Here is a 144,179-nt window from a genome sequence, read left to right on the forward strand (position 1 = left end):
ATATAAGAAGCTGTCCATAGACGATATGCTTATTAACAACACATATATGTTCATGTATAAGGTGGAGACTATGACATCTCTGCAGGTCTAGATATTACATCTAGCCTGATTGTTATCAGTAATTAATATAAATATTAATTACCTGTCCTGTGGTTCCTTTCTTGCAGTTGACGGGGGTATAGGTCACTTTCACCTTCTCACCGAACATCAGTCACCTGTAAAAAGACACAGGTATGATAACATGTTCCTGATACATGCTACAGACGCTAATATATATAACACTCTAGGGCCAGAACTACTTATCTCAGGGATTATGAAACCGCATAAGAAAAAGGAACAAAAAAAAATGGAACACATTGGGATTTAGATGATAGGGATTTTTATTTCTATAGTAGTGCAGTGTACTACTCCTCCCATCATCCCAGGATGATGTTGACCCAGACTATTGACAGGTTTTTGGAGGGTTTGTTTTTGTAATGTTTGGGTTATGTCTTAATTTTCATTTATTTATTCATACATTTTAAGGGTAATATATGTTTTCTTTAGGGAAGGGGGCAGAACATTTTATAAATTATTATTGTGTATTTCTTTTTTCAAAAGCATTTCTGCCTTTCTACTGTTTTCTTTTTCTTTTTTGTTGGTGGGGGAGGGGGGGGGTTAATAAATCATGTTATTACACTTTTATTTTATGGGTTGTTTTTTTCACCCACATTCCCATTAGAGGGCAACCTTTCACCAAAGATCTGATTATTTCTATAAAACACTGCACTACTATTGTGGTGCAGTGTATTATTCCTCTTAGCATTACTCTGACAGGCAGTGCATGGTTATGGCATTGTGAGGGATTTGTATGGGGTTATATAGTTTTTGGGGGAATTTTTATATATTTTTTCTACTTTCTTAATTTTATATTTCATACCAAATATGTTTTTTTAGGGATATTTTTGTAGAAGTTTTTTTTCTTTTTTAATTATTTTATTAACCTTCTTTTCCTTTTATTGTTTTTAATGGAAATATGTCACCAGTGTCACCTACACAAAAGTGGCGGTACTGACAGATAGTGCAGGTGACACTGGTGACAACGGTACTTACCTTTTCCCGTTCAGTGGCGGGAATCTCCGGTGATCTTCTCTGTTAAGCATCAGCTCTGGCCAGCTTGGTGCATGGGCGGAGCATAGGGACATCACCACTGCTGTTCTTTAGCAGCGGGACCAAGCAGGGAGCAGCAGCGGTGATGTCACTAAGCTCTGCCAATGCCCCTAGCCGCTGCTGCTCTCTGCTGGACTCGTAGCAGCAGTGACATTCCTAAGCTCCACTCGTGCCCCAAGCCGGGCCTAGAGCTGAAGCTTAACAGAGAAGATTACCGGAGATCCCCTCCACGGAACGGGACAAGGCAAGGACCTTTGTCATTAGTGTCACCTGCACTATCTGTTGGTACCGACAGGTTAGTGCAGGTGAAACTGGTGACAAATTTCCTTTAACAATTCCCATCAAGGGACTTTGAGCAGCAATCTTTCGATAGCTATGTAATAATACACTGCACTAGTGTCTTACGCCTCTTGTCATTATTCTAAAAGACAATGTATGGTTACAGTATTGTCAGGGGTTTTATTTCGGGTTTTTGGTTTTACATTTTTTTTCTTTTTTTAATATGGTTTTTTTTAGGGTGTTCTGTTTGAATATTTTTTTTAACTTTTTTTTCTTTATTTTTTATTTTTTGGTCTTTTTTTTAACAAATTCGATGAGAGGCCTTTACCCAGTGATCTTGTGATCACCCATATAATACATTGCAATAGTGTTATAGTGCAGTGTATTATCGCTGTCAGCATTATGTTGACAGCCGATTTTTAATTATAGCTTATGTGAGGGGAGAAATGGGTTATTTTTTTTTAATTCTTTTTTATATAAACATTTATTTTTTTGTAGGGGTTTGGGTGGGGTGAATTATTTTATAAATTGTTTATTTTTAACTTCATTTACATAGGATCCGGGCAGAATACATTGCCATCTATGATGACGGTAATGTACGCTTGGAACCTCCGGCAATAGTTATTCCGGATGAAAATTCCTAGCTAGCCTTTACGTTTTTTTTACAAAGGGGACTTTTAACAGCGATCTTAAGATCGCTCATATAATACACTGCACTAGTATTAAAGTGCAGTGTATTATGCGCTTCATGATTATTTCAACAGGCTATGTATTATTATGGCTCTAGTCTTTTAATATATAGTTTTTTAATTCTCATTATTTTTATAATTATATATTTGTAGCAAAAACAAATTATAGATTTTTCTTTACATTACAGTTATGTTCTAAATCTGCAGTCAGTTTGTCTAAAGGAAACTTGTAAACCTTGGGGTAAGTTGGGTCTATTCTATTAAATATTGATAAAGGAATTCCTACAAATAAAAAACAGATATTAAGGAACATAAATGTTCCTATTCTCTGTACCTGAGACATGGTTGTGTTATATAAGAAGCTGTCCATAGACGATATGCTTATTAACAACACATATATGTTCATGTATAAGGTGGAGACTATGACATCTCTGCAGGTCTAGATAATACATCTAGCCTGATTGTTATCAGTAATTAATATAAATATTAATTACCTGTCCTGTGGTTCCTTTCTTGCAGTTGACGGGGGTATAGGTCACTTTCACCTTCTCACCGAACATCAGTCACCTGTAAAAAGACACAGGTATGATAACATGTTCCTGATACATGCTACAGACGCTAAAATATATAACACTCTAGGGCCAGAACTACTTATCTCAGGGATTATGAAACCGCATAAGAAAAAGGAACAAAAAAAAATGGAACACATTGGGATTTAGATGATAGGGATTTTTATTTCTATAGTAGTGCAGTGTACTACTCCTCCCATCATCCCAGGATGATGTTGACGCAGACTATTGACAGGTTTTTGGAGGGTTTGTTTTTGTAATGTTTGGGTTTGTCTTAATTTTCATTTATTTATTCATACATTTTAAGGGTAATATATGTTTTCTTTGGGGGAGGGGGCAGAAAATTTTATAAATTATTATTGTGTATTTCTTTTTTCATAAGCATTTCTGCCTTTCTACTGTTTTATTTTTCTTTTTTTGTTGCTGGGGGAGGGGGAGGGGTCAATAAATCATGTTATTACACTTTTATTTTATGGGTTGTTTTTTTCACCCATATTCCCATTAGAGGGCAACCTTTCACCAAAGATCTGATTATTTCTATAAAACACTGCACTACTATTGTGGTGCAGTGTATTATTCCTCTCAGCATTATTCTGACAGGCAGTGCATGGTTATGGCATTGTGAGGGATTTGTATGGGGTTATATAGTTTTTGGGTGAATTTTTATATATTTTTTCTATTTTCTTAATTTTATATTTCATACCAAATATGATTTTTTAGGGATATTTTTGTAGAAGTTTTTTTTCTTTTTTAATTATTTCATTAACCTTCTTTTTCTTTTATTGTTTTTAATGGAAATATGTCACCAGTGTCACCTACACAAAAGTGGCGGTACTGACAGATAGTGCAGGTGACACTGGTGACAACGGTACTTACCTTTTCCCGTTCAGTGGCGTTAATCTCCGGTGATCTTCTCTGTTAAGCTTCAGCTCTGGCCAGCTTGGTGCATGGGCGGAGCATAGGGACATCACCACTGCTGTTCTTTAGCAGCGGGACCAAGCAGGGAGTAGCAGCGGTGATGTCACCAAGCTCTGCCAATGCCCCTAGCCGCTGCTGCTCTCTGCTGGACTCGTAGCAGCAGTGACATTCCTAAGCTCCACTCGTGCCCCAAGCCGGGCCTAGAGCTGAAGCTTAACAGAGAAGATTACCGGAGATCCCCTCCACGGAACGGGACAAGGCAAGGACTGTTGTCATTAGTGTCACCTGCACTATCTGTTGGTACCGACAGGTTAGCGCAGGTGACACTGGTGACAAATTTCCTTTAACTATTCCCATCAAGGGACTTTGAGCAGCAATCTTTCGATAGCTATGTAATAATACACTGCACTAGTGTCTTAGGCCTCTTGTCATTATTCTAAAAGACAATGTATGGTTACAGTATTGTCAGGGGTTTTATTTCGGGTTTTTGGTTTTAAATTTTTTTTTCTTTTTTTAATATGTTTTTTTTTAGGGTGTTCTGTTTAAATATTTTTTTTAACTTTTTTTTCTTTATTTTTTATTTTTTGGTCTTTTTTAACAAATACGAAGAGAGGCCTTCCCCCAGTGATCTTTTGATCACCCATGTAATACATTGCAATAGTGTTATAGTGCAGTGTATAATCGCTGTCAGCATTATGTTGACAGCCGATTTTTAATTATAGCTTATGTGAGGGGAGAAATGGGTTATTTTTTTTAAATTCTTTTTTATATAAACATTTATTTTTTTGTAGGGGTTGGGGTGGGGTGAATTATTTTATAAATTGTTTATTTTTAACTTCATTTACATAGGATCCGGGCAGAATACATTGCCATCTATGATGACGGTAATGTACGCTTGGAACCTCCGGCAATAGTTATTCCGGCTGAAAATTCCTAGCTAGCCTTTAAGTTTTTTTTTTACAAAGGGGACTTTTAACAGCGATCTTAAGATCGCTCATATAATACACTGCACTAGTATTAAAGTGCAGTGTATTATGCGCTTCATGATTATTTCAACAGGCTATGTATTATTATGGCTCTAGTCTTTTAATATATAGTTTTTTAATTCTCATTATTTTTATAATTATATATTTGTAGCAAAAACAAATTATAGATTTTTCTTTACATTACAGTTATGTTCTAAATCTGCAGTCAGTTTGTCTAAAGGAAACTTGTAAACCTTGGGGTAAGTTGGGTCTATTCTATTAAATATTGATAAAGGAATTCCTACAAATAAAAAACAGATATTAAGGATTATAAATGTTCCTATTCTCTGTACCTGAGACATGGTTGTGTTATATAAGAAGCTGTCCATAGACGATATGCTTATTAACAACACATATATGTTCATGTATAAGGTGGAGACTATGACATCTCTGCAGGTCTAGATAATACATCTAGCCTGATTGTTATCAGTAATTAATATAAATATTAATTACCTGTCCTGTGGTTCCTTTCTTGCAGTTGACGGGGGTATAGGTCACTTTCACCTTCTCACCGAACATCAGTCACCTGTAAAAAGACACAGGTATGATAACATGTTCCTGATACATGCTACAGACGCTAAAATATATAACACTCTAGGGCCAGAACTACTTATCTCAGGGATTATGAAACCGCATAAGAAAAAGGAACAAAAAAAAAATGGAACACATTGGGATTTAGATGATAGGGATTTTTATTTCTATAGTAGTGCAGTGTACTACTCCTCCCATCATCCCAGGATGATGTTGACGCAGACTATTGACAGGTTTTTGGAGGGTTTGTTTTTGTAATGTTTGGGTTTGTCTTAATTTTCATTTATTTATTCATACATTTTAAGGGTAATATATGTTTTCTTTGGGGGAGGGGGCAGAAAATTTTATAAATTATTATTGTGTATTTCTTTTTTCAAAAGCATTTCTGCCTTTCTACTGTTTTCTTTTTCTTTTTTTGTTGGTGGGGGAGGGGGTGGGGTTAATAAATCATGTTATTACACTTTTATTTTATGGGTTGTTTTTTTCACCCATATTCCCATTAGAGGGCAACCTTTCACCAAAGATCTGATTATTTCTATAAAACACTGCACTACTATTGTGGTGCAGTGTAATATTCCTCTTAGCATTATTCTGACAGGCAGTGCATGGTTATGGCATTGTGAGGGATTTGTATGGGGTTACATAGTTTTTGGGGGAATTTTTATATATTTTTTCTATTTTCTTAATTTTATATTTCATATCAAATATGTTTTTTTAGGGATATTTTTGTAGATGTTTTTTTTCTTTTTTAATTATTTTATTAACCTTCTTTTTCTTTTATTGTTTTTAATGGAAATATGTCACCAGTGTCACCTACACAAAAGTGGCGGTACTGACAGATAGTGCAGGTGACACTGGTGACAACGGTACTTACCTTTTCCCGTTCAGTGGCGGGAATCTCCGGTGATCTTCTCTGTTAAGCTTCAGCTCTGGCCAGCTTGGTGCATGGGCGGAGCATAGGGACATCACCACTGCTGTTCTTTAGCAGCGGGACCAAGCAGGGAGCAGCAGCGGTGATGTCACTAAGCTCTGCCAATGCCCCTAGCCGCTTCTGCTCTCTGCTGGACTCGTAGCAGCAGTGACATTCCTAAGCTCCACTCGTGCCCCAAGCCGGGCCTAGAGCTGAAGCTTAACAGAGAAGATTACCGGAGATCCCCTCCACGGAACGAGACAAGGCAAGGACATTTGTCATTAGTGTCACCTGCACTATCTGTTGGTACCGACAGGTTAGTGCAGGTGAAACTGGTGACAAATTTCCTTTAACTATTCCCATCAAGGGACTTTGAGCAGCAATCTTTCGATAGCTATGTAATAATACACTGCACTAGTGTCTTACGCCTCTTGTCATTATTCTAAAAGACAATGTATGGTTACAGTATTGTCAGGGGTTTTATTTTGGGTTTTTGGTTTTAATTTTTTTTTTCTTTTTTTAATATTTTTTTTAGGGTGTTCTGTTTGAATATTTTTTTTACCTTTTTTTTCTTAATTTTTTTTTTTTTGGTCTTTTTTTTAACAAATTCGATGAGAGGCCTTTCCCCAGTGATCTTGTGATCACCCATATAATACATTGCAATAGTGTTATAGTGCAGTGTATTATCGCTGTCAGCATTATGTTGACAGCCGATTTTTAATTATAGCTTATGTGAGGGGAGAAATGGGTTATTTTTTTTTTTATTCTTTTTTATATAAACATTTATTTTTTTGTAGGGGTTTGGGTGGGGTGTATTATTTTATAAATTGTTTATTTTTAACTTTATTTACATAGGATCCGGGCAGAATACATTGCCATCTATGATGACGGTAATGTACGCTTGGAACCTCCGGCAATAGTTATTCCGGATGAAAATTCCTAGCTAGCCTTTACGTTTTTTTTACAAAGGGGACTTTTAACAGCGATCTTAAGATCGCTCATATAATACACTGCACTAGTATTAAAGTGCAGTGTATTATGCGCTTCATGATTATTTCAACAGGCTATGTATTATTATGGCTCTAGTCTTTTAATATATAGTTTTTTAATTCTCATTATTTTTATAATTATATATTTGTAGCAAAAACAAATTATAGATTTTTCTTTACATTACAGTTATGTTCTAAATCTGCAGTCAGTTTGTCTAAAGGAAACTTGTAAACCTTGGGGTAAGTTGGGTCTATTCTATTAAATATTGATAAAGGAATTCCTACAAATAAAAAACAGATATTAAGGATCATAAATGTTCCTATTCTCTGTACCTGAGACATGGTTGTGTTATATAAGAAGCTGTCCATAGACGATATGCTTATTAACAACACATATATGTTCATGTATAAGGTGGAGACTATGACATCTCTGCAGGTCTAGATAATACATCTAGCCTGATTGTTATCAGTAATTAATATAAATATTAATTACCTGTCCTGTGGTTCCTTTCTTGCAGTTGACGGGGGTATAGGTCACTTTCACCTTCTCACCGAACATCAGTCACCTGTAAAAAGACACAGGTATGATAACATGTTCCTGATACATGCTACAGACGCTAAAATATATAACACTCTAGGGCCAGAACTACTTATCTCAGGGATTATGAAACCGCATAAGAAAAAGGAACAAAAAAAAAATGGAACACATTGGGATTTAGATGATAGGGATTTTTATTTCTATAGTAGTGCAGTGTACTACTCCTCCCATCATCCCAGGATGATGTTGACGCAGACTATTGACAGGTTTTTGGAGGGTTTGTTTTTGTAATGTTTGGGTTTGTCTTAATTTTCATTTATTTATTCATACATTTTAAGGGTAATATATGTTTTCTTTGGGGGAGGGGGCAGAAAATTTTATAAATTATTATTGTGTATTTCTTTTTTCAAAAGCATTTCTGCCTTTCTACTGTTTTCTTTTTCTTTTTTTGTTGGTGGGGGAGGGGGTGGGGTTAATAAATCATGTTATTACACTTTTATTTTATGGGTTGTTTTTTTCACCCATATTCCCATTAGAGGGCAACCTTTCACCAAAGATCTGATTATTTCTATAAAACACTGCACTACTATTGTGGTGCAGTGTAATATTCCTCTTAGCATTATTCTGACAGGCAGTGCATGGTTATGGCATTGTGAGGGATTTGTATGGGGTTACATAGTTTTTGGGGGAATTTTTATATATTTTTTCTATTTTCTTAATTTTATATTTCATATCAAATATGTTTTTTTAGGGATATTTTTGTAGATGTTTTTTTTCTTTTTTAATTATTTTATTAACCTTCTTTTTCTTTTATTGTTTTTAATGGAAATATGTCACCAGTGTCACCTACACAAAAGTGGCGGTACTGACAGATAGTGCAGGTGACACTGGTGACAACGGTACTTACCTTTTCCCGTTCAGTGGCGGGAATCTCCGGTGATCTTCTCTGTTAAGCTTCAGCTCTGGCCAGCTTGGTGCATGGGCGGAGCATAGGGACATCACCACTGCTGTTCTTTAGCAGCGGGACCAAGCAGGGAGCAGCAGCGGTGATGTCACTAAGCTCTGCCAATGCCCCTAGCCGCTTCTGCTCTCTGCTGGACTCGTAGCAGCAGTGACATTCCTAAGCTCCACTCGTGCCCCAAGCCGGGCCTAGAGCTGAAGCTTAACAGAGAAGATTACCGGAGATCCCCTCCACGGAACGAGACAAGGCAAGGACATTTGTCATTAGTGTCACCTGCACTATCTGTTGGTACCGACAGGTTAGTGCAGGTGAAACTGGTGACAAATTTCCTTTAACTATTCCCATCAAGGGACTTTGAGCAGCAATCTTTCGATAGCTATGTAATAATACACTGCACTAGTGTCTTACGCCTCTTGTCATTATTCTAAAAGACAATGTATGGTTACAGTATTGTCAGGGGTTTTATTTTGGGTTTTTGGTTTTAATTTTTTTTTTCTTTTTTTAATATTTTTTTTAGGGTGTTCTGTTTGAATATTTTTTTTACCTTTTTTTTCTTAATTTTTTTTTTTTTGGTCTTTTTTTTAACAAATTCGATGAGAGGCCTTTCCCCAGTGATCTTGTGATCACCCATATAATACATTGCAATAGTGTTATAGTGCAGTGTATTATCGCTGTCAGCATTATGTTGACAGCCGATTTTTAATTATAGCTTATGTGAGGGGAGAAATGGGTTATTTTTTTTTTTATTCTTTTTTATATAAACATTTATTTTTTTGTAGGGGTTTGGGTGGGGTGTATTATTTTATAAATTGTTTATTTTTAACTTTATTTACATAGGATCCGGGCAGAATACATTGCCATCTATGATGACGGTAATGTACGCTTGGAACCTCCGGCAATAGTTATTCCGGATGAAAATTCCTAGCTAGCCTTTACGTTTTTTTTACAAAGGGGACTTTTAACAGCGATCTTAAGATCGCTCATATAATACACTGCACTAGTATTAAAGTGCAGTGTATTATGCGCTTCATGATTATTTCAACAGGCTATGTATTATTATGGCTCTAGTCTTTTAATATATAGTTTTTTAATTCTCATTATTTTTATAATTATATATTTGTAGCAAAAACAAATTATAGATTTTTCTTTACATTACAGTTATGTTCTAAATCTGCAGTCAGTTTGTCTAAAGGAAACTTGTAAACCTTGGGGTAAGTTGGGTCTATTCTATTAAATATTGATAAAGGAATTCCTACAAATAAAAAACAGATATTAAGGATCATAAATGTTCCTATTCTCTGTACCTGAGACATGGTTGTGTTATATAAGAAGCTGTCCATAGACGATATGCTTATTAACAACACATATATGTTCATGTATAAGGTGGAGACTATGACATCTCTGCAGGTCTAGATATTACATCTAGCCTGATTGTTATCAGTAATTAAAATAAATATTAATTACCTGTCCTGTGGTTCCTTTCTTGCAGTTGACGGGGGTATAGGTCACTTTCACCTTCTCACCGAACATCAGTCACCTGTAAAAAGACACAGGTATGATAACATGTTCCTGATACATGCTACAGACGCTAATATATATAACACTCTAGGGCCAGAACTACTTATCTCAGGGATTATGAAACTGCATAAGAAAAAGGAACAAAAAAAAATGGAACACATTGGGATTTAGATGATAGGGATTTTTATTTCTATAGTAGTGCAGTGTACTACTCCTCCCATCATCCCAGGATGATGTTGACGCAGACTATTGACAGGTTTTTGGAGGGTTTGTTTTTGTAATGTTTGGGTTATGTCTTAATTTTCATTTATTTATTCATACATTTTAAGGGTAATATATGTTTTCTTTGGGGGAGGGGGCAGAACATTTTATAAATTATTATTGTGTATTTCTTTTTTCAAAAGCATTTCTGCCTTTCTACTGTTTTCTTTTTCTTTTTTTGTTGGTGGGGGAGGGGGGGGGTTAATAAATCATGTTATTACACTTTTATTTTATGGGTTGTTTTTTTCACCCATATTCCCATTAGAGGGCAACCTTTCACCAAAGATCTGATTATTTCTATAAAACACTGCACTACTATTGTGGTGCAGTGTATTATTCCTCTTAGCATTATTCTGACAGGCAGTGCATGGTTATGGCATTGTGAGGGATTTGTATGGGGTTATATAGTTTTTGGGGGAATTTTTATATATTTTTTCTACTTTCTTAATTTTATATTTCATACCAAATATGTTTTTTTAGGGATATTTTTGTAGAAGTTTTTTTTTCTTTTTTAATTATTTTATTAACCTTCTTTTTCTTTTATTGTTTTTAATGGAAATATGTCACCAGTGTCACCTACACAAAAGTGGCGGTACTGACAGATAGTGCAGGTGACACTGGTGACAACGGTACTTACCTTTTCCCGTTCAGTGGCGGGAATCTCTGGTGATCTTCTCTGTTAAGCTTCAGCTCTGGCCAGCTTGGTGCATGGGCGGAGCATAGGGACATCACCACTGCTGTTCTTTAGCAGCGGGACCAAGCAGGGAGCAGCAGCGGTGATGTCACTAAGCTCTGCCAATGCCCCTAGCCGCTGCTGCTCTCTGCTGGACTCGTAGCAGCAGTGACATTCCTAAGCTCCACTCGTGCCCCAAGCCGGGCCTAGAGCTGAAGCTTAACAGAGAAGATTACCGGAGATCCCCTCCACGGAACGGGACAAGGCAAGGACCTTTGTCATTAGTGTCACCTGCACTATCTGTTGGTACCGACAGTTTAGTGCAGGTGAAACTGGTGACAAATTTCCTTTAACTATTCCCATCAAGGGACTTTGAGCAGCAATCTTTCGATAGCTATGTAATAATACACTGCACTAGTGTCTTACGCCTCTTGTCATTATTCTAAAAGACAATGTATGGTTACAGTATTGTCAGGGGTTTTATTTCGGGTTTTTGGTTTTAAATTTTTTTTTCTTTTTTTAATATGTTTTTTTTTAGGGTGTTCTGTTTGAATATTTTTTTTAACTTTTTTTTCTTTATTTTTTATTTTTTGGTCTTTTTTTAACAAATTCGATGAGAGGCCTTTCCCCAGTGATCTTGTGATCAACCATATAATACATTGCAATAGTGTTATAGTGCAGTGTATTATCGCTGTCAGCATTATGTTGACAGCCGATTTTTAATTATAGCTTATGTGAGGGGAGAAATGGGTTATTTTTTTTTTATTCTTTTTTATATAAACATTTATTTTTTTGTAGGGGTTTGGGTGGGGTGAATTATTTTATAAATTGTTTATTTTTAACTTCATTTACATAGGATCCGAGCAGAATACATTGCCATCTATGATGACGGTAATGTACGCTTGGAACCTCCGGCAATAGTTATTCCGGATGAAAATTCCTAGCTAGCCTTTACGTTTTTTTTACAAAGGGGACTTTTAACAGCGATCTTAAGATCGCTCATATAATACACTGCACTAGTATTAAAGTGCAGTGTATTATGCGCTTCATGGTTATTTCAACAGGCTATGTATTATTATGGCTCTAGTCTTTTAATATATAGTTTTTTAATTCTCATTATTTTTATAATTATATATTTGTAGCAAAAACAAATTATAGATTTTTCTTTACATTACAGTTATGTTCTAAATCTGCAGTCAGTTTGTCTAAAGGAAACTTGTAAACCTTGGGGTAAGTTGGGTCTATTCTATTAAATATTGATAAAGGAATTCCTACAAATAAAAAACAGATATTAAGGATCATAAATGTTCCTATTCTCTGTACCTGAGACATGGTTGTGTTATATAAGAAGCTGTCCATAGACGATATGCTTATTAACAACACATATATGTTCATGTATAAGGTGGAGACTATGACATCTCTGCAGGTCTAGATATTACATCTAGCCTGATTGTTATCAGTAATTAATATAAATATGAATTACCTGTCCTGTGGTTCCTTTCTTGCAGTTGACGGGGGTATAGGTCACTTTCACCTTCTCACCGAACATCAGTCACCTGTAAAAAGACACAGGTATGATAACATGTTCCTGATACATGCTACAGACGCTAATATATATAACACTCTAGAGCCAGAACTACTTATCTCAGGGATTATGAAACCGCATAAGAAAAAGGAACAAAAAAAAAAATGGAACACATTGGGATTTAGATGATAGGGATTTTTATTTCTATAGTAGTGCAGTGTACTACTCCTCCCATCATCCCAGGATGATGTTGACGCAGACTATTGACAGGTTTTTGGAGGGTTTGTTTTTGTAATGTTTGGGTTATGTCTTAATTTTCATTTATTTATTCATACATTTTAAGGGTAATATATGTTTTCTTTGGGGGAGGGGGCAGAAAATTTTATAAATTATTATTGTGTATTTCTTTTTTCAAAAGCATTTCTGCCTTTCTACTGTTTTCTTTATCTTTTTTTGTTGGTGGGGGAGGGGGGGGGGTTAATAAATCATGTTATTACACTTTTATTTTATGGGTTGTTTTTTTCACCCATATTCCCATTAGAGGGCAACCTTTCACCAAAGATCTGATTATTTCTATAAAACACTGCACTACTATTGTGGTGCAGTGTATTATTCCTCTTAGCATTATTCTGACAGGCAGTGCATGGTTATGGCATTGTGAGGGATTTGTATGGGGTTATATAGTTTTTGGGGGAATTTTTATATATTTTTTCTACTTTCTTAATTTTATATTTCATACCAAATATGTTTTTTTAGGGATATTTTTGTAGAAGTTTTTTTTTCTTTTTTAATTATTTTATTAACCTTCTTTTTCTTTTATTGTTTTTAATGGAAATATGTCACCAGTGTCACCTACACAAAAGTGGCGGTACTGACAGATAGTGCAGGTGACACTGGTGACAACGGTACTTACCTTTTCCCGTTCAGTGGCGGGAATCTCTGGTGATCTTCTCTGTTAAGCTTCAGCTCTGGCCAGCTTGGTGCATGGGCGGAGCATAGGGACATCACCACTGCTGTTCTTTAGCAGCGGGACCAAGCAGGGAGCAGCAGCGGTGATGTCACTAAGCTCTGCCAATGCCCCTAGCCGCTGCTGCTCTCTGCTGGACTCGTAGCAGCAGTGACATTCCTAAGCTCCACTCGTGCCCCAAGCCGGGCCTAGAGCTGAAGCTTAACAGAGAAGATTACCGGAGATCCCCTCCACGGAACGGGACAAGGCAAGGACCTTTGTCATTAGTGTCACCTGCACTATCTGTTGGTACCGACAGGTTAGTGCAGGTGAAACTGGTGACAAATTTCCTTTAACAATTCCCATCAAGGGACTTTGAGCAGCAATCTTTCGATAGCTATGTAATAATACACTGCACTAGTGTCTTACGCCTCTTGTCATTATTCTAAAAGACAATGTATGGTTACAGTATTGTCAGGGGTTTTATTTCGGGTTTTTGGTTTTAAATTTTTTTTTCTCTTTTTAATATGTTTTTTTTTAGGGTGTTCTGTTTGAATATTTTTTTTAACTTTTTTTTCTTTATTTTTTATTTTTTGGTCTTTTTTTAACAAATTCGATGAGAGGCCTTTCCCCAGTGATCTTGTGATCACCCATATAATACATTGCAATAGTGTTATAGTGCAGTGTATTATCGCTGTCAGCATTATGTTGACAGCCGATTTTTAATTATAGCTTATGTGAGGGGAGAAATGGGTTATTTTTTTTTTTATTCTTTTTTATATAAACATTTATTTTTTTGTAGGGGTTTGGGTGGGGTGAATTATTTTATAAATTGTTTATTTTTAACTTCATTTACATAGGATCCGAGCAGAATACATTGCCATCTATGATGACGGTAATGTACGCTTGGAACCTCCGACAATAGTTATTCCGGATGAAAATTCCTAGCTAGCCTTTACGTTTTTTTTACAAAGGGGACTTTTAACAGCGATCTTAAGATCGCTCATATAATACACTGCACTAGTATTAAAGTGCAGTGTATTATGCGCTTCATGGTTATTTCAACAGGCTATGTATTATTATGGCTCTAGTCTTTTAATACATAGTTTTTTAATTCTCATTATTTTTATAATTATATATTTGTAGCAAAAACAAATTATAGATTTTTCTTTACATTACAGTTATGTTCTAAATCTGCAGTCAGTTTGTCTAAAGGAAACTTGTAAACCTTGGGGTAAGTTGGGTCTATTCTATTAAATATTGATAAAGGAATTCCTACAAATAAAAAACAGATATTAAGGATCATAAATGTTCCTATTCTCTGTACCTGAGACATGGTTGTGTTATATAAGAAGCTGTCCATAGACGATATGCTTATTAACAACACATATATGTTCATGTATAAGGTGGAGACTATGACATCTCTGCAGGTCTAGATATTACATCTAGCCTGATTGTTATCAGTAATTAATATAAATATTAATTACCTGTCCTGTGGTTCCTTTCTTGCAGTTGACGGGGGTATAGGTCACTTTCACCTTCTCACCGAACATCAGTCACCTGTAAAAAGACACAGGTATGATAACATGTTCCTGATACATGCTACAGACGCTAATATATATAACACTCTAGGGCCAGAACTACTTATCTCAGGGATTATGAAACCGCATAAGAAAAAGGAACAAAAAAAAAAATGGAACACATTGGGATTTAGATGATAGGGATTTTTATTTCTATAGTAGTGCAGTGTACTACTCCTCCCATCATCCCAGGATGATGTTGACGCAGACTATTGACAGGTTTTTGGAGGGTTTGTTTTTGTAATGTTTGGGTTATGTCTTAATTTTCATTTATTTATTCATACATTTTAAGGGTAATATATGTTTTCTTTGGGGGAGGGGGCAGAAAATTTTATAAATTATTATTGTGTAGTTCTTTTTTCAAAAGCATTTCTGCCTTTCTACTGTTTTCTTTATCTTTTTTGTTGGTGGGGGAGGGGGGGGGTTAATAAATCATGTTATTACACTTTTATTTTATGGGTTGTTTTTTTCACCCATATTCCCATTAGAGGGCAACCTTTCACCAAAGATCTGATTATTTCTATAAAACACTGCACTACTATTGTGGTGCAGTGTATTATTCCTCTTAGCATTATTCTGACAGGCAGTGCATGGTTATGGCATTGTGAGGGATTTGTATGGGGTTATATAGTTTTTGGGGGAATTTTTATATATTTTTTCTACTTTCTTAATTTTATATTTCATACCAAATATGTTTTTTTAGGGATATTTTTGTAGAAGTTTTTTTTCTTTTTTAATTATTTTATTAACCTTCTTTTTCTTTTATTGTTTTTAATGGAAATATGTCACCAGTGTCACCTACACAAAAGTGGCGGTACTGACAGATAGTGCAGGTGACACTGGTGACAACGGTACTTACCTTTTCCCGTTCAGTGGCGGGAATCTCCGGTGATCTTCTCTGTTAAGCTTCAGCTCTGGCCAGCTTGGTGCATGGGCGGAGCATAGGGACATCACCACTGCTGTTCTTTAGCAGCGGGACCAAGCAGGGAGCAGCAGCGGTGATGTCACTAAGCTCTGCCAATGCCCCTAGCCGCTGATGCTCTCTGCTGGACTCGTAGCAGCAGTGACATTCCTAAGCTCCACTCGTGCCCCAAGCCGGGCCTAGAGCTGAAGCTTAACAGAGAAGATTACCGGAGATCCCCTCCACGGAACGGGACAAGGCAAGGACCTTTGTCATTAGTGTCACCTGCACTATCTGTTGGTACCGACAGGTTAGTGCAGGTGAAACTGGTGACAAATTTCCTTTAACAATTCCCATCAAGGGACTTTGAGCAGCAATCTTTCGATAGCTATGTAATAATACACTGCACTAGTGTCTTACGCCTCTTGTCATTATTCTAAAAGACAATGTATGGTTACAGTATTGTCAGGGGTTTTATTTCGGGTTTTTGGTTTTAAATTTTTTTTTCTCTTTTTAATATGTTTTTTTTTAGGGTGTTCTGTTTGAATATTTTTTTTAACTTTTTTTTCTTTATTTTTTATTTTTTGGTCTTTTTTTAACAAATTCGATGAGAGGCCTTTCCCCAGTGATCTTGTGATCACCCATATAATACATTGCAATAGTGTTATAGTGCAGTGTATTATCGCTGTCAGCATTATGTTGACAGCCGATTTTTAATTATAGCTTATGTGAGGGGAGAAATGGGTTATTTTTTTTTTATTCTTTTTTATATAAACATTTATTTTTTTGTAGGGGTTTGGGTGGGGTGAATTATTTTATAAATTGTTTATTTTTAACTTCATTTACATAGGATCCGAGCAGAATACATTGCCATCTATGATGACGGTAATGTACGCTTGGAACCTCCGGCAATAGTTATTCCGGATGAAAATTCCTAGCTAGCCTTTACGTTTTTTTTACAAAGGGGACTTTTAACAGCGATCTTAAGATCGCTCATATAATACACTGCACTAGTATTAAAGTGCAGTGTATTATGCGCTTCATGGTTATTTCAACAGGCTATGTATTATTATGGCTCTAGTCTTTTAATATATAGTTTTTTAATTCTCATTATTTTTATAATTATATATTTGTAGCAAAAACAAATTATAGATTTTTCTTTACATTACAGTTATGTTCTAAATCTGCAGTCAGTTTGTCTAAAGGAAACTTGTAAACCTTGGGGTAAGTTGGGTCTATTCTATTAAATATTGATAAAGGAATTCCTACAAATAAAAAACAGATATTAAGGATCATAAATGTTCCTATTCTCTGTACCTGAGACATGGTTGTGTTATATAAGAAGCTGTCCATAGACGATATGCTTATTAACAACACATATATGTTCATGTATAAGGTGGAGACTATGACATCTCTGCAGGTCTAGATATTACATCTAGCCTGATTGTTATCAGTAATTATTATAAATATTAATTACCTGTCCTGTGGTTCCTTTCTTGCAGTTGACGGGGGTATAGGTCACTTTCACCTTCTCACCGAACATCAGTCACCTGTAAAAAGACACAGGTATGATAACATGTTCCTGATACATGCTACAGACGCTAATATATATAACACTCTAGGGCCAGAACTACTTATCTCAGGGATTATGAAACCGCATAAGAAAAAGGAACAAAAAAAAAATGGAACACATTGGGATTTAGATGATAGGGATTTTTATTTCTATAGTAGTGCAGTGTACTACTCCTCCCATCATCCCAGGATGATGTTGACGCAGACTATTGACAGGTTTTTGGAGGGTTTGTTTTTGTAATGTTTGGGTTATGTCTTAATTTTCATTTATTTATTCATACATTTTAAGGGTAATATATGTTTTCTTTGGGGGAGGGGGCAGAAAATTTTATAAATTATTATTGTGTATTTCTTTTTTCAAAAGCATTTCTGCCTTTCTACTGTTTTCTTTATCTTTTTTTGTTGGTGGGGGAGGGGGGGGGGTTAATAAATCATGTTATTACACTTTTATTTTATGGGTTGTTTTTTTCACCCATATTCCCATTAGAGGGCAACCTTTCACCAAAGATCTGATTATTTCTATAAAACACTGCACTACTATTGTGGTGCAGTGTATTATTCCTCTTAGCATTATTCTGACAGGCAGTGCATGGTTATGGCATTGTGAGGGATTTGTATGGGGTTATATAGTTTTTGGGGGAATTTTTATATATTTTTTCTACTTTCTTAATTTTATATTTCATACCAAATATGTTTTTTTAGGGATATTTTTGTAGAAGTTTTTTTTTCTTTTTTAATTATTTTATTAACCTTCTTTTTCTTTTATTGTTTTTAATGGAAATATGTCACCAGTGTCACCTACACAAAAGTGGCGGTACTGACAGATAGTGCAGGTGACACTGGTGACAACGGTACTTACCTTTTCCCGTTCAGTGGCGGGAATCTCCGGTGATCTTCTCTGTTAAGCTTCAGCTCTGGCCAGCTTGGTGCATGGGCGGAGCATAGGGACATCACCACTGCTGTTCTTTAGCAGCGGGACCAAGCAGGGAGCAGCAGCGGTGATGTCACTAAGCTCTGCCAATGCCCCTAGCCGCTGCTGCTCTCTGCTGGACTCGTAGCAGCAGTGACATTCCTAAGCTCCACTCGTGCCCCAAGCCGGGCCTAGAGCTGAAGCTTAACAGAGAAGATTACCGGAGATCCCCTCCACGGAACGGGACAAGGCAAGGACCTTTGTCATTAGTGTCACCTGCACTATCTGTTGGTACCGACAGGTTAGTGCAGGTGAAACTGGTGACAAATTTCCTTTAACAATTCCCATCAAGGGACTTTGAGCAGCAATCTTTCGATAGCTATGTAATAATACACTGCACTAGTGTCTTACGCCTCTTGTCATTATTCTAAAAGACAATGTATGGTTACAGTATTGTCAGGGGTTTTATTTCGGGTTTTTGGTTTTAAATTTTTTTTTCTTTTTTTAATATGTTTTTTTTTAGGGTGTTCTGTTTGAATATTTTTTTTAACTTTTTTTTCTTTATTTTTTATTTTTTGGTCTTTTTTTAACAAATTCGATGAGAGGCCTTTCCCCAGTGATCTTGTGATCACCCATATAATACATTGCAATAGTGTTATAGTGCAGTGTATTATCGCTGTCAGCATTATGTTGACAGCCGATTTTTAATTATAGCTTATGTGAGGGGAGAAATGGGTTATTTTTTTTTTATTCTTTTTTATATAAACATTTATTTTTTTGTAGGGGTTTGGGTGGGGTGAATTATTTTATAAATTGTTTATTTTTAACTTCATTTACATAGGATCCGAGCAGAATACATTGCCATCTATGATGACGGTAATGTACGCTTGGAACCTCCGGCAATAGTTATTCCGGATGAAAATTCCTAGCTAGCCTTTACGTTTTTTTTACAAAGGGGACTTTTAACAGCGATCTTAAGATCGCTCATATAATACACTGCACTAGTATTAAAGTGCAGTGTATTATGCGCTTCATGGTTATTTCAACAGGCTATGTATTATTATGGCTCTAGTCTTTTAATATATAGTTTTTTAATTCTCATTATTTTTATAATTATATATTTGTAGCAAAAACAAATTATAGATTTTTCTTTACATTACAGTTATGTTCTAAATCTGCAGTCAGTTTGTCTAAAGGAAACTTGTAAACCTTGGGGTAAGTTGGGTCTATTCTATTAAATATTGATAAAGGAATTCCTACAAATAAAAAACAGATATTAAGGATCATAAATGTTCCTATTCTCTGTACCTGAGACATGGTTGTGTTATATAAGAAGCTGTCCATAGACGATATGCTTATTAACAACACATATATGTTCATGTATAAGGTGGAGACTATGACATCTCTGCAGGTCTAGATATTACATCTAGCCTGATTGTTATCAGTAATTAATATAAATATTAATTACCTGTCCTGTGGTTCCTTTCTTGCAGTTGACGGGGGTATAGGTCACTTTCACCTTCTCACCGAACATCAGTCACCTGTAAAAAGACACAGGTATGATAACATGTTCCTGATACATGCTACAGACGCTAATATATATAACACTCTAGGGCCAGAACTACTTATCTCAGGGATTATGAAACCGCATAAGAAAAAGGAACAAAAAAAAAAATGGAACACATTGGGATTTAGATGGTAGGGATTTTTATTTCTATAGTAGTGCAGTGTACTACTCCTCCCATCATCCCAGGATGATGTTGACGCAGACTATTGACAGGTTTTTGGAGGGTTTGTTTTTGTAATGTTTGGGTTATGTCTTAATTTTCATTTATTTATTCATACATTTTAAGGGTAATATATGTTTTCTTTGGGGGAGGGGGCAGAAAATTTTATAAATTATTATTGTGTATTTCTTTTTTCAAAAGCATTTCTGCCTTTCTACTGTTTTCTTTATCTTTTTTTGTTGGTGGGGGAGGGGGGGGTTAATAAATCATGTTATTACACTTTTATTTTATGGGTTGTTTTTTTCACCCATATTCCCATTAGAGGGCAACCTTTCACCAAAGATCTGATTATTTCTATAAAACACTGCACTACTATTGTGGTGCAGTGTATTATTCCTCTTAGCATTATTCTGACAGGCAGTGCATGGTTATGACATTGTGAGGGATTTGTATGGGGTTATATATGTTTTGGGGGAATTTTTATATATTTTTTCTACTTTCTTAATTTTATATTTCATACCAAATATGTTTTTTTAGGGATATTTTTGTAGAAATTTTTTTTTCTTTTTTAATTATTTTATTAACCTTCTTTTTCTTTTATTGTTTTTAATGGAAATATGTCACCAGTGTCACCTACACAAAAGTGGCGGTACTGACAGATAGTGCAGGTGACACTGGTGACAACGGTACTTACCTTTTCCCGTTCAGTGGCGGGAATCTCCGGTGATCTTCTCTGTTAAGCTTCAGCTCTGGCCAGCTTGGTGCATGGGCGGAGCATAGGGACATCACCACTGCTGTTCTTTAGCAGCGGGACCAAGCAGGGAGCAGCAGCGGTGATGTCACTAAGCTCTGCCAATGCCCCTAGCCGCTGCTGCTCTCTGCTGGACTCGTAGCAGCAGTGACATTCCTAAACTCCACTCGTGCCCCAAGCCGGGCCTAGAGCTGAAGCTTAACAGAGAAGATTACCGGAGATCCCCTCCACGGAACGGGACAAGGCAAGGACCTTTGTCATTAGTTTCACCTGCACTATCTGTTGGTACCGACAGGTTAGTGCAGGTGAAACTGGTGACAAATTTCCTTTAACTATTCCCATCAAGGGACTTTGAGCAGCAATCTTTCGATAGCTATGTAATAATACACTGCACTAGTGTCTTACGCCTCTTGTCATTATTCTAAAAGACAATGTATGGTTACAGTATTGTCAGGGGTTTTATTTCGGGTTTTTGGTTTAAAATTTTTTTTTCTTTTTTTAATATGTTTTTTTTTTAGGGTGTTCTGTTTGAATATTTTTTTTTACTTTTTTTTCTTAATTTTTTATTTTTTGGTCTTTTTTTTAACAAATTCGATGAGAGGCCTTTCCCCAGTCATCTTGTGATCACCCATATAATACATTGCAATAGTGTTATAGTGCAGTGTATTATCGCTGTCAGCATTATGTTGACAGACGATTTTTAATTATAGCTTATGTGAGGGGAGAAATGGGTTATTTTTTTTTTATTCTTTTTTATATAAACATTTATTTTTTTGTAGGGGTTTGGGTGGGGTGAATTATTTTATAAATTGTTTATTTTTAACTTCATTTACATAGGATCCGGGCAGAATACATTGCCATCTATGATGACGGTAATGTACGCTTGGAACCTCCGGCAATAGTTATTCCGGATGAAAATTCCTAGCTAGCCTTAACGTTTTTTTTTACAAAGGGGACTTTTAACAGCGATCTTAAGATCGCTCATATAATACACTGCACTAGTATAATTATAGATTTTTCTTTACATTACAGTTATGTTCTAAATCTGCAGTCAGTTTGTCCAAAGAAACTTGTAAACCTTGGGGTAAGTTGGGTCTATTCTATTAAATATTGATAAAGGAATTCCTACAAATAAAAAACAGATATTAAGGATCATAAATGTTCCTATTCTCTGTACCTGAGACATGGTTGTGTTATATAAGAAGCTGTCCATAGACGATATGCTTATTAACAACACATATATGTTCATGTATAAGGTGGAGACTATGACATCTCTGCAGGTCTAGATATTACATCTAGCCTGATTGTTATCAGTAATTAATATAAATATTAATTACCTGTCCTGTGGTTCCTTTCTTGCAGTTGACGGGGGTATAGGTCACTTTCACCTTCTCACCAAACATCAGTCACCTGTAAAAAGACACAGGTATCATAACATGTTTCTGATACATGCTACAGACGCTAATATATATAACACTCTAGGGCCAGAACTACTTATCTCAGGGATTATGAAACCGCATAAGAAAAAGGAACAAAAAAAAATGGAACACATTGGGATTTAGATGATAGGGATTTTTATTTCTATAGTAGTGCAGTGTACTACTCCTCCCATCATCCCAGGATGATGTTGACGCAGACTATTGACAGGTTTTTGGAGGGTTTGTTTTTGTAATGTTTGGGTTATGTCTTAATTTTCATTTATTTATTCATACATTTTAAGGGTAATATATGTTTTCTTTGGGGGAGGGGGCATAAAATTTTATAAATTATTATTGTGTATTTCTTTTTTCAAAAGCATTTCTGCCTTTCTACTGTTTTCTTTATCTTTTTTTGTTGGTGGGGGAGGGGGGGGGTTAATAAATCATGTTATTATACTTTTATTTTATGGGTTGTTTTTTTCACCCATATTCCCATTAGAGAGCAACCTTTCACCAAAGATCTGATTATTTCTATAAAACACTGCACTACTATTGTGGTGCAGTGTATTATTCCTCTTAGCATTATTCTGACAGGCAGTGCATGGTTATGGCATTGTGAGGGATTTGTATGGGGTTATATAGTTTTTGGGGGAATTTTTATATATTTTTTCTACTTTCTTAATTTTATATTTCATACCAAATATGTTTTTTTAGGGATATTTTTGTAGAAGTTTTTTTTTCTTTTTTAATTATTTTATTAACCTTCTTTTTCTTTTATTGTTTTTAATGGAAATATGTCACCAGTGTCACCTACACAAAAGTGGCGGTACTGACAGATAGTGCAGGTGACACTGGTGACAACGGTACTTACCTTTTCCCGTTCAGTGGCGGGAATCTCCGGTGATCTTCTCTGTTAAGCTTCAGCTCTGGCCAGCTTGGTGCATGGGCGGAGCATAGGGACATCACCACTGCTGTTCTTTAGCAGCGGGACCAAGCAGGGAGCAGCAGCGGTGATGTCACTAAGCTCTGCCAATGCCCCTAGCCGCTGCTGCTCTCTGCTGGACTCGTAGCAGCAGTGACATTCCTAAGCTCCACTCGTGCCCCAAGCCGGGCCTAGAGCTGAAGCTTAACAGAGAAGATTACCGGAGATCCCCTCCACGGAACGGGACAAGGCAAGGACCTTTGTCATTAGTGTCACCTGCACTATCTGTTGGTACCGACAGGTTAGTGCAGGAGAAACTGGTGACAAATTTCCTTTAACAATTCCCATCAAGGGACTTTGAGCAGCAATCTTTCGATAGCTATGTAATAATACACTGCACTAGTGTCTTACGCCTCTTGTCATTATTCTAAAAGACAATGTATGGTTACAGTATTGTCAGGGGTTTTATTTCGGGTTTTTGGTTTTAAATTTTTTTTTCTTTTTTTAATATGTTTTTTTTTAGGGTGTTATGTTTGAATATTTTTTTTAACTTTTTTTTCTTTATTTTTTATTTTTTGGTCTTTTTTTAACAAATTCGATGAGAGGCCTTTCCCCAGTGATCTTGTGATCACCCATATAATACATTGCAATAGTGTTATAGTGCAGTGTATTATCGCTGTCAGCATTATGTTGACAGCCGATTTTTAATTATAGCTTATGTGAGGGGAGAAATGGGTTATTTTTTTTTTATTCTTTTTTATATAAACATTTATTTTTTTGTAGGGGTTTGGGTGGGGTGAATTATTTTATAAATTGTTTATTTTTAACTTCATTTACATAGGATCCGAGCAGAATACATTGCCATCTATGATGACGGTAATGTACGCTTGGAACCTCCGGCAATAGTTATTCCGGATGAAAATTCCTAGCTAGCCTTTACGTTTTTTTTACAAAGGGGACTTTTAACAGCGATCTTAAGATCGCTCATATAATACACTGCACTAGTATTAAAGTGCAGTGTATTATGCGCTTCATGGTTATTTCAACAGGCTATGTATTATTATGGCTCTAGTCTTTTAATATATAGTTTTTTAATTCTCATTATTTTTATAATTATATATTTGTAGCAAAAACAAATTATAGATTTTTCTTTACATTACAGTTATGTTCTAAATCTGCAGTCAGTTTGTCTAAAGGAAACTTGTAAACCTTGGGGTAAGTTGGGTCTATTCTATTAAATATTGATAAAGGAATTCCTACAAATAAAAAACAGATATTAAGGATCATAAATGTTCCTATTCTCTGTACCTGAGACATGGTTGTGTTATATAAGAAGCTGTCCATAGACGATATGCTTATTAACAACACATATATGTTCATGTATAAGGTGGAGACTATGACATCTCTGCAGGTCTAGATATTACATCTAGCCTGATTGTTATCAGTAATTAATATAAATATTAATTACCTGTCCTGTGGTTCCTTTCTTGCAGTTGACGGGGGTATAGGTCACTTTCACCTTCTCACCGAACATCAGTCACCTGTAAAAAGACACAGGTATGATAACATGTTCCTGATACATGCTACAGACGCTAATATATATAACACTCTAGGGCCAGAACTACTTATCTCAGGGATTATGAAACCGCATAAGAAAAAGGAACAAAAAAAAAATGGAACACATTGGGATTTAGATGATAGGGATTTTTATTTCTATAGTAGTGCAGTGTACTACTCCTCCCATCATCCCAGGATGATGTTGACGCAGACTATTGACAGGTTTTTGGAGGGTTTGTTTTTGTAATGTTTGGGTTATGTCTTAATTTTCATTTATTTATTCATACATTTTAAGGGTAATATATGTTTTCTTTGGGGGAGGGGGCAGAAAATTTTATAAATTATTATTGTGTATTTCTTTTTTCAAAAGCATTTCTGCCTTTCTACTGTTTTCTTTTTCTTTTTTTGTTGGTGGGAGAGGGGGGGGTTAATAAATCATGTTATTACACTTTTATTTTATGGGTTGTTTTTTTCACCCATATTCCCATTAGAGGGCAACCTTTCACCAAAGATCTGATTATTTCTATAAAACACTGCACTACTATTGTGGTGCAGTGTATTATTCCTCTTAGCATTATTCTGACAGGCAGTGCATGGTTATGGCATTGTGAGGGATTTGTATGGGGTTACATAGTTTTTGGGGGAATTTTTATATTTTTTCTATTTTCTTAATTTTATATTTCATATCAAATATGTTTTTTTAGGGATATTTTTGTAGACGTTTTTTTTCTTTTTTAATTATTTTATTAACCTTCTTTTTCTTTTATTGTTTTTAATGGAAATATGTCACCAGTGTCACCTACACAAAAGTGGCGGTACTGACAGATAGTGCAGGTGACACTGGTGACAACGGTACTTACCTTTTCCCGTTCAGTGGCGGGAATCTCCGGTGATCTTCTCTGTTAAGCTTCAGCTCTGGCCAGCTTGGTGCATGGGCGGAGCATAGGGACATCACCACTGCTGTTCTTTAGCAGCGGGACCAAGCAGGGAGCAGCAGCGGTGATGTCACTAAGCTCTGCCAATGCCCTTAGCCGCTTCTGCTCTCTGCTGGACTCGTAGCAGCAGTAACATTCCTAAGCTCCACTCGTGCCCCAAGCCGGGCCTAGAGCTGAAGCTTAACAGAGAAAATTACCGGAGATCCCCTCCACGGAACGGGACAAGGCAAGGACATTTGTCATTAGTGTCACCTGCACTATCTGTTGGTACCGACAGGTTAGTGCAGGTGAAACTGGTGACAAATTTCCTTTAACTATTCCCATCAAGGGACTTTGAGCAGCAATCTTTCGATAGCTATGTAATAATACACTGCACTAGTGTCTTACGCCTCTTGTCATTATTCTAAAAGACAATGTATGGTTACAGTATTGTCAGGGGTTTTATTTTGGGTTTTTGGTTTTACATTTTTTTTTCTTTTTTTAATATTTTTTTTAGGGTGTTCTGTTTGAATATTTTTTTTAACTTTTTTTTCTTTATTTATTTATTTTTGGTCTTTTTTTTAACAAATTCAATGAGAGGCCTTTCCCCAGTGATCTTGTGATCACCCATATAATACATTGCAATAGTGTTATAGTGCAGTGTATTATCGCTGTCAGCATTATGTTGACAGCCGATTTTTAATTATAGCTTATGTGAGGGGAGAAATGGGTTATTTTTTTTTTATTCTTTTTTATATAAACATTTATTTTTTTGTAGGGGTTTGGGTGGGGTGTATTATTTTATAAATTGTTTATTTTTAACTTCATTTACATAGGATCCGGGCAGAATACATTGCCATCTATGATGACGGTAATGTACGCTTGGAACCTCCGGCAATAGTTATTCCGGATGAAAATTCCTAGCTAGCCTTTACGTTTTTTTTACAAAGGGGACTTTTAACAGCGATCTTAAGATCGCTCATATAATACACTGCACTAGTATTAAAGTGCAGTGTATTATGCGCTTCATGATTATTTCAACAGGCTATGTATTATTATGGCTCTAGTCTTTTAATATATAGTTTTTTAATTCTCATTATTTTTATAATTATATATTTGTAGCAAAAACAAATTATAGATTTTTCTTTACATTACAGTTATGTTCTAAATCTGCAGTCAGTTTGTCTAAAGGAAACTTGTAAACCTTGGGGTAAGTTGGGTCTATTCTATTAAATATTGATAAAGGAATTCCTACAAATAAAAAACAGATATTAAGGATCATAAATGTTCCTATTCTCTGTACCTGAGACATGGTTGTGTTATATAAGAAGCTGTCCATAGACGATATGCTTATTAACAACACATATATGTTCATGTATAAGGTGGAGACTATGACATCTCTGCAGGTCTAGATATTACATCTAGCCTGATTGTTATCAGTAATTAATATAAATATTAATTACCTGTCCTGTGGTTCCTTTCTTGCAGTTGACGGGGGTATAGGTCACTTTCACCTTCTCACCGAACATCAGTCACCTGTAAAAAGACACAGTTATGATAACATGTTCCTGATACATGCTACAGACGCTAATATATATAACACTCTAGGGCCAGAACTACTTATCTCAGGGATTATGAAACCGCATAAGAAAAAGGAACAAAAAAAAATGGAACACATTGGGATTTAGATGATAGGGATTTTTATTTCTATAGTAGTGCAGTGTACTACTCCTCCCATCATCCCAGGATGATGTTGACGCAGACTATTGACAGGTTTTTGGAGGGTTTGTTTTTGTAATGTTTGGGTTATGTCTTAATTTTCATTTATTTATTCATACATTTTAAGGGTAATATATGTTTTCTTTGGGGGAGGGGGCAGAACATTTTATAAATTATTATTGTGTATTTCTTTTTTCAAAAGCATTTATGCCTTTCTACTGTTTTCTTTTTCTTTTTTTGTTGGTGGGGGAGGGGGGGGTTAATAAATCATGTTATTACACTTTTATTTTATGGGTTGTTTTTTTCACCCATATTCCCATTAGAGGGCAACCTTTCACCAAAGATCTGATTATTTCTATAAAACACTGCACTACTATTGTGGTGCAGTGTATTATTCCTCTTAGCATTATTCTGACAGGCAGTGCATGGTTATGGCATTGTGAGGGATTTGTATGGGGTTATATAGTTTTTGGGGGAATTTTTATATATTTTTTCTACTTTCTTAATTTTATATTTCATACCAAATATGTTTTTTTAGGGATATTTTTGTAGAAGTTTTTTTTCTTTTTTAATTATTTTATTAACCTTCTTTTTCTTTTATTGTTTTTAATGGAAATATGTCACCAGTGTCACCTACACAAAAGTGGCGGTACTGACAGATAGTGCAGGTGACACTGGTGACAACGGTACTTACCTTTTCCCGTTCAGTGGCGGGAATCTCCGGTGATCTTCTCTGTTAAGCTTCAGCTCTGGCCAGCTTGGTGCATGGGTGGAGCATAGGGACATCACCACTGCTGTTCTTTAGCAGCGGGACCAAGCAGGGAGCAGCAGCGGTGATGTCACTAAGCTCTGCCAATGCTCCTAGCCGCTGCTGCTCTCTGCTGGACTCGTAGCAGCAGTGACATTCCTAAACTCCACTCGTGCCCCAAGCCGGGCCTAGAGCTGAAGCTTAACAGAGAAGATTACCGGAGATCCCCTCCACGGAACGGGAAAAGGCAAGGACCTTTGTCATTAGTTTCACCTGCACTATCTGTTGGTACCGACAGGTTAGTGCAGGTGAAACTGGTGACAAATTTCCTTTAACTATTCCCATCAAGGGACTTTGAGCAGCAATCTTTCGATAGTTATGTAATAATACACTGCACTAGTGTCTTACGCCTCTTGTCATTATTCTAAAAGACAATGTATGGTTACAGTATTGTCAGGGGTTTTATTTCGGGTTTTTGGTTTAAAATTTTTTTTTCTTTTTTTAATATGTTTTTTTTTTAGGGTGTTCTGTTTGAATATTTTTTTTTACTTTTTTTTCTTAATTTTTTATTTTTTGGTCTTTTTTTTAACAAATTCGATGAGAGGCCTTTCCCCAGTGATCTTGTGATCACCCATATAATACATTGCAATAGTGTTCTAGTGCAGTGTATTATCGCTGTCAGCATTATGTTGACAGACAATTTTTAATTATAGCTTATGTGAGGGGAGAAATGGGTTATTTTTTTTTTATTTTTTTTTATATAAACATTTATTTTTTTGTAGGGGTTTGGGTGGGGTGAATTATTTTATAAATTGTTTATTTTTAACTTCATTTACATAGGATCCAGGCAGAATACATTGCCATCTATGATGACGGTAATGTACGCTTGGAACCTCCGGCAATAGTTATTCCGGATGAAAATTCCTAGCTAGCCTTAACGTTTTTTTTTACAAAGGGGACTTTTAACAGCGATCTTAAGATCGCTCATATAATACACTGCACTAGTATTAAAGTGCAGTGTATTATGCGCTTCATGATTATTTCAACAGGCTATGTATTATTATGGCTCTAGTCTTTTAATATATAGTTTTTTAATTCTCATTATTTTTATAATTATATATTTGTAGCAAAAACAAATCATAGATTTTTCTTTACATTACAGTTATGTTCTAAATCTGCAGTCAGTTTGTCCAAAGGAAACTTGTAAACCTTGGGGTAAGTTGGGTCTATTCTATTAAATATTGATAAAGGAATTCCTACAAATAAAAAACAGATATTAAGGATCATAAATGTTCCTATTCTCTGTACCTGAGACATGGTTGTGTTATATAAGAAGCTGTCCATAGACGATATGCTTATTAACAACACATATATGTTCATGTATAAGGTGGAGACTATGACATCTCTGCAGGTCTAGATATTACATCTAGCCTGATTGTTATCAGTAATTAATATAAATATTAATTACCTGTCCTGTGGTTCCTTTCTTGCAGTTGACGGGGGTATAGGTCACTTTCACCTTCTCACCAAACATCAGTCACCTGTAAAAAGACACAGGTATGATAACATGTTTCTGATACATGCTACAGACGCTAATATATATAACACTCTAGGGCCAGAACTACTTATCTCAGGGATTATGAAACCGCATAAGAAAAAGGAACAAAAAAAAATGGAACACATTGGGATTTAGATGATAGGGATTTTTATTTCTATAGTAGTGCAGTGTACTACTCCTCCCATCATCCCAGGATGATGTTGACGCAGACTATTGACAGGTTTTTGGAGGGTTTGTTTTTGTAATGTTTGGGTTATGTCTTAATTTTCATTTATTTATTCATACATTTTAAGGGTAATATATGTTTTCTTTGGGGGAGGGGGCATAAAATTTTATAAATTATTATTGTGTATTTCTTTTTTCAAAAGCATTTCTGCCTTTCTACTGTTTTCTTTATCTTTTTTTGTTGGTGGGGGAGGGGGGGGGGTTAATAAATCATGTTATTACACTTTTATTTTATGGGTTGTTTTTTTTACCCATATTCCCATTAGAGAGCAACCTTTCACCAAAGATCTGATTATTTCTATAAAACACTGCACTACTATTGTGGTGCAGTGTATTATTCCTCTTAGCATTATTCTGACAGGCAGTGCATGGTTATGGCATTGTGAGGGATTTGTATGGGGTTATATAGTTTTTGGGGGAATTTTTATATATTTTTTCTACTTTCTTAATTTTATATTTCATACCAAATATGTTTTTTTAGGGATATTTTTGTAGAAGTTTTTTTTTCTTTTTTAATTATTTTATTAACCTTCTTTTTCTTTTATTGTTTTTAATGGAAATATGTCACCAGTGTCACCTACACAAAAGTGGCGGTACTGACAGATAGTGCAGGTGACACTGGTGACAACGGTACTTACCTTTTCCCGTTCAGTGGCGGGAATCTCCGGTGATCTTCTCTGTTAAGCTTCAGCTCTGGCCAGCTTGGTGCATGGGCGGAGCATAGGGACATCACCACTGCTGTTCTTTAGCAGCGGGACCAAGCAGGGAGCAGCAGCGGTGATGTCACTAAGCTCTGCCAATGCCCCTAGCCGCTGCTGCTCTCTGCTGGACTCGTAGCAGCAGTGACATTCCTAAGCTCCACTCGTGCCCCAAGCCGGGCCTAGAGCTGAAGCTTAACAGAGAAGATTACCGGAGATCCCCTCCACGGAACGGGACAAGGCAAGGACCTTTGTCATTAGTGTCACCTGCACTATCTGTTGGTACCGACAGGTTAGTGCAGGTGAAACTGGTGACAAATTTCCTTTAACAATTCCCATCAAGGGACTTTGAGCAGCAATCTTTCGATAGCTATGTAATAATACACTGCACTAGTGTCTTACGCCTCTTGTCATTATTCTAAAAGACAATGTATGGTTACAGTATTGTCAGGGGTTTTATTTCGGGTTTTTGGTTTTAAATTTTTTTTTCTTTTTTTAATATGTTTTTTTTTAGGGTGTTCTGTTTGAATATTTTTTTTAACTTTTTTTTCTTTATTTTTTATTTTTTGGTCTTTTTTTTAACAAATTCGATGAGAGGCCTTTCCCCAGTGATCTTGTGATCACCCATATAATACATTGCAATAGTGTTATAGTGCAGTGTATTATCGCTGTCAGCATTATGTTGACAGCCGATTTTTAATTATAGCTTATGTGAGGGGAGAAATGGGTTATTTTTTTTTTATTCTTTTTTATATAAACATTTATTTTTTTGTAGGGGTTTGGGTGGGTTGAATTATTTTATAAATTGTTTATTTTTAACTTCATTTACATAGGATCCGAGCAGAATACATTGCCATCTATGATGACGGTAATGTACGCTTGGAACCTCCGGCAATAGTTATTCCGGATGAAAATTCCTAGCTAGCCTTTACGTTTTTTTTACAAAGGGGACTTTTAACAGCGATCTTAAGATCGCTCATATAATACACTGCACTAGTATTAAAGTGCAGTGTATTATGCGCTTCATGGTTATTTCAACAGGCTATGTATTATTATGGCTCTAGTCTTTTAATATATAGTTTTTTAATTCTCATTATTTTTATAATTATATATTTGTAGCAAAAACAAATTATAGATTTTTCTTTACATTACAGTTATGTTCTAAATCTGCAGTCAGTTTGTCTAAAGGAAACTTGTAAACCTTGGGGTAAGTTGGGTCTATTCTATTAAATATTGATAAAGGAATTCCTACAAATAAAAAACAGATATTAAGGATCATAAATGTTCCTATTCTCTGTACCTGAGACATGGTTGTGTTATATAAGAAGCTGTCCATAGACGATATGCTTATTAACAACACATATATGTTCATGTATAAGGTGGAGACTATGACATCTCTGCAGGTCTAGATATTACATCTAGCCTGATTGTTATAAATATTAATTACCTGTCCTGTGGTTCCTTTCTTGCAGTTGACGGGGGTATAGGTCACTTTCACCTTCTCACCGAACATCAGTCACCTGTAAAAAGACACAGGTATGATAACATGTTCCTGATACATGCTACAGACGCTAATATATATAACACTCTAGGGCCAGAACTACTTATCTCAGGGATTATGAAACCGCATAAGAAAAAGGAAGAAAAAAAAAATGGAACACATTGGGATTTAGATGATAGGGATTTTTATTTCTATAGTAGTGCAGTGTACTACTCCTCCCATCATCCCAGGATGATGTTGACGCAGACTATTGACAGGTTTTTGGAGGGTTTGTTTTTGTAATGTTTGGGTTATGTCTTAATTTTCATTTATTTATTCATACATTTTAAGGGTAATATATGTTTTCTTTGGGGGAGGGGGCAGAAAATTTTATAAATTATTATTGTGTATTTCTTTTTTCAAAAGCATTTCTGCCTTTCTACTGTTTTCTTTATCTTTTTTTGTTGGTGGGGGAGGGGGGGGGGTTAATAAATCATGTTATTACACTTTTATTTTATGGGTTGTTTTTTTCACCCATATTCCCATTAGAGGGCAACCTTTCACCAAAGATCTGATTATTTCTATAAAACACTGCACTACTATTGTGGTGCAGTGTATTATTCCTCTTAGCATTATTCTGACAGGCAGTGCATGGTTATGGCATTGTGAGGGATTTGTATGGGGTTATATATGTTTTGGGGGAATTTTTATATATTTTTTCTACTTTCTTAATTTTATATTTCATACCAAATATGTTTTTTTAGGGATATTTTTGTAGAAGTTTTTTTTCTTTTTTAATTATTTTATTAACCTTCTTTTTCTTTTATTGTTTTTAATGGAAATATGTCACCAGTGTCACCTACACAAAAGTGGCGGTACTGACAGATAGTGCAGGTGACACTGGTGACAACGGTACTTACCTTTTCCCGTTCAGTGGCGGGAATCTCCGGTGATCTTCTCTCTTCTCTGTTAAGCTTCAGCTCTGGCCAGCTTGGTGCATGGGCGGAGCATAGGGACATCACCACTGCTGTTCTTTAGCAGCGGGACCAAGCAGGGAGCAGCAGCGATGATGTCACTAAGCTCTGCCAATGCCCCTAGCCGCTGCTGCTCTCTGCTGGACTCGTAGCAGCAGTGACATTCCTAAACTCCACTCGTGCCCCAAGCCGGGCCTAGAGCTGAAGCTTAACAGAGAAGATTACCGGAGATCCCCTCCACGGAACGGGACAAGGCAAGGACCTTTGTCATTAGTTTCACCTGCACTATCTGTTGGTACCGACAGGTTAGTGCAGGTGAAACTGGTGACAAATTTCCTTTAACTATTCCCATCAAGGGACTTTGAGCAGCAATCTTTCGATAGCTATGTAATAATACACTGCACTAGTGTCTTACGCCTCTTGTCATTATTCTAAAAGACAATGTATGGTTACAGTATTGTCAGGGGTTTTATTTTGGGTTTTTGGTTTTACATTTTTTTTTCTTTTTTTAATATTTTTTTTAGGGTGTTCTGTTTGAATATTTTTTTTAACTTTTTTTTCTTTATTTATTTATTTTTGGTCTTTTTTTTAACAAATTCAATGAGAGGCCTTTCCCCAGTGATCTTGTGATCACCCATATAATACATTGCAATAGTGTTATAGTGCAGTGTATTATCGCTGTCAGCATTATGTTGACAGCCGATTTTTAATTATAGCTTATGTGAGGGGAGAAATGGGTTATTTTTTTTTTATTCTTTTTTATATAAACATTTATTTTTTTGTAGGGGTTTGGGTGGGGTGTATTATTTTATAAATTGTTTATTTTTAACTTCATTTACATAGGATCCGGGCAGAATACATTGCCATCTATGATGACGGTAATGTACGCTTGGAACCTCCGGCAATAGTTATTCCGGATGAAAATTCCTAGCTAGCCTTTACGTTTTTTTTTACAAAGGGGACTTTTAACAGCGATCTTAAGATCGCTCATATAATACACTGCACTAGTATTAAAGTGCAGTGTATTATGCGCTTCATGATTATTTCAACAGGCTATGTATTATTATGGCTCTAGTCTTTTAATATATAGTTTTTTAATTCTCATTATTTTTATAATTATATATTTGTAGCAAAAACAAATTATAGATTTTTCTTTACATTACAGTTATGTTCTAAATCTGCAGTCAGTTTGTCCAAAGGAAACTTGTAAACCTTGGGGAAAGTTGGGTCTATTCTATTAAATATTGATAAAGGAATTCCTACAAATAAAAAACAGATATTAAGGATCATAAATGTTCCTATTCTCTGTACCTGAGACATGGTTGTGTTATATAAGAAGCTGTCCATAGACGATATGCTTATTAACAACACATATATGTTCATGTATAAGGTGGAGACTATGACATCTCTGCAGGTCTAGATATTACATCTAGTCTGATTGTTATCAGTAATTAATATAAATATTAATTACCTGTCCTGTGGTTCCTTTCTTGCAGTTGACGGGGGTATAGGTCACTTTCACCTTTTCACCGAACATCAGTCACCTGTAAAAAGACACAGGTATGATAACATGTTTCTGATACATGCTACAGACGCTAATATATATAACACTCTAGGGCCAGAACTACTTATCTCAGGGATTATGAAACCGCATAAGAAAAAGGAACAAAAAAAAATGGAACACATTGGGATTTAGATGATAGGGATTTTTATTTCTATAGTAGTGCAGTGTACTACTCCTCCCATCATCCCAGGATGATGTTGACGCAGACTATTGACAGGTTTTTGGAGGGTTTGTTTTTGTAATGTTTGGGTTATGTCTTAATTTTCATTTATTTATTCATACATTTTAAGGGTAATATATGTTTTCTTTGGGGGAGGGGGCAGAAAATTTTATAAATTATTATTGTGTATTTCTTTTTTCAAAAGCATTTCTGCCTTTCTACTGTTTTCTTTTTCTTTTTTTGTTGGTGGGGGAGGGGGGGGGTTAATAAATCCTATTATAACACTTTTATTTTATGGGTTGTTTTTTTCACCCATATTCCCATTAGAGGGCAACCTTTCACCAAAGATCTGATTATTTCTATAAAACACTGCACTACTATTGTGGTGCAGTGTATTATTCCTCTTAGCATTATTCTGACAGGCAGTGCATGGTTATGGCATTGTGAGGGATTTGTATGGGGTTACATAGTTTTTGGGGGAATTTTTATATTTTTTCTATTTTCTTAATTTTATATTTCATATCAAATATGTTTTTTTAGGGATATTTTAGTAGAAGTTTTTTTTCTTTTTTAATTATTTTATTAACCTTCTTTTTCTTTTATTGTTTTTAATGGAAATATGTCACCAGTGTCACCTACACAAAAGTGGCGGTACTGACAGATAGTGCAGGTGACACTGGTGACAACGGTACTTACCTTTTCCCGTTCAGTGGCGGGAATCTCCGGTGATCTTCTCTGTTAAGCTTCAGCTCTGGCCAGCTTGGTGCATGGGCGGAGCATAGGGACATCACCACTGCTGTTCTTTAGCAGCGGGACCAAGCAGGGAGCAGCAGCGGTGATGTCACTAAGCTCTGCCAATGCCCCTAGCCGCTTCTGCTCTCTGCTGGACTCGTAGCAGCAGTGACATTCCTAAGCTCCACTCGTGCCCCAAGCCGGGCCTAGAGCTGAAGCTTAACAGAGAAAATTACCGGAGATCCCCTCCACGGAACGGGACAAGGCAAGGACATTTGTCATTAGTGTCACCTGCACTATCTGTTGGTACCGACAGGTTAGTGCAGGTGAAACTGGTGACAAATTTCCTTTAACTATTCCCATCAAGGGACTTTGAGCAGCAATCTTTCGATAGCTATGTAATAATACACTGCACTAGTGTCTTATGCCTCTTGTCATTATTCTAAAAGACAATGTATGGTTACAGTATTGTCAGGGGTTTTATTTCGGATTTGTGGTTTTAAATTTTTTTTTCTTTTTTTAATATGTTTTTTTTTAGCGTGTTCTGTTTGAATATTTTTTTTAACTTTTTTTTCTTTATTTATTTATTTTTGGTCTTTTTTTTAACAAATACGATGAGAGGCCTTTCCCCAGTGATCTTGTGATCACCCATATAATACATTGCAATAGTGTTATAGTGCAGTGTATTATCGCTGTCAGCATTATGTTGACAGCCGATTTTTAATTATAGCTTATGTGAGGGGAGAAATGGGTTATTTTTTTTTTATTCTTTTTTATATAAACATTTATTTTTTTGTAGGGGTTTGGGTGGGGTGAATTATTTTATAAATTGTTTATTTTTAACTTCATTTACATAGGATCCGGGCAGAATACATTGCCATCTATGATGACGGTAATGTACGCTTGGAACCTCTGGCAATAGTTATTCCGGATGAAAATTCCTAGCTAGCCTTTATGTTTTTTTTACAAAGGGGACTTTTAACAGCGATCTTAAGATCGCTCATATAATACACTGCACTAGTATTAAAGTGCAGTGTATTATGCGCTTCATGATTATTTCAACAGGCTATGTATTATTATGGCTCTAGTCTTTTAATATATAGTTTTTTAATTCTCATTATTTTTATAATTATATATTTGTAGCAAAAACAAATTATAGATTTTTCTTTACATTACAGTTATGTTCTAAATCTGCAGTCAGTTTGTCTAAAGGAAACTTGTAAACCTTGGGGTAAGTTGGGTCTATTCTATTAAATATTGATAAAGGAATTCCTACAAATAAAAAACAGATATTAAGGATCATAAATGTTCCTATTCTCTGTACCTGAGACATGGTTGTGTTATATAAGAAGCTGTCCATAGACGATATGCTTATTAACAACACATATATGTTCATGTATAAGGTGGAGACTATGACATCTCTGCAGGTCTAGATATTACATCTAGCCTGATTGTTATCAGTAATTAATATAAATATTAATTACCTGTCCTGTGGTTCCTTTCTTGCAGTTGACGGGGGTATAGGTCACTTTCACCTTCTCACCGAACATCAGTCACCTGTAAAAAGACACAGGTATGATAACATGTTCCTGATACATGCTACAGACGCTAATATATATAACACTCTAGGGCCAGAACTACTTATCTCAGGGATTATGAAACCGCATAAGAAAAAGGAACAAAAAAAAAATGGAACACATTGGGATTTAGATGATAGGGATTTTTATTTCTATAGTAGTGCAGTGTACTACTCCTCCCATCATCCCAGGATGATGTTGACGCAGACTATTGACAGGTTTTTGGAGGGTTTGTTTTTGTAATGTTTGGGTTATGTTTTAATTTTCATTTATTTATTCATACATTTTAAGGGTAATATATGTTTTCTTTGGGGGAGGGGGCAGAAAAGTTTATAAATTATTATTGTGTATTTCTTTTTTCAAAAGCATTTCTGCCTTTCTACTGTTTTCTTTATCTTTTTTTGTTGGTGGGGGAGGGGGGGGGCGTTAATAAATCATGTTATTACACTTTTATTTTATGGGTTGTTTTTTTCACCCATATTCCCATTAGAGGGCAACCTTTCACCAAAGATCTGATTATTTCTATAAAACACTGCACTACTATTGTGGTGCAGTGTATTATTCCTCTTAGCATTATTCTGACAGGCAGTGCATGGTTATGGCATTGTGAGGGATTTGTATGGGGTTATATAGTTTTTGGGGGAATTTTTATATATTTTTTCTACTTTCTTAATTTTATATTTCATACCAAATATGTTTTTTTAGGGATATTTTTGTAGAAGTTTTTTTTCTTTTTTAATTATTTTATTAACCTTCTTTTTCTTTTATTGTTTTTAATGGAAATATGTCACCAGTGTCACCTACACAAAAGTGGCGGTACTGACAGATAGTGCAGGTGACACTGGTGACAACGGTACTTACCTTTTCCCGTTCAGTGGCGGGAATCTCCGGTGATCTTCTCTGTTAAGCTTCAGCTCTGGCCAGCTTGGTGCATGGGCGGAGCATAGGGACATCACCACTGCTGTTCTTTAGCAGCGGGACCAAGCAGGGAGCAGCAGCGGTGATGTCACTAAGCTCTGCCAATGCCCCTAGCCGCTGCTGCTCTCTGCTGGACTCGTAGCAGCAGTGACATTCCTAAACTCCACTCGTGCCCCAAGCCGGGCCTAGAGCTGAAGCTTAACAGAGAAAATTACCGGAGATCCCCTCCACGGAACGGGACAAGGCAAGGACATTTGTCATAAGTGTCACCTGCACTATCTGTTGGTACCGACAGGTTAGTGCAGGTGAAACTGGTGACAAATTTCCTTTAACTATTCCCATCAAGGGACTTTGAGCAGCAATCTTTCGATAGCTATGTAATAATACACTGCACTAGTGTCTTACGCCTCTTGTCATTATTCTAAAAGACAATGTATGGTTACAGTATTGTCAGGGGTTTTATTTCGGGTTTTTGGTTTAAAATTTTTTTTTCTTTTTTTAATATGTTTTTTTTTAGGGTGTTCTGTTTGAATATTTTTTTTTACTTTTTTTTCTTAATTTTTTATTTTTTGGTCTTTTTTTTAACAAATTCGATGAGAGGCCTTTCCCCAGTGATCTTGTGATCACCCATATAATACATTGCAATAGTGTTATAGTGCAGTGTATTATCGCTGTCAGCATTATGTTGACAGACGATTTTTAATTATAGCTTATGTGAGGGGAGAAATGGGTTATTTTTTTTTTATTCTTTTTTATATAAACATTTATTTTTTTGTAGGGGTTTGGGTGGGGTGAATTATTTTATAAATTGTTTATTTTTAACTTCATTTACATAGGATCCGGGCAGAAAACATTGCCATCTATGATGACGGTAATGTACGCTTGGAACCTCCGGCAATAGTTATTCCAGATGAAAATTCCTAGCTAGCCTTAACGTTTTTTTTTACAAAGGGGACTTTTAACAGCGATCTTAAGATCGCTCATATAATACACTGCACTAGTATTAAAGTGCAGTGTATTATGCGCTTCATGATTATTTCAACAGGCTATGTATTATTATGGCTCTAGTCTTTTAATATATAGTTTTTTAATTCTCATTATTTTTATAATTATATATTTGTAGCAAAAACAAATTATAGATTTTTCTTTACATTACAGTTATGTTCTAAATCTGCAGTCAGTTTGTCCAAAGGAAACTTGTAAACCTTGGGGAAAGTTGGGTCTATTCTATTAAATATTGATAAAGGAATTCCTACAAATAAAAAACAGATATTAAGGATCATAAATGTTCCTATTCTCTGTACCTGAGACATGGTTGTGTTATATAAGAAGCTGTCCATAGACGATATGCTTATTAACAACACATATATGTTCATGTATAAGGTGGAGACTATGACATCTCTGCAGGTCTAGATATTACATCTAGCCTGATTGTTATCAGTAATTAATATAAATATTAATTACCTGTCCTGTGGTTCCTTTCTTGCAGTTGACGGGGGTATAGGTCACTTTCACCTTCTCACCGAACATCAGTCACCTGTAAAAAGACACAGGTATGATAACATGTTCCTGATACATGCTACAGACGCTAATATATATAACACTCTAGGGCCAGAACTACTTATCTCAGGGATTATGAAACCGCATAAGAAAAAGGAACAAAAAAAAATGGAACACATTGGGATTTAGATGATAGGGATTTTTATTTCTATAGTAGTGCAGTGTACTACTCCTCCCATCATCCCAGGATGATGTTGACGCAGACTATTGACAGGTTTTTGGAGGGTTTGTTTTTGTAATGTTTGGGTTATGTCTTAATTTTCATTTATTTATTCATACATTTTAAGGGTAATATATGTTTTCTTTGGGGGAGGGGGCAGAACATTTCATAAATTATTATTGTGTATTTCTTTTTTCAAAAGCATTTCTGCCTTTCTACTGTTTTCTTTTTCTTTTTTTGTTGGTGGGGGAGGGGGGGGGGGTTAATAAATCATGTTATTACACTTTTATTTTATGGGTTATTTTTTTCACCCACATTCCCATTAGAGGGCAACCTTTCACCAAAGATCTGATTATTTCTATAAAACACTGCACTACTATTGTGGTGCAGTGTATTATTCCTCTTAGCATTACTCTGACAGGCAGTGCATGGTTATGGCATTGTGAGGGATTTGTATGGGGTTATATAGTTTTTGGGGGAATTTTTATATATTTTTTCTACTTTCTTAATTTTATATTTCATACCAAATATGTTTTTTTAGGGATATTTTTGTAGAAGTTTTTTTTCTTTTTTAATTATTTTATTAACCTTCTTTTTCTTTTATTGTTTTTAATGGAAATATGTCACCAGTGTCACCTACACAAAAGTGGCGGTACTGACAGATAGTGCAGGTGACACTGGTGACAACGGTACTTACCTTTTCCCGTTCAGTGGCGGGAATCTCCGGTGATCTTCTCTGTTAAGCTTCAGCTCTGGCCAGCTTGGTGCATGGGCGGAGCATAGGGACATCACCACTGCTGTTCTTTAGCAGCGGGACCAAGCAGGGAGCAGCAGCGGTGATGTCACTAAGCTCTGCCAATGCCCCTAGCCGCTGCTGCTCTCTGCTGGACTCGTAGCAGCAGTGACATTCCTAAGCTCCACTCGTGCCCCAAGCCGGGCCTAGAGCTGAAGCTTAACAGAGAAGATTACCGGAGATCCCCTCCACGGAACGGGACAAGGCAAGGACCTTTGTCATTAGTGTCACCTGCACTATCTGTTGGTACCGACAGGTTAGTGCAGGTGAAACTGGTGACAAATTTCCTTTAACAATTCCCATCAAGGGACTTTGAGCAGCAATCTTTCGATAGCTATGTAATAATACACTGCACTAGTGTCTTACGCCTCTTGTCATTATTCTAAAAGACAATGTATGGTTACAGTATTGTCAGGGGTTTTATTTCGGGTTTTTGGTTTTACATTTTTTTTCTTTTTTTAATGTTTTTTTTAGGGTGTTCTGTTTGAATATTTTTTTTAACTTTTTTTTCTTTATTTTTTATTTTTTGGTCTTTTTTTTAACAAATTCGATGAGAGGCCTTTCCCCAGTGATCTTGTGATCACCCATATAATACATTGCAATAGTGTTATAGTGCAGTGTATTATCGCTGTCAGCATTATGTTGACAGACGATTTTTAATTATAGCTTATGTGAGGGGAGAAATGGGTTATTTTTTTTTAATTCTTTTTTATATAAACATTTATTTTTTTGTAGGGGTTTGGGTGGGGTGAATTATTTTATAAATTGTTTATTTTTAACTTCATTTACATAGGATCCGGGCAGAATACATTGCCATCTATGACGGTAATGTACGCTTGGAACCTCCGGCAATAGTTATTCCGGATGAAAATTCCTAGCTAGCCTTTACGTTTTTTTTACAAAGGGGACTTTTAACAGCGATCTTAAGATCGCTCATATAATACACTGCACTAGTATTAAAGTGCAGTGTATTATGCGCTTCATGATTATTTCAACAGGCTATGTGTTATTATGGCTCTAGTCTTTTAATATATAGTTTTTTAATTCTCATTATTTTTATAATTATATATTTGTAGCAAAAACAAATTATAGATTTTTCTTTACATTACAGTTATGTTCTAAATCTGCAGTCAGTTTGTCTAAAGGAAACTTGTAAACCTTGGGGTAAGTTGGGTCTATTCTATTAAATATTGATAAAGGAATTCCTACAAATAAAAAACAGATATTAAGGATCATAAATGTTCCTATTCTCTGTACCTGAGACATGGTTGTGTTATATAAGAAGCTGTCCATAGACGATATGCTTATTAACAACACATATATGTTCATGTATAAGGTGGAGACTATGACATCTCTGCAGGTCTAGATAATACATCTAGCCTGATTGTTATCAGTAATTAATATAAATATTAATTACCTGTCCTGTGGTTCCTTTCTTGCAGTTGACGGGGGTATAGGTCACTTTCACCTTCTCACCGAACATCAGTCACCTGTAAAAAGACACACGTATGATAACATGTTCCTGATACATGCTACAGACGGTAATATATATAACACTCTAGGGCCAGAACTACTTATCTCAGGGATTATGAAACCGCATAAGAAAAAGGAACAAAAAAAAATGGAACACATTGGGATTTAGATGATAGGGATTTTTATTTCTATAGTAGTGCAGTGTACTACTCCTCCCATCATCCCAGGATGATGTTGACGCAGACTATTGACAGGTTTTTGGAGGGTTTGTTTTTGTAATGTTTGGGTTTGTCTTAATTTTCATTTATTTATTCATACATTTAAAGGGTAATATATGTTTTCTTTGGGGGAGGGGGCAGAAAATTTTATAAATTATTATTGTGTATTTCTTTTTTCAAAAGCATTTCTGCCTTTCTACTGTTTTCTTTTTCTTTTTTTGTTGGTGGGGGAGGGGGGGGGGTTAATAACTCATGTTATTACACTTTTATTTTATGGGTTGTTTTTTTCACCCATATTCCCATTAGAGGGCAACCTTTCACCAAAGATCTGATTATTTCTATAAAACACTGCACTACTATTGTGGTGCAGTGTATTATTCCTCTTAGCATTATTCTGACAGGCAGTGCATGGTTATGGCATTGTGAGGGATTTGTATGGGGTTACATAGTTTTTGGGGGAATTTTTATATATTTTTTCTATTTTCTTAATTTTATATTTCATATCAAATATGTTTTTTTAGGGATATTTTTGTAGACGTTTTTTTTCTTTTTTAATTATTTTATTAACCTTCTTTTTCTTTTATTGTTTTGAATGGAAATATGTCACCAGTGTCACCTACACAAAAGTGGCGGTACTGACAGATAGTGCAGGTGACACTGGTGACAACGGTACTTACCTTTTCCCGTTCAGTGGCGGGAATCTCCGGTGATCTTCTCTGTTAAGCTTCAGCTCTGGCCAGCTTGGTGCATGGGCGGAGCATAGGGAAATCACCACTGCTGTTCTTTAGCAGCGGGACCAAGCAAGGAGCAGCAGCGGTGATGTCACTAAGCTCTGCCAATGCCCCTAGCCGCTTCTGCTCTCTGCTGGACTCGTAGCAGCAGTGACATTCCTAAGCTCCACTCGTGCCCCAAGCCGGGCCTAGAGCTGAAGCTTAACAGAGAAGATTACCGGAGATCCCCTCCACGGAACGAGACAAGGCAAGGACATTTGTCATTAGTGTCACCTGCACTATCTGTTGGTACCGACAGGTTAGTGCAGGTGAAACTGGTGACAAATTTCCTTTAACTATTCCCATCAAGGGACTTTGAGCAGCAATCTTTCGATAGCTATGTAATAATACACTGCACTAGTGTCTTACGCCTCTTGTCATTATTCTAAAAGACAATGTATGGTTACAGTATTGTCAGGGGTTTTATTTTGGGTTTTTGGTTTTAAATTATTTTTTTCTTTTTTTAATATTTTTTTTTAGGGTGTTCTGTTTGAATATTTTTTTTAACTTTTTTTTCTTTATTTTTTTTTTTTTGGTCTTTTTTTTAACAAATTCGATGAGAGGCCTTTCCCCAGTGATCTTGTGATCACCCATATAATACATTGCAATAGTGTTATAGTGCAGTGTATTATCGCTGTCAGCATTATGTTGACAGCCGATTTTTAATTATAGCTTATGTGAGGGGAGAAATGGGTTATTTTTTTTTTATTCTTTTTTATATAAACATTTATTTTTTTGTAGGGGTTTGGGTGGGGTGTATTATTTTATAAATTGTTTATTTTTAACTTCATTTACATAGGATCCGGGCAGAATACATTGCCATCTATGATGACGGTAATGTACGCTTGGAACCTCCGGCAATAGTTATTCCGGATGAAAATTCCTAGCTAGCCTTTACGTTTTTTTTACAAAGGGGACTTTTAACAGCGATCTTAAGATCGCTCATATAATACACTGCACTAGTATTAAAGTGCAGTGTATTATGCGCTTCATGATTATTTCAACAGGCTATGTATTATTATGGCTCTAGTCTTTTAATATATAGTTTTTTAATTCTCATTATTTTTATAATTATATATTTGTAGCAAAAACAAATTATAGATTTTTCTTTACATTACAGTTATGTTCTAAATCTGCAGTCAGTTTGTCTAAAGGAAACTTGTAAACCTTGGGGTAAGTTGGGTCTATTCTATTAAATATTGATAAAGGAATTCCTACAAATAAAAAACAGATATTAAGGATCATAAATGTTCCTATTCTCTGTACCTGAGACATGGTTGTGTTATATAAGAAGCTGTCCATAGACGATATGCTTATTAACAACACATATATGTTCATGTATAAGGTGGAGACTATGACATCTCTGCAGGTCTAGATATTACATCTAGCCTGATTGTTATCAGTAATTAATATAAATATTAATTACCTGTCCTGTGGTTCCTTTCTTGCAGTTGACGGGGGTATAGGTCACTTTCACCTTCTCACCGAACATCAGTCACCTGTAAAAAGACACAGGTATGATAACATGTTCCTGATACATGCTACAGACGCTAATATATATAACACTCTAGGGCCAGAACTACTTATCTCAGGGATTATGAAACTGCATAAGAAAAAGGAACAAAAAAAAATGGAACACATTGGGATTTAGATGATAGGGATTTTTTTTTCTATAGTAGTGCAGTGTACTACTCCTCCCATCATCCCAGGATGATGTTGACGCAGACTATTGACAGGTTTTTGGAGGGTTTGTTTTTGTAATGTTTGGGTTATGTCTTAATTTTCATTTATTTATTCATACATTTAAGGGTAATATATGTTTTCTTTGGGGGAGGGGGCAGAACATTTTATAAATTATTATTGTGTATTTCTTTTTTCAAAAGCATTTCTGCCTTTCCACTGTTTTCTTTTTTTGTTGGTGGGGGAGGGGGGGGGTTAATAAATCATGTTATTACACTTTTATTTTATGGGTTGTTTTTTTCACCCATATTCCCATTAGAGGGCAACCTTTCACCAAAGATCTGATTATTTCTATAAAACACTGCACTACTATTGTGGTGCAGTGTATTATTCCTCTTAGCATTATTCTGACAGGCAGTGCATGGTTATGGCATTGTGAGGGATTTGTATGGGGTTACATAGTTTTTGGGGGAATTTTTATATTTTTTCTATTTTCTTAATTTTATATTTCATATCAAATATGTTTTTTTAGGGATATTTTTGTAGACGTTTTTTTTCTTTTTTAATTATTTTATTAACCTTCTTTTTCTTTTATTGTTTTTAATGGAAATATGTCACCAGTGTCACCTACACAAAAGTGGCGGTACTGACAGATAGTGCAGGTGACACTGGTGACAACGGTACTTACCTTTTCCCGTTCAGTGGCGGGAATCTCCGGTGATCTTCTCTGTTAAGCTTCAGCTCTGGCCAGCTTGGTGCATGGGCGGAGCATAGGGACATCACCACTGCTGTTCTTTAGCAGCGGGACCAAGCAGGGAGCAGCAGCGGTGATGTCACTAAGCTCTGCCAATGCCCCTAGCCGCTTCTGCTCTCTGCTGGACTCGTAGCAGCAGTGACATTCCTAAGCTCCACTCGTGCCCCAAGCCGGGCCTAGAGCTGAAGCTTAACAGAGAAAATTACCGGAGATCCCCTCCACGGAACGGGACAAGGCAAGGACATTTGTCATTAGTGTCACCTGCACTATCTGTTGGTACCGACAGGTTAGTGCAGGTGAAACTGGTGACAAATTTCCTTTAACTATTCCTATCAAGGTACTTTGAGCAGCAATCTTTCGATAGCTATGTAATAATACACTGCACTAGTGTCTTACGCCTCTTGTCATTATTCTAAAAGACAATGTATGGTTACAGTATTGTCAGGGGTTTTATTTTGGGTTTTTGGTTTTAAATTTTTTTTTCTTTTTTTAATATTTTTTTTTAGGGTGTTCTGTTTGAATATTTTTTTTAACTTTTTTTTCTTTATTTATTTATTTTTGGTCTTTTTTTTAACAAATTCAATGAGAGGCCTTTCCCCAGTGATCTTGTGATCACCCATATAATACATTGCAATAGTGTTATAGTGCAGTGTATTATCGCTGTCAGCATTATGTTGACAGCCGATTTTTAATTATAGCTTATGTGAGGGGAGAAATGTTTTTTTTTTTTTTTTATTCTTTTTTATATAAACATTTATTTTTTTGTAGGGGTTTGGGTGGGGTGTATTATTTTATAAATTGTTTATTTTTAACTTCATTTACATAGGATCCGGGCAGAATACATTGCCATCTATGATGACGGTAATGTACGCTTGGAACCTTCGGCAATAGTTATTCCGGATGAAAATTCCTAGCTAGCCTTTACGTTTTTTTTACAAAGGGGACTTTTAACAGCGATCTTAAGATCGCTCATATAATACACTGCACTAGTATTAAAGTGCAGTGTATTATGCGCTTCATGATTATTTCAACAGGCTATGTATTATTATGGCTCTAGTCTTTTAATATATAGTTTTTTAATTCTCATTATTTTTATAATTATATATTTGTAGCAAAAACAAATTATAGATTTTTCTTTACATTACAGTTATGTTCTAAATCTGCAGTCAGTTTGTCTAAAGGAAACTTGTAAACCTTGGGGTAAGTTGGGTCTATTCTATTAAATATTGATAAAGGAATTCCTACAAATAAAAAACAGATATTAAGGATCATAAATGTTCCTATTCTCTGTACCTGAGACATGGTTGTGTTATATAAGAAGCTGTCCATAGACGATATGCTTATTAACAACACATATATGTTCATGTATAAGGTGGAGACTATGACATCTCTGCAGGTCTAGATATTACATCTAGCCTGATTGTTATCAGTAATTAATATAAATATTAATTACCTGTCCTGTGGTTCCTTTCTTGCAGTTGACGGGGGTATAGGTCACTTTCACCTTCTCACCGAACATCAGTCACCTGTAAAAAGACACAGTTATGATAACATGTTCCTGATACATGCTACAGACGCTAATATATATAACACTCTAGGGCCAGAACTACTTATCTCAGGGATTATGAAACCGCATAAGAAAAAGGAACAAAAAAAAATGGAACACATTGGGATTTAGATGATAGGGATTTTTATTTCTATAGTAGTGCAGTGTCCTACTCCTCCCATCATCCCAGGATGATGTTGACGCAGACTATTGACAGGTTTTTGGAGGGTTTGTTTTTGTAATGTTTGGGTTATGTCTTAATTTTCATTTATTTATTCATACATTTTAAGGGTAATATATGTTTTCTTTGGGGGAGGGGGCAGAACATTTTATAAATTATTATTGTGTATTTCTTTTTTCAAAAGCATTTCTTCCTTTCTACTGTTTTCTTTTTCTTTTTTTGTTGGTGGGGGAGGGGGGGGGGCGTTAATAAATCATGTTATTACACTTTTATTTTATGGGTTGTTTTTTTCACCCATATTCCCATTAGAGGGCAACCTTTCACCAAAGATCTGATTATTTCTATAAAACACTGCACTACTATTGTGGTGCAGTGTATTATTCCTCTTAGCATTATTCTGACAGGCAGTGCATGGTTATGGCATTGTGAGGGATTTGTATGGGGTTATATAGTTTTTGGGGGAATTTTTATATATTTTTTCTACTTTCTTAATTTTATATTTCATACCAAATATGTTTTTTTAAGGATATTTTTGTAGAAGTTTTTTTTCTTTTTTAATTATTTTATTAACCTTCTTTTTCTTTTATTGTTTTTAATGGAAATATGTCACCAGTGTCACCTACACAAAAGTGGCGGTACTGACAGATAGTGCAGGTGACACTGGTGACAACGGTACTTACCTTTTCCCGTTCAGTGGCGGGAATCTCCGGTGATCTTCTCTGTTAAGCTTCAGCTCTGGCCAGCTTGGTGCATGGGCGGAGCATAGGGACATCACCACTGCTGTTCTTTAGCAGCGGGACCAAGCAGGGAGCAGCAGCGGTGATGTCACTAAGCTCTGCCAATGCCCCTAGCCGCTGCTGCTCTCTGCTGGACTCGTAGCAGCAGTGACATTCCTAAACTCCACTCGTGCCCCAAGCCGGGCCTAGAGCTGAAGCTTAACAGAGAAGATTACCGGAGATCCCCTCCACGGAACGGGACAAGGCAAGGACCTTTGTCATTAGTTTCACCTGCACTATCTGTTGGTACCGACAGGTTAGTGCAGGTGAAACTGGTGACAAATTTCCTTTAACTATTCCCATCAAGGGACTTTGAGCAGCAATCTTTCGATAGCTATGTAATAATACACTGCACTAGTGTCTTACGCCTCTTGTCATTATTCTAAAAGACAATGTATGGTTACAGTATTGTCAGGGGTTTTATTTCGGGTTTTTGGTTTAAAATTTTTTTTTCTTTTTTTAATATGTTTTTTTTTAGGGTGTTCTGTTTGAATATTTTTTTTTACTTTTTTTTCTTAATTTTTTATTTTTTGGTCTTTTTTTTTAACAAATTCGATGAGAGGCCTTTCCCCAGTGATCTTGTGATCACCCATATAATACATTGCAATAGTGTTATAGTGCAGTGTATTATCGCTGTCAGCATTATGTTGACAGACGATTTTTAATTATAGCTTATGTGAGGGGAGAAATGGGTTATTTTTTTTTATTCTTTTTTATATAAACATTTATTTTTTTGTAGGGGTTTGGGTGGGGTGAATTATTTTATAAATTGTTTATTTTTAACTTCATTTACATAGGATCCGGGCAGAATACATTGCCATCTATGATGACGGTAATGTACGCTTGGAACCTCCGGCAATAGTTATTCCGGATGAAAATTCCTAGCTAGCCTTAACGTTTTTTTTTACAAAGGGGACTTTTAACAGCGATCTTAAGATCGCTCATATAATACACTGCACTAGTATTAAAGTGCAGTGTATTATGCGCTTCATGATTATTTCAACAGGCTATGTATTATTATGGCTCTAGTCTTTTAATATATAGTTTTTTAATTCTCATTATTTTTATAATTATATATTTGTAGCAAAAACAAATTATAGATTTTTCTTTACATTACAGTTATGTTCTAAATCTGCAGTCAGTTTGTCCAAAGGAAACTTGTAAACCTTGGGGAAAGTTGGGTCTATTCTATTAAATATTGATAAAGGAATTCCTACAAATAAAAAACAGATATTAAGGATCATAAATGTTCCTATTCTCTGTACCTGAGACATGGTTGTGTTATATAAGAAGCTGTCCATAGACGATATGCTTATTAACAACACATATATGTTCATGTATAAGGTGGAGACTATGACATCTCTGCAGGTCTAGATATTACATCTAGTCTGATTGTTATCAGTAATTAATATAAATATTAATTACCTGTCCTGTGGTTCCTTTCTTGCAGTTGACGGGGGTATAGGTCACTTTCACCTTTTCACCGAACATCAGTCACCTGTAAAAAGACACAGGTATGATAACATGTTTCTGATACATGCTACAGACGCTAATATATATAACACTCTAGGGCCAGAACTACTTATCTCAGGGATTATGAAACCGCATAAGAAAAAGGAACAAAAAAAAATGGAACACATTGGGATTTAGATGATAGGGATTTTTATTTCTATAGTAGTGCAGTGTACTACTCCTCCCATCATCCCAGGATGATGTTGACGCAGACTATTGACAGGTTTTTGGAGGGTTTGTTTTTGTAATGTTTGGGTTATGTCTTAATTTTCATTTATTTATTCATACATTTTAAGGGTAATATATGTTTTCTTTGGGGGAGGGGGCAGAAAATTTTATAAATTATTATTGTGTATTTCTTTTTTCAAAAGCATTTCTGCCTTTCTACTGTTTTCTTTTTCTTTTTTTGTTGGTGGGGGAGGGGGGGGGTTAATAAATCATATTATAACACTTTTATTTTATGGGTTGTTTTTTTCACCCATATTCCCATTAGAGGGCAACCTTTCACCAAAGATCTGATTATTTCTATAAAACACTGCACTACTATTGTGGTGCAGTGTATTATTCCTCTTAGCATTATTCTGACAGGCAGTGCATGGTTGTGGCATTGTGAGGGATTTGTATGGGGTTACATAGTTTTTGGGGGAATTTTTATATTTTTTCTATTTTCTTAATTTTATATTTCATATCAAATATGTTTTTTTAGGGATATTTTAGTAGAAGTTTTTTTTCTTTTTTAATTATTTTATTAACCTTCTTTTTCTTTTATTGTTTTTAATGGAAATATGTCACCAGTGTCACCTACACAAAAGTGGCGGTACTGACAGATAGTGCAGGTGACACTGGTGACAACGGTACTTACCTTTTCCCGTTCAGTGGCGGGAATCTCCGGTGATCTTCTCTGTTAAGCTTCAGCTCTGGCCAGCTTGGTGCATGGGCGGAGCATAGGGACATCACCACTGCTGTTCTTTAGCAGCGGGACCAAGCAGGGAGCAGCAGCGGTGATGTCACTAAGCTCTGCCAATGCCCCTAGCCGCTGCTGCTCTCTGCTGGACTCGTAGCAGCAGTGACATTCCTAAGCTCCACTCGTGCCCCAAGCCGGGCCTAGAGCTGAAGCTTAACAGAGAAGATTACCGGAGATCCCCTCCACGGAACGGGACAAGGCAAGGACCTTTGTCATTAGTGTCACCTGCACTATCTGTTGGTACCGACAGGTTAGTGCAGGTGAAACTGGTGACAAATTTCCTTTAACAATTCCCATCAAGGGACTTTGAGCAGCAATCTTTCGATAGCTATGTAATAATACACTGCACTAGTGTCTTACGCCTCTTGTCATTATTCTAAAAGACAATGTATGGTTACAGTATTGTCAGGGGTTTTATTTCGGGTTTTTGGTTTTAAATTTTTTTTTCTTTTTTTAATATGTTTTTTTTTAGGGTGTTCTGTTTGAATATTTTTTTTAACTTTTTTTTCTTTATTTTTTATTTTTTGGTCTTTTTTTTAACAAATTCGATGAGAGGCCTTTCCCCAGTGATCTTGTGATCACCCATATAATACATTGCAATAGTGTTATAGTGCAGTGTATTATCGCTGTCAGCATTATGTTGACAGCCGATTTTTAATTATAGCTTATGTGAGGGGAGAAATGGGTTATTTTTTTTTTATTCTTTTTTATATAAACATTTATTTTTTTGTAGGGGTTTGGGTGGGTTGAATTATTTTATAAATTGTTTATTTTTAACTTCATTTACATAGGATCCGAGCAGAATACATTGCCATCTATGATGACGGTAATGTACGCTTGGAACCTCCGGCAATAGTTATTCCGGATGAAAATTCCTAGCTAGCCTTTACGTTTTTTTTACAAAGGGGACTTTTAACAGCGATCTTAAGATCGCTCATATAATACACTGCACTAGTATTAAAGTGCAGTGTATTATGCGCTTCATGGTTATTTCAACAGGCTATGTATTATTATGGCTCTAGTCTTTTAATATATAGTTTTTTAATTCTCATTATTTTTATAATTATATATTTGTAGCAAAAACAAATTATAGATTTTTCTTTACATTACAGTTATGTTCTAAATCTGCAGTCAGTTTGTCTAAAGGAAACTTGTAAACCTTGGGGTAAGTTGGGTCTATTCTATTAAATATTGATAAAGGAATTCCTACAAATAAAAAACAGATATTAAGGATCATAAATGTTCCTATTCTCTGTACCTGAGACATGGTTGTGTTATATAAGAAGCTGTCCATAGACGATATGCTTATTAACAACACATATATGTTCATGTATAAGGTGGAGACTATGACATCTCTGCAGGTCTAGATATTACATCTAGCCTGATTGTTATAAATATTAATTACCTGTCCTGTGGTTCCTTTCTTGCAGTTGACGGGGGTATAGGTCACTTTCACCTTCTCACCGAACATCAGTCACCTGTAAAAAGACACAGGTATGATAACATGTTCCTGATACATGCTACAGACGCTAATATATATAACACTCTAGGGCCAGAACTACTTATCTCAGGGATTATGAAACCGCATAAGAAAAAGGAAGAAAAAAAAAATGGAACACATTGGGATTTAGATGATAGGGATTTTTATTTCTATAGTAGTGCAGTGTACTACTCCTCCCATCATCCCAGGATGATGTTGACGCAGACTATTGACAGGTTTTTGGAGGGTTTGTTTTTGTAATGTTTGGGTTATGTCTTAATTTTCATTTATTTATTCATACATTTTAAGGGTAATATATGTTTTCTTTGGGGGAGGGGGCAGAAAATTTTATAAATTATTATTGTGTATTTCTTTTTTCAAAAGCATTTCTGCCTTTCTACTGTTTTCTTTATCTTTTTTTGTTGGTGGGGGAGGGGGGGGGTTAATAAATCATGTTATTACACTTTTATTTTATGGGTTGTTTTTTTCACCCATATTCCCATTAGAGGGCAACCTTTCACCAAAGATCTGATTATTTCTATAAAACACTGCACTACTATTGTGGTGCAGTGTATTATTCCTCTTAGCATTATTCTGACAGGCAGTGCATGGTTATGGCATTGTGAGGGATTTGTATGGGGTTATATATGTTTTGGGGGAATTTTTATATATTTTTTCTACTTTCTTAATTTTATATTTCATACCAAATATGTTTTTTTAGGGATATTTTTGTAGAAGTTTTTTTTCTTTTTTAATTATTTTATTAACCTTCTTTTTCTTTTATTGTTTTTAATGGAAATATGTCACCAGTGTCACCTACACAAAAGTGGCGGTACTGACAGATAGTGCAGGTGACACTGGTGACAACGGTACTTACCTTTTCCCGTTCAGTGGCGGGAATCTCCGGTGATCTTCTCTCTTCTCTGTTAAGCTTCAGCTCTGGCCAGCTTGGTGCATGGGCGGAGCATAGGGACATCACCACTGCTGTTCTTTAGCAGCGGGACCAAGCAGGGAGCAGCAGCGATGATGTCACTAAGCTCTGCCAATGCCCCTAGCCGCTGCTGCTCTCTGCTGGACTCGTAGCAGCAGTGACATTCCTAAACTCCACTCGTGCCCCAAGCCGGGCCTAGAGCTGAAGCTTAACAGAGAAGATTACCGGAGATCCCCTCCACGGAACGGGACAAGGCAAGGACCTTTGTCATTAGTTTCACCTGCACTATCTGTTGGTACCGACAGGTTAGTGCAGGTGAAACTGGTGACAAATTTCCTTTAACTATTCCCATCAAGGGACTTTGAGCAGCAATCTTTCGATAGCTATGTAATAATACACTGCACTAGTGTCTTACGCCTCTTGTCATTATTCTAAAAGACAATGTATGGTTACAGTATTGTCAGGGGTTTTATTTTGGGTTTTTGGTTTTACATTTTTTTTTCTTTTTTTAATATTTTTTTTAGGGTGTTCTGTTTGAATATTTTTTTTAACTTTTTTTTCTTTATTTATTTATTTTTGGTCTTTTTTTTAACAAATTCAATGAGAGGCCTTTCCCCAGTGATCTTGTGATCACCCATATAATACATTGCAATAGTGTTATAGTGCAGTGTATTATCGCTGTCAGCATTATGTTGACAGCCGATTTTTAATTATAGCTTATGTGAGGGGAGAAATGGGTTATTTTTTTTTTATTCTTTTTTATATAAACATTTATTTTTTTGTAGGGGTTTGGGTGGGGTGTATTATTTTATAAATTGTTTATTTTTAACTTCATTTACATAGGATCCGGGCAGAATACATTGCCATCTATGATGACGGTAATGTACGCTTGGAACCTCCGGCAATAGTTATTCCGGATGAAAATTCCTAGCTAGCCTTTACGTTTTTTTTTACAAAGGGGACTTTTAACAGCGATCTTAAGATCGCTCATATAATACACTGCACTAGTATTAAAGTGCAGTGTATTATGCGCTTCATGATTATTTCAACAGGCTATGTATTATTATGGCTCTAGTCTTTTAATATATAGTTTTTTAATTCTCATTATTTTTATAATTATATATTTGTAGCAAAAACAAATTATAGATTTTTCTTTACATTACAGTTATGTTCTAAATCTGCAGTCAGTTTGTCCAAAGGAAACTTGTAAACCTTGGGGAAAGTTGGGTCTATTCTATTAAATATTGATAAAGGAATTCCTACAAATAAAAAACAGATATTAAGGATCATAAATGTTCCTATTCTCTGTACCTGAGACATGGTTGTGTTATATAAGAAGCTGTCCATAGACGATATGCTTATTAACAACACATATATGTTCATGTATAAGGTGGAGACTATGACATCTCTGCAGGTCTAGATATTACATCTAGTCTGATTGTTATCAGTAATTAATATAAATATTAATTACCTGTCCTGTGGTTCCTTTCTTGCAGTTGACGGGGGTATAGGTCACTTTCACCTTTTCACCGAACATCAGTCACCTGTAAAAAGACACAGGTATGATAACATGTTTCTGATACATGCTACAGACGCTAATATATATAACACTCTAGGGCCAGAACTACTTATCTCAGGGATTATGAAACCGCATAAGAAAAAGGAACAAAAAAAAATGGAACACATTGGGATTTAGATGATAGGGATTTTTATTTCTATAGTAGTGCAGTGTACTACTCCTCCCATCATCCCAGGATGATGTTGACGCAGACTATTGACAGGTTTTTGGAGGGTTTGTTTTTGTAATGTTTGGGTTATGTCTTAATTTTCATTTATTTATTCATACATTTTAAGGGTAATATGTGTTTTCTTTGGGGGAGGGGGCAGAAAATTTTATAAATTATTATTGTGTATTTCTTTTTTCAAAAGCATTTCTGCCTTTCTACTGTTTTCTTTTTCTTTTTTTGTTGGTGGGGGAGGGGGGGGGGTTAATAAATCATATTATAACACTTTTATTTTATGGGTTGTTTTTTTCACCCATATTCCCATTAGAGGGCAACCTTTCACCAAAGATCTGATTATTTCTATAAAACACTGCACTACTATTGTGGTGCAGTGTATTATTCCTCTTAGCATTATTCTGACAGGCAGTGCATGGTTATGGCATTGTGAGGGATTTGTATGGGGTTACATAGTTTTTGGGGGAATTTTTATATTTTTTCTATTTTCTTAATTTTATATTTCATATCAAATATGTTTTTTTAGGGATATTTTAGTAGAAGTTTTTTTTCTTTTTTAATTATTTTATTAACCTTCTTTTTCTTTTATTGTTTTTAATGGAAATATGTCACCAGTGTCACCTACACAAAAGTGGCGGTACTGACAGATAGTGCAGGTGACACTGGTGACAACGGTACTTACCTTTTCCCGTTCAGTGGCGGGAATCTCCGGTGATCTTCTCTGTTAAGCTTCAGCTCTGGCCAGCTTGGTGCATGGGCGGAGCATAGGGACATCACCACTGCTGTTCTTTAGCAGCGGGACCAAGCAGGGAGCAGCAGCGGTGATGTCACTAAGCTCTGCCAATGCCCCTAGCCGCTTCTGCTCTCTGCTGGACTCGTAGCAGCAGTGACATTCCTAAGCTCCACTCGTGCCCCAAGCCGGGCCTAGAGCTGAAGCTTAACAGAGAAAATTACCGGAGATCCCCTCCACGGAACGGGACAAGGCAAGGACATTTGTCATTAGTGTCACCTGCACTATCTGTTGGTACCGACAGGTTAGTGCAGGTGAAACTGGTGACAAATTTCCTTTAACTATTCCCATCAAGGGACTTTGAGCAGCAATCTTTCGATAGCTATGTAATAATACACTGCACTAGTGTCTTATGCCTCTTGTCATTATTCTAAAAGACAATGTATGGTTACAGTATTGTCAGGGGTTTTATTTCGGATTTGTGGTTTTAAATTTTTTTTTCTTTTTTTAATATGTTTTTTTTTAGCGTGTTCTGTTTGAATATTTTTTTTAACTTTTTTTTCTTTATTTATTTATTTTTGGTCTTTTTTTTAACAAATACGATGAGAGGCCTTTCCCCAGTGATCTTGTGATCACCCATATAATACATTGCAATAGTGTTATAGTGCAGTGTATTATCGCTGTCAGCATTATGTTGACAGCCGATTTTTAATTATAGCTTATGTGAGGGGAGAAATGGGTTATTTTTTTTTTATTCTTTTTTATATAAACATTTATTTTTTTGTAGGGGTTTGGGTGGGGTGAATTATTTTATAAATTGTTTATTTTTAACTTCATTTACATAGGATCCGGGCAGAATACATTGCCATCTATGATGACGGTAATGTACGCTTGGAACCTCTGGCAATAGTTATTCCGGATGAAAATTCCTAGCTAGCCTTTATGTTTTTTTTACAAAGGGGACTTTTAACAGCGATCTTAAGATCGCTCATATAATACACTGCACTAGTATTAAAGTGCAGTGTATTATGCGCTTCATGATTATTTCAACAGGCTATGTATTATTATGGCTCTAGTCTTTTAATATATAGTTTTTTAATTCTCATTATTTTTATAATTATATATTTGTAGCAAAAACAAATTATAGATTTTTCTTTACATTACAGTTATGTTCTAAATCTGCAGTCAGTTTGTCTAAAGGAAACTTGTAAACCTTGGGGTAAGTTGGGTCTATTCTATTAAATATTGATAAAGGAATTCCTACAAATAAAAAACAGATATTAAGGATCATAAATGTTCCTATTCTCTGTACCTGAGACATGGTTGTGTTATATAAGAAGCTGTCCATAGACGATATGCTTATTAACAACACATATATGTTCATGTATAAGGTGGAGACTATGACATCTCTGCAGGTCTAGATATTACATCTAGCCTGATTGTTATCAGTAATTAATATAAATATTAATTACCTGTCCTGTGGTTCCTTTCTTGCAGTTGACGGGGGTATAGGTCACTTTCACCTTCTCACCGAACATCAGTCACCTGTAAAAAGACACAGGTATGATAACATGTTCCTGATACATGCTACAGACGCTAATATATATAACACTCTAGGGCCAGAACTACTTATCTCAGGGATTATGAAACCGCATAAGAAAAAGGAACAAAAAAAAAATGGAACACATTGGGATTTAGATGATAGGGATTTTTATTTCTATAGTAGTGCAGTGTACTACTCCTCCCATCATCCCAGGATGATGTTGACGCAGACTATTGACAGGTTTTTGGAGGGTTTGTTTTTGTAATGTTTGGGTTATGTTTTAATTTTCATTTATTTATTCATACATTTTAAGGGTAATATATGTTTTCTTTGGGGGAGGGGGCAGAAAAGTTTATAAATTATTATTGTGTATTTCTTTTTTCAAAAGCATTTCTGCCTTTCTACTGTTTTCTTTATCTTTTTTTGTTGGTGGGGGAGGGGGGGGGGGCGTTAATAAATCATGTTATTACACTTTTATTTTATGGGTTGTTTTTTTCACCCATATTCCCATTAGAGGGCAACCTTTCACCAAAGATCTGATTATTTCTATAAAACACTGCACTACTATTGTGGTGCAGTGTATTATTCCTCTTAGCATTATTCTGACAGGCAGTGCATGGTTGTGGCATTGTGAGGGATTTGTATGGGGTTACATAGTTTTTGGGGGAATTTTTATATTTTTTCTATTTTCTTAATTTTATATTTCATATCAAATATGTTTTTTTAGGGATATTTTAGTAGAAGTTTTTTTTCTTTTTTAATTATTTTATTAACCTTCTTTTTCTTTTATTGTTTTTAATGGAAATATGTCACCAGTGTCACCTACACAAAAGTGGCGGTACTGACAGATAGTGCAGGTGACACTGGTGACAACGGTACTTACCTTTTCCCGTTCAGTGGCGGGAATCTCCGGTGATCTTCTCTGTTAAGCTTCAGCTCTGGCCAGCTTGGTGCATGGGCGGAGCATAGGGACATCACCACTGCTGTTCTTTAGCAGCGGGACCAAGCAGGGAGCAGCAGCGGTGATGTCACTAAGCTCTGCCAATGCCCCTAGCCGCTGCTGCTCTCTGCTGGACTCGTAGCAGCAGTGACATTCCTAAGCTCCACTCGTGCCCCAAGCCGGGCCTAGAGCTGAAGCTTAACAGAGAAGATTACCGGAGATCCCCTCCACGGAACGGGACAAGGCAAGGACCTTTGTCATTAGTGTCACCTGCACTATCTGTTGGTACCGACAGGTTAGTGCAGGTGAAACTGGTGACAAATTTCCTTTAACAATTCCCATCAAGGGACTTTGAGCAGCAATCTTTCGATAGCTATGTAATAATACACTGCACTAGTGTCTTACGCCTCTTGTCATTATTCTAAAAGACAATGTATGGTTACAGTATTGTCAGGGGTTTTATTTCGGGTTTTTGGTTTTAAATTTTTTTTTCTTTTTTTAATATGTTTTTTTTTAGGGTGTTCTGTTTGAATATTTTTTTTAACTTTTTTTTCTTTATTTTTTATTTTTTGGTCTTTTTTTTAACAAATTCGATGAGAGGCCTTTCCCCAGTGATCTTGTGATCACCCATATAATACATTGCAATAGTGTTATAGTGCAGTGTATTATCGCTGTCAGCATTATGTTGACAGCCGATTTTTAATTATAGCTTATGTGAGGGGAGAAATGGGTTATTTTTTTTTTATTCTTTTTTATATAAACATTTATTTTTTTGTAGGGGTTTGGGTGGGTTGAATTATTTTATAAATTGTTTATTTTTAACTTCATTTACATAGGATCCGAGCAGAATACATTGCCATCTATGATGACGGTAATGTACGCTTGGAACCTCCGGCAATAGTTATTCCGGATGAAAATTCCTAGCTAGCCTTTACGTTTTTTTTACAAAGGGGACTTTTAACAGCGATCTTAAGATCGCTCATATAATACACTGCACTAGTATTAAAGTGCAGTGTATTATGCGCTTCATGGTTATTTCAACAGGCTATGTATTATTATGGCTCTAGTCTTTTAATATATAGTTTTTTAATTCTCATTATTTTTATAATTATATATTTGTAGCAAAAACAAATTATAGATTTTTCTTTACATTACAGTTATGTTCTAAATCTGCAGTCAGTTTGTCTAAAGGAAACTTGTAAACCTTGGGGTAAGTTGGGTCTATTCTATTAAATATTGATAAAGGAATTCCTACAAATAAAAAACAGATATTAAGGATCATAAATGTTCCTATTCTCTGTACCTGAGACATGGTTGTGTTATATAAGAAGCTGTCCATAGACGATATGCTTATTAACAACACATATATGTTCATGTATAAGGTGGAGACTATGACATCTCTGCAGGTCTAGATATTACATCTAGCCTGATTGTTATAAATATTAATTACCTGTCCTGTGGTTCCTTTCTTGCAGTTGACGGGGGTATAGGTCACTTTCACCTTCTCACCGAACATCAGTCACCTGTAAAAAGACACAGGTATGATAACATGTTCCTGATACATGCTACAGACGCTAATATATATAACACTCTAGGGCCAGAACTACTTATCTCAGGGATTATGAAACCGCATAAGAAAAAGGAAGAAAAAAAAAATGGAACACATTGGGATTTAGATGATAGGGATTTTTATTTCTATAGTAGTGCAGTGTACTACTCCTCCCATCATCCCAGGATGATGTTGACGCAGACTATTGACAGGTTTTTGGAGGGTTTGTTTTTGTAATGTTTGGGTTATGTCTTAATTTTCATTTATTTATTCATACATTTTAAGGGTAATATATGTTTTCTTTGGGGGAGGGGGCAGAAAATTTTATAAATTATTATTGTGTATTTCTTTTTTCAAAAGCATTTCTGCCTTTCTACTGTTTTCTTTATCTTTTTTTGTTGGTGGGGGAGGGGGGGGGTTAATAAATCATGTTATTACACTTTTATTTTATGGGTTGTTTTTTTCACCCATATTCCCATTAGAGGGCAACCTTTCACCAAAGATCTGATTATTTCTATAAAACACTGCACTACTATTGTGGTGCAGTGTATTATTCCTCTTAGCATTATTCTGACAGGCAGTGCATGGTTATGGCATTGTGAGGGATTTGTATGGGGTTATATATGTTTTGGGGGAATTTTTATATATTTTTTCTACTTTCTTAATTTTATATTTCATACCAAATATGTTTTTTTAGGGATATTTTTGTAGAAGTTTTTTTTCTTTTTTAATTATTTTATTAACCTTCTTTTTCTTTTATTGTTTTTAATGGAAATATGTCACCAGTGTCACCTACACAAAAGTGGCGGTACTGACAGATAGTGCAGGTGACACTGGTGACAACGGTACTTACCTTTTCCCGTTCAGTGGCGGGAATCTCCGGTGATCTTCTCTCTTCTCTGTTAAGCTTCAGCTCTGGCCAGCTTGGTGCATGGGCGGAGCATAGGGACATCACCACTGCTGTTCTTTAGCAGCGGGACCAAGCAGGGAGCAGCAGCGATGATGTCACTAAGCTCTGCCAATGCCCCTAGCCGCTGCTGCTCTCTGCTGGACTCGTAGCAGCAGTGACATTCCTAAACTCCACTCGTGCCCCAAGCCGGGCCTAGAGCTGAAGCTTAACAGAGAAGATTACCGGAGATCCCCTCCACGGAACGGGACAAGGCAAGGACCTTTGTCATTAGTTTCACCTGCACTATCTGTTGGTACCGACAGGTTAGTGCAGGTGAAACTGGTGACAAATTTCCTTTAACTATTCCCATCAAGGGACTTTGAGCAGCAATCTTTCGATAGCTATGTAATAATACACTGCACTAGTGTCTTACGCCTCTTGTCATTATTCTAAAAGACAATGTATGGTTACAGTATTGTCAGGGGTTTTATTTTGGGTTTTTGGTTTTACATTTTTTTTTCTTTTTTTAATATTTTTTTTAGGGTGTTCTGTTTGAATATTTTTTTTAACTTTTTTTTCTTTATTTATTTATTTTTGGTCTTTTTTTTAACAAATTCAATGAGAGGCCTTTCCCCAGTGATCTTGTGATCACCCATATAATACATTGCAATAGTGTTATAGTGCAGTGTATTATCGCTGTCAGCATTATGTTGACAGACGATTTTTAATTATAGCTTATGTGAGGGGAGAAATGGGTTATTTTTTTTTTATTCTTTTTTATATAAACATTTATTTTTTTGTAGGGGTTTGGGTGGGGTGTATTATTTTATAAATTGTTTATTTTTAACTTCATTTACATAGGATCCGGGCAGAATACATTGCCATCTATGATGACGGTAATGTACGCTTGGAACCTCCGGCAATAGTTATTCCGGATGAAAATTCCTAGCTAGCCTTTACGTTTTTTTTTACAAAGGGGACTTTTAACAGCGATCTTAAGATCGCTCATATAATACACTGCACTAGTATTAAAGTGCAGTGTATTATGCGCTTCATGATTATTTCAACAGGCTATGTATTATTATGGCTCTAGTCTTTTAATATATAGTTTTTTAATTCTCATTATTTTTATAATTATATATTTGTAGCAAAAACAAATTATAGATTTTTCTTTACATTACAGTTATGTTCTAAATCTGCAGTCAGTTTGTCCAAAGGAAACTTGTAAACCTTGGGGAAAGTTGGGTCTATTCTATTAAATATTGATAAAGGAATTCCTACAAATAAAAAACAGATATTAAGGATCATAAATGTTCCTATTCTCTGTACCTGAGACATGGTTGTGTTATATAAGAAGCTGTCCATAGACGATATGCTTATTAACAACACATATATGTTCATGTATAAGGTGGAGACTATGACATCTCTGCAGGTCTAGATATTACATCTAGTCTGATTGTTATCAGTAATTAATATAAATATTAATTACCTGTCCTGTGGTTCCTTTCTTGCAGTTGACGGGGGTATAGGTCACTTTCACCTTTTCACCGAACATCAGTCACCTGTAAAAAGACACAGGTATGATAACATGTTTCTGATACATGCTACAGACGCTAATATATATAACACTCTAGGGCCAGAACTACTTATCTCAGGGATTATGAAACCGCATAAGAAAAAGGAACAAAAAAAAATGGAACACATTGGGATTTAGATGATAGGGATTTTTATTTCTATAGTAGTGCAGTGTACTACTCCTCCCATCATCCCAGGATGATGTTGACGCAGACTATTGACAGGTTTTTGGAGGGTTTGTTTTTGTAATGTTTGGGTTATGTCTTAATTTTCATTTATTTATTCATACATTTTAAGGGTAATATGTGTTTTCTTTGGGGGAGGGGGCAGAAAATTTTATAAATTATTATTGTGTATTTCTTTTTTCAAAAGCATTTCTGCCTTTCTACTGTTTTCTTTTTCTTTTTTTGTTGGTGGGGGAGGGGGGGGGGTTAATAAATCATATTATAACACTTTTATTTTATGGGTTGTTTTTTTCACCCATATTCCCATTAGAGGGCAACCTTTCACCAAAGATCTGATTATTTCTATAAAACACTGCACTACTATTGTGGTGCAGTGTATTATTCCTCTTAGCATTATTCTGACAGGCAGTGCATGGTTATGGCATTGTGAGGGATTTGTATGGGGTTACATAGTTTTTGGGGGAATTTTTATATTTTTTCTATTTTCTTAATTTTATATTTCATATCAAATATGTTTTTTTAGGGATATTTTAGTAGAAGTTTTTTTTCTTTTTTAATTATTTTATTAACCTTCTTTTTCTTTTATTGTTTTTAATGGAAATATGTCACCAGTGTCACCTACACAAAAGTGGCGGTACTGACAGATAGTGCAGGTGACACTGGTGACAACGGTACTTACCTTTTCCCGTTCAGTGGCGGGAATCTCCGGTGATCTTCTCTGTTAAGCTTCAGCTCTGGCCAGCTTGGTGCATGGGCGGAGCATAGGGACATCACCACTGCTGTTCTTTAGCAGCGGGACCAAGCAGGGAGCAGCAGCGGTGATGTCACTAAGCTCTGCCAATGCCCCTAGCCGCTTCTGCTCTCTGCTGGACTCGTAGCAGCAGTGACATTCCTAAGCTCCACTCGTGCCCCAAGCCGGGCCTAGAGCTGAAGCTTAACAGAGAAAATTACCGGAGATCCCCTCCACGGAACGGGACAAGGCAAGGACATTTGTCATTAGTGTCACCTGCACTATCTGTTGGTACCGACAGGTTAGTGCAGGTGAAACTGGTGACAAATTTCCTTTAACTATTCCCATCAAGGGACTTTGAGCAGCAATCTTTCGATAGCTATGTAATAATACACTGCACTAGTGTCTTATGCCTCTTGTCATTATTCTAAAAGACAATGTATGGTTACAGTATTGTCAGGGGTTTTATTTCGGATTTGTGGTTTTAAATTTTTTTTTCTTTTTTTAATATGTTTTTTTTTAGCGTGTTCTGTTTGAATATTTTTTTTAACTTTTTTTTCTTTATTTATTTATTTTTGGTCTTTTTTTTAACAAATACGATGAGAGGCCTTTCCCCAGTGATCTTGTGATCACCCATATAATACATTGCAATAGTGTTATAGTGCAGTGTATTATCGCTGTCAGCATTATGTTGACAGCCGATTTTTAATTATAGCTTATGTGAGGGGAGAAATGGGTTATTTTTTTTTTATTCTTTTTTATATAAACATTTATTTTTTTGTAGGGGTTTGGGTGGGGTGAATTATTTTATAAATTGTTTATTTTTAACTTCATTTACATAGGATCCGGGCAGAATACATTGCCATCTATGATGACGGTAATGTACGCTTGGAACCTCTGGCAATAGTTATTCCGGATGAAAATTCCTAGCTAGCCTTTATGTTTTTTTTACAAAGGGGACTTTTAACAGCGATCTTAAGATCGCTCATATAATACACTGCACTAGTATTAAAGTGCAGTGTATTATGCGCTTCATGATTATTTCAACAGGCTATGTATTATTATGGCTCTAGTCTTTTAATATATAGTTTTTTAATTCTCATTATTTTTATAATTATATATTTGTAGCAAAAACAAATTATAGATTTTTCTTTACATTACAGTTATGTTCTAAATCTGCAGTCAGTTTGTCTAAAGGAAACTTGTAAACCTTGGGGTAAGTTGGGTCTATTCTATTAAATATTGATAAAGGAATTCCTACAAATAAAAAACAGATATTAAGGATCATAAATGTTCCTATTCTCTGTACCTGAGACATGGTTGTGTTATATAAGAAGCTGTCCATAGACGATATGCTTATTAACAACACATATATGTTCATGTATAAGGTGGAGACTATGACATCTCTGCAGGTCTAGATATTACATCTAGCCTGATTGTTATCAGTAATTAATATAAATATTAATTACCTGTCCTGTGGTTCCTTTCTTGCAGTTGACGGGGGTATAGGTCACTTTCACCTTCTCACCGAACATCAGTCACCTGTAAAAAGACACAGGTATGATAACATGTTCCTGATACATGCTACAGACGCTAATATATATAACACTCTAGGGCCAGAACTACTTATCTCAGGGATTATGAAACCGCATAAGAAAAAGGAACAAAAAAAAAATGGAACACATTGGGATTTAGATGATAGGGATTTTTATTTCTATAGTAGTGCAGTGTACTACTCCTCCCATCATCCCAGGATGATGTTGACGCAGACTATTGACAGGTTTTTGGAGGGTTTGTTTTTGTAATGTTTGGGTTATGTTTTAATTTTCATTTATTTATTCATACATTTTAAGGGTAATATATGTTTTCTTTGGGGGAGGGGGCAGAAAAGTTTATAAATTATTATTGTGTATTTCTTTTTTCAAAAGCATTTCTGCCTTTCTACTGTTTTCTTTATCTTTTTTTGTTGGTGGGGGAGGGGGGGGGGGGCGTTAATAAATCATGTTATTACACTTTTATTTTATGGGTTGTTTTTTTCACCCATATTCCCATTAGAGGGCAACCTTTCACCAAAGATCTGATTATTTCTATAAAACACTGCACTACTATTGTGGTGCAGTGTATTATTCCTCTTAGCATTATTCTGACAGGCAGTGCATGGTTATGGCATTGTGAGGGATTTGTATGGGGTTATATAGTTTTTGGGGGAATTTTTATATATTTTTTCTACTTTCTTAATTTTATATTTCATACCAAATATGTTTTTTTAGGGATATTTTTGTAGAAGTTTTTTTTCTTTTTTAATTATTTTATTAACCTTCTTTTTCTTTTATTGTTTTTAATGGAAATATGTCACCAGTGTCACCTACACAAAAGTGGCGGTACTGACAGATAGTGCAGGTGACACTGGTGACAACGGTACTTACCTTTTCCCGTTCAGTGGCGGGAATCTCCGGTGATCTTCTCTGTTAAGCTTCAGCTCTGGCCAGCTTGGTGCATGGGCGGAGCATAGGGACATCACCACTGCTGTTCTTTAGCAGCGGGACCAAGCAGGGAGCAGCAGCGGTGATGTCACTAAGCTCTGCCAATGCCCCTAGCCGCTGCTGCTCTCTGCTGGACTCGTAGCAGCAGTGACATTCCTAAACTCCACTCGTGCCCCAAGCCGGGCCTAGAGCTGAAGCTTAACAGAGAAAATTACCGGAGATCCCCTCCACGGAACGGGACAAGGCAAGGACATTTGTCATTAGTGTCACCTGCACTATCTGTTGGTACCGACAGGTTAGTGCAGGTGAAACTGGTGACAAATTTCCTTTAACTATTCCCATCAAGGGACTTTGAGCAGCAATCTTTCGATAGCTATGTAATAATACACTGCACTAGTGTCTTACGCCTCTTGTCATTATTCTAAAAGACAATGTATGGTTACAGTATTGTCAGGGGTTTTATTTCGGGTTTTTGGTTTAAAATTTTTTTTTCTTTTTTTAATATGTTTTTTTTTAGGGTGTTCTGTTTGAATATTTTTTTTTACTTTTTTTTCTTAATTTTTTATTTTTTGGTCTTTTTTTTAACAAATTCGATGAGAGGCCTTTCCCCAGTGATCTTGTGATCACCCATATAATACATTGCAATAGTGTTATAGTGCAGTGTATTATCGCTGTCAGCATTATGTTGACAGACGATTTTTAATTATAGCTTATGTGAGGGGAGAAATGGGTTATTTTTTTTTTATTCTTTTTTATATAAACATTTATTTTTTTGTAGGGGTTTGGGTGGGGTGAATTATTTTATAAATTGTTTATTTTTAACTTCATTTACATAGGATCCGGGCAGAAAACATTGCCATCTATGATGACGGTAATGTACGCTTGGAACCTCCGGCAATAGTTATTCCAGATGAAAATTCCTAGCTAGCCTTAACGTTTTTTTTTACAAAGGGGACTTTTAACAGCGATCTTAAGATCGCTCATATAATACACTGCACTAGTATTAAAGTGCAGTGTATTATGCGCTTCATGATTATTTCAACAGGCTATGTATTATTATGGCTCTAGTCTTTTAATATATAGTTTTTTAATTCTCATTATTTTTATAATTATATATTTGTAGCAAAAACAAATTATAGATTTTTCTTTACATTACAGTTATGTTCTAAATCTGCAGTCAGTTTGTCCAAAGGAAACTTGTAAACCTTGGGGAAAGTTGGGTCTATTCTATTAAATATTGATAAAGGAATTCCTACAAATAAAAAACAGATATTAAGGATCATAAATGTTCCTATTCTCTGTACCTGAGACATGGTTGTGTTATATAAGAAGCTGTCCATAGACGATATGCTTATTAACAACACATATATGTTCATGTATAAGGTGGAGACTATGACATCTCTGCAGGTCTAGATATTACATCTAGCCTGATTGTTATCAGTAATTAATATAAATATTAATTACCTGTCCTGTGGTTCCTTTCTTGCAGTTGACGGGGGTATAGGTCACTTTCACCTTCTCACCGAACATCAGTCACCTGTAAAAAGACACAGGTATGATAACATGTTCCTGATACATGCTACAGACGCTAATATATATAACACTCTAGGGCCAGAACTACTTATCTCAGGGATTATGAAACCGCATAAGAAAAAGGAACAAAAAAAAATGGAACACATTGGGATTTAGATGATAGGGATTTTTATTTCTATAGTAGTGCAGTGTACTACTCCTCCCATCATCCCAGGATGATGTTGACGCAGACTATTGACAGGTTTTTGGAGGGTTTGTTTTTGTAATGTTTGGGTTATGTCTTAATTTTCATTTATTTATTCATACATTTTAAGGGTAATATATGTTTTCTTTGGGGGAGGGGGCATAAAATTTTATAAATTATTATTGTGTATTTCTTTTTTCAAAAGCATTTCTGCCTTTCTACTGTTTTCTTTATCTTTTTTTGTTGGTGGGGGAGGGGGGGGGGTTAATAAATCATGTTATTACACTTTTATTTTATGGGTTGTTTTTTTCACCCATATTCCCATTAGAGAGCAACCTTTCACCAAAGATCTGATTATTTCTATAAAACACTGCACTACTATTGTGGTGCAGTGTATTATTCCTCTTAGCATTATTCTGACAGGCAGTGCATGGTTATGGCATTGTGAGGGATTTGTATGGGGTTATATAGTTTTTGGGGGAATTTTTATATATTTTTTCTACTTTCTTAATTTTATATTTCATACCAAATATGTTTTTTTAGGGATATTTTTGTAGAAGTTTTTTTTTCTTTTTTAATTATTTTATTAACCTTCTTTTTCTTTTATTGTTTTTAATGGAAATATGTCACCAGTGTCACCTACACAAAAGTGGCGGTACTGACAGATAGTGCAGGTGACACTGGTGACAACGGTACTTACCTTTTCCCGTTCAGTGGCGGGAATCTCCGGTGATCTTCTCTGTTAAGCTTCAGCTCTGGCCAGCTTGGTGCATGGGCGGAGCATAGGGACATCACCACTGCTGTTCTTTAGCAGCGGGACCAAGCAGGGAGCAGCAGCGGTGATGTCACTAAGCTCTGCCAATGCCCCTAGCCGCTGCTGCTCTCTGCTGGACTCGTAGCAGCAGTGACATTCCTAAGCTCCACTCGTGCCCCAAGCCGGGCCTAGAGCTGAAGCTTAACAGAGAAGATTACCGGAGATCCCCTCCACGGAACGGGACAAGGCAAGGACCTTTGTCATTAGTGTCACCTGCACTATCTGTTGGTACCGACAGGTTAGTGCAGGTGAAACTGGTGACAAATTTCCTTTAACAATTCCCATCAAGGGACTTTGAGCAGCAATCTTTCGATAGCTATGTAATAATACACTGCACTAGTGTCTTACGCCTCTTGTCATTATTCTAAAAGACAATGTATGGTTACAGTATTGTCAGGGGTTTTATTTCGGGTTTTTGGTTTTAATTTTTTTTTTCTTTTTTTAATATGTTTTTTTTTAGGGTGTTCTGTTTGAATATTTTTTTTAACTTTTTTTTCTTTATTTTTTATTTTTTGGTCTTTTTTTTAACAAATTCGATGAGAGGCCTTTCCCCAGTGATCTTGTGATCACCCATATAATACATTGCAATAGTGTTATAGTGCAGTGTATTATCGCTGTCAGCATTATGTTGACAGCCGATTTTTAATTATAGCTTATGTGAGGGGAGAAATGGGTTATTTTTTTTTTATTCTTTTTTATATAAACATTTATTTTTTTGTAGGGGTTTGGGTGGGTTGAATTATTTTATAAATTGTTTATTTTTAACTTCATTTACATAGGATCCGAGCAGAATACATTGCCATCTATGATGACGGTAATGTACGCTTGGAACCTCCGGCAATAGTTATTCCGGATGAAAATTCCTAGCTAGCCTTTACGTTTTTTTTACAAAGGGGACTTTTAACAGCGATCTTAAGATCGCTCATATAATACACTGCACTAGTATTAAAGTGCAGTGTATTATGCGCTTCATGGTTATTTCAACAGGCTATGTATTATTATGGCTCTAGTCTTTTAATATATAGTTTTTTAATTCTCATTATTTTTATAATTATATATTTGTAGCAAAAACAAATTATAGATTTTTCTTTACATTACAGTTATGTTCTAAATCTGCAGTCAGTTTGTCTAAAGGAAACTTGTAAACCTTGGGGTAAGTTGGGTCTATTCTATTAAATATTGATAAAGGAATTCCTACAAATAAAAAACAGATATTAAGGATCATAAATGTTCCTATTCTCTGTACCTGAGACATGGTTGTGTTATATAAGAAGCTGTCCATAGACGATATGCTTATTAACAACACATATATGTTCATGTATAAGGTGGAGACTATGACATCTCTGCAGGTCTAGATATTACATCTAGCCTGATTGTTATAAATATTAATTACCTGTCCTGTGGTTCCTTTCTTGCAGTTGACGGGGGTATAGGTCACTTTCACCTTCTCACCGAACATCAGTCACCTGTAAAAAGACACAGGTATGATAACATGTTCCTGATACATGCTACAGACGCTAATATATATAACACTCTAGGGCCAGAACTACTTATCTCAGGGATTATGAAACCGCATAAGAAAAAGGAAGAAAAAAAAAATGGAACACATTGGGATTTAGATGATAGGGATTTTTATTTCTATAGTAGTGCAGTGTACTACTCCTCCCATCATCCCAGGATGATGTTGACGCAGACTATTGACAGGTTTTTGGAGGGTTTGTTTTTGTAATGTTTGGGTTATGTCTTAATTTTCATTTATTTATTCATACATTTTAAGGGTAATATATGTTTTCTTTGGGGGAGGGGGCAGAAAATTTTATAAATTATTATTGTGTATTTCTTTTTTCAAAAGCATTTCTGCCTTTCTACTGTTTTCTTTATCTTTTTTTGTTGGTGGGGGAGGGGGGGGTTAATAAATCATGTTATTACACTTTTATTTTATGGGTTGTTTTTTTCACCCATATTCCCATTAGAGGGCAACCTTTCACCAAAGATCTGATTATTTCTATAAAACACTGCACTACTATTGTGGTGCAGTGTATTATTCCTCTTAGCATTATTCTGACAGGCAGTGCATGGTTATGGCATTGTGAGGGATTTGTATGGGGTTATATATGTTTTGGGGGAATTTTTATATATTTTTTCTACTTTCTTAATTTTATATTTCATACCAAATATGTTTTTTTAGGGATATTTTTGTAGAAGTTTTTTTTCTTTTTTAATTATTTTATTAACCTTCTTTTTCTTTTATTGTTTTTAATGGAAATATGTCACCAGTGTCACCTACACAAAAGTGGCGGTACTGACAGATAGTGCAGGTGACACTGGTGACAACGGTACTTACCTTTTCCCGTTCAGTGGCGGGAATCTCCGGTGATCTTCTCTCTTCTCTGTTAAGCTTCAGCTCTGGCCAGCTTGGTGCATGGGCGGAGCATAGGGACATCACCACTGCTGTTCTTTAGCAGCGGGACCAAGCAGGGAGCAGCAGCGATGATGTCACTAAGCTCTGCCAATGCCCCTAGCCGCTGCTGCTCTCTGCTGGACTCGTAGCAGCAGTGACATTCCTAAACTCCACTCGTGCCCCAAGCCGGGCCTAGAGCTGAAGCTTAACAGAGAAGATTACCGGAGATCCCCTCCACGGAACGGGACAAGGCAAGGACCTTTGTCATTAGTTTCACCTGCACTATCTGTTGGTACCGACAGGTTAGTGCAGGTGAAACTGGTGACAAATTTCCTTTAACTATTCCCATCAAGGGACTTTGAGCAGCAATCTTTCGATAGCTATGTAATAATACACTGCACTAGTGTCTTACGCCTCTTGTCATTATTCTAAAAGACAATGTATGGTTACGGTATTGTCAGGGGTTTTATTTCGGGTTTTTGGTTTAAAAATTTTATTTCTTTTTTTAATATGTTTTTTTTTTAGGGTGTTCTGTTTGAATATTTTTTTTTACTTTTTTTTCTTAATTTTTTATTTTTTGGTCTTTTTTTTAACAAATTCGATGAGAGGCCTTTCCCCAGTGATCATGTGATCACCCATATAATACATTGCAATAGTGTTATAGTGCAGTGTATTATCGCTGTCAGCATTATGTTGACAGACGATTTTTAATTATAGCTTATGTGAGGGGAGAAATGGGTTATTTTTTTTTTATTCTTTTTTATATAAACATTTATTTTTTTGTAGGGGTTTGGGTGGGGTGAATTATTTTATAAATTGTTTATTTTTAACTTCATTTACATAGGATCCGGGCAGAATACATTGCCATCTATGATGACGGTAATGTACGCTTGGAACCTCCGGCAATAGTTATTCCGGATGAAAATTCCTAGCTAGCCTTAACGTTTTTTTTTACAAAGGGGACTTTTAACAGCGATCTTAAGATCGCTCATATAATACACTGCACTAGTATTAAAGTGCAGTGTATTATGCGCTTCATGATTATTTGAACAGGCTATGTATTATTATGGCTCTAGTCTTTTAATATATAGTTTTTTAATTCTCATTATTTTTATAATTATATATTTGTAGCAAAAACAAATTATAGATTTTTCTTTACATTACAGTTATGTTCTAAATCTGCAGTCAGTTTGTCCAAAGGAAACTTGTAAACCTTGGGGTAAGTTGGGTCTATTCTATTAAATATTGATAAAGGAATTCCTACAAATAAAAAACAGATATTAAGGATCATAAATGTTCCTATTCTCTGTACCTGAGACATGGTTGTGTTATATAAGAAGCTGTCCATAGACGATATGCTTATGAACAACACATATATGTTCATGTATAAGGTGGAGACTATGAGATCTCTGCAGGTCTAGATATTACATCTAGCCTGATTGTTATCAGTAATTAATATAAATATTAATTACCTGTCCTGTGGTTCCTTTCTTGCAGTTGACGGGGGTATAGGTCACTTTCACCTTCTCACCGAACATCAGTCACCTGTAAAAAGACACAGGTATGATAACATGTTTCTGATACATGCTACAGACGCTAATATATATAACACTCTAGGGCCAGAACTACTTATCTCAGGGATTATGAAACCGCATAAGAAAAAGGAACAAAAAAAAATGGAACACATTGGGATTTAGATGATAGGGATTTTTATTTCTATAGTAGTGCAGTGTACTACTCCTCCCATCATCCCAGGATGATGTTGACGCAGACTATTGACAGGTTTTTGGAGGGTTTGTTTTTGTAATGTTTGGGTTATGTCTTAATTTTCATTTATTTATTCATACATTTTAAGGGTAATATATGTTTTCTTTGGGGGAGGGGGCAGAAAATTTTATAAATTATTATTGTGTATTTCTTTTTTCAAAAGCATTTCTGCCTTTCTACTGTTTTCTTTTTCTTTTTTTGTTGGTGGGAGAGGGGGGGGTTAATAAATCATGTTATTACACTTTTATTTTATGGGTTGTTTTTTTCACCCATATTCCCATTAGAGGGCAACCTTTCACCAAAGATCTGATTATTTCTATAAAACACTGCACTACTATTGTGGTGCAGTGTATTATTCCTCTTAGCATTATTCTGACAGGCAGTGCATGGTTATGGCATTGTGAGGGATTTGTATGGGGTTACATAGTTTTTGGGGGAATTTTTATATTTTTTCTATTTTCTTAATTTTATATTTCATATCAAATATGTTTTTTTAGGGATATTTTTGTAGACGTTTTTTTTCTTTTTTAATTATTTTATTAACCTTCTTTTTCTTTTATTGTTTTTAATGGAAATATGTCACCAGTGTCACCTACACAAAAGTGGCGGTACTGACAGATAGTGCAGGTGACACTGGTGACAACGGTACTTACCTTTTCCCGTTCAGTGGCGGGAATCTCCGGTGATCTTCTCTGTTAAGCTTCAGCTCTGGCCAGCTTGGTGCATGGGCGGAGCATAGGGACATCACCACTGCTGTTCTTTAGCAGCGGGACCAAGCAGGGAGCAGCAGCGGTGATGTCACTAAGCTCTGCCAATGCCCTTAGCCGCTTCTGCTCTCTGCTGGACTCGTAGCAGCAGTAACATTCCTAAGCTCCACTCGTGCCCCAAGCCGGGCCTAGAGCTGAAGCTTAACAGAGAAAATTACCGGAGATCCCCTCCACGGAACGGGACAAGGCAAGGTCATTTGTCATTAGTGTCACCTGCACTATCTGTTGGTACCGACAGGTTAGTGCAGGTGAAACTGGTGACAAATTTCCTTTAACTATTCCCATCAAGGGACTTTGAGCAGCAATCTTTCGATAGCTATGTAATAATACACTGCACTAGTGTCTTACGCCTCTTGTCATTATTCTAAAAGACAATGTATGGTTACAGTATTGTCAGGGGTTTTATTTTGGGTTTTTGGTTTTACATTTTTTTTTCTTTTTTTAATATTTTTTTTAGGGTGTTCTGTTTGAATATTTTTTTTAACTTTTTTTTCTTTATTTATTTATTTTTGGTCTTTTTTTTAACAAATTCAATGAGAGGCCTTTCCCCAGTGATCTTGTGATCACCCATATAATACATTGCAATAGTGTTATAGTGCAGTGTATTATCGCTGTCAGCATTATGTTGACAGCCGATTTTTAATTATAGCTTATGTGAGGGGAGAAATGGGTTATTTTTTTTTTATTCTTTTTTATATAAACATTTATTTTTTTGTAGGGGTTTGGGTGGGGTGTATTATTTTATAAATTGTTTATTTTTAACTTCATTTACATAGGATCCGGGCAGAATACATTGCCATCTATGATGACGGTAATGTACGCTTGGAACCTCCGGCAATAGTTATTCCGGATGAAAATTCCTAGCTAGCCTTTACGTTTTTTTTTACAAAGGGGACTTTTAACAGCGATCTTAAGATCGCTCATATAATACACTGCACTAGTATTAAAGTGCAGTGTATTATGCGCTTCATGATTATTTCAACAGGCTATGTATTATTATGGCTCTAGTCTTTTAATATATAGTTTTTTAATTCTCATTATTTTTATAATTATATATTTGTAGCAAAAACAAATTATAGATTTTTCTTTACATTACAGTTATGTTCTAAATCTGCAGTCAGTTTGTCCAAAGGAAACTTGTAAACCTTGGGGAAAGTTGGGTCTATTCTATTAAATATTGATAAAGGAATTCCTACAAATAAAAAACAGATATTAAGGATCATAAATGTTCCTATTCTCTGTACCTGAGACATGGTTGTGTTATATAAGAAGCTGTCCATAGACGATATGCTTATTAACAACACATATATGTTCATGTATAAGGTGGAGACTATGACATCTCTGCAGGTCTAGATATTACATCTAGTCTGATTGTTATCAGTAATTAATATAAATATTAATTACCTGTCCTGTGGTTCCTTTCTTGCAGTTGACGGGGGTATAGGTCACTTTCACCTTTTCACCGAACATCAGTCACCTGTAAAAAGACACAGGTATGATAACATGTTTCTGATACATGCTACAGACGCTAATATATATAACACTCTAGGGCCAGAACTACTTATCTCAGGGATTATGAAACCGCATAAGAAAAAGGAACAAAAAAAAATGGAACACATTGGGATTTAGATGATAGGGATTTTTATTTCTATAGTAGTGCAGTGTACTACTCCTCCCATCATCCCAGGATGATGTTGACGCAGACTATTGACAGGTTTTTGGAGGGTTTGTTTTTGTAATGTTTGGGTTATGTCTTAATTTTCATTTATTTATTCATACATTTTAAGGGTAATATATGTTTTCTTTGGGGGAGGGGGCAGAAAATTTTATAAATTATTATTGTGTATTTCTTTTTTCAAAAGCATTTCTGCCTTTCTACTGTTTTCTTTTTCTTTTTTTGTTGGTGGGGGAGGGGGGGGGGTAATAAATCATATTATAACACTTTTATTTTATGGGTTGTTTTTTTCACCCATATTCCCATTAGAGGGCAACCTTTCACCAAAGATCTGATTATTTCTATAAAACACTGCACTACTATTGTGGTGCAGTGTATTATTCCTCTTAGCATTATTCTGACAGGCAGTGCATGGTTATGGCATTGTGAGGGATTTGTATGGGGTTACATAGTTTTTGGGGGAATTTTTATATTTTTTCTATTTTCTTAATTTTATATTTCATATCAAATATGTTTTTTTAGGGATATTTTAGTAGAAGTTTTTTTTCTTTTTTAATTATTTTATTAACCTTCTTTTTCTTTTATTGTTTTTAATGGAAATATGTCACCAGTGTCACCTACACAAAAGTGGCGGTACTGACAGATAGTGCAGGTGACACTGGTGACAACGGTACTTACCTTTTCCCGTTCAGTGGCGGGAATCTCCGGTGATCTTCTCTGTTAAGCTTCAGCTCTGGCCAGCTTGGTGCATGGGCGGAGCATAGGGACATCACCACTGCTGTTCTTTAGCAGCGGGACCAAGCAGGGAGCAGCAGCGGTGATGTCACTAAGCTCTGCCAATGCCCCTAGCCGCTTCTGCTCTCTGCTGGACTCGTAGCAGCAGTGACATTCCTAAGCTCCACTCGTGCCCCAAGCCGGGCCTAGAGCTGAAGCTTAACAGAGAAAATTACCGGAGATCCCCTCCACGGAACGGGACAAGGCAAGGACATTTGTCATTAGTGTCACCTGCACTATCTGTTGGTACCGACAGGTTAGTGCAGGTGAAACTGGTGACAAATTTCCTTTAACTATTCCCATCAAGGGACTTTGAGCAGCAATCTTTCGATAGCTATGTAATAATACACTGCACTAGTGTCTTATGCCTCTTGTCATTATTCTAAAAGACAATGTATGGTTACAGTATTGTCAGGGGTTTTATTTCGGATTTGTGGTTTTAAATTTTTTTTTCTTTTTTTAATATGTTTTTTTTTAGCGTGTTCTGTTTGAATATTTTTTTTAACTTTTTTTTCTTTATTTATTTATTTTTGGTCTTTTTTTTAACAAATACGATGAGAGGCCTTTCCCCAGTGATCTTGTGATCACCCATATAATACATTGCAATAGTGTTATAGTGCAGTGTATTATCGCTGTCAGCATTATGTTGACAGCCGATTTTTAATTATAGCTTATGTGAGGGGAGAAATGGGTTATTTTTTTTTTATTCTTTTTTATATAAACATTTATTTTTTTGTAGGGGTTTGGGTGGGGTGAATTATTTTATAAATTGTTTATTTTTAACTTCATTTACATAGGATCCGGGCAGAATACATTGCCATCTATGATGACGGTAATGTACGCTTGGAACCTCTGGCAATAGTTATTCCGGATGAAAATTCCTAGCTAGCCTTTATGTTTTTTTTACAAAGGGGACTTTTAACAGCGATCTTAAGATCGCTCATATAATACACTGCACTAGTATTAAAGTGCAGTGTATTATGCGCTTCATGATTATTTCAACAGGCTATGTATTATTATGGCTCTAGTCTTTTAATATATAGTTTTTTAATTCTCATTATTTTTATAATTATATATTTGTAGCAAAAACAAATTATAGATTTTTCTTTACATTACAGTTATGTTCTAAATCTGCAGTCAGTTTGTCTAAAGGAAACTTGTAAACCTTGGGGTAAGTTGGGTCTATTCTATTAAATATTGATAAAGGAATTCCTACAAATAAAAAACAGATATTAAGGATCATAAATGTTCCTATTCTCTGTACCTGAGACATGGTTGTGTTATATAAGAAGCTGTCCATAGACGATATGCTTATTAACAACACATATATGTTCATGTATAAGGTGGAGACTATGACATCTCTGCAGGTCTAGATATTACATCTAGCCTGATTGTTATCAGTAATTAATATAAATATTAATTACCTGTCCTGTGGTTCCTTTCTTGCAGTTGACGGGGGTATAGGTCACTTTCACCTTCTCACCGAACATCAGTCACCTGTAAAAAGACACAGGTATGATAACATGTTCCTGATACATGCTACAGACGCTAATATATATAACACTCTAGGGCCAGAACTACTTATCTCAGGGATTATGAAACCGCATAAGAAAAAGGAACAAAAAAAAAATGGAACACATTGGGATTTAGATGATAGGGATTTTTATTTCTATAGTAGTGCAGTGTACTACTCCTCCCATCATCCCAGGATGATGTTGACGCAGACTATTGACAGGTTTTTGGAGGGTTTGTTTTTGTAATGTTTGGGTTATGTTTTAATTTTCATTTATTTATTCATACATTTTAAGGGTAATATATGTTTTCTTTGGGGGAGGGGGCAGAAAAGTTTATAAATTATTATTGTGTATTTCTTTTTTCAAAAGCATTTCTGCCTTTCTACTGTTTTCTTTATCTTTTTTTGTTGGTGGGGGAGGGGGGGGCGTTAATAAATCATGTTATTACACTTTTATTTTATGGGTTGTTTTTTTCACCCATATTCCCATTAGAGGGCAACCTTTCACCAAAGATCTGATTATTTCTATAAAACACTGCACTACTATTGTGGTGCAGTGTATTATTCCTCTTAGCATTATTCTGACAGGCAGTGCATGGTTATGGCATTGTGAGGGATTTGTATGGGGTTATATAGTTTTTGGGGGAATTTTTATATATTTTTTCTACTTTCTTAATTTTATATTTCATACCAAATATGTTTTTTTAGGGATATTTTTGTAGAAGTTTTTTTTCTTTTTTAATTATTTTATTAACCTTCTTTTTCTTTTATTGTTTTTAATGGAAATATGTCACCAGTGTCACCTACACAAAAGTGGCGGTACTGACAGATAGTGCAGGTGACACTGGTGACAACGGTACTTACCTTTTCCCGTTCAGTGGCGGGAATCTCCGGTGATCTTCTCTGTTAAGCTTCAGCTCTGGCCAGCTTGGTGCATGGGCGGAGCATAGGGACATCACCACTGCTGTTCTTTAGCAGCGGGACCAAGCAGGGAGCAGCAGCGGTGATGTCACTAAGCTCTGCCAATGCCCCTAGCCGCTGCTGCTCTCTGCTGGACTCGTAGCAGCAGTGACATTCCTAAACTCCACTCGTGCCCCAAGCCGGGCCTAGAGCTGAAGCTTAACAGAGAAAATTACCGGAGATCCCCTCCACGGAACGGGACAAGGCAAGGACATTTGTCATTAGTGTCACCTGCACTATCTGTTGGTACCGACAGGTTAGTGCAGGTGAAACTGGTGACAAATTTCCTTTAACTATTCCCATCAAGGGACTTTGAGCAGCAATCTTTCGATAGCTATGTAATAATACACTGCACTAGTGTCTTACGCCTCTTGTCATTATTCTAAAAGACAATGTATGGTTACAGTATTGTCAGGGGTTTTATTTCGGGTTTTTGGTTTAAAATTTTTTTTTCTTTTTTTAATATGTTTTTTTTTAGGGTGTTCTGTTTGAATATTTTTTTTTACTTTTTTTTCTTAATTTTTTATTTTTTGGTCTTTTTTTTAACAAATTCGATGAGAGGCCTTTCCCCAGTGATCTTGTGATCACCCATATAATACATTGCAATAGTGTTATAGTGCAGTGTATTATCGCTGTCAGCATTATGTTGACAGACGATTTTTAATTATAGCTTATGTGAGGGGAGAAATGGGTTATTTTTTTTTTATTCTTTTTTATATAAACATTTATTTTTTTGTAGGGGTTTGGGTGGGGTGAATTATTTTATAAATTGTTTATTTTTAACTTCATTTACATAGGATCCGGGCAGAAAACATTGCCATCTATGATGACGGTAATGTACGCTTGGAACCTCCGGCAATAGTTATTCCAGATGAAAATTCCTAGCTAGCCTTAACGTTTTTTTTTACAAAGGGGACTTTTAACAGCGATCTTAAGATCGCTCATATAATACACTGCACTAGTATTAAAGTGCAGTGTATTATGCGCTTCATGATTATTTCAACAGGCTATGTATTATTATGGCTCTAGTCTTTTAATATATAGTTTTTTAATTCTCATTATTTTTATAATTATATATTTGTAGCAAAAACAAATTATAGATTTTTCTTTACATTACAGTTATGTTCTAAATCTGCAGTCAGTTTGTCTAAAGGAAACTTGTAAACCTTGGGGTAAGTTGGGTCTATTCTATTAAATATTGATAAAGGAATTCCTACAAATAAAAAACAGATATTAAGGATCATAAATGTTCCTATTCTCTGTACCTGAGACATGGTTGTGTTATATAAGAAGCTGTCCATAGACGATATGCTTATTAACAACACATATATGTTCATGTATAAGGTGGAGACTATGACATCTCTGCAGGTCTAGATATTACATCTAGCCTGATTGTTATCAGTAATTAATATAAATATTAATTACCTGTCCTGTGGTTCCTTTCTTGCAGTTGACGGGGGTATAGGTCACTTTCACCTTCTCACCGAACATCAGTCACCTGTAAAAAGACACAGGTATGATAACATGTTCCTGATACATGCTACAGACGCTAATATATATAACACTCTAGGGCCAGAACTACTTATCTCAGGGATTATGAAACCGCATAAGAAAAAGGAACAAAAAAAAAATGGAACACATTGGGATTTAGATGATAGGGATTTTTATTTCTATAGTAGTGCAGTGTACTACTCCTCCCATCATCCCAGGATGATGTTGACGCAGACTATTGACAGGTTTTTGGAGGGTTTGTTTTTGTAATGTTTGGGTTATGTTTTAATTTTCATTTATTTATTCATACATTTTAAGGGTAATATATGTTTTCTTTGGGGGAGGGGGCAGAAAAGTTTATAAATTATTATTGTGTATTTCTTTTTTCAAAAGCATTTCTGCCTTTCTACTGTTTACTTTATCTTTTTTTGTTGGTGGGGGAGGGGGGGGGCGTTAATAAATCATGTTATTACACTTTTATTTTATGGGTTGTTTTTTTCACCCATATTCCCATTAGAGGGCAACCTTTCACCAAAGATCTGATTATTTCTATAAAACACTGCACTACTATTGTGGTGCAGTGTATTATTCCTCTTAGCATTATTCTGACAGGCAGTGCATGGTTATGGCATTGTGAGGGATTTGTATGGGGTTATATAGTTTTTGGGGGAATTTTTATATATTTTTTCTACTTTCTTAATTTTATATTTCATACCAAATATGTTTTTTTAGGGATATTTTTGTAGAAGTTTTTTTTCTTTTTTAATTATTTTATTAACCTTCTTTTTCTTTTATTGTTTTTAATGGAAATATGTCACCAGTGTCACCTACACAAAAGTGGCGGTACTGACAGATAGTGCAGGTGACACTGGTGACAACGGTACTTACCTTTTCCCGTTCAGTGGCGGGAATCTCCGGTGATCTTCTCTGTTAAGCTTCAGCTCTGGCCAGCTTGGTGCATGGGCGGAGCATAGGGACATCACCACTGCTGTTCTTTAGCAGCGGGACCAAGCAGGGAGCAGCAGCGGTGATGTCACTAAGCTCTGCCAATGCCCCTAGCCGCTGCTGCTCTCTGCTGGACTCGTAGCAGCAGTGACATTCCTAAACTCCACTCGTGCCCCAAGCCGGGCCTAGAGCTGAAGCTTAACAGAGAAAATTACCGGAGATCCCCTCCACGGAACGGGACAAGGCAAGGACATTTGTCATAAGTGTCACCTGCACTATCTGTTGGTACCGACAGGTTAGTGCAGGTGAAACTGGTGACAAATTTCCTTTAACTATTCCCATCAAGGGACTTTGAGCAGCAATCTTTCGATAGCTATGTAATAATACACTGCACTAGTGTCTTACGCCTCTTGTCATTATTCTAAAAGACAATGTATGGTTACAGTATTGTCAGGGGTTTTATTTCGGGTTTTTGGTTTAAAATTTTTTTTTCTTTTTTTAATATGTTTTTTTTTAGGGTGTTCTGTTTGAATATTTTTTTTTACTTTTTTTTCTTAATTTTTTATTTTTTGGTCTTTTTTTTAACAAATTCGATGAGAGGCCTTTCCCCAGTGATCTTGTGATCACCCATATAATACATTGCAATAGTGTTATAGTGCAGTGTATTATCGCTGTCAGCATTATGTTGACAGACGATTTTTAATTATAGCTTATGTGAGGGGAGAAATGGGTTATTTTTTTTTTATTCTTTTTTATATAAACATTTATTTTTTTGTAGGGGTTTGGGTGGGGTGAATTATTTTATAAATTGTTTATTTTTAACTTCATTTACATAGGATCCGGGCAGAAAACATTGCCATCTATGATGACGGTAATGTACGCTTGGAACCTCCGGCAATAGTTATTCCAGATGAAAATTCCTAGCTAGCCTTAACGTTTTTTTTTACAAAGGGGACTTTTAACAGCGATCTTAAGATCGCTCATATAATACACTGCACTAGTATTAAAGTGCAGTGTATTATGCGCTTCATGATTATTTCAACAGGCTATGTATTATTATGGCTCTAGTCTTTTAATATATAGTTTTTTAATTCTCATTATTTTTATAATTATATATTTGTAGCAAAAACAAATTATAGATTTTTCTTTACATTACAGTTATGTTCTAAATCTGCAGTCAGTTTGTCCAAAGGAAACTTGTAAACCTTGGGGAAAGTTGGGTCTATTCTATTAAATATTGATAAAGGAATTCCTACAAATAAAAAACAGATATTAAGGATCATAAATGTTCCTATTCTCTGTACCTGAGACATGGTTGTGTTATATAAGAAGCTGTCCATAGACGATATGCTTATTAACAACACATATATGTTCATGTATAAGGTGGAGACTATGACATCTCTGCAGGTCTAGATATTACATCTAGCCTGATTGTTATCAGTAATTAATATAAATATTAATTACCTGTCCTGTGGTTCCTTTCTTGCAGTTGACGGGGGTATAGGTCACTTTCACCTTCTCACCGAACATCAGTCACCTGTAAAAAGACACAGGTATGATAACATGTTCCTGATACATGCTACAGACGCTAATATATATAACACTCTAGGGCCAGAACTACTTATCTCAGGGATTATGAAACCGCATAAGAAAAAGGAACAAAAAAAAATGGAACACATTGGGATTTAGATGATAGGGATTTTTATTTCTATAGTAGTGCAGTGTACTACTCCTCCCATCATCCCAGGATGATGTTGACGCAGACTATTGACAGGTTTTTGGAGGGTTTGTTTTTGTAATGTTTGGGTTATGTCTTAATTTTCATTTATTTATTCATACATTTTAAGGGTAATATATGTTTTCTTTGGGGGAGGGGGCAGAACATTTCATAAATTATTATTGTGTATTTCTTTTTTCAAAAGCATTTCTGCCTTTCTACTGTTTTCTTTTTCTTTTTTTGTTGGTGGGGGAGGGGGGGGGGGTTAATAAATCATGTTATTACACTTTTATTTTATGGGTTATTTTTTTCACCCACATTCCCATTAGAGGGCAACCTTTCACCAAAGATCTGATTATTTCTATAAAACACTGCACTACTATTGTGGTGCAGTGTATTATTCCTCTTAGCATTACTCTGACAGGCAGTGCATGGTTATGGCATTGTGAGGGATTTGTATGGGGTTATATAGTTTTTGGGGGAATTTTTATATATTTTTTCTACTTTCTTAATTTTATATTTCATACCAAATATGTTTTTTTAGGGATATTTTTGTAGAAGTTTTTTTTCTTTTTTAATTATTTTATTAACCTTCTTTTTCTTTTATTGTTTTTAATGGAAATATGTCACCAGTGTCACCTACACAAAAGTGGCGGTACTGACAGATAGTGCAGGTGACACTGGTGACAACGGTACTTACCTTTTCCCGTTCAGTGGCGGGAATCTCCGGTGATCTTCTCTGTTAAGCTTCAGCTCTGGCCAGCTTGGTGCATGGGCGGAGCATAGGGACATCACCACTGCTGTTCTTTAGCAGCGGGACCAAGCAGGGAGCAGCAGCGGTGATGTCACTAAGCTCTGCCAATGCCCCTAGCCGCTGCTGCTCTCTGCTGGACTCGTAGCAGCAGTGACATTCCTAAGCTCCACTCGTGCCCCAAGCCGGGCCTAGAGCTGAAGCTTAACAGAGAAGATTACCGGAGATCCCCTCCACGGAACGGGACAAGGCAAGGACCTTTGTCATTAGTGTCACCTGCACTATCTGTTGGTACCGACAGGTTAGTGCAGGTGAAACTGGTGACAAATTTCCTTTAACAATTCCCATCAAGGGACTTTGAGCAGCAATCTTTCGATAGCTATGTAATAATACACTGCACTAGTGTCTTACGCCTCTTGTCATTATTCTAAAAGACAATGTATGGTTACAGTATTGTCAGGGGTTTTATTTCGGGTTTTTGGTTTTACATTTTTTTTCTTTTTTTAATGTTTTTTTTAGGGTGTTCTGTTTGAATATTTTTTTTAACTTTTTTTTCTTTATTTTTTATTTTTTGGTCTTTTTTTTAACAAATTCGATGAGAGGCCTTTCCCCAGTGATCTTGTGATCACCCATATAATACATTGCAATAGTGTTATAGTGCAGTGTATTATCGCTGTCAGCATTATGTTGACAGACGATTTTTAATTATAGCTTATGTGAGGGGAGAAATGGGTTATTTTTTTTTAATTCTTTTTTATATAAACATTTATTTTTTTGTAGGGGTTTGGGTGGGGTGAATTATTTTAAAAATTGTTTATTTTTAACTTCATTTACATAGGATCCGGGCAGAATACATTGCCATCTATGATGACGGTAATGTACGCTTGGAACCTCCGGCAATAGTTATTCCGGATGAAAATTCCTAGCTAGCCTTTACGTTTTTTTTACAAAGGGGACTTTTAACAGCGATCTTAAGATCGCTCATATAATACACTGCACTAGTATTAAAGTGCAGTGTATTATGCGCTTCATGATTATTTCAACAGGCTATGTGTTATTATGGCTCTAGTCTTTTAATATATAGTTTTTTAATTCTCATTATTTTTATAATTATATATTTGTAGCAAAAACAAATTATAGATTTTTCTTTACATTACAGTTATGTTCTAAATCTGCAGTCAGTTTGTCTAAAGGAAACTTGTAAACCTTGGGGTAAGTTGGGTCTATTCTATTAAATATTGATAAAGGAATTCCTACAAATAAAAAACAGATATTAAGGATCATAAATGTTCCTATTCTCTGTACCTGAGACATGGTTGTGTTATATAAGAAGCTGTCCATAGACGATATGCTTATTAACAACACATATATGTTCATGTATAAGGTGGAGACTATGACATCTCTGCAGGTCTAGATAATACATCTAGCCTGATTGTTATCAGTAATTAATATAAATATTAATTACCTGTCCTGTGGTTCCTTTCTTGCAGTTGACGGGGGTATAGGTCACTTTCACCTTCTCACCGAACATCAGTCACCTGTAAAAAGACACACGTATGATAACATGTTCCTGATACATGCTACAGACGGTAATATATATAACACTCTAGGGCCAGAACTACTTATCTCAGGGATTATGAAACCGCATAAGAAAAAGGAACAAAAAAAAATGGAACACATTGGGATTTAGATGATAGGGATTTTTATTTCTATAGTAGTGCAGTGTACTACTCCTCCCATCATCCCAGGATGATGTTGACGCAGACTATTGACAGGTTTTTGGAGGGTTTGTTTTTGTAATGTTTGGGTTTGTCTTAATTTTCATTTATTTATTCATACATTTTAAGGGTAATATATGTTTTCTTTGGGGGAGGGGGCAGAAAATTTTATAAATTATTATTGTGTATTTCTTTTTTCAAAAGCATTTCTGCCTTTCTACTGTTTTCTTTTTCTTTTTTTGTTGGTGGGGGAGGGGGGGGGGGGTTAATAACTCATGTTATTACACTTTTATTTTATGGGTTGTTTTTTTCACCCATATTCCCATTAGAGGGCAACCTTTCACCAAAGATCTGATTATTTCTATAAAACACTGCACTACTATTGTGGTGCAGTGTATTATTCCTCTTAGCATTATTCTGACAGGCAGTGCATGGTTATGGCATTGTGAGGGATTTGTATGGGGTTACATAGTTTTTGGGGGAATTTTTATATATTTTTTCTATTTTCTTAATTTTATATTTCATATCAAATATGTTTTTTTAGGGATATTTTTGTAGACGTTTTTTTTCTTTTTTAATTATTTTATTAACCTTCTTTTTCTTTTATTGTTTTGAATGGAAATATGTCACCAGTGTCACCTACACAAAAGTGGCGGTACTGACAGATAGTGCAGGTGACACTGGTGACAACGGTACTTACCTTTTCCCGTTCAGTGGCGGGAATCTCCGGTGATCTTCTCTGTTAAGCTTCAGCTCTGGCCAGCTTGGTGCATGGGCGGAGCATAGGGAAATCACCACTGCTGTTCTTTAGCAGCGGGACCAAGCAAGGAGCAGCAGCGGTGATGTCACTAAGCTCTGCCAATGCCCCTAGCCGCTTCTGCTCTCTGCTGGACTCGTAGCAGCAGTGACATTCCTAAGCTCCACTCGTGCCCCAAGCCGGGCCTAGAGCTGAAGCTTAACAGAGAAGATTACCGGAGATCCCCTCCACGGAACGAGACAAGGCAAGGACATTTGTCATTAGTGTCACCTGCACTATCTGTTGGTACCGACAGGTTAGTGCAGGTGAAACTGGTGACAAATTTCCTTTAACTATTCCCATCAAGGGACTTTGAGCAGCAATCTTTCGATAGCTATGTAATAATACACTGCACTAGTGTCTTACGCCTCTTGTCATTATTCTAAAAGACAATGTATGGTTACAGTATTGTCAGGGGTTTTATTTTGGGTTTTTGGTTTTAAATTATTTTTTTCTTTTTTTAATATTTTTTTTTAGGGTGTTCTGTTTGAATATTTTTTTTAACTTTTTTTTCTTTATTTTTTTTTTTTTGGTCTTTTTTTTAACAAATTCGATGAGAGGCCTTTCCCCAGTGATCTTGTGATCACCCATATAATACATTGCAATAGTGTTATAGTGCAGTGTATTATCGCTGTCAGCATTATGTTGACAGCCGATTTTTAATTATAGCTTATGTGAGGGGAGAAATGGGTTATTTTTTTTTTATTCTTTTTTATATAAACATTTATTTTTTTGTAGGGGTTTGGGTGGGGTGTATTATTTTATAAATTGTTTATTTTTAACTTCATTTACATAGGATCCGGGCAGAATACATTGCCATCTATGATGACGGTAATGTACGCTTGGAACCTCCGGCAATAGTTATTCCGGATGAAAATTCCTAGCTAGCCTTTACGTTTTTTTTACAAAGGGGACTTTTAACAGCGATCTTAAGATCGCTCATATAATACACTGCACTAGTATTAAAGTGCAGTGTATTATGCGCTTCATGATTATTTCAACAGGCTATGTATTATTATGGCTCTAGTCTTTTAATATATAGTTTTTTAATTCTCATTATTTTTATAATTATATATTTGTAGCAAAAACAAATTATAGATTTTTCTTTACATTACAGTTATGTTCTAAATCTGCAGTCAGTTTGTCTAAAGGAAACTTGTAAACCTTGGGGTAAGTTGGGTCTATTCTATTAAATATTGATAAAGGAATTCCTACAAATAAAAAACAGATATTAAGGATCATAAATGTTCCTATTCTCTGTACCTGAGACATGGTTGTGTTATATAAGAAGCTGTCCATAGACGATATGCTTATTAACAACACATATATGTTCATGTATAAGGTGGAGACTATGACATCTCTGCAGGTCTAGATATTACATCTAGCCTGATTGTTATCAGTAATTAATATAAATATTAATTACCTGTCCTGTGGTTCCTTTCTTGCAGTTGACGGGGGTATAGGTCACTTTCACCTTCTCACCGAACATCAGTCACCTGTAAAAAGACACAGGTATGATAACATGTTCCTGATACATGCTACAGACGCTAATATATATAACACTCTAGGGCCAGAACTACTTATCTCAGGGATTATGAAACTGCATAAGAAAAAGGAACAAAAAAAAATGGAACACATTGGGATTTAGATGATAGGGATTTTTTTTTCTATAGTAGTGCAGTGTACTACTCCTCCCATCATCCCAGGATGATGTTGACGCAGACTATTGACAGGTTTTTGGAGGGTTTGTTTTTGTAATGTTTGGGTTATGTCTTAATTTTCATTTATTTATTCATACATTTAAGGGTAATATATGTTTTCTTTGGGGGAGGGGGCAGAACATTTTATAAATTATTATTGTGTATTTCTTTTTTCAAAAGCATTTCTGCCTTTCCACTGTTTTCTTTTTTTGTTGGTGGGGGAGGGGGGGGGGTTAATAAATCATGTTATTACACTTTTATTTTATGGGTTGTTTTTTTCACCCATATTCCCATTAGAGGGCAACCTTTCACCAAAGATCTGATTATTTCTATAAAACACTGCACTACTATTGTGGTGCAGTGTATTATTCCTCTTAGCATTATTCTGACAGGCAGTGCATGGTTATGGCATTGTGAGGGATTTGTATGGGGTTACATAGTTTTTGGGGGAATTTTTATATTTTTTCTATTTTCTTAATTTTATATTTCATATCAAATATGTTTTTTTAGGGATATTTTTGTAGACGTTTTTTTTCTTTTTTAATTATTTTATTAACCTTCTTTTTCTTTTATTGTTTTTAATGGAAATATGTCACCAGTGTCACCTACACAAAAGTGGCGGTACTGACAGATAGTGCAGGTGACACTGGTGACAACGGTACTTACCTTTTCCCGTTCAGTGGCGGGAATCTCCGGTGATCTTCTCTGTTAAGCTTCAGCTCTGGCCAGCTTGGTGCATGGGCGGAGCATAGGGACATCACCACTGCTGTTCTTTAGCAGCGGGACCAAGCAGGGAGCAGCAGCGGTGATGTCACTAAGCTCTGCCAATGCCCCTAGCCGCTTCTGCTCTCTGCTGGACTCGTAGCAGCAGTGACATTCCTAAGCTCCACTCGTGCCCCAAGCCGGGCCTAGAGCTGAAGCTTAACAGAGAAAATTACCGGAGATCCCCTCCACGGAACGGGACAAGGCAAGGACATTTGTCATTAGTGTCACCTGCACTATCTGTTGGTACCGACAGGTTAGTGCAGGTGAAACTGGTGACAAATTTCCTTTAACTATTCCTATCAAGGTACTTTGAGCAGCAATCTTTCGATAGCTATGTAATAATACACTGCACTAGTGTCTTACGCCTCTTGTCATTATTCTAAAAGACAATGTATGGTTACAGTATTGTCAGGGGTTTTATTTTGGGTTTTTGGTTTTAAATTTTTTTTTCTTTTTTTAATATTTTTTTTTAGGGTGTTCTGTTTGAATATTTTTTTTAACTTTTTTTTCTTTATTTATTTATTTTTGGTCTTTTTTTTAACAAATTCAATGAGAGGCCTTTCCCCAGTGATCTTGTGATCACCCATATAATACATTGCAATAGTGTTATAGTGCAGTGTATTATCGCTGTCAGCATTATGTTGACAGCCGATTTTTAATTATAGCTTATGTGAGGGGAGAAATGTTTTTTTTTTTTTTTTATTCTTTTTTATATAAACATTTATTTTTTTGTAGGGGTTTGGGTGGGGTGTATTATTTTATAAATTGTTTATTTTTAACTTCATTTACATAGGATCCGGGCAGAATACATTGCCATCTATGATGACGGTAATGTACGCTTGGAACCTTCGGCAATAGTTATTCCGGATGAAAATTCCTAGCTAGCCTTTACGTTTTTTTTACAAAGGGGACTTTTAACAGCGATCTTAAGATCGCTCATATAATACACTGCACTAGTATTAAAGTGCAGTGTATTATGCGCTTCATGATTATTTCAACAGGCTATGTATTATTATGGCTCTAGTCTTTTAATATATAGTTTTTTAATTCTCATTATTTTTATAATTATATATTTGTAGCAAAAACAAATTATAGATTTTTCTTTACATTACAGTTATGTTCTAAATCTGCAGTCAGTTTGTCTAAAGGAAACTTGTAAACCTTGGGGTAAGTTGGGTCTATTCTATTAAATATTGATAAAGGAATTCCTACAAATAAAAAACAGATATTAAGGATCATAAATGTTCCTATTCTCTGTACCTGAGACATGGTTGTGTTATATAAGAAGCTGTCCATAGACGATATGCTTATTAACAACACATATATGTTCATGTATAAGGTGGAGACTATGACATCTCTGCAGGTCTAGATATTACATCTAGCCTGATTGTTATCAGTAATTAATATAAATATTAATTACCTGTCCTGTGGTTCCTTTCTTGCAGTTGACGGGGGTATAGGTCACTTTCACCTTCTCACCGAACATCAGTCACCTGTAAAAAGACACAGTTATGATAACATGTTCCTGATACATGCTACAGACGCTAATATATATAACACTCTAGGGCCAGAACTACTTATCTCAGGGATTATGAAACCGCATAAGAAAAAGGAACAAAAAAAAATGGAACACATTGGGATTTAGATGATAGGGATTTTTATTTCTATAGTAGTGCAGTGTCCTACTCCTCCCATCATCCCAGGATGATGTTGACGCAGACTATTGACAGGTTTTTGGAGGGTTTGTTTTTGTAATGTTTGGGTTATGTCTTAATTTTCATTTATTTATTCATACATTTTAAGGGTAATATATGTTTTCTTTGGGGGAGGGGGCAGAACATTTTATAAATTATTATTGTGTATTTCTTTTTTCAAAAGCATTTCTTCCTTTCTACTGTTTTCTTTTTCTTTTTTTGTTGGTGGGGGAGGGGGGGGGGGCGTTAATAAATCATGTTATTACACTTTTATTTTATGGGTTGTTTTTTTCACCCATATTCCCATTAGAGGGCAACCTTTCACCAAAGATCTGATTATTTCTATAAAACACTGCACTACTATTGTGGTGCAGTGTATTATTCCTCTTAGCATTATTCTGACAGGCAGTGCATGGTTATGGCATTGTGAGGGATTTGTATGGGGTTATATAGTTTTTGGGGGAATTTTTATATATTTTTTCTACTTTCTTAATTTTATATTTCATACCAAATATGTTTTTTTAAGGATATTTTTGTAGAAGTTTTTTTTCTTTTTTAATTATTTTATTAACCTTCTTTTTCTTTTATTGTTTTTAATGGAAATATGTCACCAGTGTCACCTACACAAAAGTGGCGGTACTGACAGATAGTGCAGGTGACACTGGTGACAACGGTACTTACCTTTTCCCGTTCAGTGGCGGGAATCTCCGGTGATCTTCTCTGTTAAGCTTCAGCTCTGGCCAGCTTGGTGCATGGGCGGAGCATAGGGACATCACCACTGCTGTTCTTTAGCAGCGGGACCAAGCAGGGAGCAGCAGCGGTGATGTCACTAAGCTCTGCCAATGCCCCTAGCCGCTGCTGCTCTCTGCTGGACTCGTAGCAGCAGTGACATTCCTAAACTCCACTCGTGCCCCAAGCCGGGCCTAGAGCTGAAGCTTAACAGAGAAGATTACCGGAGATCCCCTCCACGGAACGGGACAAGGCAAGGACCTTTGTCATTAGTTTCACCTGCACTATCTGTTGGTACCGACAGGTTAGTGCAGGTGAAACTGGTGACAAATTTCCTTTAACTATTCCCATCAAGGGACTTTGAGCAGCAATCTTTCGATAGCTATGTAATAATACACTGCACTAGTGTCTTACGCCTCTTGTCATTATTCTAAAAGACAATGTATGGTTACAGTATTGTCAGGGGTTTTATTTCGGGTTTTTGGTTTAAAATTTTTTTTTCTTTTTTTAATATGTTTTTTTTTAGGGTGTTCTGTTTGAATATTTTTTTTTACTTTTTTTTCTTAATTTTTTATTTTTTGGTCTTTTTTTTTAACAAATTCGATGAGAGGCCTTTCCCCAGTGATCTTGTGATCACCCATATAATACATTGCAATAGTGTTATAGTGCAGTGTATTATCGCTGTCAGCATTATGTTGACAGACGATTTTTAATTATAGCTTATGTGAGGGGAGAAATGGGTTATTTTTTTTTATTCTTTTTTATATAAACATTTATTTTTTTGTAGGGGTTTGGGTGGGGTGAATTATTTTATAAATTGTTTATTTTTAACTTCATTTACATAGGATCCGGGCAGAATACATTGCCATCTATGATGACGGTAATGTACGCTTGGAACCTCCGGCAATAGTTATTCCGGATGAAAATTCCTAGCTAGCCTTAACGTTTTTTTTTACAAAGGGGACTTTTAACAGCGATCTTAAGATCGCTCATATAATACACTGCACTAGTATTAAAGTGCAGTGTATTATGCGCTTCATGATTATTTCAACAGGCTATGTATTATTATGGCTCTAGTCTTTTAATATATAGTTTTTTAATTCTCATTATTTTTATAATTATATATTTGTAGCAAAAACAAATTATAGATTTTTCTTTACATTACAGTTATGTTCTAAATCTGCAGTCAGTTTGTCCAAAGGAAACTTGTAAACCTTGGGGAAAGTTGGGTCTATTCTATTAAATATTGATAAAGGAATTCCTACAAATAAAAAACAGATATGAAGGATCATAAATGTTCCTATTCTCTGTACCTGAGACATGGTTGTGTTATATAAGAAGCTGTCCATAGACGATATGCTTATTAACAACACATATATGTTCATGTATAAGGTGGAGACTATGACATCTCTGCAGGTCTAGATATTGCATCTAGTCTGATTGTTATCAGTAATTAATATAAATATTAATTACCTGTCCTGTGGTTCCTTTCTTGCAGTTGACGGGGGTATAGGTCACTTTCACCTTTTCACCGAACATCAGTCACCTGTAAAAAGACACAGGTATGATAACATGTTTCTGATACATGCTACAGACGCTAATATATATAACACTCTAGGGCCAGAACTACTTATCTCAGGGATTATGAAACCGCATAAGAAAAAGGAACAAAAAAAAATGGAACACATTGGGATTTAGATGATAGGGATTTTTATTTCTATAGTAGTGCAGTGTACTACTCCTCCCATCATCCCAGGATGATGTTGACGCAGACTATTGACAGGTTTTTGGAGGGTTTGTTTTTGTAATGTTTGGGTTATGTCTTAATTTTCATTTATTTATTCATACATTTTAAGGGTAATATATGTTTTCTTTGGGGGAGGGGGCAGAAAATTTTATAAATTATTATTGTGTATTTCTTTTTTCAAAAGCATTTCTGCCTTTCTACTGTTTTCTTTTTCTTTTTTTGTTGGTGGGGGAGGGGGGGGGTTAATAAATCATATTATAACACTTTTATTTTATGGGTTGTTTTTTTCACCCATATTCCCATTAGAGGGCAACCTTTCACCAAAGATCTGATTATTTCTATAAAACACTGCACTACTATTGTGGTGCAGTGTATTATTCCTCTTAGCATTATTCTGACAGGCAGTGCATGGTTGTGGCATTGTGAGGGATTTGTATGGGGTTACATAGTTTTTGGGGGAATTTTTATATTTTTTCTATTTTCTTAATTTTATATTTCATATCAAATATGTTTTTTTAGGGATATTTTAGTAGAAGTTTTTTTTCTTTTTTAATTATTTTATTAACCTTCTTTTTCTTTTATTGTTTTTAATGGAAATATGTCACCAGTGTCACCTACACAAAAGTGGCGGTACTGACAGATAGTGCAGGTGACACTGGTGACAACGGTACTTACCTTTTCCCGTTCAGTGGCGGGAATCTCCGGTGATCTTCTCTGTTAAGCTTCAGCTCTGGCCAGCTTGGTGCATGGGCGGAGCATAGGGACATCACCACTGCTGTTCTTTAGCAGCGGGACCAAGCAGGGAGCAGCAGCGGTGATGTCACTAAGCTCTGCCAATGCCCCTAGCCGCTTCTGCTCTCTGCTGGACTCGTAGCAGCAGTGACATTCCTAAGCTCCACTCGTGCCCCAAGCCGGGCCTAGAGCTGAAGCTTAACAGAGAAAATTACCGGAGATCCCCTCCACGGAACGGGACAAGGCAAGGACATTTGTCATTAGTGTCACCTGCACTATCTGTTGGTACCGACAGGTTAGTGCAGGTGAAACTGGTGACAAATTTCCTTTAACTATTCCCATCAAGGGACTTTGAGCAGCAATCTTTCGATAGCTATGTAATAATACACTGCACTAGTGTCTTACGCCTCTTGTCATTATTCTAAAAGACAATGTATGGTTACAGTATTGTCAGGGGTTTTATTTTGGGTTTTTGGTTTTAAATTTTTTTTTCTTTTTTTAATATTTTTTTTTAGGGTGTTCTGTTTGAATATTTTTTTTAACTTTTTTTTCTTCATTTTTTTTTTTTTTGGTCTTTTTTTTAACAAATTCAATGAGAGGCCTTTCCCCAGTGATCTTGTGATCACCCATATAATACATTGCAATAGTGTTATAGTGCAGTGTATTATCGCTGTCAGCATTATGTTGACAGCCGATTTTTAATTATAGCTTATGTGAGGGGAGAAATGGGTTATTTTTTTTTTTATTCTTTTTTATATAAACATTTATTTTTTTGTAGGGGTTTGGGTGGGGTGTATTATTTTATAAATTGTTTATTTTTAACTTCATTTACATAGGATCCGGGCAGAATACATTGCCATCTATGATGACGGTAATGTACGCTTGGAACCTCTGGCAATAGTTATTCCGGATGAAAATTCCTAGCTAGCCTTTACGTTTTTTTTACAAAGGGGACTTTTAACAGCGATCTTAAGATCGCTCATATAATACACTGCACTAGTATTAAAGTGCAGTGTATTATGCGCTTCATGATTATTTCAACAGGCTATGTATTATTATGGCTCTAGTCTTTTAATATATAGTTTTTTAATTCTCATTATTTTTATAATTATATATTTGTAGCAAAAACAAATTATAGATTTTTCTTTACATTACAGTTATGTTCTAAATCTGCAGTCAGTTTGTCTAAAGGAAACTTGTAAACCTTGGGGTAAGTTGGGTCTATTCTATTAAATATTGATAAAGGAATTCCTACAAATAAAAAACAGATATTAAGGATCATAAATGTTCCTATTCTCTGTACCTGAGACATGGTTGTGTTATGTAAGAAGCTGTCCATAGACGATATGCTTATTAACAACACATATATGTTCATGTATAAGGTGGAGACTATGACATCTCTGCAGGTCTAGATATTACATCTAGCCTGATTGTTATCAGTAATTAATATAAATATTAATTACCTGTCCTGTGGTTCCTTTCTTGCAGTTGACGGGGGTATAGGTCACTTTCACCTTCTCACCGAACATCAGTCACCTGTAAAAAGACACAGGTATGATAACATGTTCCTGATACATGCTACAGACGCTAATATATATAACACTCTAGGGCCAGAACTACTTATCTCAGGGATTATGAAACCGCATAAGAAAAAGGAACAAAAAAAATGGAACACATTGGGATTTAGATGATAGGGATTTTTATTTCTATAGTAGTGCAGTGTACTACTCCTCCCATCATCCCAGGATGATGTTGACGCAGACTATTGACAGGTTTTTGGAGGGTTTGTTTTTGTAATGTTTGGGTTATGTCTTAATTTTCATTTATTTATTCATACATTTTAAGGGTAATATATGTTTTCTTTGGGGGAGGGGGCAGAAAAGTTTATAAATTATTATTGTGTATTTCTTTTTTCAAAAGCATTTCTGCCTTTCTACTGTTTTCTTTATCTTTTTTTGTTGGTGGGGGAGGGGGGGGGGCGTTAATAAATCATGTTATTACACTTTTATTTCATGGGTTGTTTTTTTCACCCATATTCCCATTAGAGGGCAACCTTTCACCAAAGATCTGATTATTTCTATAAAACACTGCACTACTATTGTGGTGCAGTGTATTATTCCTCTTAGCATTATTCTGACAGGCAGTGCATGGTTATGGCATTGTGAGGGATTTGTATGGGGTTATATAGTTTTTGGGGGAATTTTTATATATTTTTTCTACTTTCTTAATTTTATATTTCATACCAAATATGTTTTTTTAGGGATATTTTTGTAGAAGTTTTTTTTCTTTTTTAATTATTTTATTAACCTTCTTTTTCTTTTATTGTTTTTAATGGAAATATGTCACCAGTGTCACCTACACAAAAGTGGCGGTACTGACAGATAGTGCAGGTGACACTGGTGACAACGGTACTTACCTTTTCCCGTTCAGTGGCGGGAATCTCCGGTGATCTTCTCTGTTAAGCTTCAGCTCTGGCCAGCTTGGTGCATGGGCGGAGCATAGGGACATCACCACTGCTGTTCTTTAGCAGCGGGACCAAGCAGGGAGCAGCAGCGGTGATGTCACTAAGCTCTGCCAATGCCCCTAGCCGCTGCTGCTCTCTGCTGGACTCGTAGCAGCAGTGACATTCCTAAACTCCACTCGTGCCCCAAGCCGGGCCTAGAGCTGAAGCTTAACAGAGAAAATTACCGGAGATCCCCTCCACGGAACGGGACAAGGCAAGGACATTTGTCATTAGTGTCACCTGCACTATCTGTTGGTACCGACAGGTTAGTGCAGGTGAAACTGGTGACAAATTTCCTTTAACTATTCCCATCAAGGGACTTTGAGCAGCAATCTTTCGATAGCTATGTAATAATACACTGCACTAGTGTCTTACGCCTCTTGTCATTATTCTAAAAGACAATGTATGGTTACAGTATTGTCAGGGGTTTTATTTCGGGTTTTTGGTTTAAAATTTTTTTTTCTTTTTTTAATATGTTTTTTTTTAGGGTGTTCTGTTTGAATATTTTTTTTTACTTTTTTTTCTTAATTTTTTATTTTTTGGTCTTTTTTTTAACAAATTCGATGAGAGGCCTTTCCCCAGTGATCTTGTGATCACCCATATAATACATTGCAATAGTGTTATAGTGCAGTGTATTATCGCTGTCAGCATTATGTTGACAGACGATTTTTAATTATAGCTTATGTGAGGGGAGAAATGGGTTATTTTTTTTTTATTCTTTTTTATATAAACATTTATTTTTTTGTAGGGGTTTGGGTGGGGTGAATTATTTTATAAATTGTTTATTTTTAACTTCATTTACATAGGATCCGGGCAGAAAACATTGCCATCTATGATGACGGTAATGTACGCTTGGAACCTCCGGCAATAGTTATTCCAGATGAAAATTCCTAGCTAGCCTTAACGTTTTTTTTTACAAAGGGGACTTTTAACAGCGATCTTAAGATCGCTCATATAATACACTGCACTAGTATTAAAGTGCAGTGTATTATGCGCTTCATGATTATTTCAACAGGCTATGTATTATTATGGCTCTAGTCTTTTAATATATAGTTTTTTAATTCTCATTATTTTTATAATTATATATTTGTAGCAAAAACAAATTATAGATTTTTCTTTACATTACAGTTATGTTCTAAATCTGCAGTCAGTTTGTCCAAAGGAAACTTGTAAACCTTGGGGAAAGTTGGGTCTATTCTATTAAATATTGATAAAGGAATTCCTACAAATAAAAAACAGATATTAAGGATCATAAATGTTCCTATTCTCTGTACCTGAGACATGGTTGTGTTATATAAGAAGCTGTCCATAGACGATATGCTTATTAACAACACATATATGTTCATGTATAAGGTGGAGACTATGACATCTCTGCAGGTCTAGATATTACATCTAGCCTGATTGTTATCAGTAATTAATATAAATATTAATTACCTGTCCTGTGGTTCCTTTCTTGCAGTTGACGGGGGTATAGGTCACTTTCACCTTCTCACCGAACATCAGTCACCTGTAAAAAGACACAGGTATGATAACATGTTCCTGATACATGCTACAGACGCTAATATATATAACACTCTAGGGCCAGAACTACTTATCTCAGGGATTATGAAACCGCATAAGAAAAAGGAACAAAAAAAAATGGAACACATTGGGATTTAGATGATAGGGATTTTTATTTCTATAGTAGTGCAGTGTACTACTCCTCCCATCATCCCAGGATGATGTTGACGCAGACTATTGACAGGTTTTTGGAGGGTTTGTTTTTGTAATGTTTGGGTTATGTCTTAATTTTCATTTATTTATTCATACATTTTAAGGGTAATATATGTTTTCTTTGGGGGAGGGGGCAGAAAAGTTTATAAATTATTATTGTGTATTTCTTTTTTCAAAAGCATTTCTGCCTTTCTACTGTTTTCTTTATCTTTTTTTGTTGGTGGGGGAGGGGGGGGGGGGCGTTAATAAATCATGTTATTACACTTTTATTTCATGGGTTGTTTTTTTCACCCATATTCCCATTAGAGGGCAACCTTTCACCAAAGATCTGATTATTTCTATAAAACACTGCACTACTATTGTGGTGCAGTGTATTATTCCTCTTAGCATTATTCTGACAGGCAGTGCATGGTTATGGCATTGTGAGGGATTTGTATGGGGTTATATAGTTTTTGGGGGAATTTTTATATATTTTTTCTACTTTCTTAATTTTATATTTCATACCAAATATGTTTTTTTAGGGATATTTTTGTAGAAGTTTTTTTTCTTTTTTAATTATTTTATTAACCTTCTTTTTCTTTTATTGTTTTTAATGGAAATATGTCACCAGTGTCACCTACACAAAAGTGGCGGTACTGACAGATAGTGCAGGTGACACTGGTGACAACGGTACTTACCTTTTCCCGTTCAGTGGCGGGAATCTCCGGTGATCTTCTCTGTTAAGCTTCAGCTCTGGCCAGCTTGGTGCATGGGCGGAGCATAGGGACATCACCACTGCTGTTCTTTAGCAGCGGGACCAAGCAGGGAGCAGCAGCGGTGATGTCACTAAGCTCTGCCAATGCCCCTAGCCGCTGCTGCTCTCTGCTGGACTCGTAGCAGCAGTGACATTCCTAAACTCCACTCGTGCCCCAAGCCGGGCCTAGAGCTGAAGCTTAACAGAGAAAATTACCGGAGATCCCCTCCACGGAACGGGACAAGGCAAGGACATTTGTCATTAGTGTCACCTGCACTATCTGTTGGTACCGACAGGTTAGTGCAGGTGAAACTGGTGACAAATTTCCTTTAACTATTCCCATCAAGGGACTTTGAGCAGCAATCTTTCGATAGCTATGTAATAATACACTGCACTAGTGTCTTACGCCTCTTGTCATTATTCTAAAAGACAATGTATGGTTACAGTATTGTCAGGGGTTTTATTTCGGGTTTTTGGTTTAAAATTTTTTTTTCTTTTTTTAATATGTTTTTTTTTAGGGTGTTCTGTTTGAATATTTTTTTTTACTTTTTTTTCTTAATTTTTTATTTTTTGGTCTTTTTTTTAACAAATTCGATGAGAGGCCTTTCCCCAGTGATCTTGTGATCACCCATATAATACATTGCAATAGTGTTATAGTGCAGTGTATTATCGCTGTCAGCATTATGTTGACAGACGATTTTTAATTATAGCTTATGTGAGGGGAGAAATGGGTTATTTTTTTTTTATTCTTTTTTATATAAACATTTATTTTTTTGTAGGGGTTTGGGTGGGGTGAATTATTTTATAAATTGTTTATTTTTAACTTCATTTACATAGGATCCGGGCAGAAAACATTGCCATCTATGATGACGGTAATGTACGCTTGGAACCTCCGGCAATAGTTATTCCAGATGAAAATTCCTAGCTAGCCTTAACGTTTTTTTTTACAAAGGGGACTTTTAACAGCGATCTTAAGATCGCTCATATAATACACTGCACTAGTATTAAAGTGCAGTGTATTATGCGCTTCATGATTATTTCAACAGGCTATGTATTATTATGGCTCTAGTCTTTTAATATATAGTTTTTTAATTCTCATTATTTTTATAATTATATATTTGTAGCAAAAACAAATTATAGATTTTTCTTTACATTACAGTTATGTTCTAAATCTGCAGTCAGTTTGTCCAAAGGAAACTTGTAAACCTTGGGGAAAGTTGGGTCTATTCTATTAAATATTGATAAAGGAATTCCTACAAATAAAAAACAGATATTAAGGATCATAAATGTTCCTATTCTCTGTACCTGAGACATGGTTGTGTTATATAAGAAGCTGTCCATAGACGATATGCTTATTAACAACACATATATGTTCATGTATAAGGTGGAGACTATGACATCTCTGCAGGTCTAGATATTACATCTAGCCTGATTGTTATCAGTAATTAATATAAATATTAATTACCTGTCCTGTGGTTCCTTTCTTGCAGTTGACGGGGGTATAGGTCACTTTCACCTTCTCACCGAACATCAGTCACCTGTAAAAAGACACAGGTATGATAACATGTTCCTGATACATGCTACAGACGCTAATATATATAACACTCTAGGGCCAGAACTACTTATCTCAGGGATTATGAAACCGCATAAGAAAAAGGAACAAAAAAAAATGGAACACATTGGGATTTAGATGATAGGGATTTTTATTTCTATAGTAGTGCAGTGTACTACTCCTCCCATCATCCCAGGATGATGTTGACGCAGACTATTGACAGGTTTTTGGAGGGTTTGTTTTTGTAATGTTTGGGTTATGTCTTAATTTTCATTTATTTATTCATACATTTTAAGGGTAATATATGTTTTCTTTGGGGGAGGGGGCAGAACATTTTATAAATTATTATTGTGTATTTCTTTTTTCAAAAGCATTTCTGCCTTTCTACTGTTTTCTTTTTCTTTTTTTGTTGGTGGGGGAGGGGGGGGGGTTAATAAATCATGTTATTACACTTTTATTTTATGGGTTTTTTTTTTCACCCACATTCCCATTAGAGGGCAACCTTTCACCAAAGATCTGATTATTTCTATAAAACACTGCACTACTATTGTGGTGCAGTGTATTATTCCTCTTAGCATTACTCTGACAGGCAGTGCATGGTTATGGCATTGTGAGGGATTTGTATGGGGTTATATAGTTTTTGGGGGAATTTTTATATATTTTTTCTACTTTCTTAATTTTATATTTCATACCAAATATGTTTTTTTAGGGATATTTTTGTAGAAGTTTTTTTTCTTTTTTAATTATTTTATTAACCTTCTTTTTCTTTTATTGTTTTTAATGGAAATATGTCACCAGTGTCACCTACACAAAAGTGGCGGTACTGACAGATAGTGCAGGTGACACTGGTGACAACGGTACTTACCTTTTCCCGTTCAGTGGCGGGAATCTCCGGTGATCTTCTCTGTTAAGCTTCAGCTCTGGCCAGCTTGGTGCATGGGCGGAGCATAGGGACATCACCACTGCTGTTCTTTAGCAGCGGGACCAAGCAGGGAGCAGCAGCGGTGATGTCACTAAGCTCTGCCAATGCCCCTAGCCGCTGCTGCTCTCTGCTGGACTCGTAGCAGCAGTGACATTCCTAAGCTCCACTCGTGCCCCAAGCCGGGCCTAGAGCTGAAGCTTAACAGAGAAGATTACCGGAGATCCCCTCCACGGAACGGGACAAGGCAAGGACCTTTGTCATTAGTGTCACCTGCACTATCTGTTGGTACCGACAGGTTAGTGCAGGTGAAACTGGTGACAAATTTCCTTTAACAATTCCCATCAAGGGACTTTGAGCAGCAATCTTTCGATAGCTATGTAATAATACACTGCACTAGTGTCTTACGCCTCTTGTCATTATTCTAAAAGACAATGTATGGTTACAGTATTGTCAGGGGTTTTATTTCGGGTTTTTGGTTTTACATTTTTTTTCTTTTTTTAATATGTTTTTTTTTAGGGTGTTCTGTTTGAATATTTTTTTTAACTTTTTTTTCTTTATTTTTTATTTTTTGGTCTTTTTTTTAACAAATTCGATGAGAGGCCTTTCCCCAGTGATCTTGTGATCACCCATATAATACATTGCAATAGTGTTATAGTGCAGTGTATTATCGCTGTCAGCATTATGTTGACAGACGATTTTTAATTATAGCTTATGTGAGGGGAGAAATGGGTTATTTTTTTTTAATTCTTTTTTATATAAACATTTATTTTTTTGTAGGGGTTTGGGTGGGGTGAATTATTTTATAAATTGTTTATTTTTAACTTCATTTACATAGGATCCGGGCAGAATACATTGCCATCTATGATGACGGTAATGTACGCTTGGAACCTCCGGCAATAGTTATTCCGGATGAAAATTCCTAGCTAGCCTTTACGTTTTTTTTACAAAGGGGACTTTTAACAGCGATCTTAAGATCGCTCATATAATACACTGCACTAGTATTAAAGTGCAGTGTATTATGCGCTTCATGATTATTTCAACAGGCTATGTATTATTATGGCTCTAGTCTTTTAATATATAGTTTTTTAATTCTCATTATTTTTATAATTATATATTTGTAGCAAAAACAAATTATAGATTTTTCTTTACATTACAGTTATGTTCTAAATCTGCAGTCAGTTTGTCTAAAGGAAACTTGTAAACCTTGGGGTAAGTTGGGTCTATTCTATTAAATATTGATAAAGGAATTCCTACAAATAAAAAACAGATATTAAGGATCATAAATGTTCCTATTCTCTGTACCTGAGACATGGTTGTGTTATATAAGAAGCTGTCCATAGACGATATGCTTATTAACAACACATATATGTTCATGTATAAGGTGGAGACTATGACATCTCTGCAGGTCTAGATAATACATCTAGCCTGATTGTTATCAGTAATTAATATAAATATTAATTACCTGTCCTGTGGTTCCTTTCTTGCAGTTGACGGGGGTATAGGTCACTTTCACCTTCTCACCGAACATCAGTCACCTGTAAAAAGACACACGTATGATAACATGTTCCTGATACATGCTACAGACGGTAATATATATAACACTCTAGGGCCAGAACTACTTATCTCAGGGATTATGAAACCGCATAAGAAAAAGGAACAAAAAAAAATGGAACACATTGGGATTTAGATGATAGGGATTTTTATTTCTATAGTAGTGCAGTGTACTACTCCTCCCATCATCCCAGGATGATGTTGACGCAGACTATTGACAGGTTTTTGGAGGGTTTGTTTTTGTAATGTTTGGGTTTGTCTTAATTTTCATTTATTTATTCATACATTTTAAGGGTAATATATGTTTTCTTTGGGGGAGGGGGCAGAAAATTTTATAAATTATTATTGTGTATTTCTTTTTTCAAAAGCATTTCTGCCTTTCTACTGTTTTCTTTTTCTTTTTTTGTTGGTGGGGGAGGGGGGGGGGTTAATAACTCATGTTATTACACTTTTATTTTATGGGTTGTTTTTTTCACCCATATTCCCATTAGAGGGCAACCTTTCACCAAAGATCTGATTATTTCTATAAAACACTGCACTACTATTGTGGTGCAGTGTATTATTCCTCTTAGCATTATTCTGACAGGCAGTGCATGGTTATGGCATTGTGAGGGATTTGTATGGGGTTACATAGTTTTTGGGGGAATTTTTATATATTTTTTCTATTTTCTTAATTTTATATTTCATATCAAATATGTTTTTTTAGGGATATTTTTGTAGACGTTTTTTTTCTTTTTTAATTATTTTATTAACCTTCTTTTTCTTTTATTGTTTTGAATGGAAATATGTCACCAGTGTCACCTACACAAAAGTGGCGGTACTGACAGATAGTGCAGGTGACACTGGTGACAACGGTACTTACCTTTTCCCGTTCAGTGGCGGGAATCTCCGGTGATCTTCTCTGTTAAGCTTCAGCTCTGGCCAGCTTGGTGCATGGGCGGAGCATAGGGACATCACCACTGCTGTTCTTTAGCAGCGGGACCAAGCAGGGAGCAGCAGCGGTGATGTCACTAAGCTCTGCCAATGCCCCTAGCCGCTGCTGCTCTCTGCTGGACTCGTAGCAGCAGTGACATTCCTAAGCTCCACTCGTGCCCCAAGCCGGGCCTAGAGCTGAAGCTTAACAGAGAAGATTACCGGAGATCCCCTCCACGGAACGGGACAAGGCAAGGACCTTTGTCATTAGTGTCACCTGCACTATCTGTTGGTACCGACAGGTTAGTGCAGGTGAAACTGGTGACAAATTTCCTTTAACAATTCCCATCAAGGGACTTTGAGCAGCAATCTTTCGATAGCTATGTAATAATACACTGCACTAGTGTCTTACGCCTCTTGTCATTATTCTAAAAGACAATGTATGGTTACAGTATTGTCAGGGGTTTTATTTCGGGTTTTTGGTTTTACATTTTTTTTCTTTTTTTAATATGTTTTTTTTTAGGGTGTTCTGTTTGAATATTTTTTTTAACTTTTTTTTCTTTATTTTTTATTTTTTGGTCTTTTTTTTAACAAATTCGATGAGAGGCCTTTCCCCAGTGATCTTGTGATCACCCATATAATACATTGCAATAGTGTTATAGTGCAGTGTATTATCGCTGTCAGCATTATGTTGACAGACGATTTTTAATTATAGCTTATGTGAGGGGAGAAATGGGTTATTTTTTTTTAATTCTTTTTTATATAAACATTTATTTTTTTGTAGGGGTTTGGGTGGGGTGAATTATTTTATAAATTGTTTATTTTTAACTTCATTTACATAGGATCCGGGCAGAATACATTGCCATCTATGATGACGGTAATGTACGCTTGGAACCTCCGGCAATAGTTATTCCGGATGAAAATTCCTAGCTAGCCTTTACGTTTTTTTTACAAAGGGGACTTTTAACAGCGATCTTAAGATCGCTCATATAATACACTGCACTAGTATTAAAGTGCAGTGTATTATGCGCTTCATGGTTATTTCAACAGGCTATGTATTATTATGGCTCTAGTCTTTTAATATATAGTTTTTTAATTCTCATTATTTTTATAATTATATATTTGTAGCAAAAACAAATTATAGATTTTTCTTTACATTACAGTTATGTTCTAAATCTGCAGTCAGTTTGTCTAAAGGAAACTTGTAAACCTTGGGGTAAGTTGGGTCTATTCTATTAAATATTGATAAAGGAATTCCTACAAATAAAAAACAGATATTAAGGATCATAAATGTTCCTATTCTCTGTACCTGAGACATGGTTGTGTTATATAAGAAGCTGTCCATAGACGATATGCTTATTAACAACACATATATGTTCATGTATAAGGTGGAGACTATGACATCTCTGCAGGTCTAGATATTACATCTAGCCTGATTGTTATAAATATTAATTACCTGTCCTGTGGTTCCTTTCTTGCAGTTGACGGGGGTATAGGTCACTTTCACCTTCTCACCGAACATCAGTCACCTGTAAAAAGACACAGGTATGATAACATGTTCCTGATACATGCTACAGACGCTAATATATATAACACTCTAGGGCCAGAACTACTTATCTCAGGGATTATGAAACCGCATAAGAAAAAGGAAGAAAAAAAAAAATGGAACACATTGGGATTTAGATGATAGGGATTTTTATTTCTATAGTAGTGCAGTGTACTACTCCTCCCATCATCCCAGGATGATGTTGACGCAGACTATTGACAGGTTTTTGGAGGGTTTGTTTTTGTAATGTTTGGGTTATGTCTTAATTTTCATTTATTTATTCATACATTTTAAGGGTAATATATGTTTTCTTTGGGGGAGGGGGCAGAAAATTTTATAAATTATTATTGTGTATTTCTTTTTTCAAAAGCATTTCTGCCTTTCTACTGTTTTCTTTATCTTTTTTTGTTGGTGGGGGAGGGGGGGGTTAATAAATCATGTTATTACACTTTTATTTTATGGGTTGTTTTTTTCACCCATATTCCCATTAGAGGGCAACCTTTCACCAAAGATCTGATTATTTCTATAAAACACTGCACTACTATTGTGGTGCAGTGTATTATTCCTCTTAGCATTATTCTGACAGGCAGTGCATGGTTATGGCATTGTGAGGGATTTGTATGGGGTTATATATGTTTTGGGGGAATTTTTATATATTTTTTCTACTTTCTTAATTTTATATTTCATACCAAATATGTTTTTTTAGGGATATTTTTGTAGAAGTTTTTTTTCTTTTTTAATTATTTTATTAACCTTCTTTTTCTTTTATTGTTTTTAATGGAAATATGTCACCAGTGTCACCTACACAAAAGTGGCGGTACTGACAGATAGTGCAGGTGACACTGGTGACAACGGTACTTACCTTTTCCCGTTCAGTGGCGGGAATCTCCGGTGATCTTCTCTCTTCTCTGTTAAGCTTCAGCTCTGGCCAGCTTGGTGCATGGGCGGAGCATAGGGACATCACCACTGCTGTTCTTTAGCAGCGGGACCAAGCAGGGAGCAGCAGCGATGATGTCACTAAGCTCTGCCAATGCCCCTAGCCGCTGCTGCTCTCTGCTGGACTCGTAGCAGCAGTGACATTCCTAAACTCCACTCGTGCCCCAAGCCGGGCCTAGAGCTGAAGCTTAACAGAGAAGATTACCGGAGATCCCCTCCACGGAACGGGACAAGGCAAGGACCTTTGTCATTAGTTTCACCTGCACTATCTGTTGGTACCGACAGGTTAGTGCAGGTGAAACTGGTGACAAATTTCCTTTAACTATTCCCATCAAGGGACTTTGAGCAGCAATCTTTCGATAGCTATGTAATAATACACTGCACTAGTGTCTTACGCCTCTTGTCATTATTCTAAAAGACAATGTATGGTTACGGTATTGTCAGGGGTTTTATTTCGGGTTTTTGGTTTAAAAATTTTTTTTCTTTTTTTAATATGTTTTTTTTTTAGGGTGTTCTGTTTGAATATTTTTTTTTACTTTTTTTTCTTAATTTTTTATTTTTTGGTCTTTTTTTTAACAAATTCGATGAGAGGCCTTTCCCCAGTGATCTTGTGATCACCCATATAATACATTGCAATAGTGTTATAGTGCAGTGTATTATCGCTGTCAGCATTATGTTGACAGACGATTTTTAATTATAGCTTATGTGAGGGGAGAAATGGGTTATTTTTTTTTTATTCTTTTTTATATAAACATTTATTTTTTTGTAGGGGTTTGGGTGGGGTGAATTATTTTATAAATTGTTTATTTTTAACTTCATTTACATAGGATCCGGGCAGAATACATTGCCATCTATGATGACGGTAATGTACGCTTGGAACCTCCGGCAATAGTTATTCCGGATGAAAATTCCTAGCTAGCCTTAACGTTTTTTTTTTACAAAGGGGACTTTTAACAGCGATCTTAAGATCGCTCATATAATACACTGCACTAGTATTAAAGTGCAGTGTATTATGCGCTTCATGATTATTTCAACAGGCTATGTATTATTATGGCTCTAGTCTTTTAATATATAGTTTTTTAATTCTCATTATTTTTATAATTATATATTTGTAGCAAAAACAAATTATAGATTTTTCTTTACATTACAGTTATGTTCTAAATCTGCAGTCAGTTTGTCCAAAGGAAACTTGTAAACCTTGGGGTAAGTTGGGTCTATTCTATTAAATATTGATAAAGGAATTCCTACAAATAAAAAACAGATATTAAGGATCATAAATGTTCCTATTCTCTGTACCTGAGACATGGTTGTGTTATATAAGAAGCTGTCCATAGACGATATGCTTATTAACAACACATATATGTTCATGTATAAGGTGGAGACTATGAGATCTCTGCAGGTCTAGATATTACATCTAGCCTGATTGTTATCAGTAATTAATATAAATATTAATTACCTGTCCTGTGGTTCCTTTCTTGCAGTTGACGGGGGTATAGGTCACTTTCACCTTCTCACCGAACATCAGTCACCTGTAAAAAGACACAGGTATGATAACATGTTTCTGATACATGCTACAGACGCTAATATATATAACACTCTAGGGCCAGAACTACTTATCTCAGGGATTATGAAACCGCATAAGAAAAAGGAACAAAAAAAAATGGAACACATTGGGATTTAGATGATAGGGATTTTTATTTCTATAGTAGTGCAGTGTACTACTCCTCCCATCATCCCAGGATGATGTTGACGCAGACTATTGACAGGTTTTTGGAGGGTTTGTTTTTGTAATGTTTGGGTTATGTCTTAATTTTCATTTATTTATTCATACATTTTAAGGGTAATATATGTTTTCTTTGGGGGAGGGGGCAGAAAATTTTATAAATTATTATTGTGTATTTCTTTTTTCAAAAGCATTTCTGCCTTTCTACTGTTTTCTTTTTCTTTTTTTGTTGGTGGGAGAGGGGGGGGTTAATAAATCATGTTATTACACTTTTATTTTATGGGTTGTTTTTTTCACCCATATTCCCATTAGAGGGCAACCTTTCACCAAAGATCTGATTATTTCTATAAAACACTGCACTACTATTGTGGTGCAGTGTATTATTCCTCTTAGCATTATTCTGACAGGCAGTGCATGGTTATGGCATTGTGAGGGATTTGTATGGGGTTACATAGTTTTTGGGGGAATTTTTATATTTTTTCTATTTTCTTAATTTTATATTTCATATCAAATATGTTTTTTTAGGGATATTTTTGTAGACGTTTTTTTTCTTTTTTAATTATTTTATTAACCTTCTTTTTCTTTTATTGTTTTTAATGGAAATATGTCACCAGTGTCACCTACACAAAAGTGGCGGTACTGACAGATAGTGCAGGTGACACTGGTGACAACGGTACTTACCTTTTCCCGTTCAGTGGCTGGAATCTCCGGTGATCTTCTCTGTTAAGCTTCAGCTCTGGCCAGCTTGGTGCATGGGCGGAGCATAGGGACATCACCACTGCTGTTCTTTAGCAGCGGGACCAAGCAGGGAGCAGCAGCGGTGATGTCACTAAGCTCTGCCAATGCCCTTAGCCGCTTCTGCTCTCTGCTGGACTCGTAGCAGCAGTGACATTCCTAAACTCCACTCGTGCCCCAAGCCGGGCCTAGAGCTGAAGCTTAACAGAGAAAATTACCGGAGATCCCCTCCACGGAACGGGACAAGGCAAGGACATTTGTCATTAGTGTCACCTGCACTATCTGTTGGTACCGACAGGTTAGTGCAGGTGAAACTGGTGACAAATTTCCTTTAACTATTCCCATCAAGGGACTTTGAGCAGCAATCTTTCGATAGCTATGTAATAATACACTGCACTAGTGTCTTACGCCTCTTGTCATTATTCTAAAAGACAATGTATGGTTACAGTATTGTCAGGGGTTTTATTTCGGGTTTTTGGTTTAAAATTTTTTTTTCTTTTTTTAATATGTTTTTTTTTAGGGTGTTCTGTTTGAATATTTTTTTTTACTTTTTTTTCTTAATTTTTTATTTTTTGGTCTTTTTTTTAACAAATTCGATGAGAGGCCTTTCCCCAGTGATCTTGTGATCACCCATATAATACATTGCAATAGTGTTATAGTGCAGTGTATTATCGCTGTCAGCATTATGTTGACAGACGATTTTTAATTATAGCTTATGTGAGGGGAGAAATGGGTTATTTTTTTTTTATTCTTTTTTATATAAACATTTATTTTTTTGTAGGGGTTTGGGTGGGGTGAATTATTTTATAAATTGTTTATTTTTAACTTCATTTACATAGGATCCGGGCAGAAAACATTGCCATCTATGATGACGGTAATGTACGCTTGGAACCTCCGGCAATAGTTATTCCAGATGAAAATTCCTAGCTAGCCTTAACGTTTTTTTTTACAAAGGGGACTTTTAACAGCGATCTTAAGATCGCTCATATAATACACTGCACTAGTATTAAAGTGCAGTGTATTATGCGCTTCATGATTATTTCAACAGGCTATGTATTATTATGGCTCTAGTCTTTTAATATATAGTTTTTTAATTCTCATTATTTTTATAATTATATATTTGTAGCAAAAACAAATTATAGATTTTTCTTTACATTACAGTTATGTTCTAAATCTGCAGTCAGTTTGTCCAAAGGAAACTTGTAAACCTTGGGGAAAGTTGGGTCTATTCTATTAAATATTGATAAAGGAATTCCTACAAATAAAAAACAGATATTAAGGATCATAAATGTTCCTATTCTCTGTACCTGAGACATGGTTGTGTTATATAAGAAGCTGTCCATAGACGATATGCTTATTAACAACACATATATGTTCATGTATAAGGTGGAGACTATGACATCTCTGCAGGTCTAGATATTACATCTAGCCTGATTGTTATCAGTAATTAATATAAATATTAATTACCTGTCCTGTGGTTCCTTTCTTGCAGTTGACGGGGGTATAGGTCACTTTCACCTTCTCACCGAACATCAGTCACCTGTAAAAAGACACAGGTATGATAACATGTTCCTGATACATGCTACAGACGCTAATATATATAACACTCTAGGGCCAGAACTACTTATCTCAGGGATTATGAAACCGCATAAGAAAAAGGAACAAAAAAAAATGGAACACATTGGGATTTAGATGATAGGGATTTTTATTTCTATAGTAGTGCAGTGTACTACTCCTCCCATCATCCCAGGATGATGTTGACGCAGACTATTGACAGGTTTTTGGAGGGTTTGTTTTTGTAATGTTTGGGTTATGTCTTAATTTTCATTTATTTATTCATACATTTTAAGGGTAATATATGTTTTCTTTGGGGGAGGGGGCATAAAATTTTATAAATTATTATTGTGTATTTCTTTTTTCAAAAGCATTTCTGCCTTTCTACTGTTTTCTTTATCTTTTTTTGTTGGTGGGGGAGGGGGGGGGTTAATAAATCATGTTATTACACTTTTATTTTATGGGTTGTTTTTTTCACCCATATTCCCATTAGAGAGCAACCTTTCACCAAAGATCTGATTATTTCTATAAAACACTGCACTACTATTGTGGTGCAGTGTATTATTCCTCTTAGCATTATTCTGACAGGCAGTGCATGGTTATGGCATTGTGAGGGATTTGTATGGGGTTATATAGTTTTTGGGGGAATTTTTATATATTTTTTCTACTTTCTTAATTTTATATTTCATACCAAATATGTTTTTTTAGGGATATTTTTGTAGAAGTTTTTTTTTCTTTTTTAATTATTTTATTAACCTTCTTTTTCTTTTATTGTTTTTAATGGAAATATGTCACCAGTGTCACCTACACAAAAGTGGCGGTACTGACAGATAGTGCAGGTGACACTGGTGACAACGGTACTTACCTTTTCCCGTTCAGTGGCGGGAATCTCCGGTGATCTTCTCTGTTAAGCTTCAGCTCTGGCCAGCTTGGTGCATGGGCGGAGCATAGGGACATCACCACTGCTGTTCTTTAGCAGCGGGACCAAGCAGGGAGCAGCAGCGGTGATGTCACTAAGCTCTGCCAATGCCCCTAGCCGCTGCTGCTCTCTGCTGGACTCGTAGCAGCAGTGACATTCCTAAGCTCCACTCGTGCCCCAAGCCGGGCCTAGAGCTGAAGCTTAACAGAGAAGATTACCGGAGATCCCCTCCACGGAACGGGACAAGGCAAGGACCTTTGTCATTAGTGTCACCTGCACTATCTGTTGGTACCGACAGGTTAGTGCAGGTGAAACTGGTGACAAATTTCCTTTAACAATTCCCATCAAGGGACTTTGAGCAGCAATCTTTCGATAGCTATGTAATAATACACTGCACTAGTGTCTTACGCCTCTTGTCATTATTCTAAAAGACAATGTATGGTTACAGTATTGTCAGGGGTTTTATTTCGGGTTTTTGGTTTTAATTTTTTTTTTCTTTTTTTAATATGTTTTTTTTTAGGGTGTTCTGTTTGAATATTTTTTTTAACTTTTTTTTCTTTATTTTTTATTTTTTGGTCTTTTTTTTAACAAATTCGATGAGAGGCCTTTCCCCAGTGATCTTGTGATCACCCATATAATACATTGCAATAGTGTTATAGTGCAGTGTATTATCGCTGTCAGCATTATGTTGACAGCCGATTTTTAATTATAGCTTATGTGAGGGGAGAAATGGGTTATTTTTTTTTTATTCTTTTTTATATAAACATTTATTTTTTTGTAGGGGTTTGGGTGGGTTGAATTATTTTATAAATTGTTTATTTTTAACTTCATTTACATAGGATCCGAGCAGAATACATTGCCATCTATGATGACGGTAATGTACGCTTGGAACCTCCGGCAATAGTTATTCCGGATGAAAATTCCTAGCTAGCCTTTACGTTTTTTTTACAAAGGGGACTTTTAACAGCGATCTTAAGATCGCTCATATAATACACTGCACTAGTATTAAAGTGCAGTGTATTATGCGCTTCATGGTTATTTCAACAGGCTATGTATTATTATGGCTCTAGTCTTTTAATATATAGTTTTTTAATTCTCATTATTTTTATAATTATATATTTGTAGCAAAAACAAATTATAGATTTTTCTTTACATTACAGTTATGTTCTAAATCTGCAGTCAGTTTGTCTAAAGGAAACTTGTAAACCTTGGGGTAAGTTGGGTCTATTCTATTAAATATTGATAAAGGAATTCCTACAAATAAAAAACAGATATTAAGGATCATAAATGTTCCTATTCTCTGTACCTGAGACATGGTTGTGTTATATAAGAAGCTGTCCATAGACGATATGCTTATTAACAACACATATATGTTCATGTATAAGGTGGAGACTATGACATCTCTGCAGGTCTAGATATTACATCTAGCCTGATTGTTATAAATATTAATTACCTGTCCTGTGGTTCCTTTCTTGCAGTTGACGGGGGTATAGGTCACTTTCACCTTCTCACCGAACATCAGTCACCTGTAAAAAGACACAGGTATGATAACATGTTCCTGATACATGCTACAGACGCTAATATATATAACACTCTAGGGCCAGAACTACTTATCTCAGGGATTATGAAACCGCATAAGAAAAAGGAAGAAAAAAAAAATGGAACACATTGGGATTTAGATGATAGGGATTTTTATTTCTATAGTAGTGCAGTGTACTACTCCTCCCATCATCCCAGGATGATGTTGACGCAGACTATTGACAGGTTTTTGGAGGGTTTGTTTTTGTAATGTTTGGGTTATGTCTTAATTTTCATTTATTTATTCATACATTTTAAGGGTAATATATGTTTTCTTTGGGGGAGGGGGCAGAAAATTTTATAAATTATTATTGTGTATTTCTTTTTTCAAAAGCATTTCTGCCTTTCTACTGTTTTCTTTATCTTTTTTTGTTGGTGGGGGAGGGGGGGGTTAATAAATCATGTTATTACACTTTTATTTTATGGGTTGTTTTTTTCACCCATATTCCCATTAGAGGGCAACCTTTCACCAAAGATCTGATTATTTCTATAAAACACTGCACTACTATTGTGGTGCAGTGTATTATTCCTCTTAGCATTATTCTGACAGGCAGTGCATGGTTATGGCATTGTGAGGGATTTGTATGGGGTTATATATGTTTTGGGGGAATTTTTATATATTTTTTCTACTTTCTTAATTTTATATTTCATACCAAATATGTTTTTTTAGGGATATTTTTGTAGAAGTTTTTTTTCTTTTTTAATTATTTTATTAACCTTCTTTTTCTTTTATTGTTTTTAATGGAAATATGTCACCAGTGTCACCTACACAAAAGTGGCGGTACTGACAGATAGTGCAGGTGACACTGGTGACAACGGTACTTACCTTTTCCCGTTCAGTGGCGGGAATCTCCGGTGATCTTCTCTCTTCTCTGTTAAGCTTCAGCTCTGGCCAGCTTGGTGCATGGGCGGAGCATAGGGACATCACCACTGCTGTTCTTTAGCAGCGGGACCAAGCAGGGAGCAGCAGCGATGATGTCACTAAGCTCTGCCAATGCCCCTAGCCGCTGCTGCTCTCTGCTGGACTCGTAGCAGCAGTGACATTCCTAAACTCCACTCGTGCCCCAAGCCGGGCCTAGAGCTGAAGCTTAACAGAGAAGATTACCGGAGATCCCCTCCACGGAACGGGACAAGGCAAGGACCTTTGTCATTAGTTTCACCTGCACTATCTGTTGGTACCGACAGGTTAGTGCAGGTGAAACTGGTGACAAATTTCCTTTAACTATTCCCATCAAGGGACTTTGAGCAGCAATCTTTCGATAGCTATGTAATAATACACTGCACTAGTGTCTTACGCCTCTTGTCATTATTCTAAAAGACAATGTATGGTTACGGTATTGTCAGGGGTTTTATTTCGGGTTTTTGGTTTAAAAATTTTTTTTCTTTTTTTAATATGTTTTTTTTTTAGGGTGTTCTGTTTGAATATTTTTTTTTACTTTTTTTTCTTAATTTTTTATTTTTTGGTCTTTTTTTTAACAAATTCGATGAGAGGCCTTTCCCCAGTGATCATGTGATCACCCATATAATACATTGCAATAGTGTTATAGTGCAGTGTATTATCGCTGTCAGCATTATGTTGACAGACGATTTTTAATTATAGCTTATGTGAGGGGAGAAATGGGTTATTTTTTTTTTATTCTTTTTTATATAAACATTTATTTTTTTGTAGGGGTTTGGGTGGGGTGAATTATTTTATAAATTGTTTATTTTTAACTTCATTTACATAGGATCCGGGCAGAATACATTGCCATCTATGATGACGGTAATGTACGCTTGGAACCTCCGGCAATAGTTATTCCGGATGAAAATTCCTAGCTAGCCTTAACGTTTTTTTTTACAAAGGGGACTTTTAACAGCGATCTTAAGATCGCTCATATAATACACTGCACTAGTATTAAAGTGCAGTGTATTATGCGCTTCATGATTATTTCAACAGGCTATGTATTATTATGGCTCTAGTCTTTTAATATATAGTTTTTTAATTCTCATTATTTTTATAATTATATATTTGTAGCAAAAACAAATTATAGATTTTTCTTTACATTACAGTTATGTTCTAAATCTGCAGTCAGTTTGTCCAAAGGAAACTTGTAAACCTTGGGGTAAGTTGGGTCTATTCTATTAAATATTGATAAAGGAATTCCTACAAATAAAAAACAGATATTAAGGATCATAAATGTTCCTATTCTCTGTACCTGAGACATGGTTGTGTTATATAAGAAGCTGTCCATAGACGATATGCTTATGAACAACACATATATGTTCATGTATAAGGTGGAGACTATGAGATCTCTGCAGGTCTAGATATTACATCTAGCCTGATTGTTATCAGTAATTAATATAAATATTAATTACCTGTCCTGTGGTTCCTTTCTTGCAGTTGACGGGGGTATAGGTCACTTTCACCTTCTCACCGAACATCAGTCACCTGTAAAAAGACACAGGTATGATAACATGTTTCTGATACATGCTACAGACGCTAATATATATAACACTCTAGGGCCAGAACTACTTATCTCAGGGATTATGAAACCGCATAAGAAAAAGGAACAAAAAAAAATGGAACACATTGGGATTTAGATGATAGGGATTTTTATTTCTATAGTAGTGCAGTGTACTACTCCTCCCATCATCCCAGGATGATGTTGACGCAGACTATTGACAGGTTTTTGGAGGGTTTGTTTTTGTAATGTTTGGGTTATGTCTTAATTTTCATTTATTTATTCATACATTTTAAGGGTAATATATGTTTTCTTTGGGGGAGGGGGCAGAAAATTTTATAAATTATTATTGTGTATTTCTTTTTTCAAAAGCATTTCTGCCTTTCTACTGTTTTCTTTTTCTTTTTTTGTTGGTGGGAGAGGGGGGGGTTAATAAATCATGTTATTACACTTTTATTTTATGGGTTGTTTTTTTCACCCATATTCCCATTAGAGGGCAACCTTTCACCAAAGATCTGATTATTTCTATAAAACACTGCACTACTATTGTGGTGCAGTGTATTATTCCTCTTAGCATTATTCTGACAGGCAGTGCATGGTTATGGCATTGTGAGGGATTTGTATGGGGTTACATAGTTTTTGGGGGAATTTTTATATTTTTTCTATTTTCTTAATTTTATATTTCATATCAAATATGTTTTTTTAGGGATATTTTTGTAGACGTTTTTTTTCTTTTTTAATTATTTTATTAACCTTCTTTTTCTTTTATTGTTTTTAATGGAAATATGTCACCAGTGTCACCTACACAAAAGTGGCGGTACTGACAGATAGTGCAGGTGACACTGGTGACAACGGTACTTACCTTTTCCCGTTCAGTGGCGGGAATCTCCGGTGATCTTCTCTGTTAAGCTTCAGCTCTGGCCAGCTTGGTGCATGGGCGGAGCATAGGGACATCACCACTGCTGTTCTTTAGCAGCGGGACCAAGCAGGGAGCAGCAGCGGTGATGTCACTAAGCTCTGCCAATGCCCTTAGCCGCTTCTGCTCTCTGCTGGACTCGTAGCAGCAGTAACATTCCTAAGCTCCACTCGTGCCCCAAGCCGGGCCTAGAGCTGAAGCTTAACAGAGAAAATTACCGGAGATCCCCTCCACGGAACGGGACAAGGCAAGGTCATTTGTCATTAGTGTCACCTGCACTATCTGTTGGTACCGACAGGTTAGTGCAGGTGAAACTGGTGACAAATTTCCTTTAACTATTCCCATCAAGGGACTTTGAGCAGCAATCTTTCGATAGCTATGTAATAATACACTGCACTAGTGTCTTACGCCTCTTGTCATTATTCTAAAAGACAATGTATGGTTACAGTATTGTCAGGGGTTTTATTTTGGGTTTTTGGTTTTACATTTTTTTTTCTTTTTTTAATATTTTTTTTAGGGTGTTCTGTTTGAATATTTTTTTTAACTTTTTTTTCTTTATTTATTTATTTTTGGTCTTTTTTTTAACAAATTCAATGAGAGGCCTTTCCCCAGTGATCTTGTGATCACCCATATAATACATTGCAATAGTGTTATAGTGCAGTGTATTATCGCTGTCAGCATTATGTTGACAGCCGATTTTTAATTATAGCTTATGTGAGGGGAGAAATGGGTTATTTTTTTTTTATTCTTTTTTATATAAACATTTATTTTTTTGTAGGGGTTTGGGTGGGGTGTATTATTTTATAAATTGTTTATTTTTAACTTCATTTACATAGGATCCGGGCAGAATACATTGCCATCTATGATGACGGTAATGTACGCTTGGAACCTCCGGCAATAGTTATTCCGGATGAAAATTCCTAGCTAGCCTTTACGTTTTTTTTTACAAAGGGGACTTTTAACAGCGATCTTAAGATCGCTCATATAATACACTGCACTAGTATTAAAGTGCAGTGTATTATGCGCTTCATGATTATTTCAACAGGCTATGTATTATTATGGCTCTAGTCTTTTAATATATAGTTTTTTAATTCTCATTATTTTTATAATTATATATTTGTAGCAAAAACAAATTATAGATTTTTCTTTACATTACAGTTATGTTCTAAATCTGCAGTCAGTTTGTCCAAAGGAAACTTGTAAACCTTGGGGAAAGTTGGGTCTATTCTATTAAATATTGATAAAGGAATTCCTACAAATAAAAAACAGATATTAAGGATCATAAATGTTCCTATTCTCTGTACCTGAGACATGGTTGTGTTATATAAGAAGCTGTCCATAGACGATATGCTTATTAACAACACATATATGTTCATGTATAAGGTGGAGACTATGACATCTCTGCAGGTCTAGATATTACATCTAGTCTGATTGTTATCAGTAATTAATATAAATATTAATTACCTGTCCTGTGGTTCCTTTCTTGCAGTTGACGGGGGTATAGGTCACTTTCACCTTTTCACCGAACATCAGTCACCTGTAAAAAGACACAGGTATGATAACATGTTTCTGATACATGCTACAGACGCTAATATATATAACACTCTAGGGCCAGAACTACTTATCTCAGGGATTATGAAACCGCATAAGAAAAAGGAACAAAAAAAAATGGAACACATTGGGATTTAGATGATAGGGATTTTTATTTCTATAGTAGTGCAGTGTACTACTCCTCCCATCATCCCAGGATGATGTTGACGCAGACTATTGACAGGTTTTTGGAGGGTTTGTTTTTGTAATGTTTGGGTTATGTCTTAATTTTCATTTATTTATTCATACATTTTAAGGGTAATATATGTTTTCTTTGGGGGAGGGGGCAGAAAATTTTATAAATTATTATTGTGTATTTCTTTTTTCAAAAGCATTTCTGCCTTTCTACTGTTTTCTTTTTCTTTTTTTGTTGGTGGGGGAGGGGGGGGGGGTAATAAATCATATTATAACACTTTTATTTTATGGGTTGTTTTTTTCACCCATATTCCCATTAGAGGGCAACCTTTCACCAAAGATCTGATTATTTCTATAAAACACTGCACTACTATTGTGGTGCAGTGTATTATTCCTCTTAGCATTATTCTGACAGGCAGTGCATGGTTATGGCATTGTGAGGGATTTGTATGGGGTTACATAGTTTTTGGGGGAATTTTTATATTTTTTCTATTTTCTTAATTTTATATTTCATATCAAATATGTTTTTTTAGGGATATTTTAGTAGAAGTTTTTTTTCTTTTTTAATTATTTTATTAACCTTCTTTTTCTTTTATTGTTTTTAATGGAAATATGTCACCAGTGTCACCTACACAAAAGTGGCGGTACTGACAGATAGTGCAGGTGACACTGGTGACAACGGTACTTACCTTTTCCCGTTCAGTGGCGGGAATCTCCGGTGATCTTCTCTGTTAAGCTTCAGCTCTGGCCAGCTTGGTGCATGGGCGGAGCATAGGGACATCACCACTGCTGTTCTTTAGCAGCGGGACCAAGCAGGGAGCAGCAGCGGTGATGTCACTAAGCTCTGCCAATGCCCCTAGCCGCTTCTGCTCTCTGCTGGACTCGTAGCAGCAGTGACATTCCTAAGCTCCACTCGTGCCCCAAGCCGGGCCTAGAGCTGAAGCTTAACAGAGAAAATTACCGGAGATCCCCTCCACGGAACGGGACAAGGCAAGGACATTTGTCATTAGTGTCACCTGCACTATCTGTTGGTACCGACAGGTTAGTGCAGGTGAAACTGGTGACAAATTTCCTTTAACTATTCCCATCAAGGGACTTTGAGCAGCAATCTTTCGATAGCTATGTAATAATACACTGCACTAGTGTCTTATGCCTCTTGTCATTATTCTAAAAGACAATGTATGGTTACAGTATTGTCAGGGGTTTTATTTCGGATTTGTGGTTTTAAATTTTTTTTTCTTTTTTTAATATGTTTTTTTTTAGCGTGTTCTGTTTGAATATTTTTTTTAACTTTTTTTTCTTTATTTATTTATTTTTGGTCTTTTTTTTAACAAATACGATGAGAGGCCTTTCCCCAGTGATCTTGTGATCACCCATATAATACATTGCAATAGTGTTATAGTGCAGTGTATTATCGCTGTCAGCATTATGTTGACAGCCGATTTTTAATTATAGCTTATGTGAGGGGAGAAATGGGTTATTTTTTTTTTATTCTTTTTTATATAAACATTTATTTTTTTGTAGGGGTTTGGGTGGGGTGAATTATTTTATAAATTGTTTATTTTTAACTTCATTTACATAGGATCCGGGCAGAATACATTGCCATCTATGATGACGGTAATGTACGCTTGGAACCTCTGGCAATAGTTATTCCGGATGAAAATTCCTAGCTAGCCTTTATGTTTTTTTTACAAAGGGGACTTTTAACAGCGATCTTAAGATCGCTCATATAATACACTGCACTAGTATTAAAGTGCAGTGTATTATGCGCTTCATGATTATTTCAACAGGCTATGTATTATTATGGCTCTAGTCTTTTAATATATAGTTTTTTAATTCTCATTATTTTTATAATTATATATTTGTAGCAAAAACAAATTATAGATTTTTCTTTACATTACAGTTATGTTCTAAATCTGCAGTCAGTTTGTCTAAAGGAAACTTGTAAACCTTGGGGTAAGTTGGGTCTATTCTATTAAATATTGATAAAGGAATTCCTACAAATAAAAAACAGATATTAAGGATCATAAATGTTCCTATTCTCTGTACCTGAGACATGGTTGTGTTATATAAGAAGCTGTCCATAGACGATATGCTTATTAACAACACATATATGTTCATGTATAAGGTGGAGACTATGACATCTCTGCAGGTCTAGATATTACATCTAGCCTGATTGTTATCAGTAATTAATATAAATATTAATTACCTGTCCTGTGGTTCCTTTCTTGCAGTTGACGGGGGTATAGGTCACTTTCACCTTCTCACCGAACATCAGTCACCTGTAAAAAGACACAGGTATGATAACATGTTCCTGATACATGCTACAGACGCTAATATATATAACACTCTAGGGCCAGAACTACTTATCTCAGGGATTATGAAACCGCATAAGAAAAAGGAACAAAAAAAAAATGGAACACATTGGGATTTAGATGATAGGGATTTTTATTTCTATAGTAGTGCAGTGTACTACTCCTCCCATCATCCCAGGATGATGTTGACGCAGACTATTGACAGGTTTTTGGAGGGTTTGTTTTTGTAATGTTTGGGTTATGTTTTAATTTTCATTTATTTATTCATACATTTTAAGGGTAATATATGTTTTCTTTGGGGGAGGGGGCAGAAAAGTTTATAAATTATTATTGTGTATTTCTTTTTTCAAAAGCATTTCTGCCTTTCTACTGTTTTCTTTATCTTTTTTTGTTGGTGGGGGAGGGGGGGGCGTTAATAAATCATGTTATTACACTTTTATTTTATGGGTTGTTTTTTTCACCCATATTCCCATTAGAGGGCAACCTTTCACCAAAGATCTGATTATTTCTATAAAACACTGCACTACTATTGTGGTGCAGTGTATTATTCCTCTTAGCATTATTCTGACAGGCAGTGCATGGTTATGGCATTGTGAGGGATTTGTATGGGGTTATATAGTTTTTGGGGGAATTTTTATATATTTTTTCTACTTTCTTAATTTTATATTTCATACCAAATATGTTTTTTTAGGGATATTTTTGTAGAAGTTTTTTTTCTTTTTTAATTATTTTATTAACCTTCTTTTTCTTTTATTGTTTTTAATGGAAATATGTCACCAGTGTCACCTACACAAAAGTGGCGGTACTGACAGATAGTGCAGGTGACACTGGTGACAACGGTACTTACCTTTTCCCGTTCAGTGGCGGGAATCTCCGGTGATCTTCTCTGTTAAGCTTCAGCTCTGGCCAGCTTGGTGCATGGGCGGAGCATAGGGACATCACCACTGCTGTTCTTTAGCAGCGGGACCAAGCAGGGAGCAGCAGCGGTGATGTCACTAAGCTCTGCCAATGCCCCTAGCCGCTGCTGCTCTCTGCTGGACTCGTAGCAGCAGTGACATTCCTAAACTCCACTCGTGCCCCAAGCCGGGCCTAGAGCTGAAGCTTAACAGAGAAAATTACCGGAGATCCCCTCCACGGAACGGGACAAGGCAAGGACATTTGTCATTAGTGTCACCTGCACTATCTGTTGGTACCGACAGGTTAGTGCAGGTGAAACTGGTGACAAATTTCCTTTAACTATTCCCATCAAGGGACTTTGAGCAGCAATCTTTCGATAGCTATGTAATAATACACTGCACTAGTGTCTTACGCCTCTTGTCATTATTCTAAAAGACAATGTATGGTTACAGTATTGTCAGGGGTTTTATTTCGGGTTTTTGGTTTAAAATTTTTTTTTCTTTTTTTAATATGTTTTTTTTTAGGGTGTTCTGTTTGAATATTTTTTTTTACTTTTTTTTCTTAATTTTTTATTTTTTGGTCTTTTTTTTAACAAATTCGATGAGAGGCCTTTCCCCAGTGATCTTGTGATCACCCATATAATACATTGCAATAGTGTTATAGTGCAGTGTATTATCGCTGTCAGCATTATGTTGACAGACGATTTTTAATTATAGCTTATGTGAGGGGAGAAATGGGTTATTTTTTTTTTATTCTTTTTTATATAAACATTTATTTTTTTGTAGGGGTTTGGGTGGGGTGAATTATTTTATAAATTGTTTATTTTTAACTTCATTTACATAGGATCCGGGCAGAAAACATTGCCATCTATGATGACGGTAATGTACGCTTGGAACCTCCGGCAATAGTTATTCCAGATGAAAATTCCTAGCTAGCCTTAACGTTTTTTTTTACAAAGGGGACTTTTAACAGCGATCTTAAGATCGCTCATATAATACACTGCACTAGTATTAAAGTGCAGTGTATTATGCGCTTCATGATTATTTCAACAGGCTATGTATTATTATGGCTCTAGTCTTTTAATATATAGTTTTTTAATTCTCATTATTTTTATAATTATATATTTGTAGCAAAAACAAATTATAGATTTTTCTTTACATTACAGTTATGTTCTAAATCTGCAGTCAGTTTGTCTAAAGGAAACTTGTAAACCTTGGGGTAAGTTGGGTCTATTCTATTAAATATTGATAAAGGAATTCCTACAAATAAAAAACAGATATTAAGGATCATAAATGTTCCTATTCTCTGTACCTGAGACATGGTTGTGTTATATAAGAAGCTGTCCATAGACGATATGCTTATTAACAACACATATATGTTCATGTATAAGGTGGAGACTATGACATCTCTGCAGGTCTAGATATTACATCTAGCCTGATTGTTATCAGTAATTAATATAAATATTAATTACCTGTCCTGTGGTTCCTTTCTTGCAGTTGACGGGGGTATAGGTCACTTTCACCTTCTCACCGAACATCAGTCACCTGTAAAAAGACACAGGTATGATAACATGTTCCTGATACATGCTACAGACGCTAATATATATAACACTCTAGGGCCAGAACTACTTATCTCAGGGATTATGAAACCGCATAAGAAAAAGGAACAAAAAAAAAATGGAACACATTGGGATTTAGATGATAGGGATTTTTATTTCTATAGTAGTGCAGTGTACTACTCCTCCCATCATCCCAGGATGATGTTGACGCAGACTATTGACAGGTTTTTGGAGGGTTTGTTTTTGTAATGTTTGGGTTATGTTTTAATTTTCATTTATTTATTCATACATTTTAAGGGTAATATATGTTTTCTTTGGGGGAGGGGGCAGAAAAGTTTATAAATTATTATTGTGTATTTCTTTTTTCAAAAGCATTTCTGCCTTTCTACTGTTTACTTTATCTTTTTTTGTTGGTGGGGGAGGGGGGGGGCGTTAATAAATCATGTTATTACACTTTTATTTTATGGGTTGTTTTTTTCACCCATATTCCCATTAGAGGGCAACCTTTCACCAAAGATCTGATTATTTCTATAAAACACTGCACTACTATTGTGGTGCAGTGTATTATTCCTCTTAGCATTATTCTGACAGGCAGTGCATGGTTATGGCATTGTGAGGGATTTGTATGGGGTTATATAGTTTTTGGGGGAATTTTTATATATTTTTTCTACTTTCTTAATTTTATATTTCATACCAAATATGTTTTTTTAGGGATATTTTTGTAGAAGTTTTTTTTCTTTTTTAATTATTTTATTAACCTTCTTTTTCTTTTATTGTTTTTAATGGAAATATGTCACCAGTGTCACCTACACAAAAGTGGCGGTACTGACAGATAGTGCAGGTGACACTGGTGACAACGGTACTTACCTTTTCCCGTTCAGTGGCGGGAATCTCCGGTGATCTTCTCTGTTAAGCTTCAGCTCTGGCCAGCTTGGTGCATGGGCGGAGCATAGGGACATCACCACTGCTGTTCTTTAGCAGCGGGACCAAGCAGGGAGCAGCAGCGGTGATGTCACTAAGCTCTGCCAATGCCCCTAGCCGCTGCTGCTCTCTGCTGGACTCGTAGCAGCAGTGACATTCCTAAACTCCACTCGTGCCCCAAGCCGGGCCTAGAGCTGAAGCTTAACAGAGAAAATTACCGGAGATCCCCTCCACGGAACGGGACAAGGCAAGGACATTTGTCATAAGTGTCACCTGCACTATCTGTTGGTACCGACAGGTTAGTGCAGGTGAAACTGGTGACAAATTTCCTTTAACTATTCCCATCAAGGGACTTTGAGCAGCAATCTTTCGATAGCTATGTAATAATACACTGCACTAGTGTCTTACGCCTCTTGTCATTATTCTAAAAGACAATGTATGGTTACAGTATTGTCAGGGGTTTTATTTCGGGTTTTTGGTTTAAAATTTTTTTTTCTTTTTTTAATATGTTTTTTTTTAGGGTGTTCTGTTTGAATATTTTTTTTTACTTTTTTTTCTTAATTTTTTATTTTTTGGTCTTTTTTTTAACAAATTCGATGAGAGGCCTTTCCCCAGTGATCTTGTGATCACCCATATAATACATTGCAATAGTGTTATAGTGCAGTGTATTATCGCTGTCAGCATTATGTTGACAGACGATTTTTAATTATAGCTTATGTGAGGGGAGAAATGGGTTATTTTTTTTTTATTCTTTTTTATATAAACATTTATTTTTTTGTAGGGGTTTGGGTGGGGTGAATTATTTTATAAATTGTTTATTTTTAACTTCATTTACATAGGATCCGGGCAGAAAACATTGCCATCTATGATGACGGTAATGTACGCTTGGAACCTCCGGCAATAGTTATTCCAGATGAAAATTCCTAGCTAGCCTTAACGTTTTTTTTTACAAAGGGGACTTTTAACAGCGATCTTAAGATCGCTCATATAATACACTGCACTAGTATTAAAGTGCAGTGTATTATGCGCTTCATGATTATTTCAACAGGCTATGTATTATTATGGCTCTAGTCTTTTAATATATAGTTTTTTAATTCTCATTATTTTTATAATTATATATTTGTAGCAAAAACAAATTATAGATTTTTCTTTACATTACAGTTATGTTCTAAATCTGCAGTCAGTTTGTCCAAAGGAAACTTGTAAACCTTGGGGAAAGTTGGGTCTATTCTATTAAATATTGATAAAGGAATTCCTACAAATAAAAAACAGATATTAAGGATCATAAATGTTCCTATTCTCTGTACCTGAGACATGGTTGTGTTATATAAGAAGCTGTCCATAGACGATATGCTTATTAACAACACATATATGTTCATGTATAAGGTGGAGACTATGACATCTCTGCAGGTCTAGATATTACATCTAGCCTGATTGTTATCAGTAATTAATATAAATATTAATTACCTGTCCTGTGGTTCCTTTCTTGCAGTTGACGGGGGTATAGGTCACTTTCACCTTCTCACCGAACATCAGTCACCTGTAAAAAGACACAGGTATGATAACATGTTCCTGATACATGCTACAGACGCTAATATATATAACACTCTAGGGCCAGAACTACTTATCTCAGGGATTATGAAACCGCATAAGAAAAAGGAACAAAAAAAAATGGAACACATTGGGATTTAGATGATAGGGATTTTTATTTCTATAGTAGTGCAGTGTACTACTCCTCCCATCATCCCAGGATGATGTTGACGCAGACTATTGACAGGTTTTTGGAGGGTTTGTTTTTGTAATGTTTGGGTTATGTCTTAATTTTCATTTATTTATTCATACATTTTAAGGGTAATATATGTTTTCTTTGGGGGAGGGGGCAGAACATTTCATAAATTATTATTGTGTATTTCTTTTTTCAAAAGCATTTCTGCCTTTCTACTGTTTTCTTTTTCTTTTTTTGTTGGTGGGGGAGGGGGGGGGGGTTAATAAATCATGTTATTACACTTTTATTTTATGGGTTATTTTTTTCACCCACATTCCCATTAGAGGGCAACCTTTCACCAAAGATCTGATTATTTCTATAAAACACTGCACTACTATTGTGGTGCAGTGTATTATTCCTCTTAGCATTACTCTGACAGGCAGTGCATGGTTATGGCATTGTGAGGGATTTGTATGGGGTTATATAGTTTTTGGGGGAATTTTTATATATTTTTTCTACTTTCTTAATTTTATATTTCATACCAAATATGTTTTTTTAGGGATATTTTTGTAGAAGTTTTTTTTCTTTTTTAATTATTTTATTAACCTTCTTTTTCTTTTATTGTTTTTAATGGAAATATGTCACCAGTGTCACCTACACAAAAGTGGCGGTACTGACAGATAGTGCAGGTGACACTGGTGACAACGGTACTTACCTTTTCCCGTTCAGTGGCGGGAATCTCCGGTGATCTTCTCTGTTAAGCTTCAGCTCTGGCCAGCTTGGTGCATGGGCGGAGCATAGGGACATCACCACTGCTGTTCTTTAGCAGCGGGACCAAGCAGGGAGCAGCAGCGGTGATGTCACTAAGCTCTGCCAATGCCCCTAGCCGCTGCTGCTCTCTGCTGGACTCGTAGCAGCAGTGACATTCCTAAGCTCCACTCGTGCCCCAAGCCGGGCCTAGAGCTGAAGCTTAACAGAGAAGATTACCGGAGATCCCCTCCACGGAACGGGACAAGGCAAGGACCTTTGTCATTAGTGTCACCTGCACTATCTGTTGGTACCGACAGGTTAGTGCAGGTGAAACTGGTGACAAATTTCCTTTAACAATTCCCATCAAGGGACTTTGAGCAGCAATCTTTCGATAGCTATGTAATAATACACTGCACTAGTGTCTTACGCCTCTTGTCATTATTCTAAAAGACAATGTATGGTTACAGTATTGTCAGGGGTTTTATTTCGGGTTTTTGGTTTTACATTTTTTTTCTTTTTTTAATGTTTTTTTTAGGGTGTTCTGTTTGAATATTTTTTTTAACTTTTTTTTCTTTATTTTTTATTTTTTGGTCTTTTTTTTAACAAATTCGATGAGAGGCCTTTCCCCAGTGATCTTGTGATCACCCATATAATACATTGCAATAGTGTTATAGTGCAGTGTATTATCGCTGTCAGCATTATGTTGACAGACGATTTTTAATTATAGCTTATGTGAGGGGAGAAATGGGTTATTTTTTTTTAATTCTTTTTTATATAAACATTTATTTTTTTGTAGGGGTTTGGGTGGGGTGAATTATTTTAAAAATTGTTTATTTTTAACTTCATTTACATAGGATCCGGGCAGAATACATTGCCATCTATGATGACGGTAATGTACGCTTGGAACCTCCGGCAATAGTTATTCCGGATGAAAATTCCTAGCTAGCCTTTACGTTTTTTTTACAAAGGGGACTTTTAACAGCGATCTTAAGATCGCTCATATAATACACTGCACTAGTATTAAAGTGCAGTGTATTATGCGCTTCATGATTATTTCAACAGGCTATGTGTTATTATGGCTCTAGTCTTTTAATATATAGTTTTTTAATTCTCATTATTTTTATAATTATATATTTGTAGCAAAAACAAATTATAGATTTTTCTTTACATTACAGTTATGTTCTAAATCTGCAGTCAGTTTGTCTAAAGGAAACTTGTAAACCTTGGGGTAAGTTGGGTCTATTCTATTAAATATTGATAAAGGAATTCCTACAAATAAAAAACAGATATTAAGGATCATAAATGTTCCTATTCTCTGTACCTGAGACATGGTTGTGTTATATAAGAAGCTGTCCATAGACGATATGCTTATTAACAACACATATATGTTCATGTATAAGGTGGAGACTATGACATCTCTGCAGGTCTAGATAATACATCTAGCCTGATTGTTATCAGTAATTAATATAAATATTAATTACCTGTCCTGTGGTTCCTTTCTTGCAGTTGACGGGGGTATAGGTCACTTTCACCTTCTCACCGAACATCAGTCACCTGTAAAAAGACACACGTATGATAACATGTTCCTGATACATGCTACAGACGGTAATATATATAACACTCTAGGGCCAGAACTACTTATCTCAGGGATTATGAAACCGCATAAGAAAAAGGAACAAAAAAAAATGGAACACATTGGGATTTAGATGATAGGGATTTTTATTTCTATAGTAGTGCAGTGTACTACTCCTCCCATCATCCCAGGATGATGTTGACGCAGACTATTGACAGGTTTTTGGAGGGTTTGTTTTTGTAATGTTTGGGTTTGTCTTAATTTTCATTTATTTATTCATACATTTTAAGGGTAATATATGTTTTCTTTGGGGGAGGGGGCAGAAAATTTTATAAATTATTATTGTGTATTTCTTTTTTCAAAAGCATTTCTGCCTTTCTACTGTTTTCTTTTTCTTTTTTTGTTGGTGGGGGAGGGGGGGGGGGGTTAATAACTCATGTTATTACACTTTTATTTTATGGGTTGTTTTTTTCACCCATATTCCCATTAGAGGGCAACCTTTCACCAAAGATCTGATTATTTCTATAAAACACTGCACTACTATTGTGGTGCAGTGTATTATTCCTCTTAGCATTATTCTGACAGGCAGTGCATGGTTATGGCATTGTGAGGGATTTGTATGGGGTTACATAGTTTTTGGGGGAATTTTTATATATTTTTTCTATTTTCTTAATTTTATATTTCATATCAAATATGTTTTTTTAGGGATATTTTTGTAGACGTTTTTTTTCTTTTTTAATTATTTTATTAACCTTCTTTTTCTTTTATTGTTTTGAATGGAAATATGTCACCAGTGTCACCTACACAAAAGTGGCGGTACTGACAGATAGTGCAGGTGACACTGGTGACAACGGTACTTACCTTTTCCCGTTCAGTGGCGGGAATCTCCGGTGATCTTCTCTGTTAAGCTTCAGCTCTGGCCAGCTTGGTGCATGGGCGGAGCATAGGGAAATCACCACTGCTGTTCTTTAGCAGCGGGACCAAGCAAGGAGCAGCAGCGGTGATGTCACTAAGCTCTGCCAATGCCCCTAGCCGCTTCTGCTCTCTGCTGGACTCGTAGCAGCAGTGACATTCCTAAGCTCCACTCGTGCCCCAAGCCGGGCCTAGAGCTGAAGCTTAACAGAGAAGATTACCGGAGATCCCCTCCACGGAACGAGACAAGGCAAGGACATTTGTCATTAGTGTCACCTGCACTATCTGTTGGTACCGACAGGTTAGTGCAGGTGAAACTGGTGACAAATTTCCTTTAACTATTCCCATCAAGGGACTTTGAGCAGCAATCTTTCGATAGCTATGTAATAATACACTGCACTAGTGTCTTACGCCTCTTGTCATTATTCTAAAAGACAATGTATGGTTACAGTATTGTCAGGGGTTTTATTTTGGGTTTTTGGTTTTAAATTATTTTTTTCTTTTTTTAATATTTTTTTTTAGGGTGTTCTGTTTGAATATTTTTTTTAACTTTTTTTTCTTTATTTTTTTTTTTTTGGTCTTTTTTTTAACAAATTCGATGAGAGGCCTTTCCCCAGTGATCTTGTGATCACCCATATAATACATTGCAATAGTGTTATAGTGCAGTGTATTATCGCTGTCAGCATTATGTTGACAGCCGATTTTTAATTATAGCTTATGTGAGGGGAGAAATGGGTTATTTTTTTTTTATTCTTTTTTATATAAACATTTATTTTTTTGTAGGGGTTTGGGTGGGGTGTATTATTTTATAAATTGTTTATTTTTAACTTCATTTACATAGGATCCGGGCAGAATACATTGCCATCTATGATGACGGTAATGTACGCTTGGAACCTCCGGCAATAGTTATTCCGGATGAAAATTCCTAGCTAGCCTTTACGTTTTTTTTACAAAGGGGACTTTTAACAGCGATCTTAAGATCGCTCATATAATACACTGCACTAGTATTAAAGTGCAGTGTATTATGCGCTTCATGATTATTTCAACAGGCTATGTATTATTATGGCTCTAGTCTTTTAATATATAGTTTTTTAATTCTCATTATTTTTATAATTATATATTTGTAGCAAAAACAAATTATAGATTTTTCTTTACATTACAGTTATGTTCTAAATCTGCAGTCAGTTTGTCTAAAGGAAACTTGTAAACCTTGGGGTAAGTTGGGTCTATTCTATTAAATATTGATAAAGGAATTCCTACAAATAAAAAACAGATATTAAGGATCATAAATGTTCCTATTCTCTGTACCTGAGACATGGTTGTGTTATATAAGAAGCTGTCCATAGACGATATGCTTATTAACAACACATATATGTTCATGTATAAGGTGGAGACTATGACATCTCTGCAGGTCTAGATATTACATCTAGCCTGATTGTTATCAGTAATTAATATAAATATTAATTACCTGTCCTGTGGTTCCTTTCTTGCAGTTGACGGGGGTATAGGTCACTTTCACCTTCTCACCGAACATCAGTCACCTGTAAAAAGACACAGGTATGATAACATGTTCCTGATACATGCTACAGACGCTAATATATATAACACTCTAGGGCCAGAACTACTTATCTCAGGGATTATGAAACTGCATAAGAAAAAGGAACAAAAAAAAATGGAACACATTGGGATTTAGATGATAGGGATTTTTTTTTCTATAGTAGTGCAGTGTACTACTCCTCCCATCATCCCAGGATGATGTTGACGCAGACTATTGACAGGTTTTTGGAGGGTTTGTTTTTGTAATGTTTGGGTTATGTCTTAATTTTCATTTATTTATTCATACATTTAAGGGTAATATATGTTTTCTTTGGGGGAGGGGGCAGAACATTTTATAAATTATTATTGTGTATTTCTTTTTTCAAAAGCATTTCTGCCTTTCCACTGTTTTCTTTTTTTGTTGGTGGGGGAGGGGGGGGGGTTAATAAATCATGTTATTACACTTTTATTTTATGGGTTGTTTTTTTCACCCATATTCCCATTAGAGGGCAACCTTTCACCAAAGATCTGATTATTTCTATAAAACACTGCACTACTATTGTGGTGCAGTGTATTATTCCTCTTAGCATTATTCTGACAGGCAGTGCATGGTTATGGCATTGTGAGGGATTTGTATGGGGTTACATAGTTTTTGGGGGAATTTTTATATTTTTTCTATTTTCTTAATTTTATATTTCATATCAAATATGTTTTTTTAGGGATATTTTTGTAGACGTTTTTTTTCTTTTTTAATTATTTTATTAACCTTCTTTTTCTTTTATTGTTTTTAATGGAAATATGTCACCAGTGTCACCTACACAAAAGTGGCGGTACTGACAGATAGTGCAGGTGACACTGGTGACAACGGTACTTACCTTTTCCCGTTCAGTGGCGGGAATCTCCGGTGATCTTCTCTGTTAAGCTTCAGCTCTGGCCAGCTTGGTGCATGGGCGGAGCATAGGGACATCACCACTGCTGTTCTTTAGCAGCGGGACCAAGCAGGGAGCAGCAGCGGTGATGTCACTAAGCTCTGCCAATGCCCCTAGCCGCTTCTGCTCTCTGCTGGACTCGTAGCAGCAGTGACATTCCTAAGCTCCACTCGTGCCCCAAGCCGGGCCTAGAGCTGAAGCTTAACAGAGAAAATTACCGGAGATCCCCTCCACGGAACGGGACAAGGCAAGGACATTTGTCATTAGTGTCACCTGCACTATCTGTTGGTACCGACAGGTTAGTGCAGGTGAAACTGGTGACAAATTTCCTTTAACTATTCCTATCAAGGTACTTTGAGCAGCAATCTTTCGATAGCTATGTAATAATACACTGCACTAGTGTCTTACGCCTCTTGTCATTATTCTAAAAGACAATGTATGGTTACAGTATTGTCAGGGGTTTTATTTTGGGTTTTTGGTTTTAAATTTTTTTTTCTTTTTTTAATATTTTTTTTTAGGGTGTTCTGTTTGAATATTTTTTTTAACTTTTTTTTCTTTATTTATTTATTTTTGGTCTTTTTTTTAACAAATTCAATGAGAGGCCTTTCCCCAGTGATCTTGTGATCACCCATATAATACATTGCAATAGTGTTATAGTGCAGTGTATTATCGCTGTCAGCATTATGTTGACAGCCGATTTTTAATTATAGCTTATGTGAGGGGAGAAATGTTTTTTTTTTTTTTTTATTCTTTTTTATATAAACATTTATTTTTTTGTAGGGGTTTGGGTGGGGTGTATTATTTTATAAATTGTTTATTTTTAACTTCATTTACATAGGATCCGGGCAGAATACATTGCCATCTATGATGACGGTAATGTACGCTTGGAACCTTCGGCAATAGTTATTCCGGATGAAAATTCCTAGCTAGCCTTTACGTTTTTTTTACAAAGGGGACTTTTAACAGCGATCTTAAGATCGCTCATATAATACACTGCACTAGTATTAAAGTGCAGTGTATTATGCGCTTCATGATTATTTCAACAGGCTATGTATTATTATGGCTCTAGTCTTTTAATATATAGTTTTTTAATTCTCATTATTTTTATAATTATATATTTGTAGCAAAAACAAATTATAGATTTTTCTTTACATTACAGTTATGTTCTAAATCTGCAGTCAGTTTGTCTAAAGGAAACTTGTAAACCTTGGGGTAAGTTGGGTCTATTCTATTAAATATTGATAAAGGAATTCCTACAAATAAAAAACAGATATTAAGGATCATAAATGTTCCTATTCTCTGTACCTGAGACATGGTTGTGTTATATAAGAAGCTGTCCATAGACGATATGCTTATTAACAACACATATATGTTCATGTATAAGGTGGAGACTATGACATCTCTGCAGGTCTAGATATTACATCTAGCCTGATTGTTATCAGTAATTAATATAAATATTAATTACCTGTCCTGTGGTTCCTTTCTTGCAGTTGACGGGGGTATAGGTCACTTTCACCTTCTCACCGAACATCAGTCACCTGTAAAAAGACACAGTTATGATAACATGTTCCTGATACATGCTACAGACGCTAATATATATAACACTCTAGGGCCAGAACTACTTATCTCAGGGATTATGAAACCGCATAAGAAAAAGGAACAAAAAAAAATGGAACACATTGGGATTTAGATGATAGGGATTTTTATTTCTATAGTAGTGCAGTGTCCTACTCCTCCCATCATCCCAGGATGATGTTGACGCAGACTATTGACAGGTTTTTGGAGGGTTTGTTTTTGTAATGTTTGGGTTATGTCTTAATTTTCATTTATTTATTCATACATTTTAAGGGTAATATATGTTTTCTTTGGGGGAGGGGGCAGAACATTTTATAAATTATTATTGTGTATTTCTTTTTTCAAAAGCATTTCTTCCTTTCTACTGTTTTCTTTTTCTTTTTTTGTTGGTGGGGGAGGGGGGGGGGCGTTAATAAATCATGTTATTACACTTTTATTTTATGGGTTGTTTTTTTCACCCATATTCCCATTAGAGGGCAACCTTTCACCAAAGATCTGATTATTTCTATAAAACACTGCACTACTATTGTGGTGCAGTGTATTATTCCTCTTAGCATTATTCTGACAGGCAGTGCATGGTTATGGCATTGTGAGGGATTTGTATGGGGTTATATAGTTTTTGGGGGAATTTTTATATATTTTTTCTACTTTCTTAATTTTATATTTCATACCAAATATGTTTTTTTAAGGATATTTTTGTAGAAGTTTTTTTTCTTTTTTAATTATTTTATTAACCTTCTTTTTCTTTTATTGTTTTTAATGGAAATATGTCACCAGTGTCACCTACACAAAAGTGGCGGTACTGACAGATAGTGCAGGTGACACTGGTGACAACGGTACTTACCTTTTCCCGTTCAGTGGCGGGAATCTCCGGTGATCTTCTCTGTTAAGCTTCAGCTCTGGCCAGCTTGGTGCATGGGCGGAGCATAGGGACATCACCACTGCTGTTCTTTAGCAGCGGGACCAAGCAGGGAGCAGCAGCGGTGATGTCACTAAGCTCTGCCAATGCCCCTAGCCGCTGCTGCTCTCTGCTGGACTCGTAGCAGCAGTGACATTCCTAAACTCCACTCGTGCCCCAAGCCGGGCCTAGAGCTGAAGCTTAACAGAGAAGATTACCGGAGATCCCCTCCACGGAACGGGACAAGGCAAGGACCTTTGTCATTAGTTTCACCTGCACTATCTGTTGGTACCGACAGGTTAGTGCAGGTGAAACTGGTGACAAATTTCCTTTAACTATTCCCATCAAGGGACTTTGAGCAGCAATCTTTCGATAGCTATGTAATAATACACTGCACTAGTGTCTTACGCCTCTTGTCATTATTCTAAAAGACAATGTATGGTTACAGTATTGTCAGGGGTTTTATTTCGGGTTTTTGGTTTAAAATTTTTTTTTCTTTTTTTAATATGTTTTTTTTTAGGGTGTTCTGTTTGAATATTTTTTTTTACTTTTTTTTCTTAATTTTTTATTTTTTGGTCTTTTTTTTTAACAAATTCGATGAGAGGCCTTTCCCCAGTGATCTTGTGATCACCCATATAATACATTGCAATAGTGTTATAGTGCAGTGTATTATCGCTGTCAGCATTATGTTGACAGACGATTTTTAATTATAGCTTATGTGAGGGGAGAAATGGGTTATTTTTTTTTATTCTTTTTTATATAAACATTTATTTTTTTGTAGGGGTTTGGGTGGGGTGAATTATTTTATAAATTGTTTATTTTTAACTTCATTTACATAGGATCCGGGCAGAATACATTGCCATCTATGATGACGGTAATGTACGCTTGGAACCTCCGGCAATAGTTATTCCGGATGAAAATTCCTAGCTAGCCTTAACGTTTTTTTTTACAAAGGGGACTTTTAACAGCGATCTTAAGATCGCTCATATAATACACTGCACTAGTATTAAAGTGCAGTGTATTATGCGCTTCATGATTATTTCAACAGGCTATGTATTATTATGGCTCTAGTCTTTTAATATATAGTTTTTTAATTCTCATTATTTTTATAATTATATATTTGTAGCAAAAACAAATTATAGATTTTTCTTTACATTACAGTTATGTTCTAAATCTGCAGTCAGTTTGTCCAAAGGAAACTTGTAAACCTTGGGGAAAGTTGGGTCTATTCTATTAAATATTGATAAAGGAATTCCTACAAATAAAAAACAGATATGAAGGATCATAAATGTTCCTATTCTCTGTACCTGAGACATGGTTGTGTTATATAAGAAGCTGTCCATAGACGATATGCTTATTAACAACACATATATGTTCATGTATAAGGTGGAGACTATGACATCTCTGCAGGTCTAGATATTACATCTAGTCTGATTGTTATCAGTAATTAATATAAATATTAATTACCTGTCCTGTGGTTCCTTTCTTGCAGTTGACGGGGGTATAGGTCACTTTCACCTTTTCACCGAACATCAGTCACCTGTAAAAAGACACAGGTATGATAACATGTTTCTGATACATGCTACAGACGCTAATATATATAACACTCTAGGGCCAGAACTACTTATCTCAGGGATTATGAAACCGCATAAGAAAAAGGAACAAAAAAAAATGGAACACATTGGGATTTAGATGATAGGGATTTTTATTTCTATAGTAGTGCAGTGTACTACTCCTCCCATCATCCCAGGATGATGTTGACGCAGACTATTGACAGGTTTTTGGAGGGTTTGTTTTTGTAATGTTTGGGTTATGTCTTAATTTTCATTTATTTATTCATACATTTTAAGGGTAATATATGTTTTCTTTGGGGGAGGGGGCAGAAAATTTTATAAATTATTATTGTGTATTTCTTTTTTCAAAAGCATTTCTGCCTTTCTACTGTTTTCTTTTTCTTTTTTTGTTGGTGGGGGAGGGGGGGGGTTAATAAATCATATTATAACACTTTTATTTTATGGGTTGTTTTTTTCACCCATATTCCCATTAGAGGGCAACCTTTCACCAAAGATCTGATTATTTCTATAAAACACTGCACTACTATTGTGGTGCAGTGTATTATTCCTCTTAGCATTATTCTGACAGGCAGTGCATGGTTGTGGCATTGTGAGGGATTTGTATGGGGTTACATAGTTTTTGGGGGAATTTTTATATTTTTTCTATTTTCTTAATTTTATATTTCATATCAAATATGTTTTTTTAGGGATATTTTAGTAGAAGTTTTTTTTCTTTTTTAATTATTTTATTAACCTTCTTTTTCTTTTATTGTTTTTAATGGAAATATGTCACCAGTGTCACCTACACAAAAGTGGCGGTACTGACAGATAGTGCAGGTGACACTGGTGACAACGGTACTTACCTTTTCCCGTTCAGTGGCGGGAATCTCCGGTGATCTTCTCTGTTAAGCTTCAGCTCTGGCCAGCTTGGTGCATGGGCGGAGCATAGGGACATCACCACTGCTGTTCTTTAGCAGCGGGACCAAGCAGGGAGCAGCAGCGGTGATGTCACTAAGCTCTGCCAATGCCCCTAGCCGCTTCTGCTCTCTGCTGGACTCGTAGCAGCAGTGACATTCCTAAGCTCCACTCGTGCCCCAAGCCGGGCCTAGAGCTGAAGCTTAACAGAGAAAATTACCGGAGATCCCCTCCACGGAACGGGACAAGGCAAGGACATTTGTCATTAGTGTCACCTGCACTATCTGTTGGTACCGACAGGTTAGTGCAGGTGAAACTGGTGACAAATTTCCTTTAACTATTCCCATCAAGGGACTTTGAGCAGCAATCTTTCGATAGCTATGTAATAATACACTGCACTAGTGTCTTACGCCTCTTGTCATTATTCTAAAAGACAATGTATGGTTACAGTATTGTCAGGGGTTTTATTTTGGGTTTTTGGTTTTAAATTTTTTTTTCTTTTTTTAATATTTTTTTTTAGGGTGTTCTGTTTGAATATTTTTTTTAACTTTTTTTTCTTCATTTTTTTTTTTTTTGGTCTTTTTTTTAACAAATTCAATGAGAGGCCTTTCCCCAGTGATCTTGTGATCACCCATATAATACATTGCAATAGTGTTATAGTGCAGTGTATTATCGCTGTCAGCATTATGTTGACAGCCGATTTTTAATTATAGCTTATGTGAGGGGAGAAATGGGTTATTTTTTTTTTTATTCTTTTTTATATAAACATTTATTTTTTTGTAGGGGTTTGGGTGGGGTGTATTATTTTATAAATTGTTTATTTTTAACTTCATTTACATAGGATCCGGGCAGAATACATTGCCATCTATGATGACGGTAATGTACGCTTGGAACCTCTGGCAATAGTTATTCCGGATGAAAATTCCTAGCTAGCCTTTACGTTTTTTTTACAAAGGGGACTTTTAACAGCGATCTTAAGATCGCTCATATAATACACTGCACTAGTATTAAAGTGCAGTGTATTATGCGCTTCATGATTATTTCAACAGGCTATGTATTATTATGGCTCTAGTCTTTTAATATATAGTTTTTTAATTCTCATTATTTTTATAATTATATATTTGTAGCAAAAACAAATTATAGATTTTTCTTTACATTACAGTTATGTTCTAAATCTGCAGTCAGTTTGTCTAAAGGAAACTTGTAAACCTTGGGGTAAGTTGGGTCTATTCTATTAAATATTGATAAAGGAATTCCTACAAATAAAAAACAGATATTAAGGATCATAAATGTTCCTATTCTCTGTACCTGAGACATGGTTGTGTTATGTAAGAAGCTGTCCATAGACGATATGCTTATTAACAACACATATATGTTCATGTATAAGGTGGAGACTATGACATCTCTGCAGGTCTAGATATTACATCTAGCCTGATTGTTATCAGTAATTAATATAAATATTAATTACCTGTCCTGTGGTTCCTTTCTTGCAGTTGACGGGGGTATAGGTCACTTTCACCTTCTCACCGAACATCAGTCACCTGTAAAAAGACACAGGTATGATAACATGTTCCTGATACATGCTACAGACGCTAATATATATAACACTCTAGGGCCAGAACTACTTATCTCAGGGATTATGAAACCGCATAAGAAAAAGGAACAAAAAAAATGGAACACATTGGGATTTAGATGATAGGGATTTTTATTTCTATAGTAGTGCAGTGTACTACTCCTCCCATCATCCCAGGATGATGTTGACGCAGACTATTGACAGGTTTTTGGAGGGTTTGTTTTTGTAATGTTTGGGTTATGTCTTAATTTTCATTTATTTATTCATACATTTTAAGGGTAATATATGTTTTCTTTGGGGGAGGGGGCAGAAAAGTTTATAAATTATTATTGTGTATTTCTTTTTTCAAAAGCATTTCTGCCTTTCTACTGTTTTCTTTATCTTTTTTTGTTGGTGGGGGAGGGGGGGGGCGTTAATAAATCATGTTATTACACTTTTATTTCATGGGTTGTTTTTTTCACCCATATTCCCATTAGAGGGCAACCTTTCACCAAAGATCTGATTATTTCTATAAAACACTGCACTACTATTGTGGTGCAGTGTATTATTCCTCTTAGCATTATTCTGACAGGCAGTGCATGGTTATGGCATTGTGAGGGATTTGTATGGGGTTATATAGTTTTTGGGGGAATTTTTATATATTTTTTCTACTTTCTTAATTTTATATTTCATACCAAATATGTTTTTTTAGGGATATTTTTGTAGAAGTTTTTTTTCTTTTTTAATTATTTTATTAACCTTCTTTTTCTTTTATTGTTTTTAATGGAAATATGTCACCAGTGTCACCTACACAAAAGTGGCGGTACTGACAGATAGTGCAGGTGACACTGGTGACAACGGTACTTACCTTTTCCCGTTCAGTGGCGGGAATCTCCGGTGATCTTCTCTGTTAAGCTTCAGCTCTGGCCAGCTTGGTGCATGGGCGGAGCATAGGGACATCACCACTGCTGTTCTTTAGCAGCGGGACCAAGCAGGGAGCAGCAGCGGTGATGTCACTAAGCTCTGCCAATGCCCCTAGCCGCTGCTGCTCTCTGCTGGACTCGTAGCAGCAGTGACATTCCTAAACTCCACTCGTGCCCCAAGCCGGGCCTAGAGCTGAAGCTTAACAGAGAAAATTACCGGAGATCCCCTCCACGGAACGGGACAAGGCAAGGACATTTGTCATTAGTGTCACCTGCACTATCTGTTGGTACCGACAGGTTAGTGCAGGTGAAACTGGTGACAAATTTCCTTTAACTATTCCCATCAAGGGACTTTGAGCAGCAATCTTTCGATAGCTATGTAATAATACACTGCACTAGTGTCTTACGCCTCTTGTCATTATTCTAAAAGACAATGTATGGTTACAGTATTGTCAGGGGTTTTATTTCGGGTTTTTGGTTTAAAATTTTTTTTTCTTTTTTTAATATGTTTTTTTTTAGGGTGTTCTGTTTGAATATTTTTTTTTACTTTTTTTTCTTAATTTTTTATTTTTTGGTCTTTTTTTTAACAAATTCGATGAGAGGCCTTTCCCCAGTGATCTTGTGATCACCCATATAATACATTGCAATAGTGTTATAGTGCAGTGTATTATCGCTGTCAGCATTATGTTGACAGACGATTTTTAATTATAGCTTATGTGAGGGGAGAAATGGGTTATTTTTTTTTTATTCTTTTTTATATAAACATTTATTTTTTTGTAGGGGTTTGGGTGGGGTGAATTATTTTATAAATTGTTTATTTTTAACTTCATTTACATAGGATCCGGGCAGAAAACATTGCCATCTATGATGACGGTAATGTACGCTTGGAACCTCCGGCAATAGTTATTCCAGATGAAAATTCCTAGCTAGCCTTAACGTTTTTTTTTACAAAGGGGACTTTTAACAGCGATCTTAAGATCGCTCATATAATACACTGCACTAGTATTAAAGTGCAGTGTATTATGCGCTTCATGATTATTTCAACAGGCTATGTATTATTATGGCTCTAGTCTTTTAATATATAGTTTTTTAATTCTCATTATTTTTATAATTATATATTTGTAGCAAAAACAAATTATAGATTTTTCTTTACATTACAGTTATGTTCTAAATCTGCAGTCAGTTTGTCCAAAGGAAACTTGTAAACCTTGGGGAAAGTTGGGTCTATTCTATTAAATATTGATAAAGGAATTCCTACAAATAAAAAACAGATATTAAGGATCATAAATGTTCCTATTCTCTGTACCTGAGACATGGTTGTGTTATATAAGAAGCTGTCCATAGACGATATGCTTATTAACAACACATATATGTTCATGTATAAGGTGGAGACTATGACATCTCTGCAGGTCTAGATATTACATCTAGCCTGATTGTTATCAGTAATTAATATAAATATTAATTACCTGTCCTGTGGTTCCTTTCTTGCAGTTGACGGGGGTATAGGTCACTTTCACCTTCTCACCGAACATCAGTCACCTGTAAAAAGACACAGGTATGATAACATGTTCCTGATACATGCTACAGACGCTAATATATATAACACTCTAGGGCCAGAACTACTTATCTCAGGGATTATGAAACCGCATAAGAAAAAGGAACAAAAAAAAATGGAACACATTGGGATTTAGATGATAGGGATTTTTATTTCTATAGTAGTGCAGTGTACTACTCCTCCCATCATCCCAGGATGATGTTGACGCAGACTATTGACAGGTTTTTGGAGGGTTTGTTTTTGTAATGTTTGGGTTATGTCTTAATTTTCATTTATTTATTCATACATTTTAAGGGTAATATATGTTTTCTTTGGGGGAGGGGGCAGAAAAGTTTATAAATTATTATTGTGTATTTCTTTTTTCAAAAGCATTTCTGCCTTTCTACTGTTTTCTTTATCTTTTTTTGTTGGTGGGGGAGGGGGGGGGGGGCGTTAATAAATCATGTTATTACACTTTTATTTCATGGGTTGTTTTTTTCACCCATATTCCCATTAGAGGGCAACCTTTCACCAAAGATCTGATTATTTCTATAAAACACTGCACTACTATTGTGGTGCAGTGTATTATTCCTCTTAGCATTATTCTGACAGGCAGTGCATGGTTATGGCATTGTGAGGGATTTGTATGGGGTTATATAGTTTTTGGGGGAATTTTTATATATTTTTTCTACTTTCTTAATTTTATATTTCATACCAAATATGTTTTTTTAGGGATATTTTTGTAGAAGTTTTTTTTCTTTTTTAATTATTTTATTAACCTTCTTTTTCTTTTATTGTTTTTAATGGAAATATGTCACCAGTGTCACCTACACAAAAGTGGCGGTACTGACAGATAGTGCAGGTGACACTGGTGACAACGGTACTTACCTTTTCCCGTTCAGTGGCGGGAATCTCCGGTGATCTTCTCTGTTAAGCTTCAGCTCTGGCCAGCTTGGTGCATGGGCGGAGCATAGGGACATCACCACTGCTGTTCTTTAGCAGCGGGACCAAGCAGGGAGCAGCAGCGGTGATGTCACTAAGCTCTGCCAATGCCCCTAGCCGCTGCTGCTCTCTGCTGGACTCGTAGCAGCAGTGACATTCCTAAACTCCACTCGTGCCCCAAGCCGGGCCTAGAGCTGAAGCTTAACAGAGAAAATTACCGGAGATCCCCTCCACGGAACGGGACAAGGCAAGGACATTTGTCATTAGTGTCACCTGCACTATCTGTTGGTACCGACAGGTTAGTGCAGGTGAAACTGGTGACAAATTTCCTTTAACTATTCCCATCAAGGGACTTTGAGCAGCAATCTTTCGATAGCTATGTAATAATACACTGCACTAGTGTCTTACGCCTCTTGTCATTATTCTAAAAGACAATGTATGGTTACAGTATTGTCAGGGGTTTTATTTCGGGTTTTTGGTTTAAAATTTTTTTTTCTTTTTTTAATATGTTTTTTTTTAGGGTGTTCTGTTTGAATATTTTTTTTTACTTTTTTTTCTTAATTTTTTATTTTTTGGTCTTTTTTTTAACAAATTCGATGAGAGGCCTTTCCCCAGTGATCTTGTGATCACCCATATAATACATTGCAATAGTGTTATAGTGCAGTGTATTATCGCTGTCAGCATTATGTTGACAGACGATTTTTAATTATAGCTTATGTGAGGGGAGAAATGGGTTATTTTTTTTTTATTCTTTTTTATATAAACATTTATTTTTTTGTAGGGGTTTGGGTGGGGTGAATTATTTTATAAATTGTTTATTTTTAACTTCATTTACATAGGATCCGGGCAGAAAACATTGCCATCTATGATGACGGTAATGTACGCTTGGAACCTCCGGCAATAGTTATTCCAGATGAAAATTCCTAGCTAGCCTTAACGTTTTTTTTTACAAAGGGGACTTTTAACAGCGATCTTAAGATCGCTCATATAATACACTGCACTAGTATTAAAGTGCAGTGTATTATGCGCTTCATGATTATTTCAACAGGCTATGTATTATTATGGCTCTAGTCTTTTAATATATAGTTTTTTAATTCTCATTATTTTTATAATTATATATTTGTAGCAAAAACAAATTATAGATTTTTCTTTACATTACAGTTATGTTCTAAATCTGCAGTCAGTTTGTCCAAAGGAAACTTGTAAACCTTGGGGAAAGTTGGGTCTATTCTATTAAATATTGATAAAGGAATTCCTACAAATAAAAAACAGATATTAAGGATCATAAATGTTCCTATTCTCTGTACCTGAGACATGGTTGTGTTATATAAGAAGCTGTCCATAGACGATATGCTTATTAACAACACATATATGTTCATGTATAAGGTGGAGACTATGACATCTCTGCAGGTCTAGATATTACATCTAGCCTGATTGTTATCAGTAATTAATATAAATATTAATTACCTGTCCTGTGGTTCCTTTCTTGCAGTTGACGGGGGTATAGGTCACTTTCACCTTCTCACCGAACATCAGTCACCTGTAAAAAGACACAGGTATGATAACATGTTCCTGATACATGCTACAGACGCTAATATATATAACACTCTAGGGCCAGAACTACTTATCTCAGGGATTATGAAACCGCATAAGAAAAAGGAACAAAAAAAAATGGAACACATTGGGATTTAGATGATAGGGATTTTTATTTCTATAGTAGTGCAGTGTACTACTCCTCCCATCATCCCAGGATGATGTTGACGCAGACTATTGACAGGTTTTTGGAGGGTTTGTTTTTGTAATGTTTGGGTTATGTCTTAATTTTCATTTATTTATTCATACATTTTAAGGGTAATATATGTTTTCTTTGGGGGAGGGGGCAGAACATTTTATAAATTATTATTGTGTATTTCTTTTTTCAAAAGCATTTCTGCCTTTCTACTGTTTTCTTTTTCTTTTTTTGTTGGTGGGGGAGGGGGGGGGGTTAATAAATCATGTTATTACACTTTTATTTTATGGGTTATTTTTTTCACCCACATTCCCATTAGAGGGCAACCTTTCACCAAAGATCTGATTATTTCTATAAAACACTGCACTACTATTGTGGTGCAGTGTATTATTCCTCTTAGCATTACTCTGACAGGCAGTGCATGGTTATGGCATTGTGAGGGATTTGTATGGGGTTATATAGTTTTTGGGGGAATTTTTATATATTTTTTCTACTTTCTTAATTTTATATTTCATACCAAATATGTTTTTTTAGGGATATTTTTGTAGAAGTTTTTTTTCTTTTTTAATTATTTTATTAACCTTCTTTTTCTTTTATTGTTTTTAATGGAAATATGTCACCAGTGTCACCTACACAAAAGTGGCGGTACTGACAGATAGTGCAGGTGACACTGGTGACAACGGTACTTACCTTTTCCCGTTCAGTGGCGGGAATCTCCGGTGATCTTCTCTGTTAAGCTTCAGCTCTGGCCAGCTTGGTGCATGGGCGGAGCATAGGGACATCACCACTGCTGTTCTTTAGCAGCGGGACCAAGCAGGGAGCAGCAGCGGTGATGTCACTAAGCTCTGCCAATGCCCCTAGCCGCTGCTGCTCTCTGCTGGACTCGTAGCAGCAGTGACATTCCTAAGCTCCACTCGTGCCCCAAGCCGGGCCTAGAGCTGAAGCTTAACAGAGAAGATTACCGGAGATCCCCTCCACGGAACGGGACAAGGCAAGGACCTTTGTCATTAGTGTCACCTGCACTATCTGTTGGTACCGACAGGTTAGTGCAGGTGAAACTGGTGACAAATTTCCTTTAACAATTCCCATCAAGGGACTTTGAGCAGCAATCTTTCGATAGCTATGTAATAATACACTGCACTAGTGTCTTACGCCTCTTGTCATTATTCTAAAAGACAATGTATGGTTACAGTATTGTCAGGGGTTTTATTTCGGGTTTTTGGTTTTACATTTTTTTTCTTTTTTTAATATGTTTTTTTTTAGGGTGTTCTGTTTGAATATTTTTTTTAACTTTTTTTTCTTTATTTTTTATTTTTTGGTCTTTTTTTTAACAAATTCGATGAGAGGCCTTTCCCCAGTGATCTTGTGATCACCCATATAATACATTGCAATAGTGTTATAGTGCAGTGTATTATCGCTGTCAGCATTATGTTGACAGACGATTTTTAATTATAGCTTATGTGAGGGGAGAAATGGGTTATTTTTTTTTAATTCTTTTTTATATAAACATTTATTTTTTTGTAGGGGTTTGGGTGGGGTGAATTATTTTATAAATTGTTTATTTTTAACTTCATTTACATAGGATCCGGGCAGAATACATTGCCATCTATGATGACGGTAATGTACCCTTGGAACCTCCGGCAATAGTTATTCCGGATGAAAATTCCTAGCTAGCCTTTACGTTTTTTTTACAAAGGGGACTTTTAACAGCGATCTTAAGATCGCTCATATAATACACTGCACTAGTATTAAAGTGCAGTGTATTATGCGCTTCATGATTATTTCAACAGGCTATGTATTATTATGGCTCTAGTCTTTTAATATATAGTTTTTTAATTCTCATTATTTTTATAATTATATATTTGTAGCAAAAACAAATTATAGATTTTTCTTTACATTACAGTTATGTTCTAAATCTGCAGTCAGTTTGTCTAAAGGAAACTTGTAAACCTTGGGGTAAGTTGGGTCTATTCTATTAAATATTGATAAAGGAATTCCTACAAATAAAAAACAGATATTAAGGATCATAAATGTTCCTATTCTCTGTACCTGAGACATGGTTGTGTTATATAAGAAGCTGTCCATAGACGATATGCTTATTAACAACACATATATGTTCATGTATAAGGTGGAGACTATGACATCTCTGCAGGTCTAGATAATACATCTAGCCTGATTGTTATCAGTAATTAATATAAATATTAATTACCTGTCCTGTGGTTCCTTTCTTGCAGTTGACGGGGGTATAGGTCACTTTCACCTTCTCACCGAACATCAGTCACCTGTAAAAAGACACACGTATGATAACATGTTCCTGATACATGCTACAGACGGTAATATATATAACACTCTAGGGCCAGAACTACTTATCTCAGGGATTATGAAACCGCATAAGAAAAAGGAACAAAAAAAAATGGAACACATTGGGATTTAGATGATAGGGATTTTTATTTCTATAGTAGTGCAGTGTACTACTCCTCCCATCATCCCAGGATGATGTTGACGCAGACTATTGACAGGTTTTTGGAGGGTTTGTTTTTGTAATGTTTGGGTTTGTCTTAATTTTCATTTATTTATTCATACATTTTAAGGGTAATATATGTTTTCTTTGGGGGAGGGGGCAGAAAATTTTATAAATTATTATTGTGTATTTCTTTTTTCAAAAGCATTTCTGCCTTTCTACTGTTTTCTTTTTCTTTTTTTGTTGGTGGGGGAGGGGGGGGGGGTTAATAACTCATGTTATTACACTTTTATTTTATGGGTTGTTTTTTTCACCCATATTCCCATTAGAGGGCAACCTTTCACCAAAGATCTGATTATTTCTATAAAACACTGCACTACTATTGTGGTGCAGTGTATTATTCCTCTTAGCATTATTCTGACAGGCAGTGCATGGTTATGGCATTGTGAGGGATTTGTATGGGGTTATATAGTTTTTGGGGGAATTTTTATATATTTTTTCTATTTTCTTAATTTTATATTTCATATCAAATATGTTTTTTTAGGGATATTTTTGTAGACGTTTTTTTTCTTTTTTAATTATTTTATTAACCTTCTTTTTCTTTTATTGTTTTGAATGGAAA

Source organism: Hyla sarda, chromosome 13, assembly GCF_029499605.1.
Source record: "Hyla sarda isolate aHylSar1 chromosome 13, aHylSar1.hap1, whole genome shotgun sequence".
NCBI classification, from domain to species: Eukaryota; Metazoa; Chordata; class Amphibia; order Anura; family Hylidae; genus Hyla; species Hyla sarda.